Raw genomic sequence first — 144,179 nt, 5'->3', positions numbered from 1 at the left:
CAATACTGCCCTTTCAATTAAGATTGAAGAGCTCACAATAAACATCTTCAGAGGCACTCAGCATATCCTCTGGCAAAGAAGAGACCAGAGAAGACCAGACTCTGCAATCCTTATATTCATGAGATAAAAAGCAAGGACCGCTTGTAAATGAAGGCCTAACTCTTTAAAATCCTGTGCAGGTCACCTTTAATCTACTGCTACCAATTTGTACTTAACTGAAGATGAGAATTGATACTTATATGAATGACCCTGGAAATCCTCACGTTATGCCACATTTGAAATCTAAGTTGACATTGACCTAGCAACTATGAATGGCGGCAACTCTCAAAAACCTTTGTCATCAAAGAGCTGTTCAATAAGGGTGAAAGCCAATCCCCTGCATAGGGCCAGCCCAAGGTACATATATGATTTATTCAACTTTTGTAGCATGGTCTGGCCATACATTGGTGCTGTCAGGCCTTCTAAGGTACAGAGCCCTGGGCTTCCCATTTTGCAAACTTTTCCCATCACACACACAATTCTAAGACAAAACATATGCTGTAATGGGCCAAATTTGCCCTGGTGTAGCTGTGTTGAACTCAGTGGAGTTTCACTAGGGATGAATTTGCATGTCCTAGTATACTTCAGCCAAGTCGACACTGAGGTAGCTGATGGGAAAGATCCTGTTTGATATATTGGTCCTACCAATGTGAGCATATGGTTTGTGTGCATATGGATTTAGGACATGCCAGTAGGTTGGAGAAAAGGAGAATGAAAAGAAGCTGAGAGAATGCAAACAGCTGTTTCATTTTCTATTATATTTCTGATAGGCTCAAAACTTTCACAAAACCAGATATTCATAGACTCCTGTTCATTGGTAATGGCCTCTGAGATGACCTAGTCCATCCATCTCTTCTTCTAATGCAGTGCTGTTAGACCTTTCAGTGATGTGTCCCATGACATTTTTAATGGAGCTTTCACCATGTGCCTTGGGATCCTATTTCACAGTCTAATGGAGTTTGTTGTTAGGAGATGGCTTCGGATATTCAGGCTGAGTTTTCTTCTTCTCCATTTTATTGCATTATTCCAAGTTATATCTCCAAGAACTTCCAAACCAGTGCTTCTCCCTTTCTGGCATTTCAACTTTTCAAATATTTAAAGACTGTCCTCAGGACTCCTAGTTGTTTCTCAGCCAAGCTACTGTATGTGTAACACACAGGGCCAATTTCCACTCATCCACATGCATGGAACCCCACTGACTTCAGTGGTGATCCATAGCAATTAGTGAGAGCTAATGAGAGTTCATTTGACCACAGTATTCAATTATTTTAATCTTTCTTCATAATTTAGCCCATTCATTATTTTTCTTGTTCTCTGAATTCCCTTCAGTTTGTCAAGATCTTTCTGTTACCGAGGTGTTCAAAACTGTACGTGGTGTTCTAAGGGGAGCCTTACCAGCCTCATGCAGAAGAAAAACAACATTGCCCCACTCTGTGCTGTGATGTCTACTAGTATATATTCTGCTCATCCACGTGGGCACTAATGATACTGCCAGGACTGACCCAGAGCCAATCATCAGTGACTACACAGCTCTGGCAGCTAGGGTCAGGGGCACAAGTTGTGTTTTCATCCATCCTCCCACTTGTGGGTAAGTTCCCAGGAAGGGACATGCACATCCTGGAGATGAATACATGGCTGTGCAGATGGTGTTGAAGGGTAGGGTTCAGCTTCCTTGACAATGGGTTGCTGTTCCAGGAAGATGGTCTACTGGGAAGGGATGGGGTCCTCCTGACCTAGAAGGGGAAAAGCATTTTTGCACACTGACTCACCAGCCCAGGAAGGAGGTCTTTAAAGTAGGTTCCAAGGGGGCAGGTGACAAAAGCCCATAGGTATTAAAACAAAAAGGAGACCTTAACAGAGGGTTAGATTGGTGTGGGGTATAGAGGTGGCTAATTACAATAGGGTCATAGGAGCAACAAGAAGGAAATCAGTGTGGGAATCTGCTCAACATCTTAGATGTGTATACACAAATGCAAGGCATATGGGAAATTGGGTGAACTGAAAGTATTGTTACCTAAGTTAAATTATGACTTAATTGGCATCACAAAGATTTGGTGGGATAAGCCTCAGGACTGGAATATTACTATAGAGAGGTTTAGCTTGTTCAGGAAGGACAGATGGGGTAAAAAGGGACAAGGTGTATATATACTCTTAATGTATAATGCACTTGCTCTGAGGTTCAGAAGGAGGTAGGAGGGAGTCCAGTGGAGAGTTTCTGAGTAAAGATAAGAGGGATAACAAATAGGGGAGATGTCTTGGTAGGATTCCACTATAGATGACTAAATCAGGAGGAGCAGGTGGATGAGGCATTTCTAGAACAAAAACCAGAAATATCCAAAACATAAGACCTGATAGTAATGTGGGACTTTACCTACGCAGACCTCTGTTGGAAAAGTAATATGACAAAACACAAAATTTCCGGTAAGTTCTTGGAATGCATTGGGGAAAACTTTTTGTTCCAGAAAGTGGGGGAATTAACTAGGGGGACAGCCATTTTAGACTGGATTCTGATTAACAGGGAGGAATTGGTAGCAAATCTGAAGGTGGAAGGCAGTTTGGGTGACAGTGATCATGAAATGATAGACTTCATGATTTCTAAGGAAAGGAAAGAGTGAGAGCAGCAGAATAAGGACAAGGGATTTCAAAAAAGCAGACTTTAATAAACTCAGAGAACTGATAGATAAGGTCCCATGGGAAGAAAATCGAAGGGAAAAAGTAATTCAAGAGAGCTGACATTTTCTCAAGGAGACAATATTAAAGGCACAACTATATACTGTCCCCATGCGAAGGCAAGAGAGGAAGAAAAGTGAGAGGCCAGTATGGCTCCATCAGGAGCTCTTTAGTGACCTGAAAATCAAAAAGGAATCCTACAAAAAGTGGAAACATGGACAAATTGCTATGGATGAGTACAAAAGAATAGCACAAGCATGTATGAACAAAATCAGAAAGGCTAAGGCACAAAATGAGTTACACCTAGCAAATGACATAAAAGGCAATAACAAGAGGTTCTTTAAATACATTAGGAGCAGGAGCAAGAGGAAAGAAAGTGTAGGTCTGTTACCCTGAAAAATGGATTTTGGGATGCTGCTATAATAACAAGCTGATTGCCCACTTAGCGTGTTCTTCCTGAGATAAAAGTTTCCAGGGTTGTTAAGGAAACACTAAAGGACACGGATATATATAACTCTTTCCAAAAACAAAATACCTTTTTATTGCTGTAACTGATAATCCCTAATACAGTGTATCCTAAAATCCTAAACAAAACACAGAATCCCTCATTGCTAGTTAAAGAACATTCAGACTACAATAGCATATAGTTCAAATGATTTTAAGTGACGTGATTTGTTATAAGTGGCCAGTTAATAACAAATCGCTGACAGCAGATCTTAAAGAACTGTTTGAGATGCTGAACTTTTTTGAAAATTGAAAGGAAAGTGAATGGTTCAAGTAGAGATGAGGCCACAATGCAAAAATTCAATACCAGATCCATATTTCAACTGCCGTCCCATTTCCACCAAAGCCTGGGGATAGTCATGTCTAGAGTTCTGGTCTTGGCCCATCTCATTTAAAACCTCCATGTTTCTCCCCACATGCCCATTTACTATTAAAGTTGTTTTGCCATGATAGTTGCACCAAAAGGGGACTGAACTTTCCATTGTAATGCATTGGTTTTGCTATGGGAACAGTGGCAGGACCAGTTCATTTAAGACACCCTCATGGTAAAATCATGTCAGCAAGGTAAGTAGGGGGAGCTGTACCTTTTTTTTATAACTCCTTTTCCTGTGCTGTTCTTGTAAATTTAGTTAAATGTCAGGATGTTCCCACTGGTAAACTTGGCAGCACAACAAGTACCATCCTGCTGAATGTAGCTGGTATGTTAGACACAGTGTTGCACAGTATCATTGAGGATATGAGAATACTTTTCCTTACTGTGTTCTGCAACTGCGAAACATTCCTCCTTCTGTCACTTGTAGCTATATGCCTGGATCTGCCTCCCCCCACTGTGAGTGCCCAAAACACCAGCTCAGGATTGTTGAGTAACGGATCAGATGCACGTGGTTCCAGAGAAGAGAGATATTTGATTAAATCTCTGGACTAAGAGATTGTCCTGAACCAGAGCCAGCTCTGCTCTGATTGTCCCATCACTGTCTCTGGAATTTTCTGTCATTTAGATGTAGACCATGTTTGTGCATTTTAACATAGTGCGCTTTGAAACAGTACTATGTTAAAGGGCAGTAGGCAGAGCCATCCCTAGGGTATGGCGAATCAGGGCGACCACTCCAGGCCCCATGCTTTGGGGGACCCTGCGGGCTGTCCCGATTGGCCGGCGCGGTCAGTCCCAGAAGTGATGGGTCAGTCCCGGAAGTGATGAATGGCCCTGGCACTAGGGAACCTTTAGTGCACGCCAAACAGGGTCTACATGGACCAATTAATGTACAAGATATTAGTGCACTTTAGAAATCACACGTATCTACAGTGCGTTACCCCACTATGTAGACAAGCCCTACCTTTCTAGCCTTTACCATTGTGAGTGTAGCCTTAAAAATGAGAAATGGTGCAGTGTTCCCTTCTTGAAACAATAACTGGGACACGCAGTCTCCTGCCCCTTCATCTCAGTGTGGGGTACTAACTCTGGAGACTACTGAGAACTCCCATATTAGAAGAAAGATCCCATTCTGGGACTGTAGGTAGAGTTTGGGAGCGTGGGGGGAGTCTGTTCTGTGGTTGGAGTTCAGGCAAACTACCACTCAGCCTTTCCCCCCCACAGAAGTGTGACATAGCTTGAACCCTGGTAAACATATACGCTATGACAATAGTCCAAATCCTTGCTGCTCAAGAACCAGAGGTATGTACCTGAGAGTGCTGCAAGGGCACAGCCAGTTGAGTGGGAGTTGGACCTACTATGGAACATCCAACAGCAAAAAAACCACAGGCTGATGTTGCTGGGTAGTAGTGATGTGTGTGGTCAAGATATGAGTAAGCCTGTGTGTCATTGAGCTATGGACCTGGAGGGAAAACATTTGTGCCAGCAGGACTGAGTGCATGCTCATAGTTGGAATTACCTGAGCTCATTTTTCACTAGGGTATTAATACACAAGCTGCATTTCTGAAGCAGAAGACAAGTAGCAGCACAGAGAAGAAGTGGCACATTGGAGACATTCTAGCTGGCTCACGCTTCCCTCCTGTCATCCTACCCTACCGCGCAGCCGGTGATAATTCATCACCCTTTTGGCACGTTGTTGTTTATTTCAGTAAAATGGAATTTATTATGATCTTGGAATTTTCAAAAATGTGCCACTCCAAAGTTATAACTGAGTGAATTGGACAATTAAATGAAATGCTAGGGAAATATTTGCTCCTAAAATCTCTCTCTCTTTCTGTGTTTAAAATGAGAATAAGTTAAGGATTTCTTATAAAGTTATAAAGGACCCTTTGTACAGAGCTCTCAGGTACATAGGGGAAAGCATGCACCTGTTATGTATAAATTCTTCAATGTTTTGTCTATTTACTAGAAGTTAGGATGGCCTTGTGACTAAAGCAAGCTCTGGGAGCAAGTAAATGTGGATTCTAGTTTTGGATCTACCACTGAGTTGCGGTGGGGCTTTTCTTCGAACCATAGAGAAAACAGCAAAGCAAAACAGCTGCTGTGCAGTAGAGACAGACTGAGGAGATGGTTTGGATCCAGATATCAGTTAGGTCTGAGGCCAAATTATGGACCTGATTTGAGATTTAGGGTGCTGAAATCTCACAGGCTCCTAAGATCTTGCCCAAAACAGGGCACTCTTCAAAGATTTCCAACATTAGGCTGAAATCTTATCAGAGCAGTTGCTCTTTATGAAGTTCCAGCCATATCTAAAACAGGCATCTTCTAACTCCAAGCCAAACCAAGCTGGTCTACACTGCACTTGCGTTGTTAAAACTTTTGTCGCTCAGGGGTGTGAAAAAAACCGACAAAAATTTTAACGACAAAAAGCACCAGTGTGGACAGCGCTTCGTCGGCGGGAGACATGCTCCTGGCAACAAAGCTACCCCTCCTCATTGGGGGCGGTTTTATTTTGTCGCCGGGAGAGCTCTCCTGGCGACAAAGAGCGGCTACACTGAGCACCTTCCTAAGGCACGGCTGCAGTGGCACATCCCCACCGTTGTACAGTGCACAGTGTAGACATAGCCTAAAAGGGCTAGTTCAGATCCGTGTATTCAAAAAAGCCCCCTCTCACCCTGAAATTCAGAAGTTCTGGTTTTGACCTGTCTCTACATATTGATATAAGGCCTTGTCTATGCTGAGACAAGGTTTGGCAGCTTAGCTTTATTAGTAGAGCTATACCAGCAAACTGCCCTAGTGGAGACACAGCTCATACTGGCAAGAGTTCTCCGCCGGTGTAGCTTAAACCAGTTCCCTGAATGCAAGAGGCTGTGCCGCGACACGGATTTTTTGCCTGTATAACCGTGTGTACACTAGGGCTTTTGCCAGCATGACTGTGTGCAGTAGGGATTAGATTTTTCAGACTCGAAACCGACACAGCTGTGCAAGTGCACTCTTTAAGTGTACACCAGCCTAAGTCTCAGCCTTATATTTGTATCCAGGCTTGATAAAAACAGCGTTACAGGATTCTTGAAAGTTATCACATTCCCCTACGTCTCTCCACTAAGACAGACAGAGCCTCTGTTGAACACGGAGCTAAAGGGCTCTCAGCATCTCACTGGACTGGGCTCTTAATTCTTTGCTTCCTTTTTAAAAATATATTTATAATTAATTCTTTGCCTGCTTAGTTAACAAAATTACTCCTGTAATAGTCTGTCCAAAGCGCCAACCCACTTCCTCACTCCCATAGGCAGCTTGCAGCTCCAGCACTGTTCAATACCTCAGTGGGTAGGATGTTACCAGCAGAGCGTAGGAATCATGTGAAGTTGCAGACAGTGACTGTGGAGCAGAGGGGTTTTTGTGGATATGCAGATAAACGGGATTGTGGGGAGGGGTACATAAATAGCTAATAGTGAGTGTTACAAAGGTTGTAGAATGACCAGCCCTCCCACCCTGTTTGTTTCGGGGTGTTCTACATCTCAAACTGAAGCTACAATGATGTGAGGATTTGAGTTCAGATTTCCTCCTTTTGCGTGATTTGAACAACTCTGCTGTTTTAACAGATTTTTTTAAGAAACATTTAATTCCTAGTGATTTGGGCTGACTCCATTAGTCATGAGTGAGGAACCAGGGCACAGTCTACAGTAGAAAGCATTCAGCTCAGAGCATCACACACACACACACACACACTCACTATGCATATGGTCTGCACAGACACAGAATCAGAGTTCTGGCTGAAATGTCATCCTTTGCTCACCTGGCTATGCTTAAATGTTGCATGGCCCTTCAAATGGTAGGGAAATGTGCATGCAATACACCATGTGCCACAATATTTACATAGGTACAGCAACAGGACACAGGGATAACATTTCCAGCAAGGGGGAAGAAGGGACAGTGTGACATTCTATACCTAGGGGGAGCGTACCGTAACCCCCATATTCCTCATTTTCATATAATCGTGATCTTACATATAAAGCATGCCTTGTAAGGTATTGGGGAAAGGTTACGATCTGCTGAAAGTCATTTCTCTATCCGTATATGTGTATCCTTAATACATAGGAAGTTATGAGAATTGTGTTGTATGGTAGTCACTAAAACATGCTGTAAGTTGGGGAATCAGCCAGATATTAGCTCCCCAGAGGCAACAGCAAGGAAAGTAACCAACGCCCAGGCAGGGTGTCAAACAACCCATCAACAGCCATTGTCCAGCAAGGGAGCTACAATTCAATGACGCACCTGCATGAGGCCACACCAGGGGAACTGCTCAATCTTGATTGGAGAGATTCAGCAACGCCCCCCCAGACATGGCTGGACTTGTGCTCCCCAAGCACATGGACTGAGGGTATAAGACAGACCGAGTGGACACATACTGGGTCCTTCTTCTGCCCCCTCCTATGCTGCAAGCAACCAAAACACTGAGAAGAAGACAAGACTCCAACACAGGAGACTGGCCCAGGTTTAAGGAACAAACCTGTATATTAAGGACTGCAATATCCAGTGGGGTGAGAAAAATCGCTTAATCTAGTTGCTACCCAGTCTAATAGGGTTGAGAGATTAGACTGTGTGCTTATATTTTATTTTATTTTATTTTGGTAACCAGTCTGACTTTTTGCCTATCACTTAATATCACTTAAAATCTATCTTTGTAGTTAATAAATTCATTTGTTTATTCTACCTGAAGCAGTGTGTTTGGTTTGAAGCATGTCAAAGACTCACCTTGGGCTAACAAGCCTGGTACGAATCAATTTCTTTGTTAAATTAGCGAACTCGTATAAGCTTGCAGTGTCCAGCAGGCATACCTGGACACTGCAAGACGGAGGTTCCTAGGATTGTGTCCGGGACCGGAGATATTGACTAGTGTCTTTGGTTGCAAGTAGCTGGGAGCAGCTTACATGTCAGAGGCTGTGCGTGAACAGCCCCGGAGTGGGGGTTCTCACAGCAGTGCAGGGTAAGGCTGGCTCCCAGAGTCAAGGATTGGAGTGACCTAGCAGATCACCGGTCCGGATAACACCAGGGGAACGTCACAGAAGCTTAAATGTTGCATGGCCCTTCAAATGGTAGGGAAACGTGCATGCAGTACACCATGTGCCACAATATTTACGTAGGTACAGCAACAGGACACAAGGGTAACATTTACAGCAAGGAGGAAGAAGGGTCAGATCACAGTAATGGGCACATGCTTAAGGGCCCTTAAAATTAATTCAGTGTCATCAGAGGAAGCCAGCATCTTCAAATGCATGTCAAAGTTGGATGCCATGCAGGCTGTTGGTTAAAGTAGAGGACTGGGTATATGGAGTCTTGTATTCTATCCTCAGCTCTGCCACTGACTAACCGTAAAATCTTGGGGAAGTCACTCTCACCACTCAATGCCGCAGCTTCCATGTCTGTAATGCTAAAATTTACCCCACCTTTTTCACAGGCGATTAATTAATGAAAGTTTATGAACTGCTTTCTGCTAATCCCATGGAAGATGCTATTCAAGTACAAAGCATTTATTATTGATTATATTAATTATATGAGCCCTGCAAATCTGCCAGTTCCTCCTTTCTTCTACTATTTCTGGTTTAAATGGGTGCACTGGTAATCACACAAGAAGCCTATTCTTGTGAGCCTCCCAACCAATTTTTGCAAATTCCAGAAGTTCAGATTAGTTCAGAAAAGCTTGAAATAAGTTTCCAAACTTCAGGCTGCTTATGTGAATAACCACTTGAAGTCTAAACCTGTAACTACATCTGAATTTTGCAAATGGTTCCTGTATTTTTATCGTGAACCAAACACCCCCCTCCCCAGATCTGAACATTACTGAATTTGGGGGTGTTAGGAAGCCAGCTACAGCTCTGGATCAGAATTCTGGGGGCCTCAGCCTGTGCTCTCTAGTTGTGACGTGTTATCAAGCTGATTACATAGTAATCATGTAGATTTTAGGTATCCAGTTACAACAGTGATGGAATCCAGATAGGGTAGGCAGAAGCGAAGTGGGGTCATATTTGTAGGTATTCATGCCACCACTGGGATTTAATGATTCATGAATTTTAACATGAATGATTATTCATGCCAGGTGATATTTCTTATTTGTTGTTCATCACTATCCTCTTTAGAAGGTTTCAATCATCCAATCAGAGCAGAAACAATACCATCTGACTCTAATGACCATCAAACACACCTATGAATAACCAATACTGAACAGTTGAAGCAAAGAGTTGGCAAACACCCCATAAATTGGAAAATTACTCACCCTAACTGTTTGGTGAATATTTGTTATGAACAGAAACATATCAGCAGTCTATTTCCTGGGTGATCAGACCTGGCTTACATTTGTTCTTTGCTACAGCCATAGCACTGTAATTATCCATAGGATTCATGGATCTTTTTCATATTGTCATTTAGTGTGAGCGTTACTGGAAAGAGATTAAGTGTTTGTGAGATCCATCTGAATTTGTCCAACAGATGACAACCTGCAAGAAGATAGGGAACTGGATGTCTTGGTGGATTTTTGATGCTCCACAGAGACCTTGGGTCACTGGTTCAGTTTAGCTTGTATCAGAATGTTTGAAACTTGCACTTATATAATAGCTTACTATGGTAGCTTACTAGGAACGAGACAGTGGTCTCAGTCCTGTTGCCTCTGTCTGTACATCATACAGGCTCCCCCACAATTGGTACTTGTTGACAGTCTCACCAGAGATGCCAAGGAATGAAAGAAGATGGGAACTAAACTCCTCTCTCTCAACCCTGGAAGTAGTTCCTCAAGTAAAGATTGAAGCACATTGGTTGAACTAACGTGCAGGGCAAGCTTGACAAGCCACTGCCTTTTCCCTTGGGGAGAGGACTTCACTCCCCAGGGCACTCAATCCAATACCTTTAACAAGCACTAAATGTCATTTTAAAAATAGTAAAGTGGGGTTCATTTCTCTAAGCTGGATATTGCCATGCATGCTCTCAGATCAAATATTTATCCAAGAATGAACAAAATCTGTGAGAGGTTCAGCGTATATTTGGGTATAAAATTAAAAACATGGCCATGGTTTAAAGGGACAGTTAAGCTGCACAGTGTGTCCTTAGGATTTAGTGTGTACCTTTTACACAGTTTTCTATTTCTATATAAAACATGAGAGGAGTTTAGTCAAAATGGAAAACCAAAGTACTGTTTGTTTACACTTATTTACAATCCCACATAGAGCAGGAGAGAGAGCCCTGGTGTCTTGGCTAATTTCCACCTCAGGTTATTACTGTGCATTCTGGCCTATTTACACTCCCTGTATGTTCACTTAGATAAATTGTTTTCATTTTCCTTTTGTACACTCTTGGTAGGTTGTACTGTTGCTGTTAAACAGCTACTGTGGTTCCCTTTTGTCCCCCTCAATACGTTGCTGCATTTCAATGGTGAAGGAAGTCAATCAGACACATATGGGGCCAGGTCAGAACTGGTGTAAATTGATGTAACTCCTCAGAAGAGCAACACCTGATGAGGATCTGGTCCATGAAGTCTTGCGTGTAATTTTTTGCTAATTACAGGAGCTATATAAATGTTTGTTAATTCACTTTAATTATTTTATCATAATAGATATTTAAGGCCAGATTTCCAAACAACCAGAAATCTAAATGGCCATTTACATGCACAGTCACAGGAGATGCATATACACACAAGATTCAAAACTTCTATTGCATGTTGTCTTTTAGTAATTCCCCTACTGTTAAAAAATCTGGCCTTTTAGGGACTTTCTGAGCTCATGCAAAATGCCCATTTCCTTCAATAAGTTAGATAAGGCCTGTGATGTGCATTGTTTTATGTTTTGAAAAATGTGTTGTGTTGTTTTTTTTAAATCTCTCCAAAGCCTAGCAAGGGAATTAAGAACATGGAAGACTGCCCAGTAATTACTCCATATTGGGAGATGATACGTGTACCACTAAGCCACAGTGAGGACTGTCTTTTTACAACTGAGAATTGCAGCCTCCAGTGTTCTACTTACCATGTCGAGAGAGCCTACCCCTTAGTCTGCTGTGGCACGTAGGTTTCAGTGGTATGTGTCTGGGATAGCTGGATGACCCGTGGTGAGAAGGTGATGTTTATCATCTGATTCCGCCGTCTATCACCAGCACATTCATGTCGTTATCTGTGCCACATACATGTGTAGGGCAGATTAGAATAGAGGTCAGGTCATGACCCAGGTAGTTTAGCCATACAGGGTGAAGGTATGGTGGGGGAGGGGATAAATAACATTCTTCCTACATATGTGTCTTCCCTGAACTTTGGGTCCAAGTGCACAGGGATAAGTGGGCACTGTTTTCTGATTCATGTTTCCTTCCCAGATCTCCTCCGGAAGTTGTTCTAACTTGCCACTGGATGTCAAACTGGCTGCAGGCCAGTTCCATGATCTGATGGAGAGTGTATAAAGGTAACATAAAAGCCATCTATACCCTCCTTTGGATCCTGCAGTTCATCTGGTCCCAAGGTTGACTGGCATTGGATGTGATCTGGATCAGAACCCGGTTGTGGGACTGGGATTCAGCGGGTCCTGCAGGACCCGCTGCCATAATAGATGGAGCTAGTAAAATGTACTGTGTTGCAGGCAGGATTAGGTGGGCAAAAAAACAAAAACAAAACCATGGTGGTAATTTGTGGAAAAACACTTTAAATGTTTTAATACTTAAATTTAAGTGAGAGATAGAGGAGGAGGATAACAGGAGTTAAAGTATTTTTTACATACTTTAAGCAAGATTTGTTTTATTCTTTTAGTGGTAAAATTGTGTCTGAATTCCATTTATAGATTTAAGATATTAATTGACCTTTTTTTCTTTTTTGTAGCATGGGGGAATTGGTCTCTCTTGCAGGATTTGCAGGATCTAAGGAGGAATAAAAATGCAAGAAACAATGGGGGAGCAGGTGGGAGTTATTATTGTGGGATGGGAGAAGGGCAGGATTAAAAAAATAGTGCATTGCAAGGCTCTAATCTGAATGTCATTTTACCTGCACTCCCAAATTCATGGGGTCTCAGATAAATGATTCTGGTTTGTCCAGTCTCTGAAAATACTATTTTCTTTTTTTAATCCATGAGGCAAACAATTTCATATCTTCCTCTCCTGCTTCAGGCTACTGAAAAGAATTGAAATGAACATGATGTTTTGCATTTAAAAGGACAACAGCCATGATCCCAATTCTGACCTCCACTTTCTCTTCCTTAGCTGTAGCTGTCTGGAAAGTCAGTGTAACTCTTTATGTGTGTCAAGTATCAGATGCGTAGCCGGGTTAGTCTGGATCTGTAAAAGCGGCAAAGAGTCTTGTGGCACCTTATAGACTAATGGACGTATTGGAGCATAAGCTTTCGTGGGTGAATACCCACTTTGTCAGATGCATCACTTATGCTCCAGTATGTCTATTAGTCTATAAGGTGCCACAGGTCTCTTTATATGTGGTTTTTTTAAATGCACTTCCTTTGAAACAAAAAGTTTATGAGTATAAAACAAAAAATTAATGTCAGCACACACACACACACACACACACACACACACACACAGCTTTTATATCCATTTCCATGAGTGTCAAGGCACAGGTTCCCTACCAATGGTGACAGAGGAGGTAAACAACAAGAGCATGCTGTATTTACCATGCCGTTCCATTCCATACCGTATCTTACCAAAAGCTCAGTACTGACTCTAGTAGCTTTCATGCAACAAATCAGAAATTGCTTTGTACATAACAGTTAATAAAACCAGATAATTCTCTACTGGATTTTTATTAACACTCATTTAAATCATACAGGCCTCCCTGAAACTTTTTCCCTTTATGCCCTTTGGACTTTACCTACTAAAAGCTAAATGAGAAGCCTGCATTCTAAACTCTGGGCTCATGTGGCCCCTTGATTTAAAAAAAGGAGACCTCTTTAGTGTCATGCCAAAAGTCAATGGCCCACATTCTCTGGCATGTCCAAGCTGTGCTTAGAGCTCTACAGGAGGATGGGGAGGGCAAAAATGTCTTGACACTACCTTCGTGGATTACTGATACTGGCTCTAGCCAGGAGCCAGTTCACTAATTGGTGCAACTCAGAGCAGCCTCAAGGCTACTCTGAATTGTGCCTCGCTATCCCTAAGTGGCTTTCTGGCACATGGGGATCACAGCAGCATTCTGTCCATGGCCCATTTTCCCTGGACATGTCATCTATGCTGGGAGCCAGGAGAGGGGTGGTATTGAACTGCTACACAACCAGATTTCTCTATGTAGGGGGATTCCTCAGGATGCTCCTTTGCAGCCCATTTCCATCATCAGAGCAGCACAAAGCGGCATAGGGTGGGTGAAACTCTGGGCTAATGTTTGTAAAGTGATTTGGAGATGTAATGTGTCTGTCTGTGCACAGCTTTTGCAGACCTCAGGACAGAACAAAGAGCCAACGCTTGATCCTAACACCTTCGCTGGAACCACTAATCAAAGACAGGGCAGTAAATTAATGGGAGTATGGTAACAGATTCAGGCCTGTAATGAGTGAAAAGGTAGCTGACCAAGATCTGACTCTGGCTGTACACATAAAAAGAACAGTTTTGAAATGAATGTGTTATCTATCCAGTTGCCATGGCAGAGGTTTGAGCAGAATGGATGAAATTGTCCCTTCTTAACTAAGATCCTAGTGGGCACGTTTTGCACCAGCTGGAATTTGTACAGAGCACTATTAGGGAAGGCAGCCAATAAAGAATTACAGTAATCTAATCTGGCTGTGATAAAAGTGTGAATAACCATTTCAGTGTCTCTCTGGAAAATTACCACAACTTGCCTATGCTCCTTAAATGGTAGCAAGAGAGAATCTGATGATGTAGTCAAATTGCTTTTTAGAAGACAGAGCAAGGGTCATCTAGGACCACCAGACTCTTCAACAATAAAGAGGAAACAGTCTTTTTTTAATCAGAAGAAACAATGTGTTACTGGGTGACTGGGCAACAAAATGGCAGATGAAATTCAATGTTGATAAATGCCAGGTAATGCACACTGGAAAACATCATCCCAACTATATGTATAAAATGATAGGGTCTAAATTAGCTGTTACCACTCAAGAAAGAGATCTTGGAGTCATTGTGGATAGTTCTCTGAAAACATCCACTCAATGTGCAGCAGCAGTCAAAAAAACTAAACGAATGTTGGGATCATTAAGAAAGGGATAGATAAGAAGACAGAAAATATCTTTTTGCCTCTATAAAAATCCAAGGTATGCCCACATCTTGAATACTGCCTGCAGATGTGGTCACCCCATCTCAAAAAAGATACAATTTTGAATTGGAAAGGGTATCGAAAAGGGCAGCAAAAATTATTAGGGATATGGAACAGCTTCCATCTGAAGAGAGATTAATAAAATTGGGATTTTTCAGCTTGGAAAAGAGGTGACTAAGGGGGATATGATAGAGGTCTGTAAAATCATGACCAGTGTGGAGAAAGTATATAAGGAAGTGTTATTTACTCCTTCTCATAACACAAGAACTAGGGGGTCACCAAACGAAATTAATAGGCAGCAGATTTAAAACAAACAAAAGGAATTATTTCTTCACACAAAGCACAGTCAACCTGTGGAACTCTTTGCCAGAAGATGTTGTGAAGGCCAAGATCATAACAGGGTTCAAAAAAGAACTAGATAAATTCATGGAGGATAGGTCGATCAATGGCTATTAGCCATGATGGACAGGAATGGTGTCGCTAGCCTCTGTTTGCCAGAAGCTGGGAAAGGTTCACTCGATGATTACCTGTTCTGTTCATTCCTTCTGGGGCACCTGGCATTGGCCACTGTTGGAAGACAGGATACTGGGCTAGATGGACCTTTGGTCTGATCCAGTATGGCCGTTCTTATGTTCTTATGTAAAAAGAACCCAAGGATGGGCCCAAATTTGTGATGAGCTCCCTTGGTTCCCATTGGTGTCAATGATTATCAAGGACACTCAGCATCTCTCAGGATCTGCACTGCACTGCACTGCCCAAGATCAGGTCCAATATACTTATAGCAGTTGCCTGAGAGCAAACATGTCAGGTAAGATTGCAAAACAATTTCCATTCTAAGCATCTGTTTCCATGCCTTCATTTTTCCCAGATAATCACTTATTAGGGTCACAAATGGTCCCTTTTTCACGTTGGATCAAAATCCCTTCCACTATTTTGGAGTGTGGATGACTGAAGAAAAAGGACTCTCTTCCTGATTTAGAAATGAATTGTCACATTTTCACAGAGACAAGGTGGGTGAGGTAATATTTTTTATTGGGCCAACATTGGTTGGTTCAAGCTATCCAGAGTTGGTGTTCTTCTTTGTAAGCTCAAAAGCCCCTTTCTGTCACCAACAGAAGCTGGTCCAATAAAAGATATTACCTCACCCACCTTGTCCCTCTAATATGCAGGGACCAATAAGGCTCCAACAGCACCACATTTTACATACAGATCATGTGTGGCAAAGGGATTAGTTTCACCCTGAGTGCACGGGAGACCTTCAAATGTCAAATTTCAACATATGAAAATCTGGGTCATACTGTACTTATAATGTAAACAGTTTTCACTCTGAAATAGGCTAGTTGTCACTGGAAAAGGGGCTTGTTTTCAAGCAAACAATTAATAAAATTATTCCCATCCACCCCCAACCTTCCCCTGGAATGGATCTGTTTTTGATTTTCTAATTAAATAGAATAAAATTCCAACCCTTTGTCGCAAATGTCTCACACCAGCCTCCCTATGTGAATAGCATTATGCATGGTGCTGGGGCAGGGTGGGCAAGGCACTTACATTAGCATTTCTCCTGAGTTAAAATTCAGTATCTTCTGAAAAGAAATAAAGGACTCAACTAATGGGAGCATCCATGTGGCCCTTTTCTGTTCCAGCATCATCTCTTCATATGCTTTCTTACTGGACTGCAACATCCTATGTATCTCCTTGCCTCCACCATCACTTTCTTCCTTCCTCTTTTGAACATTCGCTTGGCATATAATCATCAATCCCTTCCAGGACATCTTAATCCAGACCAAGATTTAGACAGATCCTGTGTGGTGACAACAGGCAGGACAAGCTGTGTTTTCATCAGTCTGAAAGCTGGTGAAAGTCAAGGAGAACTCCAGAAGCCTGCATCTGATGAAGTGAGCTGTAGCTCACGAAAGCTTATGCTCAAATAAATTTGTTAGTCTCTAAGGTGCCACAAGTACTCCTTTTCTTTTTGCAAATACAGACTAACACGGCTGCTACTCTGAAAGAAGCCTGAATGTGTCAAACGGCCTGAATAAAGGATTGCCTTTATGTTACTTACAGTCAAGGCCTGTCTCTTCTTCTAGTGTACCATACATTACATGGAAATGCACAATTTAAATTTGAAAGGCCTGATTCTCATTTATACTAAGGCCACTTTATGCAGCTCTCGTTGTTTAAAGTGGTGGCACTTTAAGGCCCCTTTACACTGCTCTGGTAAAGTGGCATTAGTGTAAATGAGACACAGACTCAAAGTGCAGTAAGATATAAAGCAAGTGAAACTAAGGAAACCAGTTAAAAATGACTCTTCCAACCAACAGTCTATTCCTGCTAGTCCCTGTAATAAATCACTAAGAAAGCTTGTTTTTGGAACTTTCCACCAACTCACGACAGGCAACTCTGATGAATAGTTATTCTGAAAGGTATCCAAAGCAGGGCTCTATATTAGGAGGGAGAGGGCTGACATGTCTGGTTAGGTTAAGGTCAGTGTTGCTACTGCTTTCAGCTTCTTTTTTCTGCTCCTAGGCAGACTGACCTGCACTTAAGAAGAAACAGTGACTTGAGCCATGGACCCACATGAAACCTGTCTGTTGTCTCCCTCTAAATCCTGAAAAGGGCGTTATTATGTGGGATTAAACCTTCCATTTAATGAACTGAACCATTGCTGATCTTGACATTTAGTACACATGACGCCTGCATTTACTGTGTGACCTTGCTCATTTTTATGACTAGCGTTGGAGGGTAAGGTACAAGAACACTAACAGGAGTTACACATGCCTATCAAGTGAGATGATAAGAGCCAGATCCATAACTAATGTAAATCATTGACTTCAGTGAGCACACACCTGTGTCCAACATTGCCCCATGACTTTTTGGTGTTTGTTGTATCCCCGTGTCACGTCTATCATTTAGATAGTAAGTTCCTCAGGGCAGGGACCTGAAGTTTATGAGCCTGATTCTCCTTTCATTTACACTGGTTTAAATCAGGACTAACTCTGTGGTTCTCATCTGAAGTCAGTGGAGTTATATCAGGGTAAAGCCAACATAAATGGGAAGAGAATCAGTCCCTGTTTGTGTTCTGCTCCGTGCGTTGCGCAAGTGTGGGTGCAATAAAATAATTACTAACAACTCCCACTAAAGTAGTGCTTAATGAGCCAGCCTGACCTTGAGGGGTGTTTGATTTTCAGACAAATTATTTTAAAACTTAATTTAAGAATATTGTCCCCTCCATTCCATAAAAGATTTGGGAACCTAAAGAATTTAAATATTTGTTACACAAAAACCCTGCAACCAACAGTTAACATTCTTTACGTAATAGTGTACAGAGTAATCACGACTATTTAAATCAACCACCTTAGACTGTTTAGGGCCTTGGAAAAGGGCAGTTCACTTGCATTGCCCTGGGAGAGAAGATGTGCCATTCAAATCATTGGCCTGGCCTTATAGGGTGTGTCGATGCTGCAATTAAAAACCCATGGCTGGCCCATGTCAGCTGACTCAGGATCACAGGACTTGGGCTACGGGGTTGTTTGTTTCTGGTGTAGCTGTTGAGAGTCAGGCTGCACCCTGGGCTCTAGGGCCCTGCAAGGAGGGAGGGTCCCAGAGCGCGGGCTGTGACCCAAGCGTGAATGTCTACACCAAAATTAAAAAGCCCCTTAGCCCAAGCCCTTTAGCCCAAATCAGCTGGCATGGGCCAGCTGTGGGTTTTTAATTGCAGTGTAGACAAATCCATAGATACAGCTCTGGGCAAGTGCAGAGGTGAACTGTCGGTGGAAGGGAGATAAACATAAAAGTAACACAAAATGCTAAAGCCTTACAAATAGGAGGAAATAAAGAACAATACTGTGATAAAATCCTTGACAAAATAAAGACCAATGTAGCAGAGCCCATTTCCCCTCCCTTCACCCCCCCGCCCTAAGATTTGCTTATTTCCCAGAGCTACAGAGATCATCTGATTGCAGCCAGTTAAGCATCAAGTTAAGTACTTTGGGCCTTACACAAAGTATGTAAAAACCCTGTTCATTTTTCTCACTTGGAGTACGTCTACATTGCAGCGGGGAGGTGGGATTCCTGGTACAGGTGGCCAGATTCACAGTAGTTCAGCTCGCACACTAAAAACAGCCGTGGCTTGGGTCAGCCACCTGAGCTTGGACGCTGGGGGTTGGGTGGGCTTGGACTCAGGCAGCTAGCCTGGGCCGCCGCCAGCGTGCAATGTCCACACTGTTATTTTTAGTGCGCTTGCTGAAGGTGAGATAGTACAAGTCTCTATTCCCACACTGGGAATCACATCTCCCAGCTGCACTGTAGACATACTCTCAAGGTCCTGCCATGGTATTTATTTAGTTATGTTAAACCATTCCCAACTCACCCACTTGTCAAGGGGAGAGTAGAGGGAGGAGAAGAAAAACAAACCCTCTTGGAGTTTTAGAGTCATGGATGGATCAGACATTTTTATGGTAATTCTGTGAAAGGGACGCATCCCTGATGAACTGGGGTTTATTTTGCCATCAGTGTAACTAAATGAGGTTGTTTCCAAAAAAAAGTTTGCTCTTTACCAGCAGAAGGCTGAATGAAATTAGAACATAGAAATTAGAACCTTGAGCCCAAACACTGTTTAGTATTGGGTAATTCTCCCATTGCTGGCTCTGAACTGGCCCCTGTAGATTTGGTGGATCGAGAACCAAAAGGAGTCTGTGGTTTGTATGCAGCCAAAATTTCTCCATAGAGTTCCTGGATACAGTGGACATTACAAGATGTCCACCATTCCTGATGGCAGAAACTTTGTGAGATCAATTGATTCTGTGAGATAGCCACCATGTTCATGCCCAGGCCTCAGAAGAAAACCTGATCTCATGAAATATCTGTCATTTGGGGCTGAACAGTCCTAAGACCAGCTTGCCATATTTCAGTGCCATTGAATTGGAACCCCAGACCTTGCCCTCCTCATTCAGCCCTGAACGCAAATTCCTAACCCCAGTTTAAACATAATCCAGACCCAGGCCATATTGTCTAGAGCTGAAAACTCTTTGGAGCCAGGACCGTGTCTTCCTGTGTGTTTTTACAGCACCTAATATAATCGTGCCACTGATCCCTACCTGGGACCTCTAGGGCCTACTGCCATAGAAATAACAACTAATAATTAGGCACACATTTGAAGTCACTTGCCCAAAGCAAAAGATGCAAGGGAAAATCCTCAGATGGGATTGATTTAGTGCCATTTATTTCAGTGCAGCTTCACAGTAGCTGAGGATTGGGCCCTTAATGTCAAAACGAGAGGATTACACTTGCCTAAGCGTTAATGTCAGAGCTGGGACTGAAAGTCAAGAATTAATGGGGCTCAGGTCACGAGGCAGCTTCTCTCAGTTTTAAAGAGGGATGTTCATGCTGAGGAAAACTTCCAAGTAGATCCGATTTAAAAGCAAATCCATTGACTTTTCACGTGTTTTTTATAATTTGTCTTGCTGCCTGCTTGCTAAGGAACACAGCTATTTGTGTTCAGACAAAAGGGCTGCTCCCTCCTACCCATCTGACCATCAAATAGGAGCTCACTGTGGGGAGACAAGGGCAAATTCGGAGGTGACAGCAATGCTGGTGTCATTTACACAGCTGTTAGTGCATTTAAGTTGCTTTAACTTGCATGCTGAGGGCGGGGGCAAGAGAGGGTAGCAGCAATCAACAGACACGAACAGCACTATATGAGAAGATGTACAGTAAAACAGGAGGTTTGGTTGCTTGCCTTGACTGGCCAACACACATGGTAGGGCTCCTCACTCCACGGTGGGGCGCGGCTAGTGATTCTGGAGGGGTGGCCTCCCTACACACTTGCTGACACCTGCAGGCAGCTGCTGGGGGTGGGGAAATGTCTTTCCACCTGTCAGCATGAGGTGTAAGTGCTACTGTTCAGCACTCTGCCCCCTGCATTCTATTAGCCATTGCTTCTTATTCAGCTCCATGCAGGCAGAATGCCTCAGAGCACCTCCGCTTGGTAACTGCACCCAGCTCTTCCCCGCAGCGTGCCTCTGGCGGCTAAGGCCAGAATCTGGCCCTAATTAATGCTCACGGTCCCCCAGGTGCTAATAGATGAGCGTTATTGTTCCCATCTTTTGTTTTTACAGAATAGGCAGTTTTGGACAGAGAAGTTAAATTAGTTTGCCAAGCTCTTAGGGGAAGACAGAAGCACTAGAACACAGGCCCTCTTTAGAAATTCTCTACGCTCCAGCTGGAGTGTATTACTGCAATTTTTGAACGTGACCCTTCTGGCTATATGTTTTGTTTCATCAAATTTATGAAAATGTAGCTTACGCTGCTTGATCTTTAGTTCATGGTGCAGCTTCCCTGTATTACTGAAGCCCAACCCTCATTTGAATATTTACTTCTCTATGACTTGCTCCTTAGGACAGAAGAATAACATACTGTGATAGAAAATGGACCAGATTTTCTGGTGCTCAGCTCACACAACTGGGGCCAGATTTTGAGTCCCACTTAGGACCCTAAATAAGGGACAGATGGATATTCAAAAGAAAAAAAATGGCCAATTATTTTGGTGCTTAAATAGGGTCTGATCTCCTTTGAAAATTTGGCCTACTACTTGTATTCCTCTTCCTGCAGCCTATGTTGTTCCAAACCTCTCACTTTAATGCCTATCTGTGTTCTCCTCCCACCTCTTTCTTCATGCCTTCTTTCATGATATGCCATACACTTGGAATAATCTACCTCTCCTCGTTGCCAAGCACCTCTCTCATTATTCAGATGTTGTCACTCTAAACACACTCTTCTTCCATGAGGCTTTTCAGTGCTAACCCACCAAGTGCAGAACATATGTTAAACATAAATTAATTGATAAGGCCAACATCAGTTGATACTTGGTGATACAACCTACAGACTGTACCATATGTTTAAAGTATATTATCTGAGGTTAGATGTTAAGTTCCCAGGGGCAGAGACCATCCATAAGAACAGAACATAAGAACGGCCATACTGGGTCAGACCAAAGGTCCATCTAGCCCAGTATCCTGTCTTCTGACGGTGGCCAATGCCAGGTGCCCCAGGGGGAATGAACAGAACAGGTAATCATCAAGTGATCCATCCCACATTCTATTTATCATGCACTGCATTACCTGGTGGCACCTGGTGGGATTTTCTAAAGTGTTAGGTGTCTACCTCCTACTGGGTGCTTTGAAGATCCTGGTGGGCACCTAGCTGCATCTTTAGGTGCCTACATACCTTTAAAAATATGGCCCCAAATGCCTAAATCTCTTTTGAAATAAGACTTAGAATCCTAAGTCACTTAGGCACTTACAAAATTGAACTATGTGTCTAGTCCCAAAAGTAGAGCTGGTTGGGGGGAGGAGGGGAGGAAGGAGGAAAAAATTGTGAAATTCTTTTTGAACTCCTCACTGCTGTTTTTAAATCCAAAATTTCAAAATTTAAGAATATTTTGATGAGCTTTATAATTGGCCAAAAAATAGAGGAAAAATTCCATTGAAGTTTTTCCTGGTTATTTTTTTTCAAATGTCAGCTAAATTCAAAACATTTGGACCAGCATTCTTTATAACAATAGGGTTTGGTTCTGTTCTTTTCTCCAGAAATATTTTTAGTGTGATCACAGGCAAATATGTAAAATCAAAATCACAGGTAGTATATATTTTTTTCTTACAGGGGCACAATATTACACCACTGTGTTACACTACATTTGCCAATAGATTATTAAATGTAATTATAAATTATTAACACTAAACTAGAGTGGACAAAATATATGAACAAAGCACTTTTTGGCTGAGATTTTTAAAGCTGCCTCAGGCATCCAAATTCCATATAACTTTGAAAATCTCAGTTGTTACGTGCCATCATCTTGATTTTCTCTTGTGTATGTTCTCTTACCCACTAACTGTTAATAAGCAAATTCAATCATTTGGATGAATGAGCAAGGTTTTACCATAAGGAAATAAAGAGCACTCTGGAATATCTAGATATCTGAATGAGAAGCCAATAATTTAGCTCTGGCAACCACAAAGTAAAAGTGTAGACTGCAGGTACAATACAGATTTCTAATAAAATAATTTAGTGTCCGTTCTTATTATTTACCTCATTAGTTTGTAATCCGCACTCCAAGGTTCCATGCGCAAGCCCTCCAGAGGGATGATGCTACAACTATAGGAATAAGTCCAAAATGCATCTAAATTGACAGGCTGTTTTCAATGGGAGTTATGCAATGTGTTAGTACCTCTAGGTGCAAGACCAGTGGGATTTCTACTTGTACAGCAGATGGTCCAGGCATCATTGCTGGAATGCACATGCTGACCCTAGGGCAGAGCCTGAATGGACTTCAAAAGAGGGAATGAGCATGTTTCAAAGTGTTATTGTTTAAATGTTCCACTAAATGGGGACTCCAGAACAAAATATCCAGCTGAGGTCATTCTGAAAAATGTCAACAGATGTAATGAGAAAACAGCATGTCATGGGAGGAAAACATTTCATAAAAGTATTTCTGGTGTTTTGGTTTGTAAAAACACTTTTTCCGTATGCGTCAGCAGGTTGTCACAGTGTCACTGTCATGGAGTAGAAGTAGATGAACCTTCATTACTTTTGTTGGAAAGAGCAAGAAGGGTGTGTGTGGTATAAAAGACTAGGAAAAGTGCAATGTGTCCACTCAACAGGTACACTGCAGCTACCATTACAGATGCACTTTGGGCTAAATCCTCAAGTCGTGACTCAATTTTCACTGGTTTCAGCTGTGTTAGTCTGTATCCGCAAAAATAAAAGGAGTACTTGAGGCACCTTAGAGACTAACAAATTTATTTGAGCATAAGCTTTCTCTAAGGTGCTACAAGTACTCCTTTTCAATTTTCACTGACTCCTTCTTCAGTAAAACAAAATTCCCACTGACTTCAGTAGGTGTTTTGCCTAAGTAAGGACTCAGTGAAAAGCTAAGAGCTTGATCCTGTGGTTGATAATCATGAATCCTATTCTATTCCATTCTATATAGGTTTTATGACCCTCAGTTATAATGAGATCCTTCAGCGCTGAGTTCTGCCATTGATTTCAAAGGGAAAAGGAACAGGCACATACTCACATGAATAGTCCTGGAATCAGTGGGACTAATCACATGAATAAAGATTTCTTATGTAGAGTGACCAGACAGCAAGTGTGAAAAATCAGGATGGGGAAGGGGGTAATAGGAGCCTATATAAGAAAAAGACCCAAAAATCGGGACTGTCCCTATAAAATCGGGACATCTGGTCACCCTATTCTCATGTGAATAAGCATTTGTAAGCTCACTTTTTTAATAAGGAACTTACGATTTGGCCCTTCGTTCCTTATTTTTGTTGGTTCAACTCTGGGACAATGTAGGCATCAACGGTCTCAATAATCATCATACCTTTTATCTGACAAAAATCCCCAGTGTTGGCAATTGGCAATTCAACATGAGTGATTGGAGAGGAATTTCCTCCACTGGAAGCTACTAACAGCAACTTGAACTTTAATAGCACCTTAATCTACTGAAGCACCGCTTGGTCAAGAGCCTTTACAATGACATTGACATTGAAAGTTAATTTACCTTGCAGCTAGTTTTGTCCAAAATAAAATGCCAGTGAAAGTAATAAGCCTCATATTAAGTCATAAAGGGAAGGTTCATCAATTTATCATGTCCATATGCAATGAGATCAACAGTTCTGGTGTACCCTGGTCACAAGAACCACAAGTCACGGTAACACATCAAAGAACTGGAGAGGCAATGACATCTGTGGTAAGGAGATAACTTGGACCCTATTTGTAAAGGGCTTACGTCATCATAAGCAAGTTGTAACTGGCATAAAAGTTGATTGGTAACCAATGCAACTGTATCAAAAGTGGCATGGCATTCAGAATCCTGGTTATTGAAGTTTGTACAATTAATAGTCTGTTAATTATTTCCCTGAAAGCAAAGAACTTAAGCAACATGTTTTCAGAAAAGTACTTAAGCCTATGCTTAATTTCAGCATGTGCTTAACTTTAAGCATGTACAAAAGTGTTCTGCTGAATAAGGACCTGAGAGCTAGGCAAATAATTCCTAGCAAATCATTCATTTAAAGAGTTTTGTCTTTTTCTGTTTGTGGGATGCCCGCAAAGAGCTGACACTAAGCCTGCACGTTGTAGATAGTCAATTTGTTGCGGGTATTCAATATTCAAAATTCAAGCTGCGTTGGTTAGTCATCAGTCACATACTCTCTTTCAGTTCCCTAATTGGAGGACTGTTAGTGTTAAAACCAGTTTTCCAATGTGCATGGTTGCACTGAGAATTCAAAATTCACTCCCTACAAATCTTTTACAAATTTAAAAAAAAAACACTCCTACATCTAACTTTGTTAGACTGTTCATGGAACATTAAAAAAGCATAAACACAGGCAAAGTGAATTGGTTTAAAAATTCTAATGTACTTTGCCGAACAGGGAAATAGGTTCAAGTGAACTCAGAGAAAAGATATTACATTCATGACCCCATTCACACTATTTCCTTGAGTATCAGTTGAGCTATAAACATTTTCTGTCAACAGCTTACAAAGAAACCTGTTCTAAAAATGATGCATTGTGAGAACTTTTATATCTAAATGGGACTTTTAAAACAATATGGTCTCATAGGTGGCTGTTAGTTAGAGCTGGTCACATAATACAAAGAGGGATTTGAAAATAAGCAGAGAGGGTTATCTTCTCCTATAATCATAGAGTCATTATATTAATTGTTCACAGGTATTTGGGTAACTGCCAGTTTATTTGTGAAATGTTTACAAATCTCAAACGTTTCATGAATTTTACCATAAATGATAATTGACCCAAAAATTTATACTGAAAATTGTGCTATTTGTTATTCTCCTCTTAAAGTTAAGTACGTGTTTGAGTCCTTTGCTGAACAGTGAAGGATTTGTAGGCATGTTCTGAATCAAGGCCTACAAAATTTCATCTCTCCAGTCAGGGAGGAATATGGCCTATTTAGAGTTTCATTAAATTCTCTCATTCATTTACCTTAAACAAACACCCCAAACCATGAAGCCCACAAATTATGCATGTAATTTGTCTATGTAATCATATGTTCCCTTAAGTGAGAACCATAACAAACCTTCTTTTGTTCCTTCTTCCTTCCCAGCCTGATTATAGGGTTTTTAATTTTCATTTGTGTGTGGGGAGTGTGTGTGAACATGTGCACATGTGTATACAGAACTTTGAGGGAAAGCTAACTTTAAGAAATGAGTTCTGCGTTCAGTTTTGAGCAGAGTGTGGGGGAGGTTGTTTTGGTGTTATTGTCTGTTGCAGTAGTCATAGACAGGTTTCAGAGTAGCAGCCGTGTTAGTCTGTATTCGCAAAAAGAAAAAGAGTACTTGTGGCACTTTAGAGACTAACAAATTTATTTGAGCATAAGCTTTCGTGAGCTACAGAGTACTTGGAGTGCTTTTCTAATGCTTCTTCTGTTTGTTCCCGGTTGGGTAGAGTTTTCTGTAACTTCTGGAATGTGGCAAGGTGCAAAAATTCTCAGGGACAGAGCAGAGAGATAGTTTCTTCTTGACTTGCAACAGGTAGAGTTCTTATTTCTGCATGGAGGAGGAAGTGGACTGACCAGGTCATAGGGGAGGTGGTTCTTGCATTCCTTATGTCCACCAAGAATCCAGTCCAGAATATGGCTGGCTCTGTGTGCAAGTGTATCTGGAGATTGCCCATGAGAAATTTAAGGCAGGGATCTCGGATAGGTTGTTTTGGGCTATCTCAGTAGAGGTGCTGTCCATGTGGTTATTGAAGTCTCCCAAGATGGTGAGTCTCATGAATTTAATCACTATGTTAGACAGTGTTTCTATCATCCCCTCTTGAAAGCCTGTGGTGTCTGGCGATTTATAGATTAGCAGGAAATTAGTTTTGTCTGGACTCACATATTAAGGGGACTCACTCAGAATTTTTTTACTTGAGTGAACTTGTCCTGCAGTCTAGCCCAGAAGGGGAAAGAATGGCTACTTAGCCTCCAGATCTGTCTTCTCTGGGCCTGGCTCTGTGTGGAAGAGACTATCTTGGGCGGGCAAGGTGAGCTAACAGGTCTATGGTGTCGCTCAGCCATATTTATGTGATGCACATAACACTAGGTTGGGAGGCTAGTGGTCAATAAGATTGTGGATGGTGAAGAGCTAATTGACAACAGATTAGCGTTCTGGTGTTTGTTTTTGGCCATGAACAGCAAAATGATAGGATCAATGATATAGTAAAAAAAAAAACCCCTCATGTCATGCTGACATCAGTCGGAGTGGTGTATCCTTTTCACAATTGTCCTTACTGCCAGTGGGTGGGTACGCCTATGTATTGGGAGACTCCGTGAACACTTGCTGTCTCCTTTGTAACCAACAGAAAGAAACCCAATTTCTACCAAGGGATTAGAACTCCATCTGAAGAAGTTATCCACGTGCAGTCTTGCAATACCCTTTTTTAGATTTGGATCCTGGAAGAGAATTAATGAAAAAAAGGCTTATGTATATCCCATGTTTGGGAACTGTGAATGACAAAGGGATTAACAAATGACAAAGGGATTAAGAGATCTGCTATATTAGAAACTACTGTACCCTGGAATGAAGATATTCTATGGTTCTCTTTCAGTTAACTTGTGCCTAAGGCGACTGGATACTGAAGGTTGCGGATATCTGCTGCAAGAGAGGTCTTGCACCAGTTTATCTTGCACTTCCTACAGTGATTAGGTTAAATATATATCTGTGCGAGGATTATTATTAATAATGATCGGGCTAAATCCTGACATCCTTACTTAGTGTTTACTTAGTTCTTACACAGGCAAAAATTCCCTTTGAAGTTAATGAGATTTCCATCTGTGTAAAACCTGAACAAGGAATTCAGGGTTTGGGCCACTTAATAATAACCTTCTCGACCCTATCATTTCTAGAGAATTTGATTTTCTACTTTGTAGTAAGTTTATTTATGTAGTAAATTTATTGGGGAGGGAAGGGTTCAAGACTTGCTTAACCTTGAGTTTCTTTTCCAATATTCTTTCTCTTATATTCTGCCTACGAAGGCAGAATGTCATAATTACTGTTGACACCACAGATCTGCAGGTGTTCATTCACTATTTTGGCTGCTTCTCTGTAACAATAATAAGGTGATTTCAGCTTAATCCCTTCCAACCCCCAGAACAATCTATATTTGGAGCTTAATATGGAGAGTCATCATAACAATACCGAGCACGGGGAAGTGACAGTCTCTCTCCATACAGTTCTAATGCAGCGTCACCTAGAATATTGCATTCAGTTATGAGCACTGCTTTACTAGAAAGATTGACAGACTGAAGAACAGCAAAAAAAGACAAGGGCATTTGTGGGACTGAAACACAAGGAAAGATTAAAAGAGCTAAATATGGCATTTGGGCTAATAGACAATATGAAGGCTATGAAAGGCTATGAAAATAGTTTATTACTATTTGATGGCTGTAAAGTTGCAGAAGACTTTTACATAGAGGTATGACAAAGGCCTCATCTACACTATAGCTATAACTGACCCAGTTAGAATGTTTGGCCCCTTATCCAGCTACAACATGGCTTAACAAAGTAATGTAGATGAGACCCAGTCATGGCTGTAACCAGGTCAAAATCCTGGACAGTCCAATGATTCAATGCAGTTATGGGCCCACTGTTAGATTCCATCTACACAACAAATGTTAGCTATGTTGTAGCCAGGTCGGGACCAATTGTCATAACTATGCCGGCTGACTTGGTCATAGCTGTAGCAAGGAATAAGAATACTTAGACAACATTAAGAAAAGGAAAAATTAGATTGAATACCGGGAAAAAACTTTCCAACAGTGAAATCTTTCAGGCTGTGAAAAAGTCTACTAAATGCAGGACAAGAGCCCCATTATGTGGGAGTCAGGAAGGCATTTAAAATGTTAAATATTAGGGACTATTCTAGAAGCAACAATCCTGCACAGTCAGGGAGATATGTTACTAGAGAGATGCTAGAGCAGGGGTGGGTAAAGTACGGCCCGTGGGCCACATCCCGCCCACAAGCCATTTTAAGCTAGCCCATGAGCCGCACCACGCAGCTCTGCCCCACTCCAGCGCTCCGGCTGAGGCACTGGGTCATGACAGCACCACGCAGCTCGGCCCCACTCCAGCACTCTGGAGGCAGAGGCTGCACCAGCGGCTTGGCCCCACTCTGGTGCTCTGGCCGGGGTGCTGGGTCATAGGCTGCACTACGTGGCTCCTAAAAGCTATGGCATGGCCCTGCTCTGGCTCCTATGCGCTCCAGTGGGAGCTGCAGGGGCAGTGCCTGTGGATGGGGCAGCACGCAGAGCCACGTGGCCGCGCCTCCACATAGGAGCCGGAGAAGGGACATGCCACTGCTTCCAGGAGCCGCTTGAGACAAGCGCCGCTTGGAGCCTGCATCCCCTGAGCCTCTCCCCATGCCCCAACCCCCTTCCCCAGCCCTGATCGCCCTCCCGCTCTACAAACCCCTCAATCTCAGCCTGGCCCACCCTCCTGCACCCCAAACTCCTCATCCCCAGCCCCACCCCCGAGCCCCCACCCCCAGCTGGAACCTGCACCCCTTCCCACACCCTTGCCCCAGCCCTGATCATAGAATCACAGAATATCAGGGTTGGAAGGGACCTCAGAAGGTCATCTAGTCCAACCCCCTGCTTCAAGCAGGACCAATCCCCAATTTTTGCCCCAGATCCATAAATTGCCCCCTCAAGGATTGAACTCACAACCCTGGGTTTAGCAGGCCAATGCTCAAACAACTGAGCTATCTCCCCACCCCCCTCCCCTGCTCTCGAAACCCATCAATCCCAGCCTGGACCACCCTCCTGCACCCCAAACTCCTCATCCCCAGCCCCACCCCAGAGCCCCCATCGCAAGCCGGAACCTGCACCCCTTATAAAAATGGCTTTGCAGAAACATTCCCATTACAGGTGCATTCTCATGTTTAAAAAGAGACTAGAGATTTTTTGAGTTTACAGGAAAATAAAAAACAGTTGCTATGCGAGAAAAACTTCCAGTTTATTGTGGAAACAAGCTCTCTCACTATGCCTAATCCTGGGGCAAGTTTGGAAAAATTCACGCTTTTGCTCTTTGCAAAACTTTGTAATGTTAGTAGCAAATAGCTCTGATGCTGGTGCAAATGGCAGAAATCTGATTTGGATTCATATCTGTGTACTACTGGGGGAACACAGGTAATTTTGCATCCCTTAAGTGACATGAAATTCATTAAATAAAGACTGAGGATGAAATCCTGGTCCCACTTACATTAGTGGGAGTGTTGCCACGGACTTCAGTGGGGCCTGGATCTCGCTCCACATTTAAGCCTGAGACGCTGCGCAGGGGGAGGGCCCCAGAGCCCATGCTGTAGCCCAAACCCGAACGTATAACCATGATCCTAAATCAGCTGACCCTCACCAGCCGCGGCTGTGCCGGGTTTTTTTATCATAGCGTAGACATACCCTAACAGCTACTGGACGAAGAACATCCAAGGAATCACCATTATCACCCTATTCTATTTAGGTCTATTTAGTAATTTATACTATGCTCTTCACCATAGTACTTGAGGGCCTGCTGCACCAGATTATGCATGGTCAGTGCTAGGACCCACGGTCTGTGGAGTGTAGGAGAGTCCTGCAAAACCCATCTGCATACTTCCCCCAACAGAGCCACTGCAGGACTTCAGTGGTGTAGAGAGGGATTTACATGGGCCATTTACTAAGGTGAGTATTACCCATAATCCTGCAGTTCTTTCACATGCAAAACTCCCCTGGGCTTGAACCGCTGTTCATTGTGTGAAATAATCACACCAGAATTAGGCCCATCAAGATTACATTATTTTGTATAGCAAATGCCTTTTGGCCTTTTCAGTCTTGTCTCTTGTCTATTAATAGCACACTTAGACCTAGCTTGGAAAATGCGATTCACATGATAAAAGAGGAATTTAAGAATATATCAAATACTGGGAAGGAACTGACATTCCGAGTATTGTTATGAATACAGAAGTGGCGCTAGAGCTATGTTCCATTTGATTTGATTTGATGTAGTTAAAAAAAAACCAAAAAACAATACACGTATTGCTGATCTTGCCAGGCCACTGAAGTAAAATGGGACCTTTATGTCAGCACCACAGGATTCAACCCAGGGTTATTGTGTGGTAGTTACCTAAAACTAGTGGAAACTTGCTTAAAATAGATATTAAAAAAATCTAGCATGAAGTGAGTTGATTTAGTAAATACTTTAACAACTAGAGTTTTCTGGGAAAGCCATGTAATTGTTTTTACCTACACTACGTAAAATAAATGATACAAGTGACCATTTGATTGTTAGCAAATAGCAAGCATTCAGGAATGTACAGAGGGAATTACTCTTTTTTTGACAGGGGAATGGTCAAAGGGAACAAATGTTTTCTGTCTTTAATTGCTTTGATTCTGTGAAAAAATGTGCAATACCACATCGCTGAGCATGTAGAACACAGTTGCGAAAGAAGACCGTGAGCTGCTCGTCATTTTGGTGATTAACAACAACCACACGAGGTTATTTTAATGTAAGGAAAAAGGATTTTGTTTCTTTCTCTTTTTTTATAACAGTGGGTCTATTGTCCCTTGAATACACACACATACTTAGCATTAATCTTTAATCACTAAAGGAAAACAATCAACTTTAAGAATGACATTCTTTTCTGAATTTTCTAAAAGATCTGCTCTAGGACTTATTTTGAAGAAGCTCTACTATGGGCCTTGTTAGCCAGGAGATCAGACTCAGTGATCACAGTTGTCCTTTCTGGCCTTGGAATCTAGAAATTTATGAAATTCGATGTAAAAAAGTCTCGTGAAGAGAAGCTCCTAATGGCCAGGCAGTTTCAAATACCACTGACTGCTATAGTTTCCAAGAGTAGACACTACTATATTTATTTTGTACATTGTGTATGCTAGATGTTTGGAATCTCTGGGAGGCTCAAGCAACAAAGCCTGGATCTGGTTACCTGAGTTCTAGTCTTGTGTCCTATCTGCTTGTCCACACTCCCTCTTCCTTTCTGGTTGTTAGGTTTGTAACCTTATTTGAAATCTCACAAAACTAGGGCGTGTTCAGGTGTGAGATTTTAGTTTGGAGACTACATAGCTAGATCTCAGAGGTCTGTAAACATCCCTAAAAGCTCAGTCTCAACCAAACTGAATGCAGCCAGAATTTCTGTGGAAATTATCAACCTGGGAGCAAGTGAGGGCTATGGGTTTAGGTGTGTGTTGAGGGTATAGATGAAGGGTAGATCTTGATTATGTTCCAATTACTGTTGCCCTGGTCCCAGTACAGCCTGATACTTGGTAACACAGAAGGGAACTCTTTGTAGAAAAAAAAAAAGGCTCCCCAGACAAACCTCTGCAGCCTGTGAGCGTGACTGTGGGAAGGTGGTGAGGATGCAGGGCATCTCAGAACTGCAGACAGAGACAAAGAGTGAGTTGTTACATATTTCACAAGCGACATCAACCCACCAAAAAGCCATACAGGGAAAAAAGGCAAAACAAACCTTGAGCGGCTAGAGCATAGCAGATTTAGATTAAATCTCAGGAAAAACTCCTTAACAGTAGGACAATGGAACAGACGGCCTAGGAGGGGGGTCGTGGAAGCTCCTTCACTGGAGGTTTTCAAAAGGAGGCTGGATAGCCATCTGTCATGGATGGTTTAGACACAACAACTCCTGCATATCTTGGCGAGGGTTAGACGAGCTGACCCTTGTGGTCCCTTCCAACCCAATGGTCAGGGCCAATCAGAGGGGGGGCCAGGAGCGCCATTTGCTCTGGGCCTCAAGCTCAAAGGGGGCCTCAAAGTTATACACTCGTTAATTTTTTGGCATTTGATAAGTTTTGCAACTTGTTTTTATGTGCATCCCTATCGGACCAAAATGTGACACACTCTCTCAGCTTAGAGCTGCGAATTTAAGCAAATAAGAGATGTGATTTGGTAAAAGACTTAAGTTTTTTGTTAACTGATATAGATTTTATCATATTAAAGAGTTAAAAATTTTCATAAATATTAATAAAAATATATCAGTTCTGATGGCACAAGATTAGACTATGATGGATGTGTCCTCTCAGATCAGCTGATTATATAAACAAACTACTACTAGTGGCTGGTGCTGGATCAAATGTATGTTGAAAGGTAGCAAATTGTTACATTTTAGTGTCTTTATAGTTTTATGTCTAGTGGACTAAATAATTATTTATGTGTGAGAATTCCTCATTATTGTCTTTTTATGGTAGCTAAAAGAGGTGACTGGCTGGTTGGTTGAGCCCTAGCTTGGTAGCTTGGCCATCGTCATCGGCTTTCGTAGCCTATAGGTCCAGTTTCAAGGTGAAAATTTGTGAGGACAACCTTGTATAGTGAGTTTCGTGAGGACACACGTTTGAAATTTTTGGACATTATCCCTCTGTCTGTATCCATGTCAGTGTTTACTATATCTATATATCTATATCTATATATCTATATATATCTATGTCATCCCTTTGTCTTCAGCTCAGCCTGTTATATTATACCTTTCATGCTTGAGTTTTGATTCAGTGATAAAGATAATAACCTGTCTGACTGTTTCATTTTGTGTTCTTAATTAGTATTCCTTCGTTTTAAGTCTTTTCAGCATTTGTGTAGCATTCAGCATTTGTGTGAATCTCACTGCACAGGCTCGAACTGAACTTCAGTCTATTCAGAAGCACATGTCCAAATTTGAATACATTCTGATGTCATCTTTTTGTGGATGAAACTACTTAACAATGATCCACCAAACTAACCTGGTAATTGAAGCACACAATGTTACACTTGATGTTGAGAGGGATAACATTGAAAGTCTTATCAATGACATTCAACAGATTCGTGAACAATGGGAAGTGATCCTGACTGAGTCCAGATTAGTAGCACAGAATACGGCATTTCGTCTGAGTTCTCTACCAATCGCAACTTACCTACTGAATCCGATGCCGAGCAGCATTATCAATGTCTTTCTTGTCATCAATGACTCTATTCAATCAGGTCTTACATGTCGATTTGAGTCATTGTGACTCTCAAAAGATCTCAGTGACAAGGTCACCTTGGGGGGAGGGATACCTCAGTGGTTTGAGCATTGGCCTGCTAAACCCAGGGTTGTGAGCTCAATCCTTGAGGGGGCCATTTAGGGACCTGGGGCAAAAATTGGAGATTGGTCCTGCTTTGAGCAGGGGGTTGGACTAGATGACCTCCTGAGGTTCCTTCCAACCCTGATATTCTATGATCTTCCTCAAACAGATATATTCCACAAACTTTAAACTGGATTGCAAGCCAAAGGAATTGCTTCAAGAAATACTCAAACTTGGACTCTCTGAGGTGTTTCCTAATATCACAATTGCATTGTGTATTTTTGTCAGTTTGCGTGCATCAGTGGCTTTGGGTGACCGCGCCTTCAGCATGTTAAAGCAGGTAAAGAACTATCACTGTTCAACTATGGGGCAAGAGGTTTTTAAGGTCAGGCTTGACAAAGCCCTGGCTGGGTGATTTAGTTGGGGATTGGTCCCGCTTTGAGCAGGGGGTTGGACTAAGGGGTCCCTTCCAACCCTGATATTCTATGATTCTATGGAGAGCGTTTGAATGGGCTCGCCATGCTGAATATCAACTGTGACATTGCCCGAAAGCTACATTTTCCCTCAATAATTAGTGCATTTGCACAGAAAAAGGCTAGAAAAGCATGTGTTAAATTTAAAAAAAAAATCAAATAATGGCTCACTCGTTTTTTTGGTGCCTTATTTTGTTTTCACGTGTCCTCATTTTTTATTTTTATTATGGCTGGGGGCCTCTCTGGACCTCTGGGAGGGCCTGCCTCTGTGGTCCTAGGAGTCTAGGAGCCCTCCATCGCCTGGATGGAGACAAGGCCTGGGACCTAGGCTCAAGGGGGGCGGGCGCTCGGGTTAGAAATGCTGTGTGACTCCACTTGTCAGTGCAACTCAACGCCTCCGCCGCGTATCCGGGGCACCTGGCGCCGCTGTGCCTCGCTGCTCTCAGTTACACCCCTGTCAATCCGGAGTGACTCCAGCGGGGGTGGGGGGTGGGATGCGCGGCAGAAGAGGGGGATGCGCGGCAGAGGGGGGGGGGCCGGCAGCCTGCGCGCGGCGGGGGCGGGCTGCCCCAGCAGCGGGGGAAGCTTCCACTTTCCCTTTCGCCGAGCTCGCCTGCTGGCCTCGCGTCCGCACTCAGCCTCCCTGCTCCCAGCAGCAGCAGTTCCCCCTCCTCCCTGCCCCCGGCCCCGCTGGCCGCTGCCCCTCCCCGGAGCTGAGCGGGCTGCCTGCCAGCCCAGGCTCCCGGGCTGTGTGTCTGAAGCGTGGCCCCTCCTTCCCCCCCACCCCTTCCTCTAGCACCCCCGCCCCCTCCACCAAAGAAGAGGCTGAGCCGGTGTTTTTCCACTCAGCAGGATGGGTGATGCTCAACGCTCCCTCATTAGACAACAGAGACGAGAGGTCAGGAAGAAAGCGCTTATAAATCACCCCCGCCTCCCTCGCAGCCCGGCTAGTCGGGCGGTACCTTTCCCTGGGACGCACCGGGCAGACGCCTAGAGCCCTGGCCAGCTACCTGAGCCCGCAGCAGGTAAGATCCCCTCTCTATTGTCTGCCAGAAAGGGAGAGAGCCTGGCGCTCTGCTCGCTCCCGAAGGCAGGCGGGGAAGGAACAAAGAAGGAGCCGTCGGGAGGAGGCAGGGAGGGTTTTTGCCGTTGCCGAAGGAAGATCTGCCCGGCAAGAGAGGGAACGAGGGAGGACTGATCGCTGCTTCTCTCTTGTTGCTGCATGAAGATGGCAAAGAAAAGACCCTCAGAAGGAACAAGGGGAGGGGGGCGGGCATTGCCTTGGTGGATCAGGGCTGCAAATGTCTCATCTATGCTCAGGGTCTGTTTCCCTCCTGCCTCCCCCCCCGCCCCATATCTTCGCTGTGGTTTGCCGTACCCTGGGCTAGATAGATTACAACGTGCTGTTTCTTTGCATTTTGGTCGCGCAGGTCAATAGGGCCGTTTCTTTCTTTTCAAGTCCCTTATAAAAACCCAACACCTACCTATATTTAATTGCTATCTAGGCTACCGTGTGGTTTCTCGAGCGGTTATTTCCATCTCGCCCTCCGTACATGCTCCACCACCTTGTGTTAACTTTTTTCAGATAACAGTCTGCAGTGTGAAATTAACCACTTGCTTGGCAGCTCTCCAACCGTTAAAAGTACATTTCTTCTTTCCCAGCCCTGCTGTTTCCCCCAGTACAAAATGCAACATTTTTTTGAAGGCTGTATGCAAACCTCCAGTCAGGTCCAATTGAAAGACCAATACAGCCGGTGCTGTTGCAGCTGCTGCTGCTACTAATGGATCTGACCGGGGTCTGACATTCTTTTCTTCAGAGGCAGTTAAAGTTTCCATAAGTGCCATAACTTTGTGGGTCAAGATTCTGATTTCAGTTATCTTGGTGTCAAAAAAGTAATTCTGGATTCACGTCAGTGTGGACTGGGTCAGAATTTGGCCCAGTGAGTTTAAGATGATGAATATTCAGTGGTGTATGATAATGTAACAAAAGACAGACTTTGGAGACAGCTTTAAGTTTCCATATATGAAGATAAGGGGTGTGTGTGTGGGAGTTAATTTGCATTCACACCAAAGATAAAATATGCATTAAAGATGGAGAATTCAGAATATATTCACCCACTTCCTCATTCGTGAGAGGTGAAAAAATATATTTTTCTTTGAGAATTACTTTTTTCCTTCAAAGTGACAAAATTCTTACACTTACATGTTCTGAAATCTTGTTTCTTCTCTTTATTATTATTTTTTTAAATAATAATAACAAAGGAAAACATGGGAAAACAGAGGTAAAGAAACAAGTTTGAAGAAACACAGTCCCACGTATGAAGGATTTTTGTGTTTCAGTAGACTTCATGCCAAGATGGAGAGAGGCTTTTTTTTTTGGTTAGTTCCCATTTTTTAACCGTATTGGGAAAGGCATTAAGAAAATGTGCCAAGAAGAACTGGTTGTGTTTATAGTGCTATTTTGGTAACCACTGTATCTTTTTGCTTATATGTCAAAATGTTTCAAATGTTGGACCAACAAAAAGTGGAGCGGTATTGTTCAGGAGACATGGAGTTAGTTGTCTGGGTAATTTGGTACTTGGATGACAGTTGCTACCAGTTTAGATTCTATGGCTTTAGGATTGTAAGGAAATCAACCCAATAAAACTGTGTGTTGTGGAATGTTGAGGAGAGAGACTTTGTGCAAAACTTTTAAAATCTTGGCACATGGATTTGTTACTTCTAGATTTGGATTCAAGCAGAACTGGCTGACTCTTTTTGGCCTTGTTTATTTCCAAAGAAGTATTATGGAAAGATTTCCCTGTGGGATGTTGGTGGAAGATCATTTTCTTTTACAGAAGTGTACAGTATGGTCGTGGTGAAAGAGGGAGATTTTAGTTTTTACAAAGGGATAGCTACCATACTAATAATGCTATTTCCCTCCAATATCGGGGCACAAGTTGAGGGTGAATTGTATGTGTCTGGAGGGAGGATATCTGTAGTAAAGGTGGGTGAGTAAATGTTAGCTAGTACCTGTGAAACATTCAGAGAGAGCCCATCTCTCACTTCGGTCTTTATCTACCTTTTTGTTCTTTTCCCCCCTCTGTCCTTTTCTCCTCTTGTCTCTCCATCTCACCATCTCGATCTTCACTACTGTCTTCATCTCTCCCATTCTCTTCCATCTTCTCTTCCTTATGGCTTATATTCTCTTTAGGCTGCAGCCAGTAGGGGGTGACATAGTTTCTCAATCAGTTCTCAGGCAGATCTGACTATGACACTCCAGCCACTAGAGGGCAGAATATGGAGGAAAGGGAAACTTAATGTGCTATATCAGTGGTACTCAAACTGAAGCTCCTGAGTTGCAAGTGGCTCTTTAATGTGTCTCCTGTGGCTCTTTACAGCACATGATATTAAAACACTCAACACTTAATTATTAAACAAACTAAGTTATTAACCAGTCAGGATGTTTTTACTGTGTTATTAACTGCTTGTAGTTGATAAAGTAATAATACTTGGCCAGTCATTTTGCTGTGAGAATAATACTGTATATATATATATATATATAATTCTCACAGCAAAATTACTGGCCTTTATATTCATATTTAAACAGTAGGACAGGGGAAATATTTAGGAGATATATTTAAACAGTAGGACAAGGGAAATGTATCCCTTGTCCTACTGTTTAAATATGAATATATAGCACTATAGTAAATGAAACAGTGAATTCACACTACTGAGGTCTGAGTTTCATTGTACTATAATATAGATGGAGAGAGAATGGAAAGGGCAAGGGAATTCCTTTTTAATTTTTTAATTTCTGTTGTTTACCATTTACCAACCTGCATTTTCCAGTGTGTAGTGTCAGACAACTGGCTTCAAAATCCTCTAGCTACCTGCTGCTTAACTGTGTGCAGTGCTAGGGCACTGTGTAAAGAGCAGTAAACTGCAGCCAGCATAAAGCAATCTGGAGGCATTAAGGAGATGGACAAATGGGCGGAAGTGCTTGTCTAAAAATGCCCTTCTTTGGTTTTAGGGGTATCAGGCCAGATTCTGGTGTAAACCTGGAATAATTCTGCAGATGTTAATGTACACTAATGTAATGCAGGGGAGAATTTGGCCCTTCAGTTTAGTTGGCAGCCATTAGCTTATGCATTTTTATTTTTTTGATGGTTTGATGGTTATTTTTTTTTATTTTTTTTTAAATGGCACAATGCGTGAGCTGAGGTAAGAATGGGTCTCCAGGATGTTTGAAATCATGTATGAACAAGAGGTGCAGCACTGCTGTGGAAAAATACAAAGAAACCTCAGACTAGATTACTATTTGTGCATGATTTTGGAGAAGTCCTGCCTGCCAGAATGTAATGGCTTCAGTAGGGTTCTTCAGAGTGACTTGTTTTACAGCTAAAACTGGGGAGAATTTCAAGGATTAGTTCCTTAATTTGAAATCTGAATACCAAGACTGAGCTACAGCCTCGTGATTTGCACTTAAAGCCTCCTTTCCATTTGGGGATGCATTTCCAAAGAGGATTTTAACTGAGCAAGTCCTATGGATTATAGCGCGGTTAGAAAACCCCATATAGTGCTTTGAAGCTCTACTGCCTCATAGCCTAATTGTTTTGTGCTGTGTGTGCTTTCAGTAGCAAGGAGGCATTCCATTCTGTGTCTTTCTAACTTTGGCTGTTCCCACTTGGCTCTTCATTGAAAGTGTAATCTGCATTTTGCACCCAAATGCATCAGCAGAGCCAACTGTGGGTATAGATTGTGGGGCAGAGAAATGTAAACCCTAAAGGACAACTAAACCATCATTGCACAGAGAACTGAATTTAGGGTAAACCAAAGTCTTTTCACTTTACTGAAGCATCCTGAATTTTCAAATTAATACAATGGCAGAACTGTTTAAACCCCAAACAATCACATTTTATTTCATTACGCTTTCCCTCCTCAGAGCATAACAATATAATCTTTCAGTCTTCCAAATCTTTATTTTCCTGTAGATTATTTGCTCTACAGTGTCATTACATGTACCATAGTGGAAGCATTTTCTGGAGAAAAGATTAATTGTTTTCTTATTCTATTTGATCTGACAATATCTTGTTTAAAGAAATGAGTGCTGTAAAGGAAATGACTATCTGATGAAATTTATTGATGGGAAATTGCACTTATAGAATGTAGGTTAGAGTCAGTTCCATTGCTAAGGCTCTTTCTGTCCACTGCAAATAATAATGCTGTCAACCCTAGTATTGCTTTGAAAAGCCCTCTGTTTCCAGTATTAAAAAACCCATGCAGTATTCCGCAATAATAGCAGGTTCAGAACACTGGATCTTTTGACTGAGATCTGTACTATATTTTTTAAAAATGAGTAAAACAGCATAGTCACCATCATTTAATTTTTAACTTTAGATATATAAAAATAATTAGTGTCTGAGCCGTCTCCTCCATCTGTGATTTCCGCTAGAGCGCCAGAAACACCCTTTGTCTGTTTCTACTAACAAGGGGGGTGGAATTGGTGAAATGAAGAATTGGTAGCACAGTATAGTGCCAGGTACTGCATTTAGTCAGTGCAAGCTCCTCATCACACCCCTCTGCCAATGCTCCTCAGTTCTCATCTCCCGGACCCCCTCCGTTATTCCATTGCTCTCCCTTTCTTCCCAGTCTGCCAGCACACCTCAATCGTGACCTGACACACCTGAACCAATACCAAACAGGGGCTCTGTACAGCAGTGCCATGCTCTGTAGTGTTTTTAGAATGTAGACAAATGACTCCGTAAAGATGCTTTTGCTTTCTTAAGAACACTTCAGTTCAGTTTGAAACATGCAACAGCTAAAGATGAATGTGCAAGGTGGAGGAGTTACAGCTTTTTAAAAAAAGAAAAGGAGGACTTGTGGCACCTTAGAGACTAACACATTTATTTGAGCATAAGCTTTCGTGAGTTACAGCCGATGAAGTGAGCTGTAGCTCACGAAAGCTTATGCTCAAATAAATGTGTTAGTCTCTAAGGTGCCACAAGTCCTCCTTTTCTTTTTGTGAATACAGACTAACACGGCTGCTACTTTGAAACCAGCTTTTTAAAAGTAATACCTTATCTGATTCATCACCCTAATCAATTGTCAATGCTTTAAAATTGCAGTTTTGAATAGATTACAATGGGAGATTAGTGATGAAAGAAGTCAAATGCTCTAACCCACATTTATGCTACAGGATTGCTTTTAAAAAGTAATCCCATAGTCCCATCATTTAAGCACTTCATATAGCAAATTCCCACTTAACTACAGTGGCACTTGGAATAGTCCACTTACAGGAATGATTCTCCAGTGAATTGGAAAGAAAGTCAGAGTATGAAGTTGTCCTTCCTATGTTCATTGAATTTCCCCCCTTCCCCCAAGTGTATGTTGGGATAGGTTAAACCGAAAGCTAGAGCCTCTGCTGGTGTAAATCGCTGTAGCTACATTGATTGAGTTGAGTTATACCTGCTGAGGATCTGACCCAAAGCATTTTTATCTGTTCAAAGAGAGAATGTACATGCTCTGGTCATTACTGCATTGCTAAACTTATACCGTGGTTGACATTGGTGTAAAATACTCCAGTAGAAGTTTGGAAGTAGAGGTGCAGTAAAGTTATCCATTAATTTATTTCCAAATTTAAGTATGGGGGTTGCCATTGGAGGGCCAACATTTACCAAGATTATTTTACCTCAGGGTCTGAGCTTCCAAGAAAAAAGAGAGAGAAGTGATAGCAGTTGGCTTGTTCTATTGCCACCACTGTATTCATGTGGTTTTTGTCTTTCTGAAGGACTTAGGGCTTGTCTACATGTGGGAGTTATTCCAGAATTAGAGTGTCCGCACTTGAAGTTATTCAAGAATAGTTATTGTGTTTTAAATTCACACCCTTCTTAATCCAAATTAACTTTTAAGTCTACACAATCCCTGTTTACACTGAAGACAGGAAAGGGGAATGGCATGAAGCAGGGTGGTTATCCAAAGTCATGTGTTGGAGTGAAGGCTTGTTGAGTCCCAACAGCTCCATTGTGTTTGTTGTTATGGTTTCCCTGCCATAACAGAGGGAGCCATCCACTACTTTTTTGGCTGCAAGGCTTGTGCCTCAGTGCAACTGTGTCTTGGGCACAGGGTGGAGGAAAGTGATTTGCAAAACCTATGAGACACTGCCTTAGGGGTTGCCCCAGATATGCATGTTAGCACTGGGTAGATGGGAAACAGAGATCCTACACAGAGATGCATGTGGCCATCAATGAGAACTTTAGGAAGTAATTTGAAAAGCCTTCTTACCTTGCTCCACATAAAATGGCCTTGGAATGTTATTTTCACTCAGACAGTGTAATTTACTTGCTCTTAATACACATGCAGGCAAAATTTCTGTAACAATTCATATTAAAAATTTGCTGTGGGATGACGGATGAGAAACGACCTATTTTTGTGGTATTATGTTCAGTATCTTGATATACTTCAAAAAACTTCTTTAGTTCATACGTATTATTTGTTGGATATCATCTGCATGATGATGTTTAAATCAAATGTGTCTTAGTATCCTGATGGACTTTTTCCCCCTTTTTTATTTTAATTTAATTTAATTTTATTTTATTTTATGTATTTGTCTATTTATTTGCTTTCTCTTTTTTTTTCTTTTTCTTCTTCTCCCTCTTCTCCCCCCCCTCCAAAAACAGGAAGAGAAAATCCATTCAGGAGAGACTCTTCTTCATGTAAGTGTTATTTATGTTCATTTATGAAATTACAAAAGGATTATAAAAATGATTAGAATGTTCAAATACTGAACGCTTACCATCTGCTCATAGAAACCAACTGAATAAAGAGCATGTAAATATAAACTTCAGTTACACAATAACAATACTCAATACCTGTTATCTCAAATCTATATATGCAGTTCTATTGTGTATATCATGGTAGTACCTAGGCACCATCACAAAGTACTTTACAGATATTGGTAACTCCTGTGAAGTAGGTATGAAGTAACGTCTCACTTTATATATGAGGGGCAACGGATGCAGAGTGGTTGAGGGTCTCTACCAAAGCCCACTAACTTGATGGAAAAACTTCCATTGACTTCAGTGGGCTTTGGATCAAGCCCTAAGTGACTTGGCCAAGGTCAAAGAGGGAATCAATGTCAGAGTTCAGTTTAGAACTCAGGAGTCCTAGCTCCCAGTCCTATGCTAAAAATAAGCTTCTCTCTTTTGGATTCTTCTACAAAATCCAAGTTGTGTCTGTAAAGTTGTTTTTGTTTATTTGTTTATGTGTGTGGCCTCTTGTAGCATACAGATATTTCAGGCCTTTTTTACAACCCATGGACCCTCTAAAATGAGATTAAATAACACCAGCCATGAGTGAATATTGTTGCAAATGTTTTGTGAATACATTTGCCTCCAGAATAAATGCTCAGTCTACATCAGGCTGATGAATCTTGTACAGGACTCTCCATAGAATACGTAAAGCTACACATCATGGAGTTCAACAGTTTTACACGTCGCCTAGCAACTTGATTTGCTTGCAGATCTCTGATTTTAAAACTTTGAGTAGTCAAGTAAATTCTGCTCCAGTATCTCTCTCTAGTAAGTAAAGTCAAGAAAATCTTTCAAGAAGCAGCATAGATTAAGACCATTATTGCCTTAGTGCAAAATGAGCCTTAATGAGGAAAATGACTGCATTAATTGCAATGCAGAGGACCTGCTTTATATAACTTTGAAGCACGCACTAGGTCAAGTGGCGTGGCAAGCCATGAGCATTCACATCAATCTGACTTCTCATAAATCAACATTTTTTCAGAAAATAACATACGTCTCTGAATTACGGCACTAGATTAGACTCAGATAGAAACTCCTGGTTAATATGTAGCAAAATGCTGTGTGGTGACAAATGTTTTTTGTGTGTGTTATTGGACTGGAATGTTAGTTCCGCTTTTAGATAAAAGGAGCTTGCGCAAAGCACCCTTGTAGACCATTATTTCCCTGTCTAGTACGATAGTTATGTAGTCAACTGTGTTCAGCTGTTTCTCTCTTACGCTACCCTTTATTTTGCATTTCAATAAGAGGAGGGCTTAGGTGTAGGCAGAGACTTGAGCCTCTTTGAATCTAGCAAGACACAACTGCGTAGTCCATTGCTAGTCAAAAATCTATTGAAAACTCGCTCTATTCTGGCTATATTTCTGGCAGAAATGTTATAAGAATTTTATTTTGTATCTTTGAATTATGAACATTCTTTTGGCTGGTTTTATGGAAATCATTAGGGCAATCAATTAAGGATAAGCTTTTTCAAAGGAGAAGAGCATGTGTATATTAAATGAAAAAAAACCCACACCAGCAATTAAAAAGAATTTTCCTTTACACTGGGATGCTAAAACTGAGACTGAGGGTATCTTTGAAAAGCTACGGTACCATTTTTTAAAAGACAATAGGAATGGAAAAATTCCAGGAGTCATATTACTCACTTTTTTCAACATGGGACCCCTAATATAGAAAATTCAAGTCTCTTGAAAAGAGTTCAAAGGACACATTTCCCCCAGTTTTTTAAAGAGGAATCACCAGGGTAACAAAAACATCTTTAAAGGAAGAGGCTCCAAATAGAAAAAGAAACCTAAAGACATGATGATACGGTGTCCCGACGTTGTACGCTAGAATCTGGAGCCCATTGGAATGCAGATTCAAAGATCTCCCTCTAGTGACTTTAATATCATAAAGATGAATATCTGGATAATCTAGAGCCTTGTAACTGGAATATATTCCATAAAATGGATCAGTGATACAAAATTTATGGCCAAGAGGCCACATGCAGTACAACCTTCTACCACCTGCTGTGGCATTTCAGCAGCCAAAGGCAAGCTTTGAGCACCAGAGCCTCTCTCTCCTGGTTCTGTGCATGAAATATCATGACTCAGATTTGATGTCTGTAACCTGTCTCTATATGTGCCTCAGTGCCTTGGCTCCCTTTGGCTTCTTCAACAGTATGAATTTCCAAAAGAGAGTTTACTCCAGGGATGTGAATAATCAGAATATTGTCAAGTGTCGGAATTATGAAACTTCCAGGATAGAAACCTGTCTGTGCAGTGTGAATTTTCAGAAGGGTCTAAACTTCCGTGGATATGAATTCTAGATTGGGATTAACCCCATCGACTGTGAATGACCAAAATGAGGCCTCTTCGATAATGTTAAACTTTCAGAAGCTAATAATCCCCCCAGAATGTGAACTCTCAAGAGGAAATTAAGCCCAGGGATTTCAAACTTCAGATGGTGGATCCCACTGATATGTCTGAATTCTCAGAGGTGCCTCGGACACGTGAAATATTTGCAGGGGCCACCTCCTGCCATTGTGACATTTTGAAAAAGGACTCCTGGTGACAGTAACCAGGCATTTGTATTATAATGATAATAAAGGGACCGTCTTGTGATTGTCACTTTGCGACAAATACTACCACAATTCATTACTTTCCATCAGTGCCTCACCCTATGGAGGAATCACCACTGCCCATCCACAGTGAGAAGGGGACAGAAGTCCCGACTGGTGAGTGCAGTTGGGATGGGATATTTGTAAAGGGTGGGGGCAATGATGCTACATGGATTTATATGCCTGGTGTGTGTGCACCCATTTGTCATTAAAAATTCTAGGACTTGTTACCAGTGCCCCCTTTTTTATATTTTTTAAGTGTTGTGTATTTTAGCATTCCTGAAAGGTGATATATTGGCATGATTGGTTCTCAACTGATCCACAGACAAGGTACAACATGAGCAGCAACCGTGTCAAGATTCCACTTCACATTGTCATACTAATGTCTCTGAACTCAGAGCTAGAAGGTTCACCTTTATGTGTTTAAAAAAAAAAAAAATCAGATTTCATGCCCTTTCAGCCTTTGGCCTCAATGCTGAAACTGCCCATAAGTCTGCTTATTGGGATGGTGGTTTGTGCAATGAGGACACTTGTTCTTCCAGAAATCCACAAAACTTATTTTACATAAGCCACAGGACAACCAACTGACCTGGGTTCGATTTTAACCAGATATATAGCAGCAGAGTGGGCCAGGTCCTGTGAGCATCATATATTATATACTTCTGTGTAGGAGCACCAGCCTTTCAGATAACCAAAGTAAATAGAACATGAAAAAAAAAAAAGATTGCCTGGTGTATGCCTTTGGATTTTAAGAGGGCTATTGTCTACATCTTTTTCCCTAGCTTCTTATTTAACCTGTTCTTGAATATGGGCAATGACTGTACCCAGACAACCTCCTTTGGGGTCTGTGTCATTGCTCTGGTGCAGCACTTTAAAGAACTTCTTCTTACTTTTCATCCAGAACTTTTCCTTACTTAATTTCAATCAACTGCTCCCTGTTCTACCATCTTTTGAGCCAGATTAATTATTTACCTTCACATATATTATTACCTTAAAGGTATTTATAGATGGCTCATGGCCCACAGATTCTTCTCACTTCTAGACTATATTAATTTAGTTCCTTCAATCTCTCCATCCATCCTTGGATCACTTTTATTGCCCTTATTTGTGTTTCCTTTAATTTTTCTATATACGTTCTAATCTGTGGAGATCAGAACTGCACATGCTGTTCCCACTATGGCTGTGCTAGGGCTGTGTTAACATGACACTGTTATCTCTTTAGCTTTCCATATGATCCTTTTATATATATACAGATCCAAAAATAGCATGGCATCTCCACCCCAGCAGCATCACACTGAGACTCTGTATTAATTTGCTGTCTGTGATCACCCTTAGATCTTGCTCAAATTCACAGCTAGCTACCCCTCAATTAATAGCTGTGCTATTTATTTCCTCTCCCTCAATACAGGAATTTACACTTGCTAGTACTGAATATCATCTCATTGCATGCAACCTACTTATTGCACTAGGGTTTGGTTTAAGACAGTATGATTATGTGTTCATTTTAATGCACCTAGATTTATCCTAACTTTCGTATTGTAGTTGTTATTGTTTTGTTATCTACAGTGCAAAGAAATAACTGAGATACGTAACATTTTATGTTTCAATACCCCTCCTGCAATTGTCCTCTGTATATTACTCCAAACTCTATTTCCAGCTCCGTCATTTTTATCTGCATCCCTGCCCTTCATTTGTTTTATACTAGTTTTAAAATATTAGTAAATAATGTAGAAACTGACAAGTTTAGCACTTTTCTTTTTCTTCATATTGTACCGTTTCTCTCTGTATAGTTAGTATATTGTCATTATATGGCTTATATGCATGGAAAGAGGTAGCCTTTCACATAGTGGAGATAATCTCTTTCTCATCCATGTTGGAGCTTTGCTCACGTAAGCAATTGGGTGACATCAGTCCACTCTTATAGAACTGCTTAATCTAACTCTCTCATATACATTGGCATTTTTATCAAGTCTCTTCCATTGCCCTGAGGGAGGCTGGACTGCTGGGATTGTGGCATGTGCACCAAGAATGAAATATAAAGTTTGGTGAATCATGAAAAATCAAACAAACAAACAAGTGTGAATGAAAGCTTTTTATTTAATGTTTGCTCACTGCTGTCATGGAGTGTATTTCCTAGACTGTGTACTGAACTCTGGTGTAGCTGTCAGACTACCCAGCTTGATCCAGGTTCAGATCAAACCAGATCAAAGGTGATCATTAAAAGTTTAAAATAAATGGCTGTATTATATACATAACACCTGGTAGCAAAGAGGAAACAAGTGGCAAAGGTGAACAATGGTGACAGAGATGGGTGTAAGCTGCTAAAAGGTTGGAATATGGAGTCTGAATAGCCAAAGAATTGGATCTGGGATTTTAATTTGGCTCATTGTATTCTGTAGAGATGGAAGTCAGCTGCAAAAATATGATCTGTGTCTGGGTCTGGATTCTGATTATAGTCTCCCTGATTTAGGTCTGAGCTATCCATTTGGGCCATTTCCTGAAAATAGAAGGGAATCTTGTCTCAGGTTTAGGTAGGTCAAAAAGGACCAGTTAATAATTGATACACACACACACACACACTCTGTATATAGTGATACAACTGTGAAAGTAATTGATTGCAACAACTACTTAATTAAAACGAAAAGTAGTTTTGTGAAGTAATCTGATTATTTCCTGTTCTGGAAGGTAATTTGAATTACATGTTAAAGTTATCTTGTCTTGCCTCTCCCAAATATGAGTAGGGATGCCAAGTCACTTTGCAATTCACATATTTGATGCAAAAGACTTGCAAATGGAGTCAGTAATACTCCCAGTGCAGTAGATCCATTTTTTCAAAAAGTAAATTTAACAATGCTGATTTTAATTAGTAAGTGAAAGGAACATATATCCAGCTAGTTTATTACAGTTGCTACATGAAAGCAACAGCTACAAATAATAATACACACTCATGAAATATCACACACGATAGATTCACCAATAAAAGAACCAACATGTGCTCATGACTGAAACACTACGTACTCCAGTGAAATACTGTATAGGTCCTCTGAGTTGAGGAATGGAAGGTTATAACAAAATAACATTTTCATCTCCTTGTGATGCGGTGAAGACGTTAAAAGAAAAGGAGTACTTGTGGCACCTTAGAGACTAAACAATTTATTTGAGCATAAGCTTTCGTGAGCTACAGCTCATTTCATCGGATGCATCAGAAGACATTGGCATTTCTGCTGATAGCTCAATAAGACTTTTGAGTAAGAAGGATTCTGCTTGCTCTTGATTTGTTTTTGCACTTTTATGAAATACATTCCCATGCAAAGCTAGGGGAGCAAAATGTCAACAAACGTGTTAATAAATCAAGACTGTAGATGAAAAGGTAGAAAGTAGGAAGCATTATGCATAATAGTATAAGAGAAGATAAAGATTAATAATAAAAGAATACAGGGCAAAAATCTGGCAGTCTTTGTTCAGGCAAAACTCCAGTTGGCTTACATGCTTGTGACAATTAACTGATTTAGTAGACTCGAGGTGAAAAAGTGAGCAGAACAGGTCATTTATTCATTCTTATTTATATTAAGGTCATGGCCAAAGGCCCCAATCACCAGTTGGGTCCTGTTACGCTAGGCACTGAAAAAACCCATAAGACAACACAGTCATTGGAGGCTTTACATTTCAAAAGGCAAAACCCAGGAATGAGGTATTTGTAATTGCAGTAGTTTAATTTAAGTCACACAGTGTTGAAGAACATCACTGAGGCAATAATTGTCACCCAAGGGATTGAGGAGCAATAGGGCTGTAGGAGAAGGTGTTTATTCATGTGATTCCATGGACTCCCTCCTAAACTCCCTACCTTCAGATAGCATTAATGTTGAGAAGGAAGCTGTCAAAATTCTATTCCAAAGAAACACACATGTAGGACCTGATTCTGAGCTTATTTACACTGTGATAACTCCTGACTGCAGGGTTGCTACTTTTGATTTACCTTTGTATAAATGAGATCAGAATCAGGCCCTTAATTTCCATAGACATGGGGCCCCGTTTTACTCTCCTTACTTAGGATCAATCCTGCTCCGCTTGAAATCAGTGGGAGTTTTGCAATAATGCTTAGTTGTTACTCAGGCAAAATCCCACTGGGCCATATCACTCCCCAGTGGTGCACTTGTAAATCTGATGATCACTGTTGACTTCAGTGAACTCCCTCCAAATTTACAATGGGGCAATTTAGGCTCTGTTTACCAGGGTTGAAGCCAAGTAGACACAGTTTAACATCCTTTCAATTATTAGCTGGTTATGTTATAGACTTAGTCTAGGCTCTATTAAGAACCTACGAACGGCCGTACTAGGTCAGACCAATGGTCCATTTAACCCAGTACCCTGACTTCTGACAGTAGCTAGTGTCAGATGTTTCAGAGGGAATAAAGAGAACAGGGCAATTTCAAGTGATCCATCTCCTGTCATCCAGTCCCAGCTTCTGGCACTTGGAGGTTTAGGGACACCCAGAGCATGGGATTGCGTCCCTGACCATCTTGGCTAATAGCCATTGATAGACCTGTCCTCCATTAACTTATTTCATTCTTTTTTAAACCCAGTTATTGTTTTGGCCTTGAACTCAGGGTTTTAGAGCAGGATTTGCTCTATGCTGCGTGCACTCTGCTGTTAAGCTCCTCCAGGCTCTCATTAATGATGAGTTCCTTCCTGAGGTGTCAATCTATTCCTGTCCTAGGCGGACTGACTGAAACACAGATGATCTGTCTTTTTCCCCTTAATATGACTGTGCTCCTCACAGGCAGGGCTGCTCTTCAGGCAGAATGAAGCACAGAGAGCACATCTTTGCCCTGACAGAAAGAGCATAATTTGCTCTGTGGAGTACCAGTTAGCTGTGTCCCTTCAGTAGGCTGGCTATTTTCTGAAGACAAGAGCAGAATGTTTGTCTGAACCTCTACTGGGAATGATCGCACATAAAGGGTCTGATTTTGCCAGGTGCTGAGTGCCTTCTGTGAGGTGCTGAATAGTCTTTGCAGCCAAAAAGAGCTGATTGCTCTTTGCACCAGCCAAGATGTGCACTTGCAATACCTGCAGATAGCACTTACCAACTACGTGTTTTGACAAACTGGAAGTGGCTTGGATAGATTTCCCTGCAATGCAACATGTCTCGAGCATTCACAACACTTTCCAGCCACTAAAAACAGTACATCACCATTCGAAAATAATAGAAAATAATAATAATAAATAATAATGATGTGACTATTTCTGAATGCCCTATTGGGAACTGACAATTAAAAAAATCCCCAAACAATTAGTTGTTTAAAATCACTCCAAATACGTTACACAGTGAGTTATACCATCCAGAACTACCATGTATACCAGTTTACTGTGGCGCAGGGAATCAGTCACAGAACATATTGTGAAACACAGTAGTGATTATTTGGCACATGTTGTTATATTAAGCATTTTCTGTTTATTTAAAGGAACATGCTTTGTGCTTTCAAGATAAAATGAGTATAATCTAATATAGCTCTAATGGGGGCCATTGCTATTTTATATTCAACCCAGAGCTGTCATTGATCACTAGGACGACCAGATGTCCCGATTTTATAGGGACAGTCCCGATATTTGGGGCTTTGTCTTATATAGGTGCCTATTACGTCCCATACCCATCCCGATTTTTCACACTTGCTATCTGGTCACCCTGTTGATCACCCATATGATAATGCAATATCCTCTCTAAATTTTTCTTTCCAATTATTTGTTTCGAATGTGTGAAATATCAGAGCATTTAAATTTGCTTTTCATACAGTATTGTTGTTACTTACTTTAACCTTTGTCCCTCCTTTCCCTAAGCTCTCCTTCCTCCGCCTCTTATTTTAGGACCCAACCCAGTTTTACACCAGCGTAACTTCATTTTAGATCAGATTCCAATCTCACTTACACTAGCATAAAACAGCAGTTACTCTGCTGAGGTCATCTGAGATCAGAAGCGGGATCTTTATGCTAGAAATTTAAATTTTAAGCGGTTTGGGGCAGGGACCCTGGCTGACTTTTGGTGGCATTGAAATCAGTAGTCTTGCCATTAATTTCAGTGACACTGGGATTTCACCCGATGGCTCTTTAAATCTCTGTGAAGTGCCATGAGAAGATATTGTCATATAAAGTGTTTAATAAATAATTATTTAATAATGACTATAACAGTTTGGGACATTTAAACGATAGATACCCTTTCAACTCCCGCCCCACCCCCCACTAACACTAAATGCCCATTTTATATTGGTACAATCTTAAATAATTTTGAAAAAGAGCCTCCAGGCATTTAGGATCTATATAGGCACTCACTGCTCGTGCCACTATGCGATGCCTCCCGGCAGCAGATAGAGGTCACACAAGGTAGTTAGTGCTGCACAGAGCAGCTGCTTCTCAGCTCAGCTGTTTTTCAGTTCAGCAACTCCAAGCCACAGAGCCTTGGCTATGAAGAGATGCTTCTCTGAGCTTCAGGAGACAGCAAATTTTCACCGGCCGAATGTGCTAACAGAACATTCCTTTTGTCGAAGTAACTTTATTTTAACCTGCCTCAAAGAGGTGCAAAACTACATGCAATTTCACTGGTCACTCCAGATAATTTTCAAAGGTATCCACTGCAAAGATGCTACCAAAAATCCCCAAACAATTATAAACAGTTAAACATAAGGAGATGCCTTTACTTGACTGTTTCTACTCCAATAGCCCGACTCCTTCCAGGTCTCTGTTTTATCTGGGGAAAGGGTGTTGTTTATATGGACCACTTATTTCCCATCAGGCCTTGTCAGAAGCTAAATCTACAGATATGGCTGCCATAATGGACTACATTTCCCAGCCTGCTCTGCTTCCCTGGATGTCAGAGAGAAAGGCTGGGTGGGACATGGGAGGATAGGATAGGCTTATACTCTAGGAAATAATTTAGCCCCATCTGTTCAGTTTTCTGAACTGTACCTTCATAAAGTGAAATTTACAGAGCCCCAGGTTGGGAATATAAAAGCAATATACTGTACAACTAAAGCCATCAGCTGATGTCTGTCAGAAATGATAGAAAAGATAAAGGATGGAGGAAAATGGTTGAGTTGCTATATTTTGTCTAGTCATACACAGAAACATGTTCACCCACAAAGACCAACAACAAGGCGACATGTGGACAGCTGAGGAGAGAGACACTGGTATTAGGCTGGCACTGTTGGTATTCTTTGCTCATATCAGAGTTGATCCTGTACTCCTAACTCACACCAAGGTCGTTGAGGTCAAGGTGGCACTTCAGTGGGCTCCTTGAGTTTAAAGTGTAGGATCAGGCCCTTTTGTTTGCATGCAGAGCACCTACGCCACTTTCAGAGCGTGGCAAGCAGAAGTGATCTGCATGTTCAGTTTCCTTAGAGAAATTAAATGTTTGCTTTAGGCACTATCTGCTTTTCATATCTCTCGACACAAAACGAGCAGTGCAGCTTTCCTTATATGAAAGCTGTCAAAGCCGTGTGGCTACAAAGAACTGAAGATATACTTCTGGTTTAAAAATTAATCAAAGTCATGTGATATTTTGGAGAACTAGATGTTTCATGGGATTGGTAGTGAGATAGGAAGACTTTCACCTCCAGCTCATTAGTTTAAATCGGGTCAGCAGTGACCAAAATTACTTTCTGTTGGAGGCTATTCAGAGGCCCTGTATAAAATGTGTTAATGATCTACCTCCAGTACAGGAATCCCCATCAGAGCTGACACCCGGGTAGGGAGTCTCAGCAGAGAATCCAAGCCGGGGATGGGGCGTGAAGGCTGAACTACCCTTCTATGACTGGATATGATGATCCCTCTGGGTTATAATGGAGGCACACGGGTGGTGCGGGGAAATGCAGGGGAAGTGGACACTGAACTGGGCTGGCCCATCCTTAACCATTCAGTACATAAACAAGGCACTTCAGTCTCCAGGCTGTCAGGCCTGCACCCTTCACAAGATGCATGGAAAAATAAACAGAAAGAAAACATCATATGATCTTCATGATTTTGCTTCTTTTATGATGTTTGACAATCAAGAGCAGAGCAAACTGTGCCACCAGCTTATGCAGCCAGTTTATCACTTCTTCTTTTGGCATATCCTCTGTATACCAGTAACCACTGTTAGATTTCATTTCCTATGCAAATCTTGATAAAGTTTAAAGCTTCTGTTCAGCTGCTGTTTTCTTGAACTAAATAAACAACGTTCCCCTTCCCTGCTTTACAAACGAATGAAAATCTCTTATTGTTCAAGGGCTATGAACTAAGATTGTCTTATAAAGTGCCTTAGAAACATTCTTACCTCACTAAGAGAACCAAAGATTCTTATCATAGCAGCACTAGCCTGCCTCATTTTAAAAGTTGACAACTAATTTGTCTCACTGACTCATATTTCTGTGAACTATAGGCCCCACTGCAGACAAGAAATCGAAACAAAACCCAAAGGAACTCATTCTCATCATTAGAGCCCAGGGCTCAAATTACGCTCAGTGGAACCACATTCACAGTGCAGTTGGACTCTGGTGTGTTCCTCTACTGTGGCCACAGCTAACATGGCTCAGTTCATGCACACAGCAACAGGTTTTCCTGCACAATCTGGTGTCAGTACTGTTGGTCAAGTCCAACCTGCTGTGCTGCACAGCCATTTGGTATTAGTGCATTCTGGGCAAATTTTGGTGCATAGGTACCATATTGGTGGTGCAGAAGGGTGCGGCTGGGGCCAAGGCATGGATTTTTGTGAACAATGCATTTTGGGATGTCCTCCCTCCCACACCGAGATCAGGGCTTTAGGAGGACTAGTTTGCCTAGTACACCAACATAATTAAGACATGATTAACCTACACAATGGAGTCACTATGTTAGAAACCACTTACAATCTGATGTTTATGTTATAAAAGTCCTCATAAGCAGGGTTAGAATAAGTCCTCAAATACTGTCTAAAATAGAGATCTCAAACTCAAATCACCACGAGGGCCACATGAGGACTAGTACCTTGGCCTGAGGGCCGCATCACTGACACCTTTTCATACAAAGATACAAAAGCCCCCAACTCTGCCCCGGCCCTGACCCGACTCCACCCCTTCCATAAGGCCCTGCCCCTGCCCCGCTTCTTCCCACCCTTCTCCGCCCCCATTCCAACCCCTTCCCCGAAGTCCCTGCCCTAACTTTGCCCCCTCCCTGCCCCTATTCCAACCCCTTCCCCAAATCCCAGCCCCGGCCCCGCCTCTTATCTGCCTCCTCCCCTGAGCGTGCCGCGTCCCACTCCTCCCCCACCCCCCGGAAAGTCCTAAGCACCACCACATAGCTGTTTGGCAGCGGGAAGAGCTGGGAGGTAGGCAGAGGAGCGGGGACACTCAGGGGGGCGGAGGTGGGGGATAAGGGGAGCTATGGTGGGCTGCAGGAAATAACTCTGGGGGCTGCTTGCAGCCCGTGGGCCACGTGTTTGAGACCCCTGATCTAAAACTTAGATGGATACATAAGGTCAATAAATAATGTAGAAATACAGTCCCATCCAGGTAGTTAGGATCTCATCCATGCTACAGCCTGGTCATAAAATTGGTCAAAATCTGTGAAATGACTTTTTGTATGAGATATTGAAGCATTGCAACAGCGCTCCTCTGCTTACCACTGGGTATATTACAAGGAAATTTGAATGCTTCTGACATTTCCTTTTTTTATCTTCTTTGCATAGTGTCACATATTACTTATGGATAGCAATAGCCAAAAAAACCCCCAAACCCTGAATAATATTTAAAAACCGAAAGTTTGTTTTTCCCCAGAGAGAGAAGGTGGGTGAGGTAATATCTTTTATTGGACCAACTTCTGTTTCCACCAAACATGTATTCTGATGTATTTATTTGAAGTATAGGTGCCAATTCCGTGGGTGCTCTGGGGCTGGAGCACCCACGGGGAAAAAATGGTGGTTGCTGAGCACCCACCAGCAGCATCCTATCAGCCCCCCTCTCCCTCCCCCAGCGCCTCCTGCCTGTTGGTGGGCCCTGCCAATCAGCACCTCCCCATGCCTCCCGCTTGCCGCAATCAGCTTTTTCGCGGCATGCAGGAGGCTCTGTGGAGGGAAGGGGAGAGCGAGGACATGGCACTCAGGGGAGGGGGTGGAATGGGGTGGGAAGAGGCGGGGTGGGGGTGGGGACTTGGGGGAAGGCGTGGAGTGGGGGCTGAGCCTGGGGCAGAATCGGAGATTGAGCACCCCCCCGGCACATTGGAAAGTTGGCGCCTGTGGTTTGAAGTGAGTATTTGGAAAACATATGAAAAAATGTGACCAATCTTTGAGACTAGCCCATGAGTAAACAATATGGGTAAATGTAGTGACGAACTGAGAATTTGTTGCTAAAGCAAAGCATGTTAGGGGAATATGAAATTATTCCCAAGGGGAAAAAAAGCTAAAAATAATATATTTGTACATCTCTTTGTATGCTTGCTTCATCCAATACCTACTTTATTTTTATTTTACGCATTTGAGATCTACTCAGTATAAAATCATAGCACCAAATGAAAGACTGATGACTAATGATTTCATGTATTATTTATGTGATTAATAACGTATTGAATCTATCCTATACATGTACCGGGCATTATATATATATAATGCCCGGTACATGCATAGGATAGATTCAATACGTTATTAATCACATACAAAAAGTCAATAGACACTGTACAAAATATTGCAAATATTCAAGTTCATAAGCTCTCTTTTTTTTGAGAGGTTACATTACATGATCAAGTAAATTTCTTCATAGTCCATACGGTCTAAGTGTTTGCTGATGGTTTTTCAGAGGTTATAGAAAAGGTTAATTAAAAGGGTTAATGCTCAGGCACACTAATGATCTGTAACTTCATTATATAACAGCCCCCTAGAAGCAAAAAACCCAAACCAAACCAAAATTAAAACACTTGCTAGGTTTAGTAGGAAGGTGAATTATTATTTAGTGCAAACAAATCAGTCAAAGGGGAAAAAAAGAGATTTTAAGGAACAAGACTTGAAGGGTCCTCCTTAACCATACCAACAACATTTGGCAATGCATCCATTGTGCCATGTAAATTGCATGCACACATAAATTTTGTGGGCACAGTCAAGTCACTGTTCTTAAAAATTAGGGACATTAGGAGGTATGTAGTAATAATGTATTGTACTTTCAAACCTGGAAAATGGGTACATCAGGAGCAGTATAGCAGGGAAAGCAGCAGGAACATGGTGCTCATTCTAGCTTGTTGACAATCACTAGGTTTTTAGCTAACACACCCAGGGGGTATTAAATTAGGTCAGTAGTTGGCTTGATGTGAACAAAAACAACTTTTTAACTGGACATTCCCACTACACAGTTACGAGTACTATATACAAAGAGCATAATAGCTGTAATCAGTTCTTCCTACCTCTGCAAACTACCCACCACCATTGCATTACTCCTCTCCTCTATATGGGATCTTCACCTGTGGTGGAAGCACCACAAGAAGTCCTGCTAATGAACTCAACTGTACCTGGATCTGTGGTGCGACAAGCCTATTGGCACGAGAAGACAGTGGCTGAGATTTAGGCTTGTTGGCGTGCAAGAATTATTGGCCGTGGCTGTGTGATGCAGAGGAGTAGCAGTCACCCTATGCAGGGATGCTCTGTACCCCACCTGTACCATTGGGAGGGTCTCCACAGCTCCTGGCTGGGGTTGGGGGTAGAGAGAGGTGGGTAGGGGAGAGGCTGGTAGGCCAATGTTCTATGATCTGCAGGGTGTGACCCAAAACAGCCCTGTGTTCACACCCTCCCCACTATTATAATAATCTTTGTACAAAATGTGCCTCGTGAGGTATCATCTGGAAACTAGTAAGTCACTGGTCAATAATATCACGCTGAAATGTAGATAGCAACATTATATGTAAAGTTATGAATTCCCCCATGTGATGTTATTTAGCGCGGGTTCAAAACCAGACTGCCCTGCTGAGGCAATAGTTGTTAAACTATTGGTTAAACAAAAGAATGTGTGTTTACCTCAATTTACATACAAGTAGTAAACAGGCCCATCAAGGCAGCAGGGGGAGGAGATGTCAGGAAACAGAAGGATTTGCATTTCAGCAAACACAAGTGGGGGACAAAAGAGCATGGAGCTTTCTTCACCACCAGACTCTGTCGCCTTCCTCACAGCTTGAATGAACTTTACTTTGAGGGGTATCCTTTGGAAGAATCCACTTCAAAGATTCACTGGACTATAAAAGAAAGGCACAGAGAACCCCAAGTTAGTTCTTTCACCTAAGAAGACAAAGGCACCAGCACCTTTGGGCCTCTGGAAGAGATCCTGGCCGAGGAGAGGGCCAGTAACCGTCTTGCTGGAAGACTGTGGGTGAGAAAGGGCATCTTGAACAAAGCCTTGAACTAAAACTTGCTAGATTTAAGTGTTAGACTTTTAGATGCATGTTTTCACTTTTATTCGCTTGTAACCATTTCTAACTTTCTCTCTTATTCTTGAGCTCACTTAAAATCCTGTCTTCATTTGACAGGTTTCAGAGTAACAGCCGTGTTAGTCTGTATTCGCAAAAAGAAAAGGAGTACTTGTGGCACCTTAGAGACTAACCAGTTTATTTGAGCATGAGCTTTCGTGAGCTACAGCTCACTTCATCAGATGAAGCTGTAGCTCACGAAAGCTCATGCTCAAATAAACTGGTTAGTCTCTAAGGTGCCACAAGTACTCCTTTTCTTTTTGTCTTCATTTGTTAACCAGCTTGTTTTACTGTTAATCTAAACCAACAACGCTGTGTTTGTGCCAAAGTGAATATCAGCTCCAGTTAATGTGGCAAACTGGTGGGTGTTGTTTCCTTAAAGGAGATTACGGATTTTATTATTCCTCAGAATGTTGCAGGAGAGGGGTGGACAAATGCGAGCACATGGCTCTGGGGAAGTTCAGGACTGGGGGTGTGTTGGGGTTACCTGCTAACATTAACCAAGTCTGGTAAAGACAAAAGTGTGCCTGTGATAACTGCTGGCAGGCGGTTAGATTCATAGCGGTTGAATCAAAAGCTACAGCATACAGAACAGAAAGAGCATGCTGGCTGTAGGTCGTATCCATTACTGCTCCCCAGTGCCTGTACTAGTGGCTGTGGTTCAACTGAAGAGGCCTCCTGGTGCAAGACTCCCTCTCCATCCCTGCAATAGTTTCACATGGACCTTTTATTTCAGCCCTACGGTCTAGGGGGTCTAATGCTTCTCCCATTGAAATAAATGGAAGTTTGCATTGACTTCAATAGGAGCTGGATTGGTTTCCAGCTTCCCCCTCATCTGCCCACATGGGAAACGCTACAGAACTCTCACTCCCCTGAGTCAATGGTATCAAAATACCTTCCTCCCTTTCCCCAAGTCCCATATAAAAAGGTGACCTCTGACTGCTGAGTATTTTGTTTCTTTAGGCTTCATGATTTGTTTTGAGCAGAACAACACTGCATTAATATACAACCCATTGTATTTTCTTTGTAAACACAGAGTAGCTTTAAGTCTCCCTCCCCACTTTTATCCTCCCATTAGAAAGGCCAAGAGCAGTGGGTTTTTTATTTTCCCCTACTCAACTAATCGTCTGAGGTTCAGTGGTGATCGATTTATTGGTTCAAATAAAGAAGTATAACAGAAAATTCAGAGTATTAAGATGATTGCAGATTTTCTTTTGCAGTGAGTGTTTCATAACAGCTCTGAGCTGAGACACAGTGCCCATTTACAGCACTTGACAAATATGAACACAAAGACCACATAGAAAAGACATCTGGAAAGCAATAGATGCCTTTTGTCCAGGATACAATTGATTAAAAAGAAATTGAAACAAGTCCATGGCTTTCCTTTTGTAACCTACCCCAGCTAAATAAAGGAGTATCTGTTGCTCCTGGAATTTTCTGCAGCAACTTTTCCAGATGTCAGCCTTCGAAGGAGGAGAAAAGGAGTATACCCGCGAAAGAATCAGGCAAAAAGAGAAGTGAGAGGAGACATGATTTGAAATGGGAGGGAGAAGAGTGACGGAGAAGAGGGAAAAGAAAGGGAGGATGGATAGATGAATAAATAGACACACACAGAGAGAAAAGAAATCAAGAAAAGAAGATTGAAAAAGGACAGAAGTGAGAAAGAATGGGAGAATGTGAGGGAGACGATAAGAAGGAAAGTTTGTAGAGAACCTTTAAAGAATATTAGAGAGGCAATACATTAAATAAATGGAGGGTTGATATTTTTCAGAGAATATCGGGGGTATTTTGTCTGATGAAACAAAAAAGGGTTGGGATAGGAGTTAAGGACAATATATGGAGTCAGGCATTCTCTGGATATTGCTACAGGCCTCCAGGGTAGCAGGTAAAGAAGTGGATCAGTATTTCCCCCTTCAGATAAGAAACACCTGTAAAAAAGCCAGAACTTTTATCTGGAGTTATATGTTTTACTCATCTATTGAGTAGGCTAACCACTCTGATATTCTAAGGTGGGAAAGTGACAGACTTCAAAAGTTGCATGGTTTAGAGCTCTGAGCTCCTAGGAAATGAGCCTAATGTAATAAAGATTTTATTTGGGGCCTGATTCTGCTCTTATTGAAATCAGAGTTTTTTCCCCGTTGCCCTCAGGTGCAGCAGGAGTTGTGAGCTGGGAATCACAGTGCTATTAATATTGAAATGCTCATGTATATAATGATATGAAAATTAAAGGTGGCACAGCACGCTTACAGTCTAGGGATGGCTGATTTTGTGAAAATATGAAATGGAGATGGAAATTTAACTTGTTTCACAAATGTACAGAGATCAAATAGAAGTTATGATAAAGCCTAAACTGGCAAAGGGCAATCTGCTTAAGTAGGAGTATAAAATGAATTATAACGTGATAAACAGAAGGCTTTAAACAGTCTTGTAAAAAGGAACATTACCCAACAGAGAAAACACAACCTGAAGGAAGTTACCATTAGGGAAGCCTCCAAAACAGCAACAAAATCAGCTCCTGAACATCAGCCTGCAGAGAATATTCCAACCCTCAGTAAAAACCACAGGTCAGATTCTGCAGTCATTCTTTAGGCAGAGTTCCCAGTGTTTTTATAGCATGTTGGGGGGGCCTCAGAAAGAAAAAGAGAACCCCTGCTATATTGTATTGTTTTCCTTTATGTGGGGTGGGAGAGTGAATCATTATTATAATGACAGAGTTAGCAGTTATGTAACTACACCAGAGATGATGTACTGTGTTGAGCTACCTGGTATTAGCTGTGGGCATTCTCTGCCTAAGGCTGATCTCTTTTGGAGTTCTCCGCTGAGGGCCAAGAGCTAACCAGTAGTAGGAGAGCAGCAACTGAGTCTGTGTTAATCAGACAGTGAGATATTCTGAGTGAGGCATTTCATGCACCTGCCTGACAGGTGGGAGTGGGGCTGATGTATGTGGAGTCTGGAGTTGTGCTGCAGATAAAAAAAGGAGCTATTAGGCCAATTATGTAGCGTGTGTGGAGCATGTAATGATTATGCTGGGAGCCAAAGAGAGAAAAGTGCAAAGGGCCACATTTAGCTACTGTATTATATTCTCCTACATTATACCAGCATAAATCCAGATTAACTACATTGGCTTCAGTGGAGTTAATTGAGTTCACAGCAGTGTAAATGAGAACAGAATTAGCCCAGCAAAAGTTGGATTTTTTCCCCTTTTTTCCATCCAGGTTCTACATATTTGGCTGCAGGCTTGGCTGCGGTTCTTTGTTTATCCATCTAAACTTTAGCAGGTCAAGCCAAGTCTTCCTGGAGATAGCCAAGGCTCCATAGAGGGAGCTGCTCTGGAAGGCAGACATGTGTCTTCTGGAAGGCAGACATGTGCCTCGGAGTTGAATCACTCATGTTGGACTTCACGCTTTTATAAGTAGTTTCTTACAGTTTTTCCCTTGGGGGAATTAGAGGGACTTGGATCTCAGAAAGTGTCCCACTATGTGATTCTGTAAAAAATAATCTATCATTCTCTTGTTCTGACCTGAGAAGTGAGCAGCTCCATCAGGCTATTTGTTTGTTATCCCTTAAGAACCTCACCCAGTGGAACATAACTGAAGGAAATGAAACTCCAACCCCATTAATGATACAGACAATGCCTTTCACTAAACAAACTCAGCTTTCTTGACTTTTCCTTGCCAAACAGAATGGCCTCTGCCCCTTCCCTTACAGACTCTGTTGGCACTTCCGGTAACTGGGAGTGGCTGTGTAGCCACCAGTAGTTGGCAGCTAATGGGATAAAGTCCCACAGTCCCTGAATGTAACATATGACATGGGCTAGAATTGTAGTCACAAGTAGCAGCTTAGTGTTAATTTCTATGGCACTGATGGACAGTACGTGCCTGCCAGCCATAAACAGACACTGTATCTTAATGGACAATAGAGACCTTGCCAACACTAGATGAATAAGTTCATAGCAAAAAATGAAATGTTACAATGAGGGAAATAAAAGATCTCGAGCTGTGCATTGCACAGCTATCAGGTAAGCAATGTACCGTGCCTCACTGTGCAGCTGGTTAAATGCTATAAAGGCCTTATAATTAGTTTCAAATCCTGCTGTCTTTGCTCTGTGAAATTCTTATTGATGGACTTAAAAACTGAGTGTAGAGCTTGTCACTGCAAGATAGCAGAAGAGCCAAGATCCATCATCACATTCCAAGTAATTTTGGATCAGAAAATAAAACTCAAGACTTACATTTTCAAAAATGAGACACCCAAAAGGAGTGGACAAGTAGAGCACCCCAAATAAGAGTGCCCTTTTGAAAATGTAGTGTCATGTGTTATGAAATAAGAATTCCAAAAGACAGCAATTAGCACTTAGCCTGTAAGCCATTAACTCTAACTACAGGACGGTCAACCATCTCAGAGATAGATAAAATTTATAGAACGCAGCATGCAAAAAATTGGTTAGGTTTGCAAATTCTAAATGAAATTAACTTGCACTGTGGTTGAAATAAACCAACAGCCAGTAAGATTAGATTAGATTAGATTAGCAAACTCACTAAAAATGAAATAAAATAAGAGCTCTATAGAGGAACAGAAGCATTATCTCATTGCAGATCATTGATCTGTTTAGTTAGGTATCTTGTCTCTAAAAGTGGCCACTACCTGATGCTTCAGAGGAAGGTACCAAAAAACAAAACCTACCCCCCCAAAAAAGAAACCATTATGGTCAATGATTATTAAGGCTGGGAATCTGTCATGGATATCATGGAAGTCATGGATTCCGTGACTTTTCAGGACCTCCATGACTTCTACAGCTGTCAGGTGCAACTGGACCCGGAGCCGCCCTGCCAGCAGCGGCTGTGGCAGTCCCGGGCTTTCCCTGTGCCGCTGAGCACCAGTGGGTGCCCCAGAGGCCCCAGCACCAGCAGGCACCCTGGAGCCCACCCTCGAGCACCACCAGGTGCCCTGGAGCCCCCCCCAGCACCAATAGGCACCCCAGAACCCCCCCCCCAGTACCAGCAGGTGCCTTAGAGCCCCCCACCGTAGCACCAGCGGGCACCCCAGAGCTCCCGCTCCAGAGCAGCAGCCCCCCAGAACACCCAAGATTTAGTCGGGTATATAGTACAAGTCATGCACAGGTCATGGGGCTGTGAATTTTTGTTTATTGCCTGTGATCTGTCCATGACTTTTACTAAAAATACCCGTGAGTAAATCTTAGCCTTAATGATTATCCAGCATCTTGTTATTCTCTTTCTCCTTCCCCAAGCTCCCCCTACTGTTCACTAGTATGTATATAATAACATACCTTTCTCCTAATGCAAGAGAATACCATAGTGATTAGTACTGCTAAAACAAATGGTTTGTTTTTTTAGCTGTCAGAGCAGTAGGGAGTTGTTGCAGAGGACCATCTTATAAGAACACTGGCCTTTCAAATGTTTAAGGCACTGGGGTGTGACTGGCCCAGGTTTGACTGGCTCAGACATACATGGTGTATGGAAAGGTTTTCATCTCTAAAGGTACACTGATGCATGAATCTCAGAATCATGTTCCAATTAAAAACTTCTTGTAGAGCTAATGTCAACCCAAACTTCTAAATCTGTTTACAGATCAGAAAGCAGCAAGCAAGTACTAGGTTGACAGCTATCAAATGGGATAATCTGAAGCATGATTTTTATTACTGTGCATACATTATAACATGTACCACGCAAGGAATGACTGTGGCCTGGCATAAATTTGCTGGGTTTTTTGGGTCTGATGAAAATATTTATTTTCAGCGTCATAAAACAGTCTAAATGTAACAAGCCAGAGTCAGCTGAGGTAATTTGAGTTGCATGCAGAAGAAATTTGACCTAATGTCTGAATTTGGGTTTACCAGTTACTTGCTAACCATTTTGATGAATGCATAGTTTCAAATAGTCTAGCTGTAAAAAACAAAAACAAAAACCATGTTGTTATTCCTAAACTGGTTTAGTCAAGAACTGCTGGATAAAAAAGGCACTTGTATGTAAAATTATGTCATGTTTTATTATTTTCACATGAAGAAAAGGAGTACTTGTGGCACCTTAGAGACTAACCAATTTATTTGAGCATAAGCTTTCGTGGGCTACAGCTCACTTCATCGGATGCAATGAGCTGTAGCTCACGAAAGCTTATGCTCAAATAAATTGGTTAGTCTCTAAGGTGCCACAAGTACTCCTTTTCTTTTTGCGAATACAGACTAACACGGCTGTTACTCTGAAACCTATTTTCATGTGGCAGTTAATCATTTTCCCTCTATTAAATTAGCTGGCCCCTGTGGTAGAATTTGCTTTTGGTTTTGCATCAGGGTCAGTCATGCCCTCAGATTTTTAATTAACTAACAAACCATCACACTAGGAAAATGTGTAATTTTATAGGTACATATAAGAAGTTAACTGAGTATAAAAGTTTATTTGCTTTTACTGATGCCAAGTGAAAGCAGTTTCATTGTGAAAATAGAATAAATTAAAGATGTTCTTTCAGATCCTATGGTCTGATTAGGAGAAATAGCTTCCCATTCCAGTTTGTTAAGGATAAACCCTCACAATATTTTAGTCAGAGCCAGAGTATGGCAGGCTGTTAATGATATAAGATTCTAGGAAGAATTAGGGCAGTGGGAAAGAGCGATGGATGTTACATAAAAAATGTGAGAGTACCGTGCACTCCCGCAGAAGACATCAGAGTGCAATATGTATTTCATTTGGTCTAGGTTGGACTTGCCCATTGAGAGGAGTGAAGGGGATTCAGAGATGCATGCACCGAGTGAGCAGCAGCAACCTGAGAAACTCTGCCCCGTAGCAAGCAGAATCCCTTAGGGCAGGGGTAGTCAATTATTTTTTGTCAAGGTCCAAATTTCTTGATTAAGGTATAGTCAAGGTCGAGACTCCAGAGAAACATTTTTCACACAGCAATAACAACAAGGACAATAAAAAGATTTCGTGGGCCATTCAAAAGTGTCTGGCAGTCTGGATTTGGCCCGCAGTGGGCCTGTTAACTACCTCTGCCACCGGGGTTGCTGAGGCTCAGCACCATCACTTACTGATGCAGCATGCGTTCTCTATACACCCGCTGCCTGAAGCTAGTCAGCACACAAGGACTGCACATCTTTTACACCTCCTAAATCTGGCAGATCACACCCTCTTAGAGCAGTGAGGTGCCAGGGCCAATGTACGCAGCCTCTCAGTGCTTGTTGGCCTGATCCCGTGCCCAGTGATGTCAGTGGAGTCTTTGAGTCAGTGGAGTGTTGGCAGGGGTGAAAGTATTTTAAGGGACTTACCAGTATGCAGGGCGGCCGGGGTCCTGAGAAAAGGGGTGGGGGGGGGGAGGGCGGATCTGGGCCCCTAGAAGGGGCGGGGCCTTGGGTGGAAAGGGCGGGGCTGGGGCCAGACTCCCCCAGCAAGCCCTTCAGTGCTGCTTGGCCCGCACTGCCCGGGGCTCCAGCGCCAATTTAAAGGGCCTGGAGCTCCAGTTGCTGGCATGGTCGCAGTAGTGGCGGTTGGGAGCCCCGGGCCCTTTAAGTCACCACCGGAACCCTGGGGTAGCGGTAGCTGGGAGCCCCAGGGCCCTTTAAATCACCGCCGGAGCCCTGGGGTAACGGTAGCTGGGAGCCCCAGGGCCCTTTAAATCACCGCCGGAGCCCTGGGGTAACGGTCGCTGGGAGCCCCAGGGCCCTTTAAATCACCGCCGGAGCCCTGGGGTAACGGTAGCTGGGAGCCCCAGGGCCCTTTAAGTCACCACCGGAGCCTTGGGGTAACGGTAGCTGGGAGCCCCAGGGCCCTTTAAATCACTGCCAGAGCCCTGGGGTAACAGTAGCTGGGAGCCCCAGGGCCCTTTAAATCACCGCCGGAGCCCTGGGGTAGCGGTAGCTGGGAGCCCCAGGGCCCTTTAAGTCATCGCCGGAGCCCTGGGGTAATGGTAGCTGGGAGCCCCAGGGCCCTTTAAATCACCGCCGGAGCCCTGGGGTAACAGTAGCTGGGAGCCCCAGGGCCCTTTAAGTCACCGCCGGAGCCCTGGGGTAATGGTAGCTGGGAGCCCCAGGGCCCTTTAAATCACCGCCGGAACCCTGGGGTAACGGTAGCTGGGAGCCCCAGGGCCCTTTAAATCACCGCCGGAGCCCTGGGGTAGCGGTAGCTGGGAGCCCCAGGGCCCTTTAAGTCACCGCCGGAACCCTGGGGTAACGGTAGCTGGGAGCCCCAGGTCCCTTTAAGTCACCGCCGGAGCCCTGGGGTAGCGGTAGCTGGGAGCCCCAGGGCCCTTTAAATCACCGCCGGAGCCCTGGGGTAGCGGTAGCTGGGAGCCCCAGGGCCCTTTAAATCACCGCCGGAGCCCTGGGGTAACGGTAGCTGGGAGCCCCAGGGCCCTTTAAATGACCGCCGGAACCCTGGTGTAATGGTAGCTGGGAGCCCCAGGGCCCTTTAAATGACCACCAGAGCCCTGGGGTAGCGGTAGCTGGGAGCCCCAGGGCCCTTTAAATGACCGCCGGAGCCCTGGGGTAGCGGTAGCTGGGAGCCCCAGAGCCCTTTAAATCACCGCTGGAGCCCTGGGGTAACGGTAGCTGGGAGCCCCAGGGCCCATTAAATCACCGCCGGAACCATGGGGTAGCAGTAGCTGGGAGCTCCAGGGCCCTTTAAGTCACCGCCGGAGCCCTGGGGTAGCGGTAGCTGGGAGCCCCAGGGCCCATTAAATCACCGCCGGAGCCCTGGGGTAACGGTAGCTGGGAGCTCCAGGGCCCTTTAAATCACCGCCTAACTATGGGGTAGCGGTAGCTGGGAGCCCCAGGTTCCTTTAAGTCACCGCCGGAGCCCTGGGGTAACGGTAGCTGGGAGCCCCAGGGCCCTTTAAATCACCGCCGGAGCCCTGGGGTAGCGGTAGCTGGGAGCCCCAGGCCCTTTAAATCACCGCCGGAACCCTGGGGTAATGGTAGCTGGGAGCACCAGGGCCCTTTAAATCACCGCCGGAGCCCTGGGGTAATGGTAGCTGGGAGCCCCAGGGCCCTTTAGATCACCGCTGGAGCCCTGGGGTAACGGTAGCTGGGAGCCCCAGGGCCCTTTAAATCACCGCCGGAGCCCTGGGGTAATGGTAGCTGGGAGCCCCAGGGCCCTTTAGATCACCGCTGGAGCCCTGGGGTAACGGTAGCTGGGAGCCCCAGGGCCCTTTAAATCACCGCCGGAGCCCTGGGGTAGCGGTAGCTGGGAGCCCCAGGCCCTTTAAATCACCGCCGGAACCCTGGGGTAACGGTAGCTGGGAGCCCCAGGGCCCTTTAAATCACCGCCGGAGCCCTGGGGTAGCGGTAGCTGGGAGCCCCAGGTCCCTTTAGATCACCGCTGGAGCCCTGGGGTAACGGTAGCTGGGAGCCCCAGGGCCCTTTAAATCACCGCCGGAGCCCTGGGGTAGCAGTAGCTGGGAGCCCCAGGCCCTTTAAATCACCGCCGGAACCCTGGGGTAGCGGTAGCTGGGAGCCCCAGGGCCCTTTAAATCACCACCGGAGCCCTGGGGTAACAGTAGCTGGGAGCCCCAGGGCCCTTTAAATCACCGCCGGAGCCCTGGGGTAGCGGTAGCTGGGAGCCCCAGGGCCCTTTAAATCACCGCCGGAGTCCTGGGGTAGCAGTAGCTCGGAGCCCCAGGTCCCTTTAAATCACCGCCGGAGCCCTGGGGTAGTGGCGGCCGGGAGCCCTGGGGCTCTGGTGACGATTTAAAGGGCCAGGGGCTCCAGCTGCTGCCAGGAGCCCCGGGCCCTTTTAAATTGTCGGGCCCCGGGGAAGCTGCCCCTTTTGGCCCACCCGTCAGCAGCCCTGCCGGTACGGTCGGCTGTGTACTGGCTTTTACTGGTACGCCATACTGGACTGTACTGGCTTACTTTCACCTCTAAGTGTTGGATCAAGCACAGGAAGTATTTGCATCGTATTCTGACAAGGTCCTGCAAAGGTAGAGACTTCTGTGTACCTTTTGAGGCCTATCTGTATCCTGGTCACTAAAGGAAACATGTGCGTTAGTAATGGGTGACCTTTAAGGGAACTTAGTTTGGTTAAACAAGTTTTGTACGGTTGGAGTTCTCCCAATAATGTCTGTTTAATAAATTCATGCCACTTTTTTCTCTTTAGAAACCAGAAACATGGCAACAAAGGAGAAGCTTCAGTGTTTGAAAGATTTCCACAAGGACATCCTCAAACCTTCCCCTGGCAAGAGCCCTGGGACACGCCCTGAGGACGAGGCAGAGGGGAAGCCACCTCAACGGGAGAAGTGGGCGAGTAAGATTGACTTTCTGCTGTCCGTGGCTGGTGGATTTATTGGTTTAGGCAATGTCTGGCGGTTTCCGTATCTCTGCTATAAAAATGGCGGAGGTGAGTATTTTTCTCTCTCTCTAATTTCTTCTCATTCACCTATACATTCGTCCCACCATCCATCCTTCCAATACTGTAGCATCGGAGTGCTTCCCACATATTTAAAATCGAAATAACCATAACAATCTCTTTTCTCTTTCCCAAGCTGTAGGGGAAATTGCTTGATTATTTCATAGTTAATGTCCAAGCTCTGTTATGAAAATACTCAACAACCTTGAATTTTACTATTATTACAGTTGAACTTCACTTTTAACTTAAAAATAAATATCTACATTAATTATATGGATTAATATTCTCAGTGTAAATGTAGAATAACTCCAATTAATGGCGCTACTCCAAATGTATAGTGGTGCAGCTAAGACAAGACTTGAACTGAACACTTCTTTTGGGTTTTAAAGTAAAAATACTGCTTTAGCTTAAATGAAATGAAAGTATATCTAATCCTCATCATCTTTATAGATGTTTTCTTTAAAAAGGAATGAAAATGACCTTTCACTTTGGTTTGTAACCATTCTATTTTTAATCTTTGAACAGGAGCAATAATCCCAGAAAAGTAAAATTGCTATGTGTGTACACAAGGGTATCAAATTTGTTTCTTTGTTATATATATCTACTGCAGCATGTGTATTATTCTTCATTTTGAATTCTCTTAATCTCTTTTGTACATTGTGTTTTCTGTACAGGTGCATTTCTTATACCTTATTTCATTTTCCTGTTTGGGGGAGGTCTTCCTGTGTTTTTCCTGGAGGTGGCGTTAGGACAGTATACCTCTGAAGGAGGAATTACATGCTGGGAAAAGATCTGCCCTATTTTCACTGGTTAGTTATTTTCCTGCCATATCACGACACAAGACATAGTTAATGAATGTAATGACATGTTAGTGCTAGTTGGAATTTTTCAAAACAGCTGTGCTAGATGCACTGATGGTATTGTTAATGTTATTAACGGTTTAATTTCCATTTTGGCAACCAGTCCTGCAAAGTGCAGAATGCCTTTGACTCCCATTTTTATAACACCCAGGCCCCGGTTCATCAAACCCCTGAAACACGTGCCTCACATTGATACTGTGGGGTTTATGCATAAATTGAACTGCCTTGCTAAATAAGGATGGGATTACTCAGGTGCTTAGCGCTGTGAATGTGTTTAAGTGCTTTGCTGAGTTGAGAATAAATACACTATGGGGGAAATTCACCCCTGGGCAGAGGGCCACGCATGTGCACCATTTAAGCTGCACTTAAATCCTCAGATATTAGGGTCTGATCCTAGAAAGGGACTCACATTGATTTCAGTGGTCTTTGGATCATGTCTCTAAGGTACACCCTTGATGTGGTGTATTGCTTAAAAAACAGGGGGCAAGTATATTTCCTTCCTGTCCATCAGCGCTGTTATTTGTTGTAGTCGCTGACTATATGATATTGGTTCCTGGAAAGGTAGAAGTCTGAGAGTATAAAGGAGAAATCAAAGTATTAATTTTTGTTGCTGTCGTCTTGTTAAATGACAGAAGTGCCAATAAATAAGAAAGAAATAGCATGTTGTGCACTAAATAGGCCCATAGCAAGAGGCTGTGCAACCTGTGAGAAAGAGAGAGGTCATTTCACATTGTGTTGACGAGAGTTGGAGAAGGTAGTGTTCCTCTGAAATACTAAGTGATCAGACTCTTTTCCATAGTCTCATATCCTTTTGCAAAAGTGCCTTTCCAAATATTATCCTGGGCTGAAAACCAAACTCTTTTTGCCATGCAAAACCTTGCCATTGGCATCACAGTTATATTACAAGCACAGTGGGAATTTGAATAGCTTTCTGTGGAAAGATTCAGGCACAGAGCTTTTGCAATAATTAGATCAGACTGTAAAAAACAACTCTGGTTGCTGCATATTATTATTAAAGGGCATTTGCCAGCAAACGAAGAAACACTTGCCGTTCACAAGAATTGTGCGAATGCCACTCTGAAATGTAATGGGAATATAAAATTAAAAGCTGGTTACCAAAATCCTTCAGAACCCCTAACTGCATCCCACACATCGACTGGCTTCAGAGAGACACTGGGAAATGAACTGACTCATTAGAATTAACCCCCACTAATTATGAGTGATTACATTGGATAGAGATGCACTACTTTTCCTTTTCAAAATTGAAGTGGGAATGGGCACCTTAAATTGACTTAGGCCTTGATTCTGCCACCCTTACTGATACCGAGCAGTATCTTACTCCTTGAAATGAATGGAACTACCTAAGTAAGTAAGATCGTATCCAATGGGCCAAATTCTCAGCTGTTCTACCGAAGTCAGTGGAATTATCCTGATTTCCACCCTTTTCTTTTCTCCCCCTCCTCTCACTAGGCCATAGGATGTGGGGAGAAGTGATGCTCTTGGTTTAAATAAAAATCACCTTGGTATCCCTGGAAAAGGAAATTTATGGTTCTAATAATATGGCTAAATGAATGTTCTGACTGAACAGTAGAATAGATAATACACTCTATAGGGGGATAATACACTTCCATTTGCACTCAGCACAAAATTATTGGCTGTGGAGAATCACATTGCAATATGGCTTAAGATTGTGCAATATAAGGCAGCTCTGCCAGGTGTTGATACAGTATATCAGTAAGCACCTTTCATATAAACCTATTTATTTAATTTAATTAATTTATTTATTTTACAAACTATTGTAAGTCTTTGTTGGGAAAACAGGTTTTCTTGCTCCCATTCCTAAATGGAACATTAGCTTCAGAAAGCCCTTCAAGATTCTAAATACTAGTGTTCAAAAGGTATCAGAAGAAGGATCTGTATGCAGACCTTTTGTTTCTTACTTTAAATAAAGAGACTGTTTCTCCTCTGACACAGAGGTATCAATCAGAAGTAATGGCAATGAGATTACGGTGGTGTGAGAGGAGTCAGACCCACAGAATAGTTTTGGTATTTAATTCTGCCAGAGCTGCATTCCATCACCTCCCTGATTGCCATTTTAAGTTGTGGAGGACGTGGCCTTATCTGCCCATGACCCTGTGTTTAAAAACAAACAAAGGACATTTTTTATTGTCAAGTATTGATAGCAGAGTTAAACATTGATTTCATTAGCAATAACAAGCACAAATAGCATACTTTCTTTGCAAAAGAGAAATGGGTGCATAGATTACGGCTTTCACTTCACTCACTTTGGCATTTTTAAACACTCGTCTTATTTTGCACATACACTGAACCTTCTGCCCAAGGATCTCATTAATGCCGCTGCAACCACTGGTGCTAGTGACAATCAATGATAGTAGCATGGTTATGCTTTAGTTGCGTGTGCTGTTTAATGGGATCGAGTTTCCAATAGTGGTATATCATACACCAGGATCTAAATCCATAGAGTATTAAAAAACAGCTTTAAATGTCTGGGATTTCATAGTGTTGGAACGATAAGTGACCATTATGTATGTGTTTTATTTATTTATTTTGTATTAGGAATTGGTTATGCTTCCATAGTGATTGTGTCCCTTCTGAATGTATACTACATCGTCATCCTGGCTTGGGGAGTGTACTATCTGTTCCAGTCATTTCAGAGCGTCCTACCTTGGTCACTTTGTGGTCAGAAGTGGAACACACCTACTTGCATGGAAGACACTCTCAGGAAGAACAAAACACTCTGGCTGTCACTGAACATTACAAACTTCACTTCGCCTGTCACAGAGTTTTGGGAGTAAGACCATGCATTATTATTTTTTAGTGCACTTTATTTAAAGGAAAGAAATCATAAATGCAAATAGCTTCTTCTGTTGAAACTCCATGGGGAATTTTAGGTAAGGGAAAATGAGTAGATCTAGGTTGGAGGCCTTGCCTATAGCCTGACAGAGTATTTGGTGGCCAGCAATTAGAGAAGGTGCACTGGTGCTGACCCTAAAATGTAGACAACAGGAAGCCAGGGTGCTGAATCAGGGCTATACCCAAGCATAGATAAGGCCACAGCGTCACCTTCTTATAGGGTGACCAGATGTCCTGATTTTATAGGGACAGTCCCAGTATCAGGGGCTTTTCTTTATATAGGCACCTATTACCCCCCAACCCCGGTCCCCATTTTCAACACTTGTTATCTGGTCACCTTACCTTCTTAATGCCCAACGTTACGTGCAGCACTGATCCTGGCCAGTCCTCAGTGTTGTCCCATCCCAGTACTAACAAGACCCAACTGTTCTAGCTTCTGAGATCTTAGCCTGAGGTGCAAAAACCCAACCTCAAAACAAAAATTCAGCCTCAGAAAACGACTTTTAAAGTAACGTTAAGGATCTGACTTGAACCCACAAAAGCAAATGAAAGCAAGTTGTGCTAACAGTATTGTCTTAATTCTTGTGGTACTTGGATATTGCTGCACACATGAGTGTAAATTCAGACCCTACTGTAAGGGCTGCAACGCCATGGATTTCACTAAACCCATTGAATTTGACCTATGGCATAGGAGATAGCTCAGTCTTCTCAGATCCTTGCGAAAACAGAGGACAACGATCAGAGTTAATGGATAATGAACAGCATGGGTTTTCAATCATACATTTAATTGTGATTTTCTTTGCTTCTGGAGATAAGTGAACGTCTAAATATTACATTAAACCTCTTCTTTTTCATTGAAGGTTGTAGGAATGGGAGAGGAGGCACAAAGGCCCAGATCTGCAAAGGTATTTAGGCACCTAATTTAAGAGTTATATGCCTAAATACCATTGAGTATCTGGGCCAAAAGATATTCAGATGTAATTTATCTAAATGCATAGGTTCACCCAGTAGAGTAGAGCAAGTCCCCAAAAACCTGTCTTGGTTTGAAAGGATTTTGGTTTTGTCTTCTATTGTGAAAAATACCCATTCATTTCTGGGGTGCGATTCTCTACATCAAATATGAGTTTGGAACATTTCATTTACAAGTACCTTGAGAATAGGGGTTTACAATGGAAACAATGACAGACCATTAATTATGGTTTTGTGAGCACAGCTGTTGTTGCCTTTTCCCCCTCCCTTCCTTGTAAATTCACTTTCTAAATGTATAACAAATCACTTACTAAACTGGCAAAGATGCCAGCCATTAACCTGGCAAAGAAAACTGGCAGAGATTTTAAACACTGCCTGGTATTGTACATTTCTGTGGTCATTTGTCTTGCACCAGCCGACTGTGTTATCTTGGAGAAGATCTTGCTTTTGCCAAATGCCTGGAGTTTATCAGGCTTAAGGTTTTTGTCACAGTTTCTCCTGCGTTTCACATTATAAATTTTGTTTTGCACAATCTGATTTCTGAATGGAGAGGCACCTCTGCAAACAGTGTATTTGCACAGGCATCAAAAATGTGCAGAGTAAAAGGGAATACAAAGAAGATCTGTGTGATGTAAGACCCCCGTGAGCAATTTCAGAGATTATTTACTTGCTTGGCTTGCCCTGGTGGTTTATTATTAAGTGTAGCATTTGCTTCTATCCCACGTTGGCTTCTTCAGGCCACTTAAATTCCAGTTTGACTCCTTGAATCAACTTGAACACACTTCTGTATGTTATAAATAAACGTAAGCCAGTTGCCGCACCAGAAATGACATCCAGACTGCAAATATTTGGCAGGTGTTAAGTTTGGAAAAAAGATCCTAGGAACTGTGCTGAAACTTGTAACCCAAGAGCTGAAGATGAGCCCGTAATGTAGAGTAGGTTTTGGACCATCAGATGATTGGTGTAACTGACAGAGTGCATCCTGTATTACCAATTTTTTCAGTGTCATTAGCACTAAGCTTCTGTGCTAAGTGACAGTTACTTTCCCAGATCTGATTTCCTGGGTGGTTGACTGGTCCCTCTGTTTGCTAGACAGGCATTCCACATCAAGAAGTCAAAGACCAAGTGGAACAGGTCAAAAAGCAATCTTCTAATGTGGATAACAAATCAGGCTAATCTTCCTCAGCTCTATTAAGTTTATGCTGTCTCACTTTTACATAAGAACATAAGAATAGCCATATTGAATCAGCCCAATGGCTATCCAGTTCAGTATCCTGTCGTCTGACAGAGGCCAGTGCCAGATGCTTCAGAGGGAATGAACGGAACAGGACAATCATCGAGTGATCCGTCTCCTGTTGTCCAGTTCCAGGTATTGACAGTCAGAAGTTTAGGGACACCCAGAGCATGGGGTTGCAGCCCTGACCATCTTAGCTAGTAGCCTTTGATGGACCTATCCTCCTTGAGCCTATCTAATTCTTTTTTGAACCTAGTTATACTTTTCTGCACATGCAGAACAAGGATGACTTATGAAAAGTCAATGATTAGAACCCATAGAATATATCGGTACTTGGAGCTGGAGGTGTGTTTCTCAGCTCAAGGAGACCTACTTGTACTAGGTCTGATTGCACTATGACAGCACAGACGGGAGGATGGGCTAGCTGCCCCGAGTACATACCTATGGCCTTGGATGGGTACGTATTCAGTGTGGCTAACCCGTCCTGCCATCCATTCTGCTGGAGAGTCATTCTATTTTTAGTTCTCTAGCTGGATGAGAGCTAGTAGTGAGTACACTTCCTTGAGCTGGGAATCACACTCCCAGCTCCAAGTGCAGACATACCCCTCTAGGCAATTCTTTCTGCACCTGGCAGCCTCATTAACTTCTGTGCTCAAGCAGCCATGTTAAACATCATAGGCCAAATACATCTCCGGCTTCAATGGAGTCATGTCAGGGAGGCGTTTGGCTCCAGGATGCTGTTAGTGTGCGTGCACTGCCCTGGTCAGCCACTATTCCCTTGGGCGTTAAACCGTACCATCGTGAAACAAGCCATGTTCAGAACTGACAACACTGACAGGAGCAGTAGAAAAAAAAAAAAAGAAAAAGAAAAAGGCGTTGTTCCCTTTCTATACAAGAATGCATATTAAAGAGTGAAAGTATTAATGCGCAACTTTCAATATACCACACCTAAGGCCAGGCCAGGCCAGACTTTACACAATACATTCTTTTTAATCTCCATTCGCCCCCAGCTCCCTAAAGCCTTTGATAAAAGGCAGTGCGACAAACCAGTTAGATTTCTCAGGTAAAAATATACCTGCTGCCAGACAGTCTGCCTTCAGAGGCAGTACTGCCACTGTTAGTCTCTATCTCAATAGGCTGGGAGGATCCCAATACCCAGGAAGAGTTTTACCCCGGAAGGCAGAGGAATACCATCTTGTTAGCCTACCTGCAAAACTTCACTCGTTCTTGGGAATAAGATCATCGGCCCTTATCATTTTTATTTTTAAAAGCTTGTGTTATTGCCATGATCTTAAATATCCCATCACTGAGACCCTGCAGACCCACAACTCTCAGAATGACCTAGTCATGTCTGAATGAAGGAAGGCAGACACAGATGTCTCTCTAGAAACACAATAACATAGCCTGTGGGCAGTTAACAATAATTTGTGCTGTCAATCTTACTGGTCTTGGTGGACTCTTTGGGCCTGAGTTTTAGTGGGACTTCAACAATGCTTCTCCTTGTGCACCTGCATGCCCCCCAAAACCACACTTTTTGAGCCTTAACACATGCAAGTGATGTATTTAGCACATGCAGAGTCTAGCATCCATATGGCCCCAAAGTGTGTGCAAATGGAAGTTGTACATGCAATACGTGATTCTGAAAATAAAGCCCTTTTCCTTAGGAGCCAGTCAGTTTTGCCACTCAGTGCTCAAGCATTAACAGTCATACAAAAAGCCCACCATGCTTAGAGAAGAGGCTATTATTCTGTGATTGAAGGAAGCCACAATGTTTTGTGGTACAGTTAATGCCTATTTAATTTTTTGTTTTTGAAACTAACTGCCCTTTCCAATCTGGGAAACGGATGTGGTTATCTTCATCAGTAGTGTGTGGTAAAGCTGACTCCACACTGATATAATTGGCCCCACTGATACATTAGCCTCTTCATGCTGAATGACATGTGCCCCTTCCCCGTCCTGCTGGACATACAGTGGAGCCTGACATTTCAGTTCATCTGAATTAACATTCTGTGCAAATCACATGCTTACTTGAGCAGCAGTAAAAGGGGTTAAGCAAATCTGGCTTTATCTCAGGAGACTTACATCTTGCTATCATGTGCTTTAGGTCTTATTTCTTCAGATTTTCTTTTAAAGTTCTGAATTTTAAAGTCTTACAAATGCAGTAATGCGAAAGAGGTGAAAATTATGGGACAGCTCCCATTAAACAAGAGCTCTGATTGTCTGATGCTGACCAAATGTTTATAAATGGCTGGTAATCAGCAGACCTTGTTCATCCAAATCCAAGAAAGCCTGTCACATGTTCCTGGCATGTAACCCTGAGGAAAGCAAAACAAAACTAAACAAAATCCGACTTAGTCTTATGTGCCCTTGGAGGCAAACAAGATTTACGAAATTGCTTCTTTCATCGCATTCCCTTTAGTGAGTTCCTTGTACACCTGATTATAGTACTAGTTGTTATTGCTCGTTCTATGTTAAAAAGCACTTCCTCTCTCGGTATGAAAGGTCCTGACTGCATTTATGTGATTAATTGACATGGGACATCCTTCAAGGATTGCCTAATTCCGCTCATTCTATTTTTGTGTACATTCTAGAACCAGTTACAACTCCTGTTATTACATTCTCCGTGTTATTAGTCCATACTGGCTCTATGAAAAAAAGCCCAAGAATCCATGTTTGATATTTGTCCCACTGAATACATACATATATATATAAATGACAGAATACATCTACATATATATATATAAACGACAGAATACATCCTGCAGGCTTGGTAACGGAGGGAGTAATGGAGGTTTGTCCATATAACCAAAGCTGTTATGCAATACAGCCCTTACTCCACCTAGGAATTAAATTATTAAGGTGTTACAGATGCAGACTGATGTGCTTCTGCTACAGAAATGTGTGGATTTTGGTTGCCTGACATAGTCTAATGCAGACACTGTAGTGGTGTGTGCTGAACTGGCTCCTTGAGGTATTCTACCTTTGCAGGGGAGGATGGCTCAAGACAGCCAGGGAGCACATCAAACAGTGCACTTTACTAGTCCTATATAAAAGAGAAACCTACCTGGCTCCTAATAGCAGATTCTGGTCTCCTCCATAGAATGTGGGCCCAGAATCCTGGGTCACATTCTAGGTAAGATGGCCACCTGCTTTTGAATCTATAAGAGAAGAACAAAGAGTGGTTCATGAAACATGCCACATACATTCACAGATCTCCAATTTCCGAAAGGAAAAGGGCTACTCAGTGTTTTCTTGCACCAAGCCATGTTGGCTGCTTATTAGCATTTTATTCCAAACTACCTTTCAGCTTAGAAAGTTGGACTTTATTTAAAAAACCCCATGAGAGCTTGAAACTGAACTTTGGTCTCCTTGAAAATTCTTCATTTTCTTCTCCCACATACACACATCGGGCCTGATCCTGCTGCTGCTGACTCCAGTGAGTAAGGACTCACTCATATGAGCAAGGACTGCAGAATTATACAATTGTTTGTTATCATAGGGTTGCTCCTCATTACTGAGTAGCTACACTGTTTGGGGAGCATCTATTCTATTGAGTCCCATTAGTCTTTTTCCACAGTACTGAATACACTCAAACAATATTTAAAAAATATAAAGCATTTAGTTCTGAGAACACACACACACATGCTCAAATTATCGTAACAATTTTGCAAGCTAATATTAAAAAAGGGAACCATTTTGGGCCTTCTAAACTGGTCAGTTTCTCTTTATTATCAAAAATTTATAGCACTTTTAGATCACTGGTTTTATTAATTTTTATTGTTTTTTCCATTGGGAACAAAAAAACCTTGATACACACTAGGGGGGTGGGTAGAGCGGGGAGCTTAGTGCATCAGATTGCTATGACCTCGCAGGGTTTGGTAAATGTTTTTATCCTGATGATAATCTGTTTACACTAAACTTGTGTACCTCATCTGTGTGTGCAGACACCCTGACCTGGTGTGCCCCTCGCACTCCTGATTTGGGCTGCTGACTTTCATCATTGGGCAAAAAACAAAACTCAGCGGCATTCTTTCATTGAACAAAGTAGTCTGTGGGCAATGCCCTGCAGTTCTGACGCAGCCAAAACTTTCATTGACGACAGTGAAAGTCTTGCATGATGAGGAGTTCAGGATTTGGCCCACTGATTTCAGCAGAGTTTTGCCCAAGTAAGGAATTAGTAAAAAACCGAATCAGGACTTCAGGATTTGGTCCTTTATTGCAGGCAGCGAGTAAAGGTGTGACACAGCCTGTTCATGTTAGAAAAAGCGACGAACATGCCATTTGGAGCATGTACATTGCCAGAGAAAGTAAAGGAAGTAGTTTTATTTCAATATTTGTTCTTACCCATGGAAATTGACAAAAGAAAGAAGTTAATAAAAACTTGTTCGTATGAACCTAGCTGTTCTGATGCTCATGTTTTTGCCTCCCCAGTAGAAATCTGTGTTTATTTTCTAAGTTGAATAACTAAATAAAGTTTACCAAATATCCTTGGTCAACTAAACAAGGACCTACTTGTGATGACTTTGACTACCCTTGGCCTTCATCAGTAATGTTTGTATGCATCTGAGCCAAGATAAATGGAAAGGGTAACAGAAATTGTAACAAATCCAGGCTCTGCACTGCAAACCAAACTCCTTAATGGTGTTAATTTGACACACTGTTGTCTCTGATCCCCATAATGATAGTCACGGTAACAGACTGAAAATTAAAAACTGATGTACTGTGGCCTTTTTGAATAAGTCTGTGTCAGACATTATGGGTGATATTGACATACAAGTACACTACGGCTTCAAGGCTGTTTTGACACGGTCTCCCACAGTATTCTTGCCAGCAAGTTAAAGAAGTATGGGTTGGATGAATGGACTATAAGGTGGATAGAAAGCTGGCTAGATTTTTGGGCTCAACGGGTAGTGATCAATGGCACCATGTCTAGTTGGCAGCCAGTATCAAGTGGAGTGCCCCACGGGTCGGTCCTAGGGCCGGTTTTGTTCAATATCTTCATAAATGATCTGGAGGATGGTGTGGATTGCACCCTCAGCAAGTTTGCAGATGACACTAAACTGGGAGCAGAGGCAGATACGCTGGAGGGTAGGGATAGGATACAGAGGGACCTAGACAAATTGGAGGATTGGGCCAAAAGAAATTTGATGAGGTTCAACAAGGACAAGTGCAGGGTCCTGCACTTAGGACGGAAGAATCCAATGCATTGCTACAGACTAGGGACCGAATGGCTAGGCGGCAGTTCTGCAGAAAAGGACCTAGGGGTTATAGTGGACGAGAAGCTGGATATGAGTCAACAGTGTGCCCTTGTTGCCAAGAAGGCCAATGGCATTTTGGGATGTATGAGTAGGGGCATTGCCAGCAGATCGAGGGACGTGATCGTTCCCCTCTGTTCGACACTGGTGAGGCCTCATCTGGAGTACTGTGTCCAGTTTTGGGCCCCACGCTACAAGAAGGATGTGGAAAAATTGGAAAGAGTCCGGCGGAGGGCAACAAAAATGGTTAGGGGACTGGAACACATGAGTTATGAGGAGAGGCTGAGGGAACTGGGGATGTTTAGTCTACGGAAGAGAAGAATGAGGCGGGATTTGATAGCTGCTTTCAATTACCTGAAAGGGGGTTCCAAAGAGGATGGCTCTAGACTGTTCTCAGTGGTAGCAGATGAGAGAACAAGGAGTAATGGTCTCAAGTTGCAGTGGGGGAGGTTTAGGTTGGATATTAGGAAAAACTTTTTCACTAGGAGGGTGGTGAAACACTGGAATGCGTTACCTAGGGAGGTGGTGGAATCTCCTTCCTTAGAAGTTTTTAAGGTCAGGCTTGACAAAGCCCTGGCTGGGATGATTTAATTGGGGATCAGTCCTGCTTTGAGCAGGGGGTTGGACTAGATGACCTCCTAAGGTCCCTTCCAACCCTGATATTCTATGATTCTATGATAGAGATGCCAGTAGAGGTCTGGCTTCCATCTCCATGAAGAACAATTATAGCAAATAACTTCAACACTTACAACATACATATATGATCATTAGCTTCCAAAAGGAGCCTTGGTTAAGATGCTGTATCGTATGTTGGTCAGACGAATCCTATAGGCAGCAGACATACCTGGAGATTAATCCTGCAAACCTTTACCCATATGAGTAATTCTGAGTTAGGCAAGTACATGTTCATAAGATTGCAATATTAAAGTGCAGCCAGTCCAGTCATTGCCGTAAGTAATGTGTGTATAATTGCAGAGCTTGTAAGAAAACTCCTGACTAACTGCTTTGTTGCATCTTTGTCTTGCTTCTTTTCCTTTCACGCATTAAGGCACAACGTACTGAGCTTGTCTACAGGGATTGATGATATCGGTGTTGTCAAGTGGGATCTAGCACTGTGTCTTCTCTTTGTCTGGGTGATATGTTTCTTCTGCATTTGGAAAGGCGTCAAGTCTACTGGGAAAGTAAGTGCTCTGTCTACCCCTTTACGATCACTACCTTAGAAAAGTCAGCAGTACAGTGAATAATAGGCTGTGTCTTTTGTCAATAAATAATAACAGCTTCCATGTGAAAAATGTATTTTCACACTAAGAGATGGACTTGATTGGTGTTGGAAGGCAGTGGCCAGTGCCATAGTACAGAATGCCTCTGAACCAAGCGGATGTTAATGGAATGGCATCGAGAATCATATAAAGACGACTCAGGAAGCCTTTTAAACACGCCCATTTAAGACAATGGAATCTAGCCAGTGCTACCTGAACTGGTGAGGGTGCCTCAGGCTTTCCTGAGCAGTACACTACTTGCCTCTTCCCACATAATAATAATAGTTATACCACTGTGTGCTTCTATTACTTGTCACCCACAGAGCCACCTTCAGCTCTGGTGCAGTGCCACTGGAATCAGTGGATCCACAGTGGGGATAAACTGGAGTCACTGGGAAATGCTGGATGCTTAGCAGTTTTGGAAAATCTGCCCACGTATTTAGGTTCCCCAAGACAGATTTAGGAGACTAACTTTAAGCACTCATTTATTTAATGAAAATGCTCGTCCTAAAACAGCAGCACCATCTTCTTCTCCAGAGTCATTGTCCAAGGGCTACTCTGACACTCAGATCTATTCCCTGTTTATTTAGTCATTTCTAGTGTGCCTCTCACTGCAGGGCCTACCTTCCTCTCTGAAGTTTTCTATTAGGCGTATTGAGTTCAGGGCTGAGTTCAACAACATTGATATCTAGAGTCTATATTTTAGATGCCTGCTGAAGGCCGCAGTAGTTAAACATTCACAGACTCCAGACCATTGGGTGCTCCAAGGTTTTTGTTGAATGGGGCCCATCTGTGGTTCTTTCCCTCCCCCATGCCCTTGCCACTGCACTCTCCAAAACCACGCCATTCCATATGGCGTTAATTAGACAGCATCTGAACCTCATTCCATTCCAGTAGCATACCAGGAACAAAGTACAGAAGTTTCCACACTGTCGATTAATGAGGCGATGCCTGGTATTTATTGCCTCTTTAAATATATGGTAGTGGTTCTGTACCATCATTTCTCTCTCCCTTTGACTTTATCATAGGGCCTCATTAAAAACATGGTGCCTTATTCTTCTGGTCTCCTGCCAGTTTTAGGCCCAAAGAGCAGCTTCCGCACCCCTAAATCTGTACTGACTGAAGATGGTTTTATTCCCTATTGTCACTGATTGGCATGACCTGTTGAGTTGGCTTGTCAAGGGTCATAATGAAAGAGAGCTTAGTAATCTCCTCAGCAATAGTAGAATGGAAACAAACACTTCCTGAGTACCTTTTGCGATCATGATGTCTGTTTGATTCACAGTTTAGACAGCACCAAAAGATTTTCCAAGATGCTTATTGTGTACAAAAACCAAACACCTGCTATAATATACCAGCATAATCAAAATCAGTGAGGGTGTATGCTAGTCTGAGAAGGTCAAAGGGCTGCAGTGACTTGAAAAATTTAGAGGTTTGCTGGGAACTTTCACAGGTTTTTCAATGCAAATCTCAACAGCTGAATATCTATTTGTGGGTATGTTTTCTTGTGCATCCCAAACTCCCATAGACTTGAGATGGAGTATGCAGTGCACAAAGAATGAAAGACTGGACTCTGAAATGTTCCCGCTGCCCTTGTATTTCTGCACCAGGGAATTAATGCTGAACCTTTTGAAGGTAAAAAAGCAAAAAGGAACGGTTAAAAAATATCAAATAACCAACAGGTTTTTCTGGAAATTAGGTGTATCTCAGAACTTAATCAGAATTTACTGTCTGTTCCTCCATTGTATTTTGAGGACACAGGGACCGGTCAAAAGTCCATTGAAGTCAGTGGAAAGATTCCCTTTGACTTCATTGACTTTGAATCAGGCCAAAGCAAACTGCAGAACTCTTAATGTAGGCCTGGAGTTATTGGATGAATGATTAGCCCATAGTTTAATTTTATAGATAATTTCTTACACACTTAACTGCTTTCCAATGTACTAACAACTTCCTGAAGGGGAAATAATCATTTAAAAAAATCTTGTTGGAATATACTGAACAAAAGAAACAGTCATGAAAAATAATAGCCCAGTGTTTTGGGGACTTTTTTGTATAGCGTGCTGGAGCCTAAAAACTCCTTCAGTCATGCAGGGGTTTTCCTGCCCTGCAGTGGGAAAGTCCATTGTGTAATACTGAGTTCCTGTGAATGCAGACACAGCCTTGTTATTAGAGAGCAGGGATTTTTATGGGTCAAGATTATAGAAAAAGTGATCATACAGGACAAAAAGTAAATAACTTTTCGAAAGTTTTTAGATGAAACTAGGCTAATGTTGCAAAAAGAAAAGGAGTACTTGTGGCACCTTAGAGACTAACAAATTTATTTGATCATAAGCTTTCATAAGCTACAGCTGAAGTTAGTCTCTAAGGTGCCACAAGTACTCCTTTTCTTTTTGCGAATACAAACCAACATGGCTGCTACTCTGAAACTAGGCTAATGTTATAAGCCATATTATTTATCAATGAAAAATATTACTGCGTTCAAAGAGGAAAAGGAAGAAAACCCATATGCATGAAAAGGTTTTCTTTGAATTTTATCAGTCTGGCTACCTGAGTTATATCAATGCTGGCTTTGATTTCTCCTGGTTACTCTCCTAGGACACACTTAAAAGACAAGTGGATGCATCTCAGGAGCTTTTCCCCGATTAAGTTAAATTTTGAAAAACAAAAATGTATTTTAAATAAGGCAGCAGCGCTGTAATTACCTGGCAGAAACATTTGACTCCATTTGAAAAAAGGAAGAAACCAATCCTTTTTGGAAGGCAGAGATTGCCTGGCAATAGAGTGTTAGTGCTTCTCTGCTTAGGGAAATTGATCAGCATAGCTATTCTGAAATAACTATTCTGTAATAGCTATTCCTGAATAGCTCCCTGTGTGGTTACACGCTATGTTAGCATACACGTGATTTTATTCTGGAATAATTACTCCATTCACAAAGCAGAGTAATTATGGAATAAAGTCCATTTTATTTTAGAACAGGGTAGAATGTGGGTTATTATGGAAGAGCTATGCCAGTCAGCTTCCCCCCGCTGGGCAAGCCCTCAGCCGTACGTTCTGAAGATAGTGCCTACAAGGTTTGGGTGAATCAGTCTTTAGTTCTGAACTATTGTATCATACTCTGTCTTGCCAAGATTCTGCTGGTTATTCCTCTGAGCTGGAGATGTTTATAGCTGCAAATGGGAAAGCCAGTCTGTGGGCAAGGAGGGTGTAGGCATCTCTTGGAGAAGGGGAGTTTCTTATTTTGTTTTTAAAAGAAAATCACCTTTGAAAAATTGTGAAGTGGATTTAATGCTTCCAATGAGGAGTATAGTATCTGCTTGAGCCATACAAAGGTTCTAAATGCTAACCAGTGCACCCTAGTCCTGAGCCTTCACATGGGATAATATACCTCAATCCCAGCCTGCAGCAACCCCTTCTGTTCTAGTCCAGCATCTCTCTTGAGCAGACACTGCCATTCATACCAAAATGAGGACTGGTTTGTTTCTCCTAGGGTGAGCCTGCCAAACTCATGTGCACTGTGGCCTGGGTCAGGGATGAAACTCAAGTCTCCACAGGTGAACAGCTCTTTCACTGACCCAATACATTGCCAAAGCCTTTCAGCTGGATTCCTTTTTATTTCTGAGAAGTGCCTTTAAAATCTACACAGAGGACAGCAGTATTCTCAGGCAAAAGAACAAGCCTGCAAAGCCTTCAGTGCTCATGGACTTCACTGGTCCCTGCATGTATATCTAAGCTGCCCCTCTCTTAGCAAGATACATGGCAACACCTGTGTCATGAGAGAGACGTGTATATTGGCCTGATAGAGGAGCAGTAAGTAGCACAGTGCTTAGCAGTATAGGAGATTCAACTCTGGGCGTGGGGCCGGCAGCTGGGACCCCAGAGCTGGGGCGGGGGCGGCAGCCAGAACCCCAGATGCGGGGCCGGCAGCCGGGACCCTGCGTAAAACCTGGGGTTGCTGCAGCATCCCTAGTTCCTGTGCCTGTGACACCTTTCATACATTCAGGCTCCCAGTAGTTAGATGAATAGGTGGAAGATAAAAGTTGCTCTCCAGAACATGTCAGAGGCAATGGGTTAGGGGAGTGGTTGGAGCAGGTGTCTGGGAAGTTCATTTCCTGGTTCTGCTGCTGACTGAGGGACCTTGGGTAAGTCTCTTAGTCTCTCTAGGCCACAGCATCCCTATCTGCAAAATAATTCTTACCTACCTTACGAGAGGGCTAAATTCACTTATTTTTGTAAAGCACTTGAAGAGCCTCCACTGGAAGGTTCAAAAGAAGCTTGACGTAACCCGTTACTGACCCTTTGCAGTGGTGGCTGTTATTCTTCACTGCCAAAGGTGAGCCTGTGGTAAGAGAAGCTGGCAGGGGGGCAAAGAGGAAATTATGACTAGTGTGAACAGTCAGCAGAAAAGGCCTTTGCGGTTGTAGGCTGCTGGCCAGGGAAGGACGAATGCTCACCCAAATGTGTTCAGGCTCTTCCTTCAGGGCACAGCTTATTCTTCAGACAAATAACTCATTAACACCAAAACAAAGCTATTCCCCTGACTGCAGCTTGCTTCCAGGGTTCAGGGGCCTTTCCCCTTGCGTCTCCAGGTCTTGCTCCAGGGCCCACCTCAGGATCCACCCTGCTTCCTGCAGCTCCTCCCCTCAACAGTATTTTTCCAGCCCTTTTACAGGAATCACTTGACCCCTTCCCAGCTGGGCTGGACAACCCCCTCTCCCAGGCAGGAACAGCTCCTCTAAAGACAAGCACTGTCTCCAAACAGAGCGGCCAGCTTCAGGCCCTGTGGTCCTTAAAGAGGCAGACCACCCTGTTCCAGCACCCTCTTTCCCTGGAGATGCAGATAGCCACTTCCTGGAGACAGATCAGGCTAGACTGTTATCTTTGCATAGATCGAAGATTGGAGGAACTTAAGGCACCAGTTGAACACTACAAGCCAAGAGGACAGTTGAGAGTGGAAGAGAGACTTAACTAAAAATGTGCTTAAACACCCAGATCAGCCAACAAATCTGAGCCTCATAAAGTGTAAGGGGGATTTGAATTCAGATCCCTGGATCTCCATCAGTTTTGGTTCTGGGTCGAAAGGACACCAGTTATATATTTTGTTTCTAAATTAATTGTCAAGGACTCTACATATTGTCACTTTGTTTTGGCAGGTTGTGTACATCACCGCTACATTCCCGTTCGTCATGCTTATTGTGCTGTTAATCCGTGGTGTCACCCTGCCTGGAGCTGCAGAGGGCATCAAATTTTACCTTTACCCTGATGTATCACGGTTAGCAGATCCACAGGTATGGGGCCAGTAAGTAGGAGCAGGGAGACTTCCCATGCTCTGAAACAAGAGGGACATTTAGAGGTGGGTGGTGTGCAACAGTAGATTTTTTCCCGTGATCTTTATCAATCCAAACATAGCATGGACATTAAATCTTGGTTGTATTTTTCCATTGTATCTGGTTGAAAAGGTCATTGTTAAATGTGTTAATGCATCTTTCCGTGTGTGTATTTTTGTGTCAAAGGACTCTGAGGCTGTAGACTCTGTCCAGTTATAGAATCTCAGCTTTCTTGTTGGTATTAGGCTCTGGACAAGGTAAGGGAGATACGTTTTTTTTAGGAGGATAGTCTTTAGTTTCGGAGGGAATCGAAAGAAAGGAGAGAAATATGAGCGTGGCAGATGGCACACCAAGGAGCAATTGTGAGTATCTGTTTCACTCTGCCACCACCTCTCAGGAGCAGGACATTGGGGAAAGAAGTGAACAGAGTAGTAGAAAAATGAAAACCATTGCAAACATGCAAGAAATCTGTTTTCTCATGTAAACTCATGGGAAAATGCCTGGGAGATGGCGACTTAGCACTGGGTAGGAGGAGTTGCATCTTTTTTTCCTCCACAAGCTACAGCTAGAAAAGAAAAAGACTATTCATTTCCATGGTACTGGTGTAGCAATGTGTGAAAGTTTGACCACTAGCTCTTTGCCCAATGGTGATCACATGGGAAATGCAAAACTGTCTAACCAATAGCAAAAAAACAAATGCAAATGATAACCGTGATTTTTTTTAAAAAGTGATGGCTATAGGCATGATAGGGTGAAAATCCCTTTCTTTGTTGTTTCTTGTCTAATGATTATCTGGTAAAATATCAAAAGCCCAAGGGGATTTGGGCCCTGTAAGGAAGCAGGTAAAGTATCCTTGAAAGAAACTTTTGTGACAGTCTCTGTGATTTTGCCTTCATTACACCAGCCATTCAGACATGCATTTACCTCCGTCCCTGGTAGCATGTAATTGTTATGAGTTATTAGCCGCAAGCTTCATGCCCTAAGATGTGATGATGGATAACACAGGAAGGATTTAGATTCTGTTTAACTCCCAGGCCCCTCTTCCAGGATAGCATAGCTCCCTCCAGGGTTAAGTTATCATGGACTCCCCCATTGAAAAGGCTCGTCTTTCACCAGGAGATCCCTGTGTTTCAGGTGGATGATGCTGACAATGGTAGGAGAGTTGTGCTGCAAAGCTGCTGCTTCCCCCCCTTTCAGACCCCCTGGATGGTCCCCATTACCTTTGTCCGGTGTTAGTAGAGAGAAGTACATGGCTGTGAATGGTCAGGCATAGATGGAGGAGTTACCACAAATGTATTAAGCTGGAATTTCTCACTGTAATGATACTGTATGTTGTATGTTATTGTACTAATACCATCAGGATGATGAGCCATGAACTGAGGTTAGTAACGGTGTTATTTATGTTAAAGAAATGCATTGTGTTATGCTTGTGTCCCCTCCGCACCGGCAGTGTTTGGCCTTGTGCCACCTATGGTTGAAAGGTATGGTTGGGGCAGCAGCATGGAGCCATTTGGAAAAGTGGCAGTCATGGTGTTCGTGTCTGCAGTCCAGTGACTCTGTGGGCTGGTTTTCACTGAACTGCAGCAGAGACAAGTGTATACGGGACTTTACAGGGGCCTCTGTGTTGTCCCTTCTCTTGGGAGAGGTTGATTGTTCTGCAGTAAGGAAAGGATCGGTTGAATGACAAACTAGAATTATAGACCACCTTTCAGGCAGGGATTTTTGAACTGTTGACAGAGCTGTGAAGTTTTCGAGTGGACTCTGATGCTAATGATTTATTTTTCCCTACAACGTCGTCATTTTAAAATGAGATGCTCCCTTTTTTCTCCTGCTTTGCCCCAGTACGTGTCTCCGGGGAAGCAATTTTTGTTGTTGCGTATCCTGAATGACAGACTGATTGTGATGCACGTTGCTATAGGGATTGCCTACATTAATGATGCTTTCTTCCATCTTTTCTCTTAGGTCTGGATAGATGCTGGGACACAAATCTTCTTCTCGTATGCAATCTGTTTAGGAGCAATGACATCCCTGGGAAGCTACAACAAGTATAAATACAACTGCTACAGGCAAGTTTCTAACCAAGGGGGTTTAGTGTCTTAGCTAAATGATGTAAATAAGTAGGGACAATGGGTTCAATTTTTTTTTTGAATTAACTTGCTCCATGACATATGTGTGACTTAGGGACTGTTTGCTGCTGGGATGCCTGAACAGTGGTACCAGTTTTGTGTCTGGCTTCGCAATTTTTTCCGTCCTGGGCTTCATGGCACAAGAGCAAGGGGTGAACATTGCTGATGTGGCAGAGTCAGGTACGATGGTATCGGTGGCAGTGGTGGTGGGCACTGCCACCTAGTGTGTGAGCAAAGTACTGCGGACTAAATCAGCCAAACAAAATAAAATAAAATAAAAAGAAAGAAAAAAAGAATTCCCACAAGCATCAGAAAAATAATTAAATGCGCACATGTTAGTCTGGTTCTCTTTTAGAACGGTAGTGGGTAGCTGATTAACATAGGACTTACTTTACCTTAATTAGTGTGGCAGATTGAACACATTTTTCCAAAGCGCGTTAATAAAGTTTAGCTCAGATTAGTTAAAAGGACCACACACACATTGTTGTCTCGAGTCCAGACATGTCAATCTGTTTTGGAAATCTACACCAACCCTCTTGTTACTATAGCTATGATTGCCCACCGGTGAGAGATGCCGTAGGAATAAAGTCTGGCACTTTCAATGGGACATAAGGGAACTGGATGCCCAAATCCCATTGAAAGGCAAAGGAAGTTGGACACCTAAACCCCATAGGCTTCTTTGGAAAATCCCTTCCACCATGACACCAACTCTTGCAATTCTACATTTTAATCTAGCTCCAAGGTGAAGCTGATACTCTTTGTGCCATGTCCATTTTGAAACTGTTTACAGGGACATATTTTCCCCTTGTTTTGCATGTAATTATTCCCATTGCCATTCAGCTATACACATGTATCAGAGAGAGGGTACATGCAGCTTGTGAATATACAATGAACAAGGTAGACTACATCTTTCCCCTGGACAGACTTTATAGGACTTGCGGGCATGAGTGGTACTTTTAGGCTGTCATAATGATGGTGAACAATTATACCAAGCTAGATCAGTATTGCCAACCTCAGGTGTTCAAAAATCATAGTCAGGCCCCCAAAATCATGAGATTGGCTTAAAAATCAGGAGATTTAAAAGACTAATAATACATTTTGAGTGCTTTTTCTTTTCCGTCTGATTTTTTGAGCCTTTAGGGTTCAATTTTTCACTGTAGAGTCATGTTTTTCAGCTGTTTTTTGTAACCAGGAAGACTAGAAACTTACTTCCTTTTTTTTTTTTTTTTTAAATAAAAGATGAGATTCTCTTATAATTACATTAACTCCTGGAGCTGGATCTTTAAGAATCACAAAGACTCATTACAGATTACAGGAAATTACAGATGTTGGGAACACTACTAGATTCTCAGCTGGTGTAAATCAGCCTAGCTCTATTGAAATCAATAGAGCAAACGCCATTTTACAGCAGCTGAGGATCTGGCCCATAAAGGTAATTTTGATCAGACACTGATTGCTTTACTTGCATACAGGAACAAACTAAGGGAATAATCCTGGTGAATACACCCTAACCAGCTAAACACTTATTTCAGATGCAATCTAAGACATTTTGCATATTTGGCATTTTTTTCTATTCAGATTTAAAAAAAAAAATCTTATTCAAAATTTACTGTAATTGACCTAAAATAAAGGACATTGCTAAGTGGGCACCTTTGTCCCTGATATTTGATATTTGTAAAGTGGCACCACTGATCAATTTTAGACACTGGACTTTAATCCTTTATTTTGGTGCGTATTTTAGTTTGTTTGAGTTCAACCCAGGTTGGCGGTGGCCACAAGTTGTAGCCATCTGTTGGCTATTCAGTGGATTACACAGTATATACATGTGGTGGTTTTAGGCTCATGTCTAATGGACAGGTATCCAAATCACAACAAACCGCCGTCGAAAGTGGTACCAGTTGGTATACTCGTTGCCATTCTAAGCCGAGAGGCCAAGAATTGAATAAACCTGGGAGCGTGGTTTACCCCTCTCAGTCCGAAGAGATGGTTCCTTCAGTCCATGATATTGGCAGGAGTTGTGGGCCCTGTTCCCTCGAAGCTGGGCACATGCTTCGGCGGCAGGACGCTGGCTTTTTCTTTTTCTTTTTCTTTCTTTTTTTTTTTTGTTGCTTCGGCAGTGTCACAGAAGAAATTTTTTGCACGCACGGCCTGTTAAAAATTAGAGGGAATATTGACTGTGGGGGGAAACTTGTACTACTGCTGCCTGTGCTCTACCTGTTCTCTGTCAAAGAGGCGACTTGACTTTCTAGGGAGGGCATCCTGAAACCATTCACCAGCAAAGAGAAATTTAAATAGAGTTGGTTTTCCCCCACATATATCCCCCTCCCACCCCCTTCCCAATTTTTTTTTTTAACCCTTATTTTGCCAGTATGCAAATCCAGGACTATCCTTCCAGGTAGGAACAGGAGAGAGAGAGCCATGAGCGTCTGCAACTTGATTTTGCGGCTTGGCATAGGAAGTTGTGTATTGGGCAACCAGATGATTCCGCCATTCTGTATCCTCCCACTTGCCTTACTCACACCTGTAGTTCCATTGACTTCAGTGGATTATTCTTGTGATTTAGGCACAATCTAGTTCACTGACAGCAGAACCCTAGCATCACACTGTTGCTTAGTTACACCCCCCCCCCCCCCGCCGCCAAATTCACCCTTTCTGTAATGGTCTTGAGCTGAATTCTCCTTTGGTAGGATATGAGCAGTGAAGATCGGAAGGCAGTGGGAGCTACGCCTATCTTTCATTGGGCAAAGTGGACTCCTTGATTTCAGTGGAGTTACACAAGGGTTGAATTTGGTCTGTCTCCCCCGCCATCTCTCACCCCAGATTGGCAAACTGCCTGATTTTTTTAAGTTCATTTTTCTCCTTTATTTTTCCAATTACATTACATTAAAAAAAAAAGCGAAAAGCATTGTTGCATTTATTTTTTTTTAACCTAAGAAACGCAATGTGGGAACAAAGGAAGCACAGTGAGGCCTGGCTAATCTGTGCTGGATTTGTCTGCGTGCCTGGCTGGATGAAAGATATATTGCATGTACAGTATGTACCAGTGATAAAGCCATCGCAAGACTTCCTTTGTTTTAACGCCGTTTGCAAACTGATTCAGATTAATTGGTCTGACCATCGTGTCTGTCAGCTGATGGAGAAGGTTTGGCCTCCATATTTTGTATTGTTTCAATCTGTCTACCATCCATGGTTCCTTCTGCCAACTGGGTACAATTCCAGCCATAATATTTCATTTAATCAGCAAGTGGCCAACAACTAGACTATGGTTATTACTGTTCTAATAAGCTTTTAACAACTACCACAAGCACAGTGCGTTTTAACAAGATAATTATTCAGTGGAACGGCGCTCCATATTAAATGCAGTTTTCAGTGATTTACAGTAAACTGAAAGGATGCCAGAAATGTTATGTTATTTTACATGGACTTTTCTCTTTATAGTTCAACATTTGCTTTCACAGAAAAATACACACAGAGCATAGAGCACTTGTCATCAGAAATTAACATACACACACATTTTAAGTGAGTTTTAGAGAGCAATAGCAGTTTTACATCTGTCTCATCATTTGCGCAGACTGGCTACAAATGCAATCTAATAGCAGTTCTAGCTGGGAATTCAGTTTTTACTGAGAGAAGACATGATGTCCAGAGATTGAGGGAAATGCAGAACCCCAGAAATTTTAGCTACTCAGCCAATTTTGTGTGTGCGCGCTTTCTGTCACATAAAACCACAGACATGTTTCTTTTTAAAAATTAATGAAATAAAATTAATCAATCAATTGCTGGCTAATTTGTATTTATTTCTATTTAAATTACTTAAATTTTTCTTTTAATTTAAAAATGTCTCCTCCTGCTCTCATATTTTCTTTCCCTTGCTCCTTTCTCCATCTTTCTTGTTGGAAAGGAAAAGTGGGAGTTAGGAAGAGCGTCAGTAGCGATTCTCCATGCAGATTAAACAAGAGAATTCTGCTCCTGTGATTTACCGGACTTTAATGTTCCCTACTGAAAAACAAGTTTAATTTGAATCTTCTCACCAAACCTGGAAGATGTCAACACTCCAATCCACCTTCTTTTGAAACAAAAAAAAAAACCCTCCAGATTTTAATGTGCATGTAAATCTGTCCTTGCAAGATTTCCCCACTCTGTAAAAATTACAAGATCACTTTTAAACCAGTAGCAAATTTCAGATTCTTTCTGCCCCTGTCACCCAATCAGAGATGGCATACTCACTTTACAAAAGTTCTCATGATGTATAACTAAGTGTTACTTGAAACCTGTGTGACACCAGATGAGAACTTCTGTGAAAAACAACATAGAAGTGCAGTGCGCCGGTGCTCTGTGTGAGAGTGAGCCCTTTAGCTGAGCCACAGAGAAGATAAGGCACATTCTGTTACTGCTAGCTATGGGGGAAGCTCCTTTAGCTTAAGTTTTAGAAGCCTGTGATTTTGGAGCAGAAGGACCAAGGTTTTAGTCCCTGGTCTGTGGGTGTGTACAGCATGTGTAGTTGGTCTAGTGGTTGTGCATGATTGTTGGCAGTACCCAGATTTGTTATGGCACGACTTAGGAAGCCTAGTGGTATAGGAGAATCTGACTAAGGCGGCGTGTTAGTAGTATCATCGTTATTAGTATAATTTCCAAACAGCAGGGAACACATTTGAGAACTCATAGGCCCAGATCCACAGCTGGTGTAAATAGGGGCAGCACTATTGATTTCAGTGGTGGTTCATAGCAGCTAAGGAGCTTGGCTATTGGAGTGTAAACCAAAACCTGGAAGGAAGGTGCATGAGAGAGTTGTGTTTTCAGAAAGATAGGTTGAGTTGGCTGCAGCATTGAAGCTTCAGGAGAATATTTGGAGCAGATTCCCTCTTGTCCACCCCCTCCACTCAAATAGAGATCATGTGTGCTAGAAACAGGATTCCTTCATTCTACTGGGGCAGTTCCCTTCATTCCTGTTACACCTCCTGAATGGCTGGTGCAGGAAGCGATCCATTACTGGCATGTTTGAGACAGATGTTAAAACTGGTGGTCGGTTAGCGATGGCCTTTGGGTTTGCTTGGGGCTTCTGCTGTAGTCATGCGTGCTTCTTTGTCAGATGAAAGATCCAAACAATTTCACTTCTGGTATTTCCAGCTGGGTTTGGGTTTATCTGAAAGGAACCAGGCATCCCTGCATTGGTGTGTAGCTACCTCTAGGCACAAGCGGAGTACTTACTATCTCCATTCCCTTTCCCCCCTTCCTATTTTCTCTTTCTCTTCCTCTAGGTCCAGGTCTGGCCTTCATTGCCTACCCAAAAGCTGTGTCCATGATGCCGGTGCCTACCGTTTGGGCTATCCTTTTCTTTGTTATGCTTCTGTTGCTTGGACTGGATAGCCAGGTTAGTAATCATGGTAATGGACATATATGTCTTATTTGTCGCCATGATGCCAACAATGGCAACCCCATTATAAATGGGGCAATTAAAAATAATAATAAAATACCAATGAGGCTGCTTAAATGAAGTGCCTGTGCTGTGAACCCATGTGTCTGAATGGAGAAGCTGCTTTGGTCCATACGTAGAGACAATGAATAAGTTAGTGGTGGCAGGATCAGCATGATCTTGTGCATTAAGGTTTTGTTGTTGGGACCCGGGGGAGTCCAAGGGGTAGAGCAATGCACCCTGGCCCAAATGCTGCCCCACAACACACCACCATTTGTGGTTGGTGTGCAACATTATCTGAGTCTGGTGAAGGAGAGAGACTCATCACAAAGGTAAGGAAGAGCTGGGGCCTGTGCCTGCAAAGGGCGGGGTGCCATTGAAATCAATTGGCACGGAGGTTTCTGAGCCCGGTAGGGCTTGTGGACTATGCGGGAGTGAATTGCAGAGCGCACCAAAACGTTGCGGTGTAACTGCTCCTTGTGGACACTGCTGGTGTGAACTACAAGGTACCTAGTTTGTTGTAGTGTAGTGCTTTTCAAAGAGGAGTTTTTTTCACAGAAATAGCAGCATAAATACCACAAAGGAATCTGTTAATCATTTCTAGATAGTCACAAGTAAACAGAGGCAACCAAGGATTACGCAGTAACTATAAACTGAGCTTGCCCAAGGTTTCAGAGGAACAGGCAACTCTTTGTACTCCGCTAACGTTATAAAAATTCACTCAACAAAGGCAACATGTTTATTGAACTCAAATCCTCGCTTATATGAGGAGAGATTCATAAGTGGTTTTTTTCCCGGTTGTTACCAGCTTAATCGCTCCAATTTGTAAAGTGTGGCATGTGTTCTAAATTGCTCTTTACCGCTTAATCTTTGAACTCTACTAAGTGACTTTCAGTCCCTTCCAAACTGAATGTTACAATGTCCAGTGCTGTGGTTCTACAACTAAGTGCTTATACAAATTTTAAGCTGTCTAGTAATTTTAAATAGCTCCTCACTGTGTAGAATAATTGAAACTAATTGGAGCGCTTAATTTCCTCTTCCTCCACTCCCCCTTTTTGGAGTGCAGTCAAGCAGGGTTTTGGAATGCCAGAGCATCTTAAGATCAAATCCAACCAATGGGAAGGGTTACATGTAAAAAGAAAAACAGTTTTACATAAGACTTTCAAATAGGAGTTCAACCAAGCGTTCAGTATTAACCACTAGATGGCTAGCTGGTCCAGTAATATAGCTGCTGTCCCATATTAGTGAAGGGTACAGAGTACAATGTGTTTAAAGGAAGTTTCTGGACATAGTAAGTATATTAATGCAAAGGATAGGATGATTTATATACACCAGAATATTGCTACTTCATGAACTCACTGCGAGATGTCACTGACTGTGGGATGAACCATTTACTTATTGACAACTCAGTGGGGCCAAACTGCTCTCAGTTACATCAATGCAGCTCAATGAAGTCACCGTTATAAGGGCCTGATCCAAAGCTCATGGAAGTCAATGGAAGGGCTCCTGCTGTCTTCAGTGGGCTTTGGATTGTGCCAGATAGGAGAGCAGAGTTTGGCTGTCTTGATTTCTTTCTTTCTATTAGATTTGTTTGTGCACCATTAAATGGTCCATTTTCCCATACATGAAGTATCAGGCGGGTAGCTGTGCTGTGTTAGTCTGGATCTGTAAAAGTGGCAAAGAGTCCTGTGGCACCTTATAGACTAACAGACATATTGGAGCATAAGCTTGCATGGGTGAATACCCACTTCGTCAGATGCAGGTCATGAAGTTCTTCTGGCTGTCAATAAATTAGAGCCCTTTCCCCAAGTCTGGTTTTGTTTTATTTGGACAACTCTAGTTATATTTGTCTTACATTCATTTTTTCAGTTGCAAGGACATACCGATAATTTTTAAAAAATAAAAACTATTCTAAGATGCTGAATTAGACACAGTAAGATATTAGCTGATCTGCTCAGGACTTTGGTTTATGTTGCAAGTGAGAATATTTTACCTACCCTCTGTAAAGTGGCTGTATTGTTACAGCTATTAGAGAAGCACCTACGGGTCTCAGTCACAAACCAGATGGCCCTATTATGCTAGGAGATGTAAAAACATATGTAAAGAATCAGAACTGTAGGACTGGAAGGAACTGCAAGAGGTCTTCGAGTCCAATCCCCTGCACTCAAGGAGGGCTAAGTATTATGTTTGTACAGCGGCCAAGGTCAGCCCTGGGGCTGTCGAACAGCTCACCAGCAGCCCACTGCCCGAGAGCAGTCCCCTGCCTGCCAGAGCAGCGCCCAGGATTGGGTCAGCCCCTGGGGCTGGTACAGCAGTGGTCAGCTCCTGCCGCAGGAGCAGTAGCAGGGCTGGAGCAGTTGCTCTGTTTGTCCACTCCCGCCTCAGGGTATTTTTAGTAAAAGTCATGTCGCAGGCTTCTGTGAATTTTTGTTTATTGACCGTGGCCTTTCCCTGACTTTTACTAAAAATACCAGTGACAGAATCTTAACCTTACCCTGTACTGTTACTGAATAATTGGTCTATTTACGGTGTGTAAAGTATCTGCACAAATTTTTGCAGGAGTGGGGTCTAAGTTTATGACAAGATGTAATAGGTGGATCAAACAAACAAACAAACAAACTGGGGAAGTGGGGTTTTGTGGAGAGAAAAAAAATTTGCAGGGCTGTATTTCATTGAATGAATTTTCACCAGTATAACTGAAAACAGAATTTGTCCCTAATTATGTTCTTTAACTATGCAGTGTATATAAATTTCACCAGCACATCAAATGAAGACAAAGATTGAGAGATGCTGCCTCAGTTCAGGAGGTTTAGCTTTTCGAGTATTTTTCTCTACCTCTTTTCTCACATGCACTTTTTGTTCATCAGAAACATCTACAACATAAAAGCCACATGAGCATTTTCCTCTCATCACATTCATTTCCTTTAGCCTTCTAGCTTATGTTTATAAGAAAACCAACTTAATGTGTAAATACAGAGCTCCTAGGTGGTGTTTAATTAAGACAAAAGAGAATGAAATGTATACTGTGTATATTTCAGTTTGTTTTTTTCCCCCTTTAGTTTGTTGAAGTTGAAGGACAGATCACGTCACTAGTTGATCTGTACCCATCCTTCCTAAGGAAGGGTTACCGACGGGAAATCTTCATTGCTATAGTGTGTTTCCTTAGCTATCTTCTGGGACTAACTATGGTGACTGAAGTAAGTAATGCTGATGATGGCGTGCTTTATTTAATTTAATTTAATATATTTATTTATTTATTTTACTATCAGCATGTATCCTCATTGACATTGTGAATCAGATGGCATAAAGCAAACCGCTTAGAAGAACACCACCACTTAGCTCCTACATAGCCCTTTTGATCCCTAGATGTCAAAGTGCTTTGAAAGGGAGGTAGATATCTTTATGCCCATTCTACAGATGGGGAAACAGAGGCACAGGGAAGTGAAATAGAACCCAGGACTTCTGACACCCAATCCATTAGTTCTCAACTAGTGGAGAGGGGATGTCATGAACAGTTACATGGATATATGACTACCCTTCCTTTCTTTATGGCTACATAGGAAGAGGGTACCAAACCTTTTTTCTGTTATAAAATGGAGTCACAGTATAGAACCACTGCACTAGCCAATGATGCCTCATTGCAAGCCAAAAAATAAAGCACTTGGAATTTCCAGAAGCATCTACTCAGCAATATGACATATCTAGTCTGAACGTAAAAAAAATAAAAAGATGGAAAATCTGACTGTCATTCCCGTATAACCTAGTTTACATCTGCTTCCTAATCAGATAGGTGCAGAAGAACAGCTAAAGACTTTGGGAATGAAAATCTTTTCAAAACAAAAGCTTGAAAATTAATCACCCCTTTCATAATGCAACAAGAATGACAGAAAGGGGCTTAAACCAAAGATTAAAGAGCTTTGCATCTCATTTCTGATTCTGAAACTTTTAAAACATATATATAATCCTAATAACTCCAGATAAATTCACTCATCTGCTCTAGCGAAATTTGTTTATTATGCTGTATATTTCTCTTTGATGAAGTAGCAATTTGGCTGAGTAACTACGTTGTCCCTAGCCAAATTCCCTCTTGACCTAAACTGTTGACTAGTAGCTCCTGACTTTCACCACAGCTGCACTTCAGTTGTGGGATTTGTGTATCTAAATCAGATCTCTGCAAAGTACATGCACATTATTGTGTGTGCCCAAGTGAAAATTTGAGTCAAGTTTGTAGTACTTGAAGGTCTTTTAAAATGAAGTATTTCTTATTAGTGTAAAATATTATTTTTACTGTGGGGCAGATTCCGATACCATTGCTCAACTTCCTCCACAAGGAAACTCAGTAATTTCAATCATGGTGTCTAAGGTACTATACAACATGAGTAAAAATGCCAGAAATCTGGCCCCAAATTATCAAAAGGGTGGTAGGACTCTTCAATGCATATTGTAAAACAAGTTGAGATTGTTAAACTCAAATCTAGCATGATGTGTTGGGGTGTACAGCTTCCATCTAGTCCATTCAGTGAAGTAGGTTCTGATTTTGGTTATAGACATTTGAATCAGTGAAGTTACTCTGGATTTAATTTGGTATAAGCAAGCCTAGAATCTGTTCCAATAAGTGCACTATTGTGATATTTATCTTAGAAATAACACAAGCCTTCTTTTGAAGATCAGACTTAAAACAAAATCTGAGGGATCTCTGTAAGAATTAAAATAATGTCCATAACTGACATTTCGAATACACTGACAATTTGTCCAGAAATGTTAATGTGAAACTAACATAAGGAGTGAAGAAAATTACATCCATATAGAACTACAATTCAGCACATTTAGAGCAATATGTGGCAATGAAACTGGACAGATCTGTGTAATATTTAAAAGTAATAGAGAGAGAGAGAGAGGGGTCATGCTGAGAAAATATCTTTCCATTAGACTCATAAATGGAATATCTCCTAGTGCAGAGGTGGGCAAACTCGGCCCTCGGGCTGGATCCGGCCCCTCAGGGCTTTGGATCTGGCCCGCAGGATTGCTACCCCCGTGGCACCACACCGCTCCGGGAAGCGGCCACACCATGTCCCTGCAGCTCCTGGGGGTGGCGGGTGGGAGGGCAGAGAGCTCCGCACGCTGCTCTTGCCTGTGGGTACCACTCCCAAAGCTCCCATTGGCCAGGAATGGGTTACCGCGGCCAATGGGAGCTTTGGGGGAGGTACCCCCCTATTGCATCCCGCACCCGTCCTGCACCTCAACCCCCTGACCTGAGCCCCCTCATACAACCCGCACCCTTCCTCTGCCCCAACCCCTTGCCCTGAGCCCCTTCCTGCACACCTCACCCCCTCCCGCACTCCGCCCCTGCACCCCAACCCCCTGCCCCGGCCCTGCAAGCAATTTTCCCACCCAGATGTGGCCATCGGGCCAAAAAGTTTGCCCACCCCTGTCCTAGTGAGATGACTTTAGTCTCATTAGAGGAGTTTATGTTAAAGACCAATTATTTATTTTCATATGTTTCTATAAATGCCCGTACAAAAATATCTTTAAGAAGGAAAGACTTAAGTGTCTCAATCGGTTATACTAAGTGGCTTAATTTTAATCAATAAGCTTCTGCTTTAAAGTGCTTTCAGTGATAAACAAGCATCTTTTCTAGGGAGGTTAATGCTAAGTACTAACCTTTGATTGACATCTGTACTTGCTAAAAAGCAATAAGATATTTTGGTAGAATTTTACTTTTTATAAACAGTCAAGAATTTGGTACAGCATGGTTTTCTGTTCATAAGGCTATTTTATTTTGAATTGAGTATAGATCACTCAGGGTTTTAGTGACTGATCCTAACCCTTTTGCGTATCTCTTTTACAGGGTGGCATGTATGTGTTTCAACTCTTTGACTACTATGCAGCTAGTGGTGTATGCCTTTTGTGGGTTGCATTCTTTGAATGTGTTGCTGTAGCCTGGGTTTATGGTAAGTAAGGATCCCTAGGTCTAACATGAATCTTATCATGAGTCCATAAGTTTTACCTATTTGCTGGTCAAAGCTAGCAAGACACCATTCAGCAGACCGAACCATCCATTCCTGACTAGTCTGTGGAAGCACCTGCTATTTTGCCATTATTGTCATTTTGCTCTTCATTCCGAGGGCCACATTTTCAGCTGGGCTCAAGTCAGCCTCCAATTTTTTCACACAGAAATGAATGTTTTTTGCATGCTCATTGGTAGTTAGATGCACAATTAAGCATTCCCATGTGTAAATGTAACATCCAGAGCTGAACTTCCGATAGATAGTGAAAAGCTCTGATTGTGTCTCAAAGACCTATCTTCTAAAACTGTCATCTCTACATGGGTCAAGCCAGCCAAATAGAAAACAGATGAGAGAGAGCCTACAGAAAATGTATTATGTCTGGTTATTTTTAGGTGATTCAGATTTCCTAAATCTGACAATAATCTATGTTGCCGTTTTGACTGGCTATGACTGGTCATTTCCACAGTTCTTCATGAACTATTAATATTATAGTATTAACTATAAATACTATTCTTTTACTTCATATTGAACCACAGTCAAATTTAGATTGAAATGGGCCGTATCAGTTGTTACTCAGTCCTTTCTCAGGCAAAACTTTTGCCAACTTCCATTGTAGTTCTGGGGTTAGTATTCTGCTGTACTAACGCAGTATTCTACTGCAACAGTATGAGAAGAGAGACTTCCCTCAACCTTTCACTGCCACCATGCGTGGCCTTTTTGAAATTCCTGTACATCACGCTTGTTGAACAATATTGTACACAGCCCTTTAATGTAACCTTTCCTCTTTACTATGGAAATTAGCATCCATGAAAATATAAACAGTGCATCTGATGCACTTAGCCACAGACACTCCTCTCTAAACACAAACAGCTCCCATAGACTCAAAACAAGCCACTATTTTTCCTCTTCAGCTCCTTCTCAGCCCCAACTGTGCAGCTGTATTAGTGCAATACCAGTTGGTTACTGATGTCCTACACTACGTGGCTTTCATATCCAGGCTCCTGATAATGCTCTTTTCTTCACCAAATCACCAAGTAACTATGTATTCCAGGCGCTGATAATATTTACGATGCCATTGAAGATATGATTGGATACAGACCTGGTCCCTGGATGAAATGGAGCTGGATTGTAATCACACCACTTCTTTGCGTGGTAAGTACAGAATCACACTGTTTCTCATCTTGCACATGTTTCTTCTTCCAACCTTTGTCCTGGTTTTTTGTCCAGTAAGGGGGAACTTCCCAGAAGGTACTGTGTGCAGGTACCAAACTGAAAGAGGTACATGCAGTTTAGAAATGCTCCATTTCTCATTTAGTATTATATATAACACAAAAAGCTACGCTGAAAAATCAGGCATTCAGACGTTAGGAAATGCCAGAATGAAGGTTGCCTGTGCAAGGTTACCTTGTCCGTTCAGTCCTCCCCATAGCTCCTTGTCCAGTTTCAATGCTCTCCCTGAGCCAACTGACTCCCAACCGTACCCCACCCTGTTTCCCTCATTGATTCCCAGTACCAGCCTTCCCACCCAGCCACACCTAGCCTCACCTCCTCCCCAACTAGCTCCCTGTCCTTGGCTCCTAGCCCAGCCAGTCCTAGTCTCCCTTCAGCTCCAAGTCCCAGTCTCCTCCTCCATCTCCCAGTTACAGTTCCTCTCCCTGCTTTACTTCCAGTCTCACTAGGCTTCCGGTGACAATCCACTTTTCCCCCCAGCTTTGTCCCATCTGTATAAGAGTTAGACAGCTTCCTCCTCCACATTGTCTGAGGACCAGCAGGGGGCTGTCACTGAGAGCAGAGATAGGTTCCCTATTTTGATTTCCGGTGCCTGACCCTGTGCGGATGGTATATGCACAGTCTGGTCAGCACTAAGACCTGTGAGCGGTTTGAGCATGGTCAGTGAAGATGGAATCGTTGGAGCTTTTAGTGTTGAGCTCTAGAAAGTCTCTGCTGAACATGTGTTAACTATGATTTTTTCAAAGGCTTATTTATAACTTGGCCAAATTTGGGCAGATTTTCTTGGGGATGGTAAAAGTCCGCTCTCTGAAACAAAGGCCATCCTCCTGCCAAATTCCAAGTCCCTACACCAAAGTATGGGGGGCATTAGAGCATTTCAAAGAAAAGATCTCAAGAATTTTTCAAAATGGGCAAAACAATATATTTTTTCCTAGCCTTGTCTTCAGAAGTGACTGAACCATTTTGGCTGAAATTTTCCAATCAATCAATATCTATCAATCAACTTTAGGCAGACACTCAGCATGGAAAACTTCAGCCCAAATGGTTAAAGTTTGGTAAAGTTATAAAACATCTGAAAACAGGATCTTATACTGGGAAGTATTGAGCAACCTTAAGCATAGACAGTAATACCAACCCCTCTAAATCTATAGTGGAGCAGTGTCAGCTAGTCTTGATGAAGATGTTGGAAGTTTTTATGCCAGTGGTGTGTAAATGTTGACACTTTGAGGTGGACAGCTGTAGCATGGCCTCAATGCAGCAGAATTCTTATATGCAAGGCAGTGGCTGGAGAAAATCAAGTCCCCCTCATATTCATATTTCCTGTTTTCTTGCAAACACACACAGAGAGAAAATATTTCCTTTCTCACTGATGCATGTTAATGCAACACAATAGAATCACATGTTCGGTGTAAAACCTCCTTACTGTCAAAGCAAGTGAGCTTGCGTGTTGAGTGTAGGTGTCTTGACAAGTGATCTCCCTCCCTGTCTTTCTGACACCTAACATATATGTATGGCACCTATCATATATGTATTGGCTAACACCATGCTCACTGTTCAAAGTGAACACAGATGAGGGGAGTTCAGGAGATACTTACTGAGTGACTATGTAAGTGAGTAAGGAGATACTTACTGTAAGAGTACTGTCATAATATCCTGACCAGGACTTTGGAACAACAAAAGAAAAGCGTATCCCCTTATAATCCATCATTGGGTTTACACTGAGATCACTGCACGATGGAACAGGACTCTGGAGGTTAACCAGTGCTGTATGGATGCCCATGCAGTGCAGACCTGACTCACTGGGCTTATGGCAATCTACCTCACTGTTAAGTGTCTGTTTGATTTAAGGAGCATCCAAGAACCTGGCATACAGACTGTAGCACAAAACCTATTAGTGTTGGTTGCAGAGCAGAAATAAGTAGTTTTCCTAATTTTGCAAGGGGGAAGAGCATATCTTTCCCTTGCAAAGTAACCAGTACTGAAATAAAGGATCTTTATGCTGGAGGACAAGTTGGTCAGTGTTAGGAGATGAGGTAAAGAACTGCACAGAGAACTCCATTTGCAATGCACAAGTGTTACTGGTTCTACAAAATGCAGGAACTGTGCTACATGTTTGAGTGCTGTCTTCTGGGACCATATCTATTAACTGGCTCTTTACATAAATATGCACATATAAAGCTCTCTTGTAACAATTTCAGTGTAGAATGTCTTTCCCATGGTTTAAAATGCTTAGCAAAGTTGGCCAGTGCTGCCTTTTACTGCCTTCCTTTTCTGGATCCCAGTGATACCGTATCATGTGTAAGCTGCAGTGGATCCACAATGCTAGTACCTGTTCTATAACTCTTCTTCTCGTTTTGTTTTCCTTCCCTCACAGGCGTGCTTTATCTTTTCTCTGGTCAAGTATACACCTCTGACCTACAACAAAGTTTACACATACCCTGACTGGTCCATCGGCCTGGGATGGGTTCTTGCCCTTTCCTCCATGACCTGCATCCCATTGGTCATGGTCATCCGCATTGTAAAGTCGGATGGCTCACTTATTGAGGTAAGAATGACCACACAGATGGTGGGTGGATGGTTACTTCGTGTGTGTGTGTGTGTGTGTGTGTGTGAGACACAGAGAGAGAAAAGTTTAACATTTAAGAGTAAACGGTGGCTTCAGTTGGGGGCCACTCTCTTTGTATCTGCTTTGTTGATTTGGCTCCAGGAAAGTTATTTTAACATACAGTGGATAAAGCAAGCCACACTGGAGAGGTACAGTATGGCCCACACTTGTCCATGTCTTTAATATGGAAGGGCTGCCAGTGGAGAATACAGACCCCAGCATGCTAGCCTCCACCTTCTCCATCTTGATAAAGATGAAGCATGGCATGCTGTGACATGAAGCTGTCTTCTATGCAAAAGATAGGCCAGCTGCAGCCTGATCCATGTTATGCAAAATAATCACAACCCTTGGAAAGCTGCCATTGTGGCTCCTGGTAGGGCAAAGTTGAACATCTCAGTTTAACCAATATAAATAATCACTTTTCAGATCATCTTTCAGCAAACATTATGAATCCTATCTAACTAGATTAAAACCTAAGCCTTCTGGCCTCAAAAAAAAAAATCAGCTGATATGACTTGCCTTCCATGTTCTGTGTTCTTTTTGTTCAACAAAATGTTCCCTCTCTGAGCTCAGTTGTTTTGTTAGTCTAGTTTCACACAGAAACTAAACTAGGCCTATGTGCACCAGAGTTCAGTTCGCAAGGCAAAGGGAGCTCAACACACAGTTCAGTAGGAAAATAGTAGAGATAAGATTAGAGATAGAAAAGTTAGAGAGAAGGCCAAATCTAAATCTGCACCAAAGAACCCATGGAATTTTGAGGATATTTAGTACCACATGTGAAGGCCATGCCTGACGTTATCTCTAGTCAAAAGCTTAATTCCCGAATTCTAGGAAAACTCTTCTGAACTTTTTGGCTCTTCTCTCTCTCCCTCTCACGGTCTAAAATGACCCAAATGAAACACTGGCTCCAAATGCTCCCAAACTTTGGGGAAACTTGGATTCAGATCTGAACTTTACAGCTTGGTCCTGCCTCTGGCAGATACATGCTTAGTGCACGTCAAAGACAAGTCAAATACATTCTTCTATTCGCCCTTCGCAGTATTTCTTCATCTTTTCTTCAAACTGTGCTTTTTTTCAGTAAAGAAAGTAGCTTTTCCCAGAGCATAGTAATATACTTGAATGTGTGCGTTCTCGAAGTTTTAATGGTCTTTTTAGTGCTGGCTAGGACATTTTGTTGGGGCGTCTTATTTTCCTGCCTGCATTCTCACCATCTATTCAGAAAGAGGGCCAAAAGTAGCCAAAGCTGCCTTTTAAGATCATCTTAGGAGGTAACCACTTGTCAAATGCCATCTAGTTCCTTCTTTGTGAACTGAGACTAGAAGAAAGGTCTCAGCTTGCCAATGAACTACCCTGTTTAAAGGCAGGATTGTTTTCAATACAATGAGAGAGAACACATGAATCGGAGGAGACTCTATAGCACTGAAATTCAACTTGTGTTTAGTCAGGCTCTCTGACTTCCCATCCAGTGAGGCCCTAGTGCTCCTTCTTGAATAAAATATTAGGGTTGGAAAGGATATTCTGGGTCATGTAGGCCGCAATGCTACATAGCAATAGTACAGTTTCTATTAATCTTATAGCATCCCTGAATATTTGATGGCCAAGTCTAGCCTCAAATACCTCTAATGATGGTAATTTCACAACTTTTCTTGAATTACGAGCATCTTTTTCTCTGATCTCCAGTCCTTAAAGATACTGGGTTTCATTCTCTAAGTGAGGCCAAGGGCTCAAAAATAGACTGAACTTTTACATGGATAATGAGATAGTTACATTAGATAGGATAAAAATAGCTTTAGGGGGATATATATCCATATACTTCAGAGCATACATCAACTATGAATTGAAGGGGATAAGGAAGAAAGCTCCCTATTGGGCAGGTTGGTTAGCATCTGATATCAGCCATTCTTGGACTCAGGATACTGGACTAAGTGGACTACTGGTCTGAGCTAGTAGGGTATTTACTAATGACCTAGCCTAATTCAGATCCTGGGTTTAATGGTAAAGATGAAAGTGGACTCCCTGACTGTGAGCCAGATTAATTGATAGAGTCACAGGAGCTGCTCGTGGCAGTAAGCACTATGCTTGCGGATAAACAGCTGCGAGATGAAGCCCTTCATAAGATGCTCAAGAGCGTCTGGAGAGAACTATGTTTTATGACAACACACTTTTCTAGACTCTTGCTCTTCGGATCGATGTGGCCATTTTTCTAACCCTTGGCTGTTGCTCTTTCCCCTTTCAGAGAATAAAAGCAGTGGCTGCCCCTAAGGAAATGAATCGGTGGGCCAAAGAAACAGAAAGCACCACCTCGTTCTGCGCCAATGGAACTCCTAATGGTGGATTGATTAAGCCAACTCATGTCATTGTGGAGACTATGATGTGAGCTCTCTCTGTGAGAGGATAAACCTGCTTTAACTGCCATTTACTAACCATAGATTCTCATAGGACCGGGTTTACAGAGCTTTATATTTGCACTAGGATTTATTTTTATTTCTCACAGAGAAAGTTGTTTTTTGTGGTGTTTTTTCTCTCTTTTTTTTTTTTTTTTACATATTTTGTAAGGTAATCACAGCAGAAGCCTCGCGCAGGAGGCAGCTTTCATATCAGACTAGACCTATTACAGGAATTTACTACCATTGGGGTTTTTAACACATGTTAATAGCTCTCTGAATATTATACATCTTATCACTTGAAATTGATTTTCTTGCCAGCAATATATTCAAATCTCAGAAAGCAATTTTTTAGGTGCTGGTGTGGTTGGGAACAGGGTAAACAAACCCTAGAACTCATGAGTGAGCTCTGTTGAGAGAAATTGCAAAAAAAAAAAAAAAAAAAAAGAATCCAAAAGGTGGATGTTGCTGCAAGGGATTGGTTTTCAAAGGTGTAGTGCTTTCGTCCTCTGGTTCAGGCAGGGTGAATGACCGATTTCTGAGTCATGATGCTACCTTTGCGTATGGTCAATATAAATATATATATATAGATATATATCTGGTCAGCTGGAGGAGAGAAATGTATGGGGGTGGGCAATGCAGTTAGGAATTAAATACCCAATCAGGACACCTGTCCCTCCTGAGCAGCGTGTAAAAAGTCCAGTCACAGTAGAAGAGAAACTACTTATTGCCTACAGAAGACATTTTGCCTGAGGAATGAGTTTTGTGCACAGACCCATTAATTTTCCAGCATGCCGTAGGTTAGCTGAGATGTTACTGGTTTAAACTTGCACTTCGTATGAACAGAATGGTAGGAGCAGCCTGTGTGATGGTGAAGATCTGAATTATGGAGAGGCAGCATTCGTGTTTTATGGAATTTAAAATATATATGTATTTTGTAAACTGCTGGTCTTTGGTAGCAAAAGAAAAATATATTGAGGACAATGATCGCACCAAGCTTAACACCCAGCATGTTATTCATTACCACAGGAGCAAAGCAGCCTAGGTATATATTGTACACCAGGCATTTCCAGCAGGCACATTTTTAATAATAGTAATTAAATTAAGAGAACAACAATACTTAGCACACCCCTATGCGCTGTTCATCCATATACCTCAAAGTGGTATCCCTGTGTATTTATTTTACTATTGTTGTTGCAGTTGGGAAAGCAGGCCCTGGAGGGAAAGTGACTTGTCCAAGGTTACAGAAACTCAGTGGCAGAGGTAGGGCTAGAACTCAGGTCTCCTGACTGTCTTGCCCCAGAGGACCATACTATCACCATTTTGTTTTTTGGGTAATGCATTTATCAGGGACAAAAAAGGGGGAATTCCACCTACTGTAAACTAGGGCTTTATGTAAATTAAGAGAAGTAAGTATGTAATTTTTCTTTGGTTAAAAAACATTACATACCATTCCAATTTAGACTTAAAAGAAAGCATTTAATGCAGTAGAAAGCTGCTAAACAGTTTTTAAAGCTGGATGGCTGTAGGTAAATTGATCACATAGGCCAGGTCAAGAATTTCAATCGAGATTTGCTCCGTGAAGAATTTCAAACATCTGGATAGATCTTGTTTCACAAACCTCAATACATGCTGAGAAGAGGCTCCCTAAAGAAATCCAGCCCTTTCCATTTGGGTACTGTACTTGGGAGATAATCCTAATTGTAGTACCACAGTTAGGCTAGCCCAAGGGATCTGGGGGGAGCTTCAGCAGCCGAGTCTGTACCTGCTTATACTATTGCCAGTTCAGTTTGTCCATGGGTAGATTTTTGCAGTTTAAATGGGAACATATCCAGTTCTTAACATTCCTACATGGGACATTTTAAAAAAGATGTCCCATGCATTAACTGTATGCAGTGTTGTTACAGCCATGTCGGTCCCAGGAGATTAGAGAGACAAGCTGAGTAAGGTAGTATCTTTTGTGGGACCAACTTCTGTTGGTAAGGGAGATAAGCTTTTGCGCTACACAGAGCTTTCCTTCAGGTCAGGCACTAACTGGTCATTGCAGCAGAAACTTGTAGTGTTAGTATTAATGTAAAATGGAAGGGGCAATTTAGAAATAAGAAAGGGACCAAAAAAAAAGTGTCTTGTATAGTTGGAGAGTCTTTATAATTTGCGTCTCTGTTTTTAAGTCAGAGGGGCTGAATTCCAGCAACAAAAACAGCCAACACCACATTAATTTTGTTTTCTTTTCCAATTACTGTATTATGAGAGTTGCAGATGAAACACTTATAATTTGTTATGGCAACTATCACATCTCGTGCTGAAGGTAAAAGCCACCCTGAAGCTACTCGGGGTGTCTTGACCACCTCAACAGAAGAATTTTCTAAGCCAACGTGATTAAAATGGGATTTTGAGAACTTTAGTGAAGAAAAAAAAACAATTAAAATCAATTCCTGTGTTAAATATTGTTTTAACCTTTAACTATCAAAAGGCAACTAAATTAAAGCTAAAACTCTGTCAGACATGTTATGTATTCCAGCCTTTGTGGAAATGGAGAAGGCCTGAGTCAAAGCCTGCTGCAGTCAATGGAAGGATTCTCAGTGGGCTTTGGATCAGGCCTTTTGTCCTTCTCAAAATCTCGTCATACTTTGTGTATAGGCACAATGGCATGAGTTAAGGTGAGAATAGCAACCCCATAATTAAATTCCTCATTTCAGTTAGGGTAAATTACAGTAACATATTTTGTTATAGACTCACATTTTGTGTGCACACACATACTCTAGAAGGGGTACATCTGAGAGGGACACTAATTAGAAAAATAGTTTGAAGGTTGAGATTGAGATTTCATGCTTCACACATGGTGGAGGGTGGATTTGCATTAGGAACCAGAGGGTTAATACTACACCTTTAAAACTACAAATAAACTAGAACGAGAGCCCAGCGCCATTTTGACTCAAACTGTGCCATTCAAATCAGTCGCTTCCATGTTCCAAGTGAAAGTGTCTCACACACATATGCAATGACCTCACCGAAGTTCTGCTGGTGTAAGGTTCGCTGGTCCTGACTGTGCTATTCATCCTGACCGCAAGAAAGGGCCGGATTCATGAAGAGCTAGTAAATCATCCTCTCTCTTGAACAGTCACCCAGAACAATGCTGGTCACCATCCCACGGTTTTGAGCACCAGCGAGCCTATTCACAGTTTAGAATGTTTCCTAATGCTTTATCTCCATTTTACCTGGTGGTAAACTTGCATTTCAACATTATAGTCTGCTAAATTAAAACAAAAGGTAAATGATTCTTTCAAGTTCATATTTTCTACGTATTTATGGTTGCAATGATAACTAATTTTCTAATTCACTTTGTAGCAATGTGTGACCTATTTTACCTGCAGCGGAGGCACTAAACATCATGACTAATCATAGGTGAACTGATTTCAGTTAAGGGGAAAATACCCCAGATGTTGGCCTCTTTTTACATTTCATGCACCTTTGTACTTTGTGGTTTCTTCTGGGTTTGGAAATGGCAATATTTCCAACTTCACTGAAATCAGGTACTGAAAATTTCATGGGGGAAATCTTTCGCTCATAAGATTTTCAGACCAAAGCAGTGCAGATAATCGAAACTTATGATTCTTATCTAAACCAAACCTTCCAAACTCTTGCAGTCCACCTGTCACTCACCTGATCTCATTAAAAGTCACACAGTATGATAACGTAACCAGTAGACTGTATTGGTACAACATGGTTTCATGAACAGAATTTGTTTTGGTTCTCATTAATTTTCCTTTTCACCTGTCTATTGATGACTCTGGTCCAAACAGATCTATGAGCTTCCATATGTTCTCACTGAAGTTTGAGATATGGAAACCAACATGGGTCAGTTCCTATGCAGCAAACAAAAATAAAAAAGGACAGTAGTTCTGTGTACCACCTTAACATATGTTGCTATCCAAACTGCAGTGGAAGGTCAGCTCTTGAATGTGGGTTCGGGAAGTGGCTCAGCAAACGTGAGCTGCACTGGTGCACTTGCATAAAAAAGTGCAGTCTTCTAATCGTTTTAACAAGACAACAGCAGAGAATTTTATATCGTCACTGTAATCACATGATCAATGGCTAATCAGAACTCCGGCTTGTTTTTAATGTAGTATGTGCCCTAATTGCTCACCTGCAGATGGACATGGCTACCCAGCCTCTGTCCCAAATAGCTCTAGATCTGAAGAAGGGTGAAATGCCCAGCAGTCAGTAGTACGTTGTTGAGCAGAATTGACAATTTGGTAATGTCTTTGTCATAAATGTGTTCAAATCCTGTACCCACTGATAACAATAGCTTGATCGCCGTTTGTCTTCACTGGGAGAGGGACTGAACACCTGGAATGACTGGTTATGAAGCCATGGCTTGTGGTCACTGTGGGTCAGGTAGGGAGACAGTGTAAATAAAGGGTTAAATAAGAGGTGTATTGAGTGGAGGGCACAGACTACTAAAGTGTTTCAAGTGCACTGGGAAGAAAGTTGGCCATCACCTCACACCGAGGAAATTCAGTGCATTTGGCACACTCCCTGTAGCAAACAACTGTTTTCAATTCACATCTCAAATGAGACCCCCACCACAATTAAAAACAGCCTTAGGGGAGGTGCTGCTATGTCCAGTCTTCAAAGTATTTACAGCATTCTTGGGAGACGATCTGATCAGGTATTGCTGGCAAAGAAAAGCGTGCAAAGGAAAAGCTCTTTTGAGTGCACTGCAGCACCAATGCCACCCCACCTTGTTTGATGATTGACAAGAGTGCACTGAAGTAGGGTGGGACAGGTTAGCCAGTATTCATAGGCGAGAAGCCTAAACCTCAAGGAGCCAAGATCACCTCTTCTTAACTAGTGATGGGGTGAAATAAAAGCTCAGAACCAACCACCCTGAACTTTGGGGAACGTAGGTTAAAATTCATGGCTGCCTCTGTCATAGGCTGAACTGAAATCCCAGGTCCAAAATACCCCCAAAGAGAGTTCAGATATGGATCTGAAGGTCACAGCTTGGGCCCATTTCTTCCAGAGTTAGATGCCAAAGCCTTGTATTTAGAATTAAAGGTTATTATTAACTCTCAGCTGAGAAGCGTTCAGGAACTACTAGGACACAACCTTTAATCTGTTATATTTATTCATTTTTAATCTAGGATGAACACGCTCCTAATTGTACTAATTTGTTTACAGAGGAATTAATGTTAAATAGGACACGTTGGGTTTACAGCTTTGTGATGTATTACTCTTTAGTTTATTCTGAGCTACTCTAAGGAGGACATCAAAGCATCAGATCAAATCCCTAGCTACAAAGATAAACACGACTCAAGCATCTGTGGACACAGAACATAAGAAAACAAGCTGAGTGCATAAAATAAGACCTTGATCCTGCATGCCTTGGTCAGGTTAAAAAGCTCACTGATTTCAATGGACAATTTAATTTCAGCAGAAATTTTGCCCAAGACAGTGCCCAACCAGGACTACAGCTGGTCCAATTTTTTTTTTTAAAGGAAATCCCCCCTGCCAAATGGAAAATGTTTCATTCAAAGATTGCTAGTTTTTCCAAAGGCAAACAATGTCAAAACATTTTCAGTGCCGCCCCCCTTTTAAAAAAAGTGGAAATTTTGAAAAAAAATTCTTCAAAATTTCCGTAAAAACATCAAATAAAACCCAGGTGGCATTTTTCAACCATTTCTAATCAAAAGCTAAAACAAGATCTGAAAAAGCTTAACCAAAATACAGATTTAGAGTTGGTTTTAAACCTGGAATCAAGCAAGGATCAAAGTCTGTGAAGGCAGGTTGAAAAATGTGTGTGCAGGGGGGAGGGAGTCACAAAATTTTTGTTAATTTAGCCTTCCATTTTTTCCCCATTAAAATCAGAATTTTAGGCCCAATCAGAGGGTACAGGAGAACTAGGAAAAGAAACTGGATTTCTTTAGCCTGGCACTTGTTGTCTGTAAATCTTCTGCAGCTGAGGTGTGAAAAGGTTTTTACAATAGACAAAGTGGCAGAACACCAGTGTTGAAAAGGTGTTGGGAGGCTGAACGTTGTGGGACAGATTGAGGTGGGTCCATCATTTGCTCTTGTCGAAGAACTCAAGGATGTTCTCTTAGCATTGGATTAATTGAAGTACTGCTCTGAAATGCTCATTGTTTTGCTCGGATTTTTTTTTCAGTGTGATGTTGTGATTGTTACCTGATAGGTCTCCAGGGACTTCGGATAGTAAGCAGTGGTCCATCTTGTTTGATGTATTTAGCTAAAAACAGTGGTGGTGGTGATTTTTGTTTTTTATTTAATTTCCTAATAACTGTTACTACAGTATGTGATAAGTAGCACGTGGAAGAGTGACGATGTTGAAGTCACCTGACCTTTTTAAAAACTTTAACAATAATTTTTAAAAAAAATTCTGGTTTTGTTCTGAGCAGGACTGTTTGTATTTGAATAAGATCCTGGAGTGTAATTCAATCCTTAAAACTAGCCTTTGTGTATACAGTAAATGTTTGTATTTTGCAGTATCTGTTTTGATTTTTAGATAAAAATGTATATTGATATTTTTAAGTCATCTTTGCTTTTTTAGATGGAGTTTGTAATCACCTTATAACAGAAAATAAATTTTTCCTTTATAAATTAAACGCATTTGTCAGTTATTTTTAAGATTCAAATAACAGGAGACAACCTGTTATGCTCTGTGCTTTTGCAAAATACGCAAAATGCATGCTATGCTTTGGAATAGATTTCAGAATAGGATACTTTCAAATGACCATATTTCATTCAATTGGGTCCTCACTGCTACACTACTATTAGACTTAGCAATCAGTGAACTCACCTCCAAACATGTTCAAGTTCCAAAGACAGTGGATGGTTATTCGTACTCACTCACTCAAAATTTTCGGTGACTTCCCCCAATCTGCTTCATTTCAGCCTTGCTCAAGTCTTCACAACTTCCTTGATTTGGATTCTCCACTCCAATGCTTCCCTTAAGTTCAGCTCTGCTCCCTCCATCCTCCCTCGCCCCCACCCTCACTCACTTTCACCAGGCTGGGGCAGGAGGTTGGGGTGCAGGAGAGAGTGAGGGGTGCGGGCTCTGGCCAGGTGATGCCTGCCTCAGGCGGTGGTGCAGTGGGGCTAAGGCAGCCTCCCTGCCTGCCCTGGCCCCGCACCACTCCCGGAATGGCCAGGTTGGCCCTGCAGCCCCAGGGGCAGAGGGCTCTGCGTGCTGCCCATGTCTCCAGACACTGCCCCCGCAGCTCCCATTGGCTGCAATTCCCGGCCAATGGGAGCTGCAGATTCGGGGCATGGGCAGTGCATGGAGACCCCCCGACCTGCCTTAGTCGTGCTGTGCCGCCAGATTTTTAGCTGCCTAAAATCTCCTGGTTTGGCTTCAGTAGCCTCCAGGAGATAAAGCCCAATTCCAGGAGACTCCCGGCAAAACCAGGAGGGTTGGCAACCGTACTTAGAGGCAGGACAGGCATACTTGTGTTCATTAGTATCAAATGCTGCAGAGAAGTCCCGCAGGTGAATATGAATGCATTTCCCTTGTCTGTGGAGGAAATAGTATAAGGAGAAGAGAAGACTGGGGGGGGGACGGACATAACCTTTTACGTACTGAAAAACTGTGTTACAATGAAGATGGTAAAAATTGTTTTTCTTAACCTCTCAGGATAGGGTGAGACACAATGGGCTTAAATTGCAGCAAGGTTGGTTTCGATTGGACAGTAGGAAAAGCTTCTGAACTGTAATGGTAGTTAAGCACTGGACAAATTGCTTAGGGAGACTGTAGAATCTCTGTCGCTGGCGGTTTTTAACAACAGGTTTGGGTACAACAGATTTCCCACAGATTGCACTGGCTTCCGGTTCCAGTCAAAGAGCTCTTCATGGTGTTCATCTGTAAGTTTTATATGACTCTAGGTACATTAGAGATTCTTGCCCATCCTAGTGCCATGACACTTGAGCTCAGCTGGACTGTTTCGATAAGCCTCTAGATTTGAATGTCTGGGCAAGTGGAGACAGGATCTGAGTCTGACCCCACATCTGTGTAAATCAGGAGTAACTCTAGTGAAGCTAATGAAATTAGCTGAAGGTTAGGGGTCTATTAGAGGAGTGGGTGGTTGTGGTTCTGTGGCCCGCACTGTAGAGGAGGTCAAACTAGATGACCATGATGGTCCCTTCATATTTCTATTCCCAGAAGACTGTGGCGGGTGCCAAACATCCCGCCGCCGAAATGCTGCCGCAGAGAAGCAGCAGCAGGAAGAAGCGTCATTGCCAAAATGCTGCCGAGAAACAGGCAACACGTTGGGGACCCCTGGCTTAGACTATGAGACTAGACTTCTGCACATGGGCTTAGTCAGAGACATATGAAGAATTAACAAGAAAGTCCATGCTCTTAAATTGGCATTTTTTTAATTTCTTTTTTTTTTTTTAAATACAGAATTAGATACATACCATGGTTTGAAAATAACACACAGAACACGTCTGGTTCACAGTGAATTCAGTAACAAGTGGAGAAGAATTGCACAATCAGTTATTTCACAAAGGGCTTGCAGCCTTGGATAATCAGATCAGCTCCTGTTTGCTCTTTCCAAGAAAGGGACTAGCTACATGGATATGTTGGAGTTCAAACAGAAGAAAATCATTTCAGGAAAGGCCTAGGGCCTGTGTTATACAGAGGTCAGATGAGGTGATCACAGTGGTCCCTTTGGGCCTTGGACTCTCTGAACTGTCCTGTACTGTTCTGGTGTTTTCAAGTGAAGTTTGTGAGCTAAAAATATGGAACATGTGCCCATCTTCTAATAAAGATTACTGGACTTGTTTGACATGGAAACTGCATCCAACACACCCAGTCACTCTCAGAACAGAGTTATATTGGGTATTACACTGCGGGGCATAAAATTAAATGAATTGAGCGCCAGAGAAAAGAACTACCAGCCCTGGAGATTTGCACGCTGTTTATCCCCTGAGCAGTAGAGCACAGGCAGTCTAGGGGCTAGGCCCCACCTCACCAGCACACTGGCTCACAGAAGGAGGTGGGCCTCCAGCCATGTGAGTGCAGTTCAGTTTCCACAGACCACTCAGTTCCGGGCCTCTCAGTGAGACAGACAATGAGGCGACAGACGAGTTTCCACATCACACATTCTAGGGAATGAACCATGAGAGTTCACCAGTTTATTTCACATTTCTCTGTGAACTACTATTCTAAGGCAGCAACTGTCTGCCGCTACTGTCTTCAGCAGCATTTCAAATGGCAACCAAGGGAGAAGAATTTCATATATTAACATCCAGCCGCACACGTTTGTCTGTCACCTGCCTACCACCGAGCCAGACATCTCAAACTGGGCATTGATGGAGCCCTCTAAGCCTCTGACCCCTTTCACTTTAAGTGCCTCCTTAGTTTTCCCCACCTCAGTGTCCTCCACACTCATTTCTGAGCTACTGGTGACCCAAGCCTCAGTCATAGCACAGGCAAGGGTTGCTAGAGAATGATAATCCCTAAAAGCAGCCCACGTCAAGGAGCCGCTGTTGTGCAGTTTGTGTGACACCCAGACGGCTGAATACTTACTCAACGAGAATGTCCCCAAATCCGAGGAGTCTCTTCACATGACCTTGTAAAGCTACCACCACCACCCAGCAGTGAGGTTTGTAAATAACATTTTGTAGTACAATGGGTATCTTATTACAGGGTAGGTGCCTCCAACGTTAAGACAATCTAAAGCATTCCAGATGAGCTGCCAGATGTGATAACTTTTACCTTGTGTACAATGGAGGCAGGGTTAAGAGGATACTGAACTGCTGAAACCACATTTGCTCCATTACACCTAACAAGATTTTATGCAATGCATATAGAGCCCTCTGGTTTACCCTGCATTGCTTTGGCAGTTGATTCCAAGTATTAGGTGCCAAACATCTAAAGGTCTTTGTTCTAAGGAATTTGCTACCTAGAAAGACAGACAAAGATCACAGATAAGAGTTGTTTACTGTAGCAATGACCTGACCACAAATATTTCCATAAAAAGATTAGGTAAATTAAGAGGAATGATCACAGGTCAATCAGGGGCTTGATCTTGCAAGGCACTGATCCTTCTGGGCCTGATCCGGCAAAGTATTTAAGCATCCAACTGCTCCTATTAACTTCAAGGGAACTACAGATATACTTAAACCTTGAGACACTTAACAGCCTAACAGTGTGGCTGTAAAATTATACTGCCCAAGGCAACAAATTGAATAAGCCTTAGGTTATGTCTACACTGGAATTAGACACCCACAGCTGGCCCGTGCCAACAGGCTCGGGTTGCGGAGCTGTTTAATTGTGGTGTAGATGTTAGGGCTTGGGCTGCTGACAGACCTCTGGGACCCTCCCACCTTTCAGGTCCTAGAGCCCAAGCCCAAACTTCGACTCCAGGTTCTGTTGGCACCTAATTGCAGTGTAGACATACACTTCGTGGCTTGGGCAGCAAAATTGTACAGCCACACGTTGTTAAGTACACGCTGTAGGGTGACCATCTTTTCAAAAGGCAAAAGCGGGACACATGCAAAACTCTGTGGCTCTGCCCCCACTCTGCCCCTTCCCCTGCGGCCCCGCCCCCTGACCAGGCCAGAAGCTGGAGCTGTGATAAGAACTGCCCAGGGAGCCCAGGCTGCTGTGGGCAGCCCCAGACCCTCCACTTGCCCTGGGTGGGGGACTGGTTGCCCGAGAGCAGTCCCCAGCCCGGGGCACATGCCCAGGGTAGACAGAGGAACCCGGGCTTCCCAGGTGGCTCTTACTACTGCCTGGCTCTGGCTTCCGGTCTGGCCAGGGGGTGGGGCTTCTGGGTGAGAGGAGGACTAAGGGGCAGGGCCTCATCTTGAGTGGGGGGGGGGCGCTAAGGCCCACCTCAGGCCCCTCCTGCCCCCACCAGGAAGAGGCTGGCACCACCCTGAGCCTCGGGCAGGTGGAGAACGGTGCCACAAGTGAGCCAGGAGAAATACGATCCTGGAATAATTCAGCTTTGAACTCTGCATTTCAGGACTGTCCCACCCAATTCAGGATGGGCGGTCACCTTAGTCTCAAGGTTTTGAATCAGAGGGTTTTACCTAGGTACAGAAGAGAGTCATCTACTTTAAGCTTACTGTGCCAAATTATACTAAAGACCGAGGGCTGCTTTTAGGGGCAGCAGCACATGGAGTATCATAGGCAGCCATTACAGATGGGCAAGATCTGGAGTTGGATCCCATGGATGTTGAAAAACACTACATTCTGGGCTTGAATTTGTGCCCTTCTCTCAAAGCACTCCCATTTCTCCAATCGGAATACTATTTAAGATCAAATCCAAACTCACAAAGCTTTTCAGTCAAATTTACAGCCAGATTGGGCCTGGTCTCAACGTGGGTGTGTAGGGAGGGTTCAAGAAGCCTTTACCCACAAGGCCCAAAGACAAGAGAAAGACCCTGTCCTGAGGTGGGGGAAGGGAAGGGATTTCTCCATCCTCACGGCTCAGGAAATTGAAATCTCCACAAAGGGGAAGGGAGGAGAAGGGAAGGCCATGTCCCTAATCACCTCTGCATTGGCCTGCTCTGAGTGTACAAATGTGCACATGAGGGAGACGGCTGGACCATCCAACCAGCCAGTATTATCTGGATTCTAACCTTTAGCAGAAATACACTCAAGAACAAGGCCAGATGCATTTCACTTGTTTTTATTTAATTAAAAAAAAACAAACAAAGTCATTGCAATCCCAGTTAAATACAGAGATTTACAAATAGGTCCAAAACAGGACTAAAATATTCTTTGAAATGCTGTACCTTTAAATATTGTGCTTTCATAGATACATAAGAAAATTAGCATATAAAAATACTTTACAAGGAATACACTCTAATATATGGATAAAAATACACATTTAAGTAATGCATTTCAGTTTAGTACCATTCAAAATGCATAGGAAGGGATACAAGGACCAAGTTGTTGTTTTTTTAAAGCCTTTTTAATAAAAGTCTTCATTAAAAACCCATTAGAAGCCGCACTGAGCTTCTGCCTTTTAGAATATTGCATATAAAAACACTTTCAGCTGTACTGTTAATGCCTTGCAGTATCAGTTATGGCACATTATCTAGTTATGGCAGCAATGGTATGGAATATTGCATACGTGAGACAAGAATGGTTGCACCTACAAATAGCTGGATGTGAGAGACAGTTGCAAATTTGCCTAGAGTACAGACATGGGAATTAGTCCTGGCTCAGCCTTGGTGGAACAATGAACATTTCAAAGCTACATGGCATCCCGAATACACAACAACAACAAAAATAAATAAATAAAATGAGAACAAGCAGAAGGAGGAGACCCATTTCCACTAAGCAGGGATCTTTAAAAGAATGTCCCCTCCCCTGGGGATAAAACAAAACAAAACAGGCCCTTACGACATCCGTTAAAAAATAAATCATAATAAAGTGCAAATATATGAAACACGGAGCAGGCAATCACATTTGCCATGTGAAGAAACTGACACGTGCCAGCAATTTTGTGTTTGGAGACGAGAAAGGAAGAGATCATGCCCTTGGTTGCATCGCAACTAGTTTGCTGCAGGCAGATTTTTAAACCATTTCAAATATCACACCCATATCTTCTACAAGGAGCTGGGCTGAGTGCAGGGAGACACAGGGTGAGGAAGAGCTACCGAAAAAGGCATCGTGCTTACTAACCACAGAGAGGTTAACGATAGGTAAAGGAGGGCAGCTATGGCAGACTACAGGGAAGTGTCCAAAACCTATCAGAGACATTTAAAAAAGTGTACACACTTGTACTTGCACTAAGGTGACCCAATCTGGGGCACACGTGGGAACTGGAAACACAACATCAATCTAGGAGAGGGCTTTTCGTGCCAGCATTTGGCAGGAGACCACAAGGATTTATTTATTCAAAACACTGGAAAAAAATAACCCTGAAGTTGGCCTGAGATGAATGTTGTTCAGCTTTTTACTTGGAGGAACAGCCCAGGTTTTCAATGAGAGGAATCTCTGTGATGGTCTATGTGAACAAGAGAGCTAGTGATTCAGGACAGCCATTCAGTGGCTTTCCTGGATGCTGTGTTCTACTAAGTGCTCTGTAAAAATGTATGAAGACAGACAACCAAATTGTGTCTTGGAGTCAGCAATGGGGGCAAAGTGCTTCCTTGCATTTCCAAAGGGGTGGGTGACGAGGGTGGGATTTCCAACTGGAGAGAGACGTTGATCCATCAAAAGGATTTAGCTTTCAAAAGAAAGTGCATCTAGCCATTCGCAAGTGAGTTTTGAGTTGGGTTTTAAATGGGACTTAGTGCTGCCCAGTGTGGGTGAATGTTCAGGTGGAAAGGGGATTTTCAAATGTCAGATTTGGTGGTAGTGTTTTAAAGAGGCTATAGGATGAAGTAGCATTTCCTTTCAAAGAAACCAGGATTTGTTTTACTCTTACTGTACGTGATTAAGAAAGCAAACAACAACGCAAAAAAAAAAAATAGCACCATGTGTGTTTACAGGATGGCCAAGTCCTTCAGAATGACGGCGTCAGAGGAGCAAGGAGATGATCCACCCTCCATGAACCCACGCACAGTGAAAGCTCAGGCCTACTGGAGCTGAACGATGACTGAAGGTTGCCCTGCCAAAGGTGAATTACCCTGGATGCTGTTTTCTGCTATCAGCAGCCCATTTTACCATTTGCATTAACCAAGGTCCACACTGCTCATCTGGTTTAGCTTGCACCTTCAGAGCAATGTCTGGTGGTCTAGGAGTCACAGCTAATGGCAGACCCACCTGCAAGTTACATTACATACAGCATTACAGTTACCAGTGCAAAAACAGAAAACCACAATGGATACTCATCAGCTTTTCCACCATGGCAGGGTCCAAAGGTACCTTCCATTTAAATCCTCCCTCCTCAGAGTGTCTGCATGCTTGTTTTGACCTCCACGCCCAAGGACTGTGGGACTAACTCTCCACTGGCCTCCAGTTGGGTATTGGCAGCGAGTGCCAGGGGGTTTCGACTAATGACTAGGTCCAGTTTGTCTCCTGCCTCGGAAATCAATGGAACAGCCAGACAGCAGTCAAAGTCTCTTGTTCGAATGCGATTTACCTGCGGGGGGGAGCGAGGAGGGGATGTAGTGGGAAAGAACAAAAAAACATTTGTTAACTGCAAAATCCAAGAATGCCACTAGAACTGAGACCTGGCACTGGAGAGGAGTCCCTATGAATACAGTCTGTCTGGAAGCCCTGAAATTCCTTCAGCCCTGAATGGGATTTCCCAGGACTGTAGGAATTGCAGCAGCAGTCAGCAAACTGCACCATCTCGTCCAGCTATAAAGTCTCCTTAATAGAAAAACTATACAATCACACAAATAGAAAGGACAAAAACTCACTGAGCTTCCACATTCTGCAGGTTCAGATCTGGGGGTTTGTTTCAGGCTGATCTCTAATCCAATCTCATCAGATCTTGGATCTGGTATCAAAACAGAATCTTTGCCTGCTTTCCTACTCCCCAACATCCTCAAGCTGCTCCAAAAACCACAACAGATATTTCACCTATTGGCACAAGCAGCAGCAGGTGGTCTAAATTTTCATTTTATACCCAGTTTAAACCTGGTCCTAATTCTCAGAGATTCTGAGCACCTGCAGCTCCCACTGACTTTAATGGAAAATAAGGGTGTTCAGCAACTGGGAGAATCACACTTCTGGTCTTTTGAGCCACCCGCTTTTGGGTGTTTGAGCCACCCGCTCTACTGTTAGACGAACAGAACAGCATCTTTCAGCAGACATGCATTTGAGTGGATTATAGGCTCCTATCTTATATACATACACAAGTTAAAAAATAATACATATGCATTGTTGAGACTGCTAGAAACAAGCTCTGTTCTTCCAGGGGTTTGCAGAGCACAGCTGGTGCACAGTGGAGGTTTCTAAAGCATTCTCTGGAGACCGCAAGCCCTCCCTGCACGACTCGGAAGAAAGAGCCAACTTTTCTAGCTGTCTTCAGTGGAAGTTCAAACATATTCCAAGGTTAAATCACCTGCAATATGAACTACTTAGGGGCAAACGCTCCCCCTCCCGTGATTAGCCAGAGTAGATGAGCTTGAGGCAGGGATGTCCCCAGGGTTGAAGAATGGAATTTCCCTTCCGTCTCAGCCCCTCCCCCCGAGCTGAAGTAGCATCTGGAGCAAGGCTGGGCCTCCTTTACAGAGCAACGGATGGTGGATCCATGTAGCTCCCTCTCACAGGCTCCTCTGGGCTCATTAAGTGCCCATGGAGCTGCACTCAATGACACAGGATGGGCTCCCCAATTGCCACGCATGTTGTAGAACTGCACTGGTTCCATTTGGTGGTAGTGTTTTAAAGAGGCTATAGGATGAAGTAGCATTTCCTTTCAAAGAAACCAGGATTTGTTTTACTCTTACTGTACGTGATTAAGAAAGCAAACAACGACGCAAAAAAAAAAAATAGCACCATGTGTGTTTACAGGATGGCCAAGTCCTTCAGAATGACGGCGTCAGAGGAGCAAGGAGATGATCCACCCTCCACGAACCCACGCACAGTGAAAGCTCAGGCCTACTGGAGCTGAACGATGACTGAAGGTTGCTCTGCCAAAGGTGAATTACCCTGGATGCTGGGTAATTCACCTTTGAATAGTAGACAAGTCCCTTCATGGCTATGGAGGAAGGAGTGGCTGCATCTACTCCTCACTGGGAAGCGATCTAGGAACACTTTTAGACTATCAGCTCCACGCTGAAGCATCTTCAGTGCCCCTTCTCTATGTTTTTCCCTTGGATTCGTCGATAGCAATATTTCTGCAAAGCCCTCGTTCAGCACAACCCTCAACGCCAGTACGATAGCTACAACAGAAGACAACTTTGTCTCCTTGTATGTCTACAATGGACCAAGAAGAGACATTGAAGTTGGGAATTGTCAAAGTCTCTGCTCCCGTTAAGATTTCATGCACACACACACAGAACGCTTGGCATTCACCTGGATAGCGACACATCCAGCATTCACCCGAAATGCAGCTGCAGAGCCTAATTGCAAGAACGTACAAGAGGCTAATCTTTTATTGGAGGCTGAGAAGGAATAGCTGTATACCAGCCAACTGGCTACGGACTATCACAAACCCAAATCAGGCTCCCTGTGCTGCTGCCAGTTTTTCAGTTACCTGATGTACAGAATATATTTGAGCTAACTGGGGCACTGAGCCCCCGCCCCTCACTTAAAATTAGTAAAAATAAAAAGTCCTTATGAGAGTTTCAAGACTTCTAATGTGGTTACAAAACTCACAAGTGGCAATGTCTTCTCTAGCTGACTGTGCTCTTCCTGTTGCTATCAGAGTTGAGCTTGCTGCACTACAGCTATGTATTTAAGTCTCTTGGAAATATCTAAAGCCAGTCCCCACCCATGCCCCATTACTAGTCTCTCCTTGGTGGTCAAATATATCTGCATATGTTGTGGACCGTGTTTACTGCATATTGTATTTCATTTCTGCAGCAAATATGCGGTGGCTCAGGAGTCATTAGGGGAAGTGAGTCTAGGAACAACACCACCTCACTTGAAGTGTGTGTTTCCTAGAATTCTCTATGCATATGCAAGATGGCTATGCACTGAACTTCAAGCAGACCATTTAAATACACATGGAACTGCACATGCTGTCTTGCTTTGACTGATGTGCCAAACTCTGGTTTACCTGAAAAGTCCCCCTGATGCACCAGGAAAAGGATGAAAAGGACTTTCCGCCTAGCACTAGAGAGAAATCTAGGCTGTGCAGTTTGGGGCTGGATGCCAACTTCCCCAAAATAATGGGCGATTCTGATCTGGAGCTCAGGTCCAACTCTGCTACACAGTAATCCCTTAGTGTAACACTCTAGCTAGCTCCAGGTGCATCGTAATGCTAAGGGCTGAGTAGCTAGCTGCCTACCTACTAGCTTTTATAAAGTTGGTGTCACCTTAGTGGAATCTTACAAACTTCTCTCTTCCTCTCAGTTGCTCACTCATTTCCTATCCCCAGAGCTGTACTTTGCATTCCTTACCTGAAGGACTCTGTCGTAAGGTTTGAGGCCACACTGATCAGCCGGCCCATTGGGACGGATCATATTTACATAGACACCTTTCTCCAACAGGCCATCAGAGACACTGAATCCAAAGTCTTCACTCTCTGGGTCCTTGTGGAGTGTCATCTGCATGGAAAGGCATTGAACAAGAAATTCTAATGCAGTATGAGCCACAGATACATGAGAGAAGCATGGCAGGAACTCCTCAGGTAATGTGTACAGTACAGTAGTGTGATTCTGCTCTGGGTCTAATGGTGGGGTTTTGCTTGGACTGAGTAGTAAACATTGGTTGTCTGTTAGTATTGAGAGGAGTTTAATTTAAACTTGTGCACACACTGCCAGCTGTTTATACAGGTCACATGCTCAGATGCTTTGGCAATGGGCACATAATTCACAAACAAATCTTCTGCCCTTGCTTGGGGGAGAACAAGAACGTTTAAGTAGAGTTATAAATCACAAGTTTTTGGATAACCTCCAAAGAGGTGGACACTACCGGTCAAATAATGGAATTTTTAATCAATGGGGCAACTCATTTGCTTTGAGCTATTCTAGGCATCTTGTGTGTCCACCATGCAAGCCTATGGTGCTGAAAATCTGAATGAAATTAATTGACAAACATGAGTGTTTCCAAGCAGGTTGTTGAATTATTTACAGCTCTTACAGATTTTTAATCTTGGTGGCTTATCCAATAGCTTGCTTCAGAGACATCACACTGATGAGTTTTAACACCATTAAGAAAATGTAGTAAAATGATGAAACCACAGTCCCCTCAAATTTGGGTCAGTGTTCGCAATTTGTGACAGTGGATTGGGGTGTGACTGGGCTTCAAACTGGTACTGTTTTCGGCTTTGCGCCATTTTGGTTTTGCCCTTTTACCGCCTCAACCTGATCTGCCTTTTCCTGGATGCTCCAATGTTAGGAATTGCCAGACTGTGGCGTTACCAGCACCAATAGTGAGTAGCACCAAATTCACAACAGTGCTGGCTAGGACAAAAGAGCTCAGCCAAGAGCTGCTGCCTCCCTCCAGCTTCTCAAGGACTAGAGCATCTCCACCACCAGCCATTCAGACAGCTGACACTGAGCCAGCTGCCTGGGGTCAGATCAGAGAAGAGCTGCTGTACTGTGCTGAATCCACTTTAAGCCTCTCTCCTCCCTTCTTCCCTCCTCTCCAGCAGCAGAGGCAGCTGGTAGCTCATCCACCCCACCAGTGAAAGCAATATTTCTGCCTGACAGGAGACACATCAGGACAGATCTTTTCAATGCCCCTAGCCAGAGAAGCAGTGGCCCTCAGCCAGTGAGAGCCAGCTCAGCACACTCTATTTGGAGTCATATTTTGGCAACACAGTTGGGAATTGTGGGGTTGTGGGCACAGCATCTCCCCACAAATTAAATCCAGAAGGTGGAGGCAGTGTATTATTGCCATCACCACCACCACCAACTACCTGTGATGAATACCATCGTATTCTCCCTTTGTCCCCAAGGAACTTGGCGTGCAGTAGCTATGCTCTAGCTCAGTGTTAGACTTTGGCCTAGTCCACACTTAAAACATAAACAGAGAGGGGTGCAAGCCACAAAGCTGGCATTAGAATTCTCCCAAAGTTTGGCGATGTGGGGTAGAGATCTAGGGTCAATATGTCTGAGTCCATCTCTAGGTGGGAGCAAAGACCACTGCTGCTATGTTCTAGCTGGAGGCCACCTCCCCATTAATCTGACACCCTGAGAACATTTACCAAAGAGATAAAGGAAGTGTTAATTCAAACTGACATTTGAAATGTTTCGTTTGACCCAAATGGAATATTTTCCTTTTTTTTTTTTTTTTGGGGGGGGGGGGGGGGGGAGGAGAAACATTTCCTCCCCTGCCCCTTTCAGTTCAAAAACTAACCAATTTTTCTTTTCGTTTTTCAATTTGGTGGCTGATCCGGGAAAATATAAATAAAATATTGGCTCAGCTGTATACATGGCTGACTTGTATTATGCTGGGAACAAATCACAGAAAAGTCACTTCCCAGCAGAATATTTCTCCTGCCGTCCTGTTTGGCAGGGAACATGCATATAAGAGCAAGTTCCCGGACAGTTTCGGGGTGCAATCCCCACCGTAACCCCAACAATGTTATTTGTAACCGAGGGATCCTCGGTGTAACACTAAAGTGACCTCTGTCTAAACACAGACCTTGTGCAACTCGAGAGGGGTTGGAGACATGATTTCCTGCACCTCCTCCTTAATCTTCCTCATCTCCAGATTCCTCTCATTCTTCTTGGTGGGAGTGATGCTGCTGTCGCTCTGCCCTTCGTCGCAGCAGTTGGCGTTTCCTTTCCTCAGTGGGCTCAATCCGGACTCACTAACCGAGTCCACGAGCAGTTTGCTCCCTTCCAGACCCAGGCTGTGCACGCTCCCTGTCATGATGGAGGCCTGTGGATAAGGTGGTAAGTTAGTTCAATGAAAGTTTGAGTGGCAAGCGACTGATGGACCCTAGAAGAACAAAAGCAACTTAGAGAGAAGCAGGTGACACACAATGTTCAGCACCAACCAGAGGGAGATGTAATTCTGACCCAAATGGTAGCACTAGTAGTCACTTCCGGCTGGCTATAGGAGCCACTTACAGAAAGGGCAGGCATCTCGGCAAATGCTCGTTGCTTCTTGTCAGAAATCTTTAGCCAGTTTTCCCCCCCATGGAAAAATGGAGGGAACATTTTTGATAAAAACCACTTGTACACATTTTATGTACAAACACACACACAAAATGGAGGTACTTGTTCAAGGAACTGATAGAAAAGAATGCTGAAATTAATGCATATCTAGCTGAAATGCCCTTAACTCAACCATCAACTCCCAGCAGTCTCTAGGAGGAGTTCAACGTTATCTTTTCATACGCTCAGAATGGCCAACAGACAGTGGAACAAGCTTATAGTGAAACTACTACACAGCAAGGTAGACTCAAAATCCTTTATCTTGTCAATATGTCAAAATATGCAAGTTATACTGCCAGCTACAGGTTGTTTAGAGCAAGGTTGGGCTTTGGAGACAGAGAGATAGTTCCTTCAAACAGTCTGGGCCTGGAGAAGTGATCTTTTTGCTTCTGAAACTGGTTTCCCTCTTAAGTGATGGGTTTTGCTTCACAGAAACTCAATGTCATTCTATGGACATCTTGGGAAGGACATTATAGGGTCTGAAACACTGATTTGCTGACACCACTGTAGTTCATAGACTAACAGCTCAGTGAGGCAGCACCAGGGGAATGAAATTGGCATACACGTTATTGGGAAAGATGTGGACAAATTGGAGAAAGTCCAGACAAGAGCAACAGAATTGATCAAAGGTCTAGAAAACATCACTTACAAGAGAAGACTGAAAACACTGGGTTTGTTTAGTCTGGAGAACAGAAAACTGATGGGAGAACATGATAACAGTCTTCAAGTCCATAAAAGGTTATTATAAAGAGAAAGGTGATAAATTGTTCTCCTTAACCACTAAAAGGACAAGGCAAGTAGTAATGGGCTTAAAATGCAGCAGGGAAGATTTAGATTATACATTAGGAAAAAATTCCTAACTGTGAAAGTAGTTAAGCACTGGAATGGATTATTTTGGGAGGCTGTGGAATCTCCAACATTGGAGGTTTTTAAGACCAGGTTAGACAGGGATAGCACAGGGATGGTCGGATAATACTTAGTTCTGCCTCAGTGCAGGGGACTGGACTGGACGACCTATGGAGATCCCTTTCAGACCTACATTTCTTTGGATTGTAGGGCAACTTATGGCTTCTTCACTATGGAAGCATACAGGAAATCCCTTCCTCTTTAGTACCCTTGTGCAGAAAGAGCTCAGAATGCTTCAAGCCAGCACTCTTTGGATGTAAGGGAGTGAGAGCCACTAGCACTGCAAATAGGGCTAAATACCCCAGAGATTGTGTGTCTAACTACCCTGAAGAGAGATGTGACCATGGACCCTGGCAAGCAGCAGGAGGCAGACATGGGAGGAGCACATGCTACATGTGTTCTAGAGATACAACAAAGACAACAAGCAATATGCTTCCCCCCATGCCTGTGCCTGCCTACTCAGGTATAAAACCTTCAGCCAGATGCACTCTGATTTTGCACCATCTCCCTATAATATAGCTCTGGGATTATGGCATTCAAAAGGATGGGAGGATAGTTTCTCGGCATGCCACCATACCTCTAGTTTGCCAGCCTGCTCTGCTCTTACGAGCAGGAAGGGAACTGAAATATACCAAAATCTGGATCTCAGAGAAGGATTCTGGTAGGTTTTGATACCATACCTGCTTCCAGAGCTGCAGTATGCTGCGAGTGCATTTGTCTGCAATGGCTAAGCAAGACAATACCTTGAGTTCCACAGCAGGTTTTCCAGCCAAGAAATTAAGATTTTATCAGGAGTGCTGGAACAATTTGTATAGTGGGATGCTGCGAGCTATTGAACCAAACTATAAATCTTGGATATAATGGAAACCACTTCAAGCCAGGGGATGCAGCAGCTCCCCACAGCACCCCTAGTTCCGGCACCTACGGATTTTATGTCAAGAGGTGGCAGCCTTCATTTAGGAAAATTGATCAAGCCTTTTAAAAAAAGTTAATATGAAATTAGGTAGCATTTAGGACCAGTCACTCTTCATAGCATCCCTTTAAAGATCCCCCTATGTAGAAAAGTCTCTGTCTGGCAACGTTTTTCATTAAAGGGATTATACTGATCAAAGCTAAGGAATGAGTCAAGAAATCAGTGTGTGCAGCCTCAACTGGTTCCAGGACACACAATCTATTTAAATTAGTAATGAACATTTTAATTCCAAGGTTCAAGCTCAGTTCTCTTAAATGTCAACAGGCACAAGAAAAAAAAAATGAAAGGTAGGGAGCAGATAGCAAAACTCAGCAGTGGCAAGTCAATGACCAGCCACTGGTGTGCATAGTGAAAGAGTCACCTGATTAAGCATGTAAATAAATCCTTCCCTCCAATGGAGGATTTAATTCACCTGTGCTAGTGTCAGATAGCTAGAGAGATCAGATCAGTCTGCTTTGGCTTGGAACAAAGGAGGAGAATAATTAAATAGATTCTTGTGGCTGTGTGAAATATACCTGCAATATCCTCATTTTCCTGAAGAGGGTGGTGAATGGAAACCTTATGTTTTTTAAATTCCCTGTCACTTTCACTGCTTTATGTGAACTGCAAAACTCAAATACCCAAACTTCACTGGAGAAAATGCCAAAAATTCAAAGCCCATTGAATTCCATGGATCTTAAGTCTAGAGAGTCACTTTACAATGTGCTCTAAGTAGGGAGCAGTGCATTGTTGGACTGCCCCAAGAGCAGCCTGGGATGCAAAGTCACAAAGTTCCTCCTGGTCTCACTGTTGCTCCAGACCTATACCCAGTATAGCATACGTTACCTTGTGTGCCAATGCGGTTTTGCTGGCCAAGCGTCTTTTGGGGGGGGACAAGGGATCAAGCAAAGTGGAGCCAAGGATCCATTCAGTCCTCACCTGCCTGCACAGATCCGGGGGAGTACCAGCTGCACAGAACCTGCTTCCACTCCTGTGCTGCAAAATGTGATACAGGCAGCTCACCTTACACTCCTCACTCCTTTGCATCACTGCAAAAGCCAGGCTACAATCTGGTCTTCTGTAATGACTGACGCCTAGATTAGAAGATGGATATTCAGCCAGTCCTGCTAGTGCAGGGTTGTTCCTTACAGAACTTACTAGTGATTTTTAAAGTGGTTTCTGAACAGGGATTTCCTGCTTTACTTTCTCCACAAGGTTTTAAATTCCAACCTGCCCATCCCACAGCCAGAGACAATAAAAGGACTTCCAAAGTGTTGTGGGTAAAGGCAAGAGAGTAGGCCATGAAGAAAGGAAACACTATGTCTACAGGAAGCTGCTGCCTTCTTGTAAATTTTCCCAGGGGGTGGGGTGGGGGTTGGATGAAAACCAATCTTTTATCCATCTTACTGAACCAGCAGCGGGTGTAAACACATCTGAATGCAAGGTATGTGCTGGACTCTCAGACATCTAAAGTAAATCAACTGTTCAGTACCCACATTTTTTGGACCCATTTTGGCCAATCTGCAGAGCTTGTCAATCAGAAATACTTCTTCAATGGAGTGTTTGCCATTTGATAGGAAGATTTAGATATTTTATGACTATTGTTTGGTGAGCTATGAAGCTGGTCAAAACAAGAAAAGCTTTTTGTGAATACTTTGACAGTTGATGGGAAAAAAACCGAAGAGACTATTAACAGATGAGTAGAGTGATCTGAAAGTACAGATATTCCAAGGGATTAAACTCGGATAGAATCCTTACCCTCCCCCCCCCCCGCACCCATAGATATAGTCAACATTTAGCATACAAGGGGAAACACTTACTACAAGTGGCGAGAATGGACTGGTTAGAACAATTCCAAGTTGATTTACCTCGATCTCCCTCAAAAGTTCAGACTGGCCGCATGTTTCCAAGTCCTCCAAAGCTTCTCCAAAAACACGCCAAAAACTATCCTCGTGAGCGGTCTCAAGGCCGTTTTGGCGGTTGGGATATCTGTTGTAACGTAGGAACCAAAAATTGTCAGCACTCTTCTGCAGCGGGAAGAAAGCCGCAAGGCTAGAGCAAATGGCTCACCAGTAAAAGCAGAGACTTGAAGAGTCTTCATATACAAAAGCAAACAATATGAACTTTTCAGGCAAGAGAGTCCAAATACAAAACCTCCATGCACTTACTAACAGGGCAAAAGTCCTTCAAAGGAAGAATTAAGTTGGTGTAGTAATGTCAAGTTCAAAAGGGTAAATAAAAAGTGCCTGTAGGAAGACTGTAGGTTTAGGAAGACGTTTTGGTGAAACAGAGAAGTGAAAGAAAAAAGGATGCATTATGGGTAAACCAGGAGCCTCAGAGACTGTTAGTACAAAGGCTGATGGGACAGAGTTCAGATCTGAGACACAGAACACCTGAGAAGAGAGAAAAACACAGAGGGTAACAGACATGGTGAGAAAATGATAAATACATTAGGTCTCTGTGAGAGTAAATAATGTAGAGAGATGTATATAAAATGATTTGCCCGAGCCTAGACAAGTCAATAACACTGCAATTAACAACACAGGGAACTTTAGAGTACAACTCATATGACCCAGCATTTGCTTTAACTTAAGATGTATTTATCACACGGACAGCAGTGAGGGGAACTGGATAATATAGTCAAATAGATCTTCTCTCTTATGTCTTTGAAACAGTGGCTGCACTTACAACATTTCTACCCATTTAAATGTTTTCACGAGATGTACCAGTATTCCCTGTTACATGTGGAAGAAATCTCTCTCAAACTGGTAGAAATATTTGCAGTGCAATACTGGGTAAATACTGATTTTCCCATCACTGCAGCGCCTGTATCTCTGTTAGCAAGCCATTAGACATGATGCGGGAGTACAGTATTTAGATCTCTAAAGCAAATGATAATTGAATGCACTGAAGTGGCTTGATAGATTCATGGCAAGGGAATTATTAGCGTTGTTTTGCGGATTGTGGGAGTGCCTAAAATATGCCAGGCACTGTGTAAAACAGCTCCTGAGACAAGGAACTCTCGATCTAATATTTTAAGGTCTCCAAGGAAGTTCTCTCTGTATGCCATACTGAGACACAGCAATGCATTATAAACCCAGCAGTTAGAGTCGGGTAGTTCTACTGTATCTAACCTCAGCAATGCTGTCTTCTACCACTGTTATTAGTAACTGCATCTATAAGATTCTCTCTCTGTGGTGTCTGGTGACAATTTACCTAGCTAAAATTGAGTCATTAACTTTTCAAATATGAGAAGCTTCTCCATCAGTCAATGCTATTTAACAAAGATCAAACATTCTATTATTTGAACACCAGTCAAAAAGCAGTTGATTTTTTTCATCGAATTAACTGAAGACTCCCCATTTCAAAAGCCCCACTTCCAGATCCATACTAATTTAGTCCCAGATCGTGCAAGGCTTTAAGCACATGCTTAACTTCATGCACTGCATGTAGCCCCATTGGCTTCAATGGGACTATTCACACTGCATAAGTTTAAGCACACAAGTCGGTCAGTCTTTGCAGGATCAGGGTCTTAGTTGATTGCACTAGAGAGGCCAAAAGTTATCCAGTGACCCATTTTATAAAAATAAACAAGAACCCCTTTAGACTAAGACTGAAACCTGCTATTATAATGCCAAAGACTAACTTTGCTTCCCTTCCCTTCCTCATTCTCTTTCTTTGCTGTAAAGTTTCCAGTGAGACAGACGCTCCCGCCAGTTGGAGTCCCTCACGTCTTGAATCAGTAAGTCAAATCTATCATTATAAAAATGCATTCAGGGCTCCAGACTGGGGATCTTGCATCACTGGCACCAATGCCTTTTCCGGGTTGGAAACAGCTAGGGTTAGATAGGTCAATTGTTTTCTCCCTAAGACGACGACATGGTCGAATTGGCCCTCTGACTTGTGTGTGTTGGTTTTCCAGAGCTGAGTCAGAATGGGTTGGGCTTCAAGAACCATTACTAAGGCTCAAATATGGTAGCTACAACTGTCAAGCAGCCACCTTTTCTTTCCAGCTTTACTTTTTAAATAGGTGGAAATGTCCATGAGATGATCTAATTTTTTGTTTTGACAAACAAAAATTTAAAAAAAAAAACAACCAACCAAGCAAACAAAAAAAAAACACCACACCTCGCAACACACACAACTATGTGACATCTGGAGAATGTCAAGGGCAGGATTAGTCAATGAAGTAGGAACTCCTTTCACTGCGCGTAACTCAGTGAGGGGTCAGCTCCTCTTCCCCTCTCAGGGAAGCCCTGTGTAGAGCTGCCTAGCAATATCAGGGGTAGGAGCGGGGAAAAAGCAGGCGTGAATCTCAACAACAGAAGTTCCATGCAAAAGCGAAGAGTAGCTTCGTTCCCTTGCACACCCACAGTGTTTATTTACAGGCATTTCTGCAGCACCTGCAGTAGCCTGAGCCAAGGGCTTGATTCTGCTGCTCTTGGTCACCTTGACTTCTTCAGCCGGACTAACTGGTGGAAGAAGGTACAACTCAAGGTGAGCCAGAGTAGGAGCAACAGGTCACGGCTTTAGGAGATAGTGCTATCAAGTTATTCTTTCATTGTAAAATATAGTGAAGCCAGCAGTAAGGGCTGCCTCTAACAGGTAATCCACTGTTTTAGGCAACCATGAACATAAAACTTAAGGGGGTTTGTGATACATTTTTTTTTTTTATAACAACTGAAGACCTGCCTGCTTTAAGAAGAGAGATTCTGCTGCTCCTTGAAGACAGTTTCACCGTATAATGTCCCTGGCAAATTGCAGTGTTAATAAAAAAAGTGTCCTGCCAATGTAGTCTGAAGTGAAGACTTCATGGTGCATGATCTTTATCAAAGCCTATTGGTTAAGTTACCAATTTACTACGGGTCTAAATTTTTTAAAAAAAAGATTACCTAACTGAAATTTGAGATTTGGTAGCAAACTGCAGTACTGCATGCACCTGATATCCCCCATGTGCATCCTCCCCCTAACACACACATACCCCCAACAGTGCATAGACTGAGATTTAAACCTGAGGTGATTTGTCAAAGACCAGATGGTTGAATACTGTAGACTGTCACCATGGCACCCATGGCAAGACAGGTCATCAACACCCCGCACTGTATGTGTTCAATATTGTAGATAATAACTGAATTCTCAGCAGTCACAACACAACTTAAGAATTTATTTGAACTGGGCAACTATTTGATTGTAGTTGGGAAGATATTAATAGGAACTATCCTGTCCACTCTCCATTCCTGACTCAACTGCTCCACCACGCACATGCATGCACAAATACACCCTACACATTGCAAATACAATATGATAGACAACACAGTCAGTATGGACATCCACATACACACACGCCTACCCGGTCTCCTCCCTGCTTCTTCCAGCCCCTTCATACCTGGTGGGTTTGTCCCAGTCATCTTCACTGAAACTTCCATCCATATAGGGATAGTTCTTCCTGGGATCCCCAGGAGGGGTGCTGTTCTTCTGCCTGCTAGGTCTCCATTCATGTGGATGTAGGGCAATGCCAACAGCCTGAGGTATGTACGTACCTAGGAAAGGCGGGCAGAGAGGAAGAGAGGGAAAAATAATTACACCTGGTTAGACAGTCAGAATGAAACATTAGATCCCAGAAAAGGATGATCATGTGCTAAAGGCACTGGATTTGTTCTTAAAAAGATCAGAGTTCCATTCCAGGCTCTGCCACAGACTTCCTGCATGATCTTGGGGAAGTCACTTAATCTCTCAGTGCTTGGTTTCTCCCATCTGTAAAATGGGAATTAATAATACTTCTTTCCTCCCACCTGTATCTATCTATACTGTAGGGTCTTTGGGGCAGTGACCATCTCTTACTACGTGTCATCTTGACTGGGACCTCTACGTACTACCATTATACAAATAAACAGTGAGATCAAAATAAAATCTGACAAAATATTTCATGCTCCTCTGCTGTTTCCATCTTCCCCACCTCAGTACGCAGGAGTAACAGTGCCCATTAGTAACAGGAGAGCTGAAGGAAGATATCTATACTGTGATACTACTACGAAGAGCAAAAAGTTACCCTTAAGTGCTGAAGTAGCTCCCAAACCCTGGTCCCTCACATAACTGTATTGCCATTGGGTCAGAACTTTTAATGAGAACCCACTTGCTGGGGTAATGCAGAAGGCAGTATGATCTGGACTTTTGCCAGCTGACATTTTGTACTTGGCAGAGATCATTCTTAATGGCAGTGAATTCAATGCAGGAATTGTTGCTTGTAAATTTCCAAAGCTTCTTAAAGGAATTTGGACACTCAATTCCCATTAGTTTTAAGGGATTTGGATGTCAGGTCCCATTTGAGAGCTCTGAAAATCCCATTGTAGATTAACTATTCCAGAGTCCTAATGGACACTCTCCCAGTTCACTTTAGTGTCCCAGACCCACTCTCAAGCTTCCAACTCCCCTGCTGTTGCCTCCCTTCAATGGGAAGACAGGCCCGTTCCTTTCTAACCAGCGAATTTTCAGGCTGCATGGTTCTCTGCCTTCAATGTATTTCCCAGCACAAAGATGTTACCCAGGAATACCTGCTTGCTTTCTCGTCAGAGATGGTTAACAGGTGTAATAGCTATACTTATAAAAGTAGCACACAGCACTTCCTATGCAAGCCTACTTTATTCTGAAGGTAAAAAGCATTACATAAAACATAATAAAAACAACAGAAGAACCTTCACACATGCTAATAAGTTTGCCAGAGTTAACCCCAACCCTAACATGGAGTTTTGGGAGGATCCATCCTTCAAACCCCTACCCAAAGGTGATTTTTGTGCTTACCAATCATCACAGTTTCAGCTCAGAACAAGCACCCAGTCCTTCCAACCCCATCTCTCCAAGGGGGTGGCTTCAAAGGGTTGATAAAGGAGGAAGTTCATTAGCATCCCCCCATCCCTGGTAGAGAAGGTACATGCAATGCCACAATAACCCATACACAACTGCATTTTTAACATAATGTACCCAAAAGGTATTAACCCTAATTAAATAAGGTTTAACTTAATTCCATAAGGTTTGTTTAGGATAACACAGGATTTTGTCAGTCTGCCACAGACACAAGGGGAAAAAAGCCATAAGAAGCAGGACAACACGAGTTTGGAAATAGCATCCAAATGTTGCTTTTCACATCTTAAAATCTCTCATGGTGAATGGAACTCTCACCTTTCAAGGAACATATCCATGCTGATGGAATCCATTGGTTGGTACCATCAGAGTCACCTGCCTAGCTGCCATTTTGCTGCAGAAAATGTGAATTCTTGTTGGAAGAGAGTAAGGCCTAGTCTACATTTAAAAATTAGATTGATCTAGCTATGTCACTCAGGGCTGTGAAAAATGTCGCTGGGCTGTGGTTAGGTTGACCTAACCCTGGCATAGATGCAGCAGGGTCGATGGCGTAACCCCACAACCTCCTAATGACAACTGGCCACGGGGCACAGAGGGGTTATAGGAATTCTGTGAGTCTGATCTGTACATTCTGTTCACCACAGAATGCCATGTGAGGTCTGAAACAAACCCCGATGTCACATTGGTCATCAATATCATTGTGAAATACATGTTCAGATGTTGTGTAAGGCAGTGCTCCTCAAAGTGGTGGTCTGCGGACCGCTGCCGGACCGCGAGCCATCGGCTGCCAGTCTGCGCACACACTGGAAAAAAAATTGCCAGTCCCCCACATCAGATAACTCCTTACACCAGTGCTTCTCAAGCTATGTATAGACACTGAAAATATGTTCTTAAAGTCTGTCTGGGGGGGACTGGTCATCAGCAAAGGCGAAAAACAGGTTCTCTGCCAGACAAGAAGATGTTTATTCATTTACATATTTACATGTAAATGGAGCATTGCCTCATTCACAATAGGTCTCCTATCACCAGTCTGAACTGAAGGCAAATGAAAGATTGTGGGGTCTTCAGAAAGAAACTAATGAGGAGAGAAAATCAGCAGGGGTATGGGAGAGAACCCCCTTCTATTGGGATACATATCAAAGGTTTGCTCTACTGTATTTTGGGAGGCAAACAGGACACCATGGCACCCTTCACTGAGGGGGGAAAAAGGACAGCGATTTTGCTTCATGGGTTCTCAGCCAGGCTTGCTGAAAACTCTGGAGAGAGCTTTGGGTGAGATAAGCTTCTTTAGACAAGAGAGTAACTTGTCAGTTAAAGTTTAGTCTCAAAAAAGTGTGTATTGATTTTGTTTGATATATAACCATTTGTTTCCAATATTCTTTACTCACTATACCTGAATCTCTGGTCTTTGACAATAAAACGTATTCTTGTTTTCACTTTAAACATATCTAAGTGCTGTGGTGTTAAGCCAAGTGATGCTCTGGAGTTGAGTCCTTCAAGCTGGTGCATACTGTGGGCTTGATCGTTCTGTGAGTGTCCATGGACAGAGGAGGGGCTGGACTCTGCAGGGAATGCTCGGAATAGTCGGGAGTTGGAGTGCACCTATTGCTACCTGCAGACAGCCTGGCAGGCAGAGCTTGTGCTGCCCGAGGCTGTTGGTTTCAGGAAGCTGGTCCACAGCAGGCACAGACAAGACAGTTTCATGCTCAAGGCAGGTGATGGTGAGGTGCTTCCTACCCCTGAGGAGCACCACAGATGGAAGAACTCTTCTGTAGACCTAGCTACTGCCTCTCAGAGAGGTAGATTAACTACCTCAATGGAAAAACCTCTTCTGTCCATGTAGGAAACATCTACTTTTATGGCACTACAGTGGCACAGCTGCACCGCCAGAGCTATGCTGCTATAGAAGCTGTAGTTTGGACATACCCTTAGACCTTGATCCGGCAAGGAGTGCCCCAATACAGAACCCTGTGCCTGTGAACAGTTCACTACAGGCTCAGGGACTGCAATTTATCTGGAGGAGACATGAAGAAGTGTATCTAACTAAAATATACATGTGTGCCCAAAGAGCAGCAAGAGAAACTGGTTCATAGCTAGTACAAAGCAGTATAGCCCCTATGTGCACATAGCTCAGTGGCTTGAGCCCAGGGTTTGTGAGTTCAATCCTTGTAGAGGGCCATTTAGGGATCTGGGGCAAAAATTGGGGATTGGTCCTGCTTTGAGCAGGGGGTTGGACTAGATGACCTCCTGAGGTCCCTTCCAACCCTGATATTCTATGATTCTATGATTAAAGCCCCACTGATCCTATATACGATTAACTCCTCCTTCCCCTTCACATAGTAAAGATGGAAATATACAAGCTTCCCCTATTCCTTACACGAAGAATAATTCTTCACGTACCAAGCCATTTGAGATACAAAGATTTGATCGCCCTGGAGCAGCAAGAAACTGTAGGTCTCAGGGGGATGAAGCAGCATAGACAGCAACTTTTCCAAACAGAGCATTCATTGGTAATTTAGGTGCTGTCGGCAAAGGAAATAAACTCACTTGCAACCCCTCCCCACCTTCCTCACTCCCCGGCCTATTCAGTGTGTTTTTCAGAGAAACTCTAGCAGCCTTTCCAAGAAAAGTTGCACGCTGCCATACAGGCTTTGCCAAATCAACAGGAAGAGGTAGCGGAGCAACACATAATTAAAGGAGATTTGACCTCCTGGACAGCCAAGAGCAATGGAAATGCCGACGGACAATGCCAGTAATTCCTGTGAAAATGCCAAGATCCATTATTTTCCTTAGCCGAGTGTTCTCTGTGCTTAAAGGTTAAAATGTTCCGGAGAGAGTGCCCCAGAAAATACTTGCCAGCAGCTCACAAAAGCTGAGAGCATCAGCCATTTCCTGGGTCAGGAGAACATCATGGTCGCTTTGCCCAAACCTCTATGGTGCTACGAGTCAAATTCCCCCGCGGTGCATTAGGGCCAGAATACAGCAATATATCTAGCTGTCAACCTGGGTGTTCCTGAGCTCTCTCCTTCCATTCAGTCCCATAAGCACAAGTGTTTCTCAGGCTTTTCTCCTGGGAAATCCAACATAAAAATCCTACTGCACTGGAGCCCCCTGGTGGTATGTTCATGACACAGTCTAGTGCAAGGAGCCTCACCCAAATCCTTCATACGACAGAGCTATTTTGTTGAGTTAACAGGTGTGAATGGTAGGTACAAATGGAACACGAGGTACATTTATTTAATCTGATCCTGTGCTCTTATTTTGCTGAATGGTCTTCACAACCAGCCCTGTTAACCCTACCCACACACACCATGGCATCAGCAACACTTCTGGCCCTGCAGTGGCTGAGGACAGGTTCTTCACTATTGCTACTCAATGCTTCCGCCCGCCAGACAGTTGAGTCTACTTCTTAGCAACCTTCTGTCCATTCCACACTCACTTCAGCCAGTGTCGGTATAATGCGATGAAGCGTAATGCAATAAACAGAAAATACAAGAAAATCCCTTTTAGCCAAGCTGCTTTTTGCCTATGGCTCCATCTCCTCTAGATAGTGAGTCTCTCCTTTCGTGTTTGTGAGAGCCAACTGTATTGCTTTACTCTGCAGCATCTTTTGCTGTTATGCAATGGTTTCATTAAGTCCTTTCCCCCAGTGATTAGGGAGAGATTCTAATTTATTGGTTTCATTATCCCTAATGCAGATATAAAGTGACATATCTGCAGAGGTTAGAAAGATCCGAAGCAATATTCATACTTCATTGAACAAGGTATTCAGTGCGTGGTGAACCCAAGTGCTACTAATTACACAAAGGGCTTATATATTTCAAGCAACCTTCCATGCTACTGGCTAAAACAGATAATATTTTGAATGGATGAAAAAAACCCCAAGCATCAGGTGCAAAAGCTATTTAAAGTGGCATAATCCAGAAGCTAAAGAAAGTGGTTGGGTGTCAACAGACTTGAGTTCTATCCCCCACTCTGTCATTGACCCACTGTGTGATCCTGAGCAAGTCAGAACCTCTACTGGCCTCAGTTTTCCCCATCTATAAAACAGGGATAATATTTATCTATCTTTGTAAAGGGCTTTGAGATTCTCAGGCTAAAGGCACCATACGTGCAAAACAACAATAGTAGAACTAGAAATGGCAGCAAGAACTTGCTCGGATAAGTACCCAAATGTTGGTGGCTCTTCAGCCTCTGCTCAGAATTGTCCTGAAAATCTTGCTTTACATCAGGCTGAAAATACCACAAGAACAATGCTGTCCATGGTATTTCAGCAATTCAGTGCCCCACTGCAGCCAGGAAATCATGCAAGAGGGTCAGGCTCAGTCTGAGTTTGGGGCAGCTCTCATTATATCCAGTTTGGCTCCCACATCTACAGTAAAGAGACCCAGACTCACCTTGGCTTCCATAGCCTGCGTCAATGCCCGAACCATCCCAGGATTCCATAGCGCTGTCCACGCTGGGGATGGTGGTGGAGTAAATCTCGGAGAGTTTGCTAGTTTTCTGAGAGTCAGTCAGTTCATCTTCTGGGTCACTCACTTCATTCATACTCCCCGACTTCTTGGGATAAGACCCTGGAACCAAAACATGTCACTTGTTCTTAGGCATTTTATTGAGTATAGGTGGGACGCATGTTACTTGACAAAGACCGTCAGAAACTGAAGACCTGCTCAGATAAACATATATACAAAGGTGGTGGGCAAACGTCAGAGAGAGGTGTATGCTCAGATATTTGAGCAAGCCAGAGCAGAAATATCCACTTCTTGGAAAAACAGGCTTCCTATGAAAGGAACCATCACTCTTAACTGCAACCTTTATATTTTGCTAAAACACACTAAACTTCACCACCAGGTGGTCAACTGGTATTAAGAGTAGATTTTTGGCCCTGCAAATCTTCTGAGAAAGCTCTTTGGAACATCTGTATCTGAAAAGGGAGACTACTATTGGACAGTTAGAATGTCTCCATACATATGGCCTTACAATGACTGCTCTCACAGAGCCCTAAACAACTGGCCATCTTTTTATGTTGTGCATGTACTCATATACATGTTGTACATAATAAACTAATCACTGGGATTTTTTTTTTTAATTCCAGAATGCAGAGACTTGAGAGCTACACTAAATCCCCAAATCCACCCCTTCCTCCTTTTGGAGCAGGGGACGGCAAACTATGGCTCGCAGGCCAGATCCAACCCATCAGGGCTTTCAATCTGGCCCGAGGGATTGCCAGCCCCATGGTGCAGCAGGGGGCTAAGGCAGGCTCCCTGCTTGCCCTGGCCCTGCACCGCTTCCAGAAGCGGCCGACACCACATCCCTGTGGCCCCTGGGGGAAGGGAGGCAGAGGGCTCTGTGCCTTGCCCTTGCCTGCTGGCACCACCCCCTACAGCTCCCATTGGCTGGGAATGGGAAACTGCGGCCAATGGGAGCTTCAGGGGTGGTACCCACAAGTGAGGGCAGTGCGCGGTGGAGCCGCCTGCCCCACCCCACCCCAGGAGCCACTGCCGGACATGCTGGCCACTTCTGCGAGTGGCATGGGGCTAGGGAAGGCAGGGAGCCTGCCTTAGCCCCGCTGCTCACCACTGCCACGCGGAGCTGCTCAAGGTAAGCTGTGCCGGACCAGAGCCTGCACCCCGAACCACTCCTGCACCCCACACCACAACCCCCTGCCCTGAGCCCCCTGCTGCACCCCAATCCCCTGCCCTGAGCCCCCTCCTGTACCCCACAACCCTTGCCCTGAGCTCCTTCCTGCACAGTGCACCCCCTCCCATACCCTGCACTCCGTCCTGCACCCCAACCCCCTGCCCCAGCCCTACTTTCATGGCCCTGCATACAATTTCCCTACCCACATGTGGCCCCTGGGCCAAAAAGTTTGCCCACCCCTGTTCTGGAGGCTTTCTGCACACATCATCACTGATCAGATTCACCTCAGATAAGAATATTCCCTATCTGGAAGGGCTCAGGGACTTCTTCCTTACCCCCACGTTACTTAGATTAGACACAGCTTCAGTGCAAACAGTTTCTAACATGGTTTGCCAGCATGGACAGGACCCAAACTGTGTTTGAACAGTGGTCTAGCATGTGATCTGCGATTTGGACACAACGGGTGGCTTCACTGTGTTTGAAACCATTTTAGCAAGGTTATCCCATGGGGATACAAACGCAATGTGGACAGGAACCTAAGCCATCTGGTTAAAGTAATAACATGTTGGAAGGTGAATATGAGTTTATTTAAATTCAAATGAACCATTCCCCCTCAGAGGAGAGGGCTTGAGGAAATTGTAACTTGGATCAGGATCTGAATGTCACAGCTCAGGCAGGCCCCTCTCTTTATATTATTTTAGAGATAACAGGCCCTATTACCATTAGATTATTCCCTCTTTTTAGCAGAAGCTACTGATGGAATCAGTTTCTTTGTGTCATGATTTAACTTTACTGAACATCTCAGCTTGTTTGGCTGCACCACCTTTGCCTTCCATCCCCAACATTTTACCCTCAGTGCATCAGCACTGTCTGTCGAATGAGGACAGAGGACTATTTTGCCAAGCAAAGTTTATTAGCCTTAAAAATCCCTGCATCCCAAGCAATAAAAGGATTGCTTGCTATGATTAACCTAAGATTACCTTGAGATTTCAATTACACAGCCTTTATACTTAGAATGGTTAATGTGAAGCCACTTTTCTGATCACAATTTGGCATTTCTTCAACTATTTCAGTGACCTACAGAGAAAGCACCTACAGAGCATCATGGGCAAAAGGTTTGTTTTGGAGAAGGCCCTAGAAGTTTGGCCTAGCAGATTGATGCTGGACTGGGACTTGGGACACCTGGATTAAATTCCCAGATCTGCCACTATTTTGCAGGCTGACCTTGGAAAAGCCACAGCTGTCCCTATGCCTCAGTTTTCCCATCTGTAAAATGGGAATGATGATACTGATCTCCTTTGTAAAGCACTTTAAAATCTACAGAGAAGAGCTAAGTAAGAGCAAGGTACTATTATTATTTTGTCAAACCTCCTGGACTTTCAAATCTAGACTGGAATAGGCTTTCCTGCAAGAGTTTCTGGTGTTTCCTGCTATTAAGTAGAACAGGAAGAAACTGTCTCTCCCACAGCACTTCCATATCTGGCCCCTGCCAGCCCTAGAAAGTGCAAAGGCACAATAAAAAGGCAATACATAATGTGGGAAGGGGAAGGAGGGATTAGAGACTGGTCACAATCTTTTTGGAAATTGATGGGAGGAGTTTCGTGTGGTTTGCATTTGGCAGGGGCCCTGGAGAAGAAAATACTTTTAAAACTTACCCAGATTAATATTTTTTTAGCAGGGACAAGATAATCAATTTTAAAAATGACCTGTCTGTCCTAGATACGCCTCCTCCTTCTTTGATGCTACATCAGAGTGGAATGACTTCAAAGCTACACAGAGGTAAGTAGGTGGGGGGTGGGGTGCGGAATTTGAATATAAAAAGAAGGGAGCTTTGAAGATCTTAGGACCACAAGCTAGGCGAGGTTTTTAAAAGGATAACAACCAGTGTGAAACCGAGTCTGTTTCAAAAGGAAGAGTTAAAGGTAGTTTTTCCAGGAACTACACCAGATAATTTTTGTAGCTTTATAAAAATCATATTTTTTATTTTAAAAAGATTTCTCTCCGCCCTCCCTTTTGCTGTGCGAGACATGCACACAGATGGGGAAACCTGTGAAACCACTGACACACAAAGTGCTGTCTCGAAAAGTACATTTTAACTAATTATACATTTTCCATCTAATCTCTTTCCACCTCTAGTCAATTTAGGTGTTACTTGGAATGGCAGCAAGTTACACATTTGCAGACCGAGATGCGATTATTATTGCTGATTGTGTCCCTTTATATATAATTTTTTTTTAAATAAATATTTTACTTTTAGTCATGATTTCCCCCCAGATTTCCCCCCAGGCCTTCCTTTTCAGATCTGGATATATGGGCTCTGCAGCATATTTTACCCCTAGACAGCCAGGTAGCAGAACACCAGGGTGAGGAATTAAATCCAGATTCTCCTATAGCATTGCAGAACACTACCTGCTACACCATGAGGCCAACCTCATTTCTACTGTAGCTGTAGACTTTGGACAAAAAGGTTGCAAAGGCTTCTGCCCTTACTTTCGGTTTGTTTCTTGATCTTCAGCGTTACAGTCTCTCCAGCCATTTGGAGTAGGTGGATGGCTTCACTGAGTGGTTTGCCCTTGAGACTCACATTATTAATAGCTAATATCCGGTCTCCCACATGGATTGCTCCAGTCCTAAAGAGGAAAGACACAAAGTTAGAAACTTTGAGGAAGGCTGCTGTCTTCCCTAATATAAGGGCCGTTAACAGATTGCTTTAAAATAATGGCGAACTAGCCTTCAGTACTTTAGAAGAGCAGGGATAGGGTCTTCTTGTACATGTGGAGGAGTGTCTATCATATTATGGTTTCAGAGTAGCAGCCATGTTAGTCTGTATTTGCAAAAAGAAAGGAGGACTTGTGGCACCTTAGAGACTAACCAATTTATTTGAGCATAAGCTTTTGTGAGCTACAGCTCACTTCATCGGATGCATCCGATGAAGTGAGCTGTAGCTCACAAAAGCTTATGCTCAAATAAATTGGTTAGTCTCTAAGGTGCCACAAGTCCTCCTTTCTTTTTATCATATTATGGATGGCAGCAGAATACTAAATCAAACATCACTAGGAATCTCTCTATATAATGTCCCAGTCACCATAATAGCTGTGAATCTGTAAGAGTGCAAATGAAGTTCAGCTTTTTAAAATTGGCAGCTCCTATAACTAAGTCAAATGTATATGAAAAGCACACAACGATTCCAGTGTGAGATTTCTGTGAATACTCATGCATGCAACTTTAACATTTGTTTCCACATTCATGGAAAGAACACAGGAGGGGGCAAAACCAAAGACAACGTAAATTACTTTAAAAATTCAAACCAACATATATGCAAACTGTTTTGCTTGGCTCGCTGAGTTACCAGCCTTGATTCAGCAAAGCAGGTGACTAAGCAAAAAGGACTTATGCACATGTACTTAGATGAGTGAGGACCACACTGCCGAGCTTCTACTAGAAGACATTTGGTTACAGCCCTAAAAGTTTTTCCATGGTTAACTTCTGCGATCCAAGTTTTCAGACTTGAGGAATGGCTACAGTTGGCTTCAGCTTATTGCTTCCACATCGTATAATCAACATTGAATCATGCCAAGTTTCACTCTTTATTGCTCAATTATTGCATTACTAATCTACAACAGTGACACACATTCACTTCGCATCTGCCACAGATTGTTGTGCTGGCTGGCAGCTCTGGTAACCTGGAAATGCAACAATAGACTCACCCCAACGACTGGCAACTGGGAGGGAAGATCTAGGTGCTTGTTGGATCTTACTTATGGTACCAATGTTAATGCTCCCTAATGATAAAAGTCAAAAGGAGAAGCTTCTTTCCCCAGAAGTTCCACAAGTTTTGGCTATATCATGGGAAACTCATGACTGAATCAGAAAGAGTGCAAGTCTGGAACATCACACCTTTCTATCAGAACTGGAGTTCTCAGCTAGGTCACTTTCATTCATTTAGTAAATTACATTTGACTGCAGTTCCTCTAAATACAAGCTTTTTGCACTTTGCCAGCTACTGACAAAAGCAGATACTTATCTACTCCTTTAAAATCACATGCTGTTACAGCGAAGACAAATGAAAGTCGAAAACCACCACCTGTCAGTTTTAAAAATCTATTTTACAGTTGCAAAGTTGCAAAATTAAGCCATATTTTTGGTAAGATTTTTCAGCTGAAGTACACTATTTCTCTAACTGGCCACTAGATGTCCCTGTAGTTCCACTCAATTTCCACTGAAAAACCCCTAGGGAAAAATTGAAGTCATTCAAGTAAATTATCGATTCAAACTGGATCTGGAGTATCTGCCTTAAAGTTTCATCTACACAGCTGAATTTTTTTTAAAAAATATTTTAAATGGTAGCACATTACAGAAGATGCTTAACTTGCTACAGTAGTTCTAACACTTAGAAACAACCTCTCCTAGCAATGAAATCAATCACTGAACCAGGAATGGGACCAAATTCTCCCCTCCGTCCCACACCATAAAGCAGCCTAGCTAGAAATAACCTGAGTAACGTAACTGTGTGTAAATTGGTTAAATGACTCAGCAGAAGGAAGAAAAAAAAGTCACAGTTAGCAAGGTCTTTTCCTCAAGTATTAGGAAAAGTAAACCAAGCCACTCAGACTATCCTGGGTATGGAGACAGACCGAACCAAAGGCTTTCCTCCTAAGCAGTCACTGATCTAGCCTGTGCCATAAACACTTCTGCAAGGGAGAGGGAAGCTGAGCTGGAGTTAACCCCTTGTTAACCAGAGAGCACGTAGGTCCCGATACCTGTCTCATACCTCCCTATTTATTTTGAATCATGCTACCCTTTCCTTTAATGCTGCTCCAGTGCAAAACAGTCTAAAGAGTTTCTGCTGACAACACGATAGACACATCTTCTGCCAGAACCAAGACACAAAGGATTGGTTTGCAGTGATAGGGTCCTGGCTCCAGCAGGGGTCTGATGTGGATCTGAGGCAAGGCAGTTTTGCACTCCACCGGAGCGTATTCAAAGAGCCCATCCAAACCTGAAAATTCAGG

At 42.8% G+C, this 144,179-nt stretch overlaps 2 protein-coding genes across 5 annotated transcripts in view; one reads left to right on the top strand and one right to left on the bottom strand.

The window, feature by feature from the left end:
- Window positions 1–35,182: 35,182 nt before the first annotated feature.
- Window positions 35,183–111,727, top strand: SLC6A6 (solute carrier family 6 member 6). Of its 4 annotated transcripts, none has more exons than XM_077823445.1 (16): window positions 35,183–35,409; window positions 42,043–42,078; window positions 56,922–57,117; window positions 67,315–67,554; window positions 68,238–68,372; window positions 71,001–71,235; window positions 79,804–79,936; window positions 85,165–85,299; window positions 87,301–87,404; window positions 87,520–87,644; window positions 92,723–92,835; window positions 95,937–96,074; window positions 98,726–98,828; window positions 99,937–100,037; window positions 102,490–102,660; window positions 104,957–111,727. In XM_077823445.1, the coding sequence occupies exons 4-16, from the start codon at window positions 67,326–67,328 to the stop codon at window positions 105,095–105,097; spliced, it is 1,863 nt and encodes a 620-aa protein (XP_077679571.1). In that variant the 5' UTR covers window positions 35,183–35,409; window positions 42,043–42,078; window positions 56,922–57,117; window positions 67,315–67,325; the 3' UTR covers window positions 105,098–111,727. The 4 variants fall into 4 exon arrangements, with proteins under 4 accessions (XP_077679571.1, XP_077679569.1, XP_077679570.1 ...); XM_077823443.1 differs by lacking the exon at window positions 56,922–57,117 and adding an exon at window positions 44,822–44,887; XM_077823444.1 differs by lacking the exon at window positions 56,922–57,117.
- A 7,248-nt stretch (window positions 111,728–118,975) lies between these two features.
- GRIP2 (glutamate receptor interacting protein 2) overlaps window positions 118,976–144,179 on the bottom strand; it is a 142,758-nt gene continuing 117,554 nt past the window's right edge. The window contains exons 19-25 of the mRNA XM_077821466.1: window positions 141,658–141,797; window positions 137,925–138,101; window positions 132,056–132,209; window positions 128,490–128,658; window positions 124,294–124,533; window positions 122,103–122,249; window positions 118,976–119,170 (exon numbers count right to left, since the gene is read on the bottom strand). Of these exons, the coding sequence (XP_077677592.1) occupies window positions 118,976–119,170; window positions 122,103–122,249; window positions 124,294–124,533; window positions 128,490–128,658; window positions 132,056–132,209; window positions 137,925–138,101; window positions 141,658–141,797 (1,222 nt within the window). The remainder of the gene's footprint in view (window positions 119,171–122,102; window positions 122,250–124,293; window positions 124,534–128,489; window positions 128,659–132,055; window positions 132,210–137,924; window positions 138,102–141,657; window positions 141,798–144,179) is intronic.

Source organism: Eretmochelys imbricata, chromosome 7 (genome assembly GCF_965152235.1).
Source record: "Eretmochelys imbricata isolate rEreImb1 chromosome 7, rEreImb1.hap1, whole genome shotgun sequence".
Classification (NCBI taxonomy): domain Eukaryota; kingdom Metazoa; phylum Chordata; order Testudines; family Cheloniidae; genus Eretmochelys; species Eretmochelys imbricata.
This window is presented reverse-complemented; position numbering and strand designations above follow the sequence as displayed.

Bases quoted from the DNA above. Each gene is read 5' to 3' on its own strand.
- SLC6A6 (XM_077823443.1), top strand. From the start codon at position 44,833: ATGGAGGAATCACCACTGCCCATCCACAGTGAGAAGGGGACAGAAGTC. The intron at 85,300-87,300 runs GTATGGGGCCAG...CTTTTCTCTTAG, and splicing joins CACGGTTAGCAGATCCACAG to GTCTGGATAGATGCTGGGAC. The intron at 100,038-102,489 runs GTAAGTACAGAA...CTTCCCTCACAG, and splicing joins TCACACCACTTCTTTGCGTG to GCGTGCTTTATCTTTTCTCT.